Genomic DNA, 144179 nt, shown 5'->3' with positions numbered 1-144179 from the left:
GGTAACTCACTCTTCACTGACTAGGTAACACACTAGCTTACTGATTAGGTTACTGGGTAATTAGGTAACTCACTGACTAGGTAACTCAATAGTTCACTGACTCACTCACTAGTTAAATAATTAATTCACTAACTAGGTAACCCACTAGCTCACTGATTAGGTAAGTAGCTAACTCACTCACTAGGTAACTAATTCATTCACTGACTAGGTAACCCACTAGCTCACTGATTAGTTAAGTGGGCAACTAGCTCACTAACTAGGTAACTGACTAGGTAACCCACTAACTAGGTAACTTTACTGACTAAGTAATTAGGTAACTCACTAACCTGGTAACTAGTTAGCTCACTTACTATGTAACTAAGTAACTCATTAACTAAGTAACTCACTACGTCACTGACTAGGAAACTTGCTAACTCACTAACTCACTGACTAGGTATAAATTAGCTTACTGACTAGGTAACAGGGTAACTCATTAGCAGTGGAGCAGTGGACCTGAGTTCTCTGGAATAATAGATTTCTGTCTAATACTTTGAGGGATTGAGGTTGGGTGGTGATCATCTAACCTTAACACAAGAAGGATATTTTTATAATGCCATTGATTTTGAAAAACATAGTGAAGAGGCACATGCCCAATACTTTTGACTGTATAATGTACTGGTTATAGAGGCTTTTTAAGGCCTTTGTTGATAAGCTGCTTCCTGAGACCTCAAGTAAGAAAGCATGATTTGAATTCCGCCAGTAAGCTATGTAAAACTGTCGGTTGCATTCTAACGTCCAAAACTGCTTCCATGCAGTTAAGATCAGATAAATTTGATAGCAGCCAACCGAACACAGAGCATTTATAACAATACTCCAAAAAGTCCCAGTTTCTTCTCCTAGGTAAGGTCAGTGCTTCAGTTTAGCTAATGTAGCTAATGAGTATTTGAAAACATCTACAGCCAAATATTGTGCAGGTCCCCACTGTGCTACAAAACCAGCTCTTTGTGTATCAATAACAGTTAATCATTTGATCATAAAGATGTAGTTTTAATTTTAAATGTTTTTTTATGTTTCTGAATGTCTTTTCTTATTTAACATTTCTAAGTACATTACACAAAAAGTAAGATTTTTTATTGGCTTCTTGCTTAACTTATTTGCAAAATGGGCATTTCCCCTAACCCTGACTCACCATCAGTCTACAGTCCTTCTCACAAGGGTTACCTGCACTTGTGTAATTGGTTGCCTTTTAAATAATGGTAATAATTACAATTTTCTAAACTAAAAAGTGTGTCTTTATGTTACTCCTGTTCAGTTTTATTGAACATATATTTACCAACAACATGATGAAAGCTCTATTCCAGTAAAGTGTGTGTGCAAATGTTATCTCAAATTTAAGAAACAGATTCTACATATTTTAACAGTGTTATCCAGAAATGTAGCACCCAGTTATCCAGCCAAAATAGAAAACTATAATCATAGTATATTATACAGTAGATGAACATCAAAATAACAGTGCCAGTTACCTGCTGCCAGTCAATTACTGTAAATTTATCTAAACATTTTACAGATTTTTCTATGCATGCATTATTGTACTGTTTTTTTGTATAGGAATTAATACATAACAATGAAATTACATACAATGAACATATGCATACATAGGTGTGAAACTGTATATATGTGCTAAGTGTGAGAAAGTATTGGTGAGTAAATAAAAGTAAGTAGTGCAGGGAGAGTTTGTATAGGGTCTTGAGCAGGGTGCACCGTAACTTTTTAAAGCTGATGTTTGGAAGCAGTGGTTATAACATTAAATCAATGTTCTTTACCTTGCAGTGGTATTAGACACCACAGGACACATTTAGATGCCTTTTGGAGTCCATACCTTAATGAGTCAGTGCCTTCAACACATTTATTTTACATTACTCCCCCAAACTTAAATTATTTTTAGATGGATTTTAGTAGCAAGTAATGATGTTTTTCTACATTTTTACAAATAAAAAATAGTAAATTTGATGTTCATTTGTATTCAATCCTCCTAAATCTATACTTAGTAAAGCAACTTTTCATTGCTATTATTGGTTTAAATATTTTGTGGTTTATCTACCAGCTTTCACATCTAGAGACTGAAATTTTTAAATGTATTGTTTCATCAGTTTCATCCTGGCCCAGATGCAGCGTTTAAGGGGCACAAATCCTAATACTACCACCACCATGTTTCACAGATGGCATAAGTTTCTTATGCTGGAATGCAGTGTCCTCCTTTCTCTAAACCATCCTTACCATTGAATTATTTGGAAGCCAATAAATAAAAGAATAAAATCTTGTTGGACACTTTGAAAACTTGACTCTCTACGTTCATACGTTGAGACCTTTGCATATAATCTCATCCTAAGTTAACGTCTGCGTGACAGAACTTAGAGAGTGTTAGAAAGCTCTAACAAAGCCAGTAGATTTGCTCCACGCACACACACCTTTATGACTCGTCACTATTAGCGCTCTCTTATCAGCACCAGCACAGCCAGACAGCAGCACCACATCTCTCCAGCCCTCCTGAAGAACACCACTCTCAGCCATGAAGCTCCTGCACCTGCTGCTGTTCTCGCTCCTGCTGGGAGCTTTATACGCGAAGGCAGAAGAAGAGAAGACTGAGGAAGGATCTGAAGAGGAGAAAGAAGAGGAGGAAACTGAACCAGAGAAAAAAGAGAAGACAGAAGAGATAACTGAGGAGAAGGACGTCTTGGTTCTTCACAGTGTAAACTTCGACAGGGCCCTCAGCGAGAGCAAGTACCTGCTTGTGGAGTTCTGTAAGTACCTTAAGAACGGACTCGTATTTAATGAATTAAGTAATGAATGTGTAACAGGTGAGGGACAGGTGAGCTACAGGTGATGTTTCTAGATCTTTTGAATTGTTGAACAGTCAGTTTGATCTGGGATCATGATTACTGTAGGGAAATGCAGGTAGTGAAAATTCCAGGTAACTCTCCTTTTGAATAATAAAATCCACGAGGCATGAAGTAATTTAAAGAGCTTTAGTGAGGAATAGTTCACTGTAGAGAAACTTACAGTCACAACTCACAGAACACAGTCCACAGTAATGGTGAATGGAACCTTAATGGTAATGGGTGACACACTTGTGATTCTTGACAGTAATAAAATGGTTATGTAGATTTTGTAGACATGGTGACCAATGGTTTCTTTTATTGCCACTGTTAACAAAATCTGAGTATGCTGCTATGTTGTCTTCTGTGCGTAAAATTGTTATAAAAGAAATTTTGACAAACTGGTGGACTTCCCCTGTGAGACACACAACATATTTTATATTTATTTTAAGATGCAATTGATCCAAAATGTGTTAAGAAAGAGTTTAAAAGTATTTTCCTTTCTTTTGGTCAGAATAGACATGTTCATAGTTTGAACCTAGCAGATGTTATAACTAATTTCATTAAAGTGTTATTATTTGGCATACAAAATAAGTAAATACATTTAAAAGTCGACACAATATTTCATTCATCACAACACAACACCACAAAAAGGTGCTATTGCTTGATTATAAAAAAAATCAAATAGTGTTAAAATGAATCTAAAATAACCCAAACATCTTTGTCTTTGAGTCATTAGCCTACGTGTTATACATATAGTTCGTTTTCTGCAAAATCGCTGCATTTCCAAAATGGCAACATTACAGGAGAAGGAAGATGTCCTTCACTCACTGCAAACTTAATGCAAAGAGATTTAATTCCATACTATTTTGGAGCATTTTTATTTGTTCATTCATCTATACACAATGAAAAACATAAATCACGTTATGCCAAAAAGTGTAAAACTGCAACACTTGTAGATTTGTAATTGTATATTATAGTAGATAACAGTAGACTAAGTGTGTCAGCACATATTTCTCCTTTCCAGAGCCCAACCCCCACTAAAATAAGTTCAGGATATGTGTGCAACTCCTATCAACAGCAAACATATCTGCACAGATGCAAATTTTCCCATCCCTGACCAGAGAGTGTGCGAATTTGCCACGTGACCAAGATTAGTTAAGACACGTCTTTATTTGGAGCTGTGGTCTACAGCATTGCTCCTAAACGTCAAGGGGAAAAAGTAATTTTCATATCTTCTTTTAAACAAATAGTTTCTGACGTTTGAACACTAAAGTCTCAGTATACTGATCTGTCCAAAGTCGATACAGTTGTGGTTAAAAGTTCACATCAGTTCATTATGGGCATTAGCCTTCAATTAATTTCTTTAAAGTGTTCTTTGAACACACACAGACATACAAACACACACATATACATATATATTTGTATAAATAGTATTTCGCAAAAGTGAGTACACCCCTCACATTTTTTAAAATATTTTTTTATATTGTTTTGTAGGACAAGACTGAAGATATCACTTTTTTATTATTTTATTTCAAATTTTTCCCTATTTTCTCCCAATTTGGTTATCCAATTGTCCCACCGTTTTGTGCGTCCCCATCACCGATGGCACCCCTTTTTTCGAGCTGCCTCGTGCCACCTGGCGCCATCTTTAAGTGTGATGGGAAGAGAGCGCCATCTACCCACCTGGAGGGAGCAGGGCCAATTTTGCTTGCCTGCTTGCCTTCAGCAAACTATTTGCAGGCTTTCTTGTGTGTCAGTTTCTGAAGAGGCCTCCTTCTAAGACAGTGCCATGCAGACAGTGTTGATGCAGTATGTGGTATATGATCTGAACACATGGACTCAACTTCTTGGTTGGGCCCTGGGGAGGGATGTTCTGAGTGATATCGGTTCCTTGAAAATTGCTGTATGACCCTGGCCATTGTGCTGTATCTCAGTGTTAGGGGGTTGGCAATCTTCTTTTAGCCTTGGTCATCTTTGTGGACAGTAACAATTCATGTTTCTCACATCTTCTTGCCATGAAGTGCCATGTTGAATATCCAGTGGCCAGTGGCCTGCTACCAATGCTCACCTGGGCCTTGTAACAGTAATGAGTCACATGACAGCATGCATTTGAAAAATGGTTAATTGGGCACAATTTGAGACTTGCAGTGCATAAATATTAAAAAAACGTAAAAATCTATTTTTATTTTGTATAGTATTTCATTAATACATGTATTTGCTTCTCCTGGCCTCTTACATTAAACATTCTCTTCCTCCCTGTCTCCTGAAAGATGCCCCATGGTGTAGTCATTGTCGTATGCTGGAGCCAGTTTATTCCCAGGTTGCCAGGCAGCTAAAGAATGAGTCTTCTCCCATACGACTGGCCAAGGTTGACGCCACCGAGGAGAAGGAGCTAGCTGAGGAGTTTGGTATTGATGGCTTTCCAACACTTAAATTTTTTAAAGAGGGCAGAAGACAAAATGCCACTGACTTTACAGGTGACTTCACTTTCTCAAATACTAAAATGATCAATCCAGCTATTTTGATCTATTTAGCTATAGTTAATTCCTGTTCTGACTAATCTTCTTCATATGTTAAAGGAAAGCGGACTGAGAAGGGTATTAAACTGTGGTTGCAGCGACAAGTGGAGCCCCCAGCTACTGTCCTGAAGAATACCAAAGATGCTCAAGAACTTCTGGATGCACATGATGTGGTTGTGGTTGGATTTTTTGATGTAAGTATTTTTCATTTTTTCTGCTAATAATGTCCACTGTTATTTAAATCTAAATCTAATTGTAAAGTGAAGTAGATCTACTTTCCAAAAAAACATAAAAATAGTCTAGATGTTGCTGCACAGTACTGATTACTAATTAACCATATTACACAGAGTACACTAAATACACTAAACATTTTACATTATTTTAACTATTAAAACATTTAAATTAATCTGTCTTCTTTAACTTTATGATTTAAACATTTAGAAAATGTATTCATCTTCCATTCACCAAATTATTCACAATAACACTTTGGCTAGGGGTGCCCAAACTTTTGCGTGGCACTGAAACCTTTCATTCTCTCTCTCTCTCTCTCTCTCTCTCTCTCTCTCAGGACTTGAATGGGGAGGAGGCTAAAGTGTTTTACAGCGTTGCAGTGGACATGGTCAGCCTGAATTTTGGCATCACCAGCAGTCCAGAGCTCTTCAAGAAGTATAACGTGAACAAGGACTCAGTCGTGCTCTTCAAAAAGGTGATCTTGATTGTGGTCATGACATCATTTCAATTAAAGGATTACAGAAAAAAACTGTGCTCCAATTAGATTTCTAGTTGTGTTGTAGTCGCACTATTATCTCATATTGCATTACATAAATATCAAATGAATAGATTTTAGAATGACCAAACTGAGCTGAAAAATTAAGGAACAAACACAAAACTAGCAGCTGTGATAGTAAGTAGCAGGTAAAATAAGTAATAAAGATACATTTTAGACCCTAAGCAGACTATTTTCGATGAAAACCCGAGAAGACATGTTTGTATTGAGTTGACATGCAAAGATAATTGATTGATAATAGAATGACCATGGAGTGTCCTGTTGTTTGTGTGCATGTGTCTTGTAGTTCGATGACAAGCGGGCAGACATTTCCCTCCCTGAGGACGGCAAGCTGGACAAAGACAACCTGGTCACTTTTATCCAGAACAACAGTCTTGAGCTCATCATCACATTTAGTGAAGAGGTGACCGTCATATTCAGTTGTTTATAACCAGTCTCACTTTGCCCTTATTTATCCATCTTTTCTTTCTCCCTGTCTCCTCAGAATGCTGATAAGATCTTTTCCTCCAAAGTCCATAACCACATCCTTCTCTTCATAAACACAACCATCGAGTCCCACAATGCCCTGCTTGATGACTACAGAGCTGCTGCAGTCGAGTTTAAAGGGAAAGTGAGTTTTGAGCAAATAAGATAAACACAATCACCAAACAGATATATTTAATAAGCTTTATTTATTTATACTCCTATACTATCTGTAAAAAATTGATAAAAGAACTACTGGTGAGTTTCTGTGATTGTGAATTGTATGTAAGTAGTATGTGCACTGACTTCCAATAGGCATTAAGTTAAGGCCAGTTTGTGCTCAAAACAAAGCAGAGCATGGAATAAAAGTCAGATTTTTTTTTGAAAGGAACATGTAAAGAACCATAATGCATTCTGGAAAAAGGCATATGGACTGATAGGCCTCTATCTTGCACCCTGCACAAGGCTCGTAGTGATGCTAGTTGCTATCTTACACCCTACTAACAGTCTGTTTTCATGCTTTCCGTCTGTGAGTTTGGAATATGTGTATGCGTGATGGTCTGGAAGTGGGGTGTGTTCAGGTAAATTTCTGGTGTATTCCTATCTTGATGATGGAAAACACAGGTGTGCCACTGACTGATTTAAACCCTGACAACGCTGCTCAGTGTGTGGTTGATGACTCGCCTTACAGGTTGCTAAAATATATAATGTTAAAAATTAACTTAACTGCAAATAAACTGCACAATTTTGCGCATAACTCCTATCAAGCTTTGGGCTTGTGTTCCAGCCAGTGGCAGGGGAACATTTCAGTGGTAGCTGGAAAAATAAATGTATTTAAACACAAGTCAATTCTGAAAGAAACATCACTGTAAAAATCTAAAGACATCATTGGAAGTCTGTGGATAGACTTTAGAAGAGCAGTGCAGCAATTAATCTCACATAAAAATAAAAAAAAACTACAAACAGGAATTTAAAGACTCAGAGCTGCAAAAAAAACATTTATCAGCTGTGATACTTGTCAAAAGGGCTGTTACTTAGTAGTAGTAGTCATTTTGCTTGGGAATAACTTTGCTGTTATTCTGAAACTATAAAGCATGGAAATAAAAAGTCACTTTGTCTGAATGAATAAAGATATATTGATTTTAGTTGTATGCTATTTGGAAATTATGTAATATTTTGCTTTGACTGGGGTGCTCAAAATCATTCATGCCACTGTATACCCAGTATTAGTAATCAGTTGAAACCTGTACAAAATATTAAACTGGAGGTTTGCGTGAAGCAAAAAGTTACCCAACGAGGGATTAACAAATTTCAAATGTGGTATAGTGCCTCTGCTGGCTGGTTGCAGTATTATATGTGGCTCCATTCATCCCCGTAGGTTTCAGTGACCAAACATTTTTCATTTCCTTTTTCTCATATTTGTGTTTTTCTAATTTTTCAGTGTTTAATTGTCGCAATTTATAGCTTAGCACTTAATAATGTATAATGTATAACTTAAACACAAAAACACAATAGAGAATACATCATCATCAGCATCATCAACCATAGCTGTTAATTCTAATACACACATCTAAACAAGCTTTTTATGTGCTGTATCAGAAAAGCCAGATATTCAGGGTTCCAATATTAATATTAGTGCTGGCATTAGAAAAGAAGGGATGGTGTTTGGACATCCTGGTTAGATGAATGATGTTTCTGTTTTTCATATAGATTATTTGTGTTTGTGAACATAGGTTCTGTTCATTAAGATAGACGTCAACGAAGAGGTTTCCCATGTGATGAAGTATTTTGGTATTTCTGCGAGTGACACTCCTGTTCTCCGCTTCATCAACACTGACACGGTGAAGAAGTACGCCATGGAGGAAGAAACCATCAACAAGGACACACTGAAGACTTTCTGCCAGGGTGTGCTGGATGGTAAAATAAAGGTTAGCAAAAGGGCTGATCAATATATTGTATATTATTTTGATGTTGGCTTTTACCGTGCTGATATTGAAGAAGTCTGAGCATTCTAATAATTTACTTTTATTTTGTTTATTTCTTTACTTAGTTGAGTAGTTCTTGCTTCTTATAATCTGGATTCGAACATTACTCAAATATTCACTATTCACTGTATACCTGTAACTCTACCTCTTCACTACTTTACTTTAACTGATGCTCTCAAACACTTTATTAAGAGACAAGAAATTCAAGTAATTAACTCTTGATAAGAGGAGCTACTTTGAAGAATAAAACATATTCTGGTTTAACACTTCTTTGTTTATTAAATAATCCTAAATGTTTTTTCTTCATAGTTTGGATGATTTCAGTATTAATCTACAATACATTTTTTAAATAATGAAAAATCAATGAATTTAAAATGCATCCAAACTTTTGACTGGTACTTTATATAAAATATTTTAATGAAAATAAATGTTGTTGCACTGATGCAAAAAATGCAAAACATTTTTCAGAATTATTAATGTCAAAACTATAACCAAGAACATGCTAATCCAGACACACAAACATAAATATTTCAAACAGTTTCTTGAGTTGTTGTGGCCATATGTGACATCATTGCTTTAGTAAAGAACACTTATTTTAAATTGTAATTTACTCTAAGCTAATTTATTACTAAACTGATCCTCATCTGTCTTTTTACAGCCTCATCTGATGAGCCAAGAGATTCCAGAAGACTGGAATAAGAATCCTGTTAAAGTCCTGGTGGGGAAGAACTTCGAACACATTGCCTTTGATGAGAGCAAGAATGTCTTTGTGGAATTCTGTAAGCAGGATATATTCTGTCTCTTCATAACACAAGTAAAACTACACAGTCAGATCCGTGATATTTGCTATTATCTGTTATTTTGTTCAGATGCTCCGTGGTGTGGTCACTGTAAAGAACTTGCCCCGGTGTGGGAGAAGCTGGGAGAGAAGTATAAGGACCATGAGGATATCATCATTGCCAACATGGACTCCACAGCCAATGAGGTGGAGGGAGTAACAGTGCAGGGATTTCCCACCCTGAAATTCTTTCCAGCAGGGACTGAAAGAAAGGTCAGTCTTAATGCAATTTTATTATTATTTAATTAGATTTTTGAAATAAGTATCATTATTTTTTTATTTTTTACTCATTATAATAAAACCCATGTCATTTTGAGGAGAAAGTAAAGGGCCACATGTCTTATTTCTCATTAAAATCCATTTTCCAAAGATTTGATCATTTAAAGTAATTTAGTGTGAACCTAGCCTTAGTCTGTTCTACACAGTAGTGATTCTGGGTTTAGGTTAAGAGATTCTGTATCCTGCAAGAATTCTTGAAGCCCCAAACTCTAGATCCGCATATTTCAACTCCACTCCTGAAGTAGCCCTGCACTTCATAATGCTGTGCTGACTGTATCCTAAACAGGGCATTAAAAAATCCTAAATCCTAAATAAAAACGTGTGACAAAGCCAACTTTTTACAAAAATGACTAGGTAACACAATCTACTATATTTAGACTAAGAAGATTTACACCCCCCAAAAAATCCTCAAACAAAGAATCATTAGAAACATACTATAGGTGCACTTCTTTCTACTTTATTAAACATTTTATTCTTATGTCAAACATTTTAATAAATGTTACAAAACTACTCCCTCAAGGTTGGACAAGGTTATAATGCTTTATTATTTATTACAGTTTTGTTTGCTACTAAATCACTACAGTCTCTGCACCAAACACACTCTGGATATGATGAATAGAGTTTATTTTTTTTCAGAAAATAACAAATTATGTTTTTAACACTCTGATATCAGATTGTAGATTACAATGGAAAGAGAGATTTGGAAACATTCTCCAAATTTCTGGATAATGGTGGAGTGTTACCTGAAGGGGAGAGTGAGAAAGAGGATGATGATGATGAGGATGACGATGACGACGACGATGATGACGATGATGATGAAGAAGATGATAAGGACAAAGATGAAGAAAAGGACAAGGTCAAGAAAGACAGTGAAGAAGAAGAGGTCTGTAGAATATATATAGAATACACAATTCATACTTTCCTTACATGAAAACAACAATTTAAAAACAAATTAAGAATACTAAAAGATTTTTTTAAGCTAATGGCATCAGCAGCGTGTAATAACTCAAACTGTAAATGGTGTGGCTGTGTGTCATGCCAAGGGACTTCTTATGTACCACAGGCCTTTACAGTTTATCTTTAGTTATAAAAAAGTGTAAAAAGTGTAACACAAACCCCTGGAGCTGTTGGGGCCTGCAGATTTGGGTTGGTTTTAGAAGAAGTCCTGGAAGATTCTGGAGATCTTTGAAGAAAATCTTGGTTGGGTATTAAAAAGGTGATACTAGTTCACAAACCCACGAAATTTTGTGAACTGCCCTCATTAGAAGCTGATGTCAGGCTATGCATCATAACAACCAGTGGTCATTGAAGTGGGTTTTTGTACAAGATTTTTATTAAAACATTCCTTTAATTCATGTTCTTTCTATCATTTCTCTTCAGGACTCACGAGAGTCGGCAGAAGATTCAGAGAAACCCAGCAATGAATCCAGCAGCAAAGATGAGCTGTAAAAAAACAACTCAGGAATCAAGCAACTTGTATATCACCAGAGTTAAATTGCATAAAAGCGATACAACTGAAACTAAATAGACTATTGGATCACAGGTTCTTTTCAGGAAGAATCAGTTCCCTACACTGAACCATTTAAACGTCAGTCTATGCAACAATGCCGAATCACTGATCATAGTCATGGTTTAGGTGTATAAAATAAACATCTCTCTTGTTCTCTTACAGACCCCAGGTAATCTCAGATCACCAGACCTCAGGTCTAGTCAGAGCATTTCCCAGGTGTTTCTACAGACCTCGAGAAAGAAATGGGAAATGTTCTTTTTTTTAACAATCAGATTAATTCCAAATAAAAACCCTGAAAGATTTTGACAGATGTAAATGCACATATAAAACAGGAAACATCAGAAAGTATTATGGTATATCCATTCATTGGCTTTTGATTGTGTATTTAGTCACGTTTTTATAATGTGTTTAAAAAGTTAGATTTAAAGCATTTCTAAACCCTGTTGAAACTGTTTTAACTGAATAAACTCTACATAATAACTGCTGTTATGTTATGGCTTTTAACTTAGCATATACTTTTCTTAAAATAATCTTTTCTACTTTTTCCTCACAGAAATAAATAAGACGTAGTGAAAGACGCAGTAAAAAATATTTGGAGATGTTTGGCCCTTTTGCAATATGTATTTTATATACTACACATACTTGCAAACATGTGGCCAAAACCAAAGACCCAGTAACATCATAACAACCTACTAGGAAAAAAGTGCAACCACTGGGAATAACATACCAACTACATGGAAACACTTTAGCAACCAAATCCTGCACCAATTCTACAGAAACCACCTATCAGCATCCTGCCAACCATTTTGGGCATCATTATTATTCTCAAACTATAAATATTTTTGACTAACTATTTAAAGACATTTGCAACAGCTGTACAACCATTTGGGATAAGCATATCAATTGTCTGCAACCACACAGTAAACATGTAATATACCAAAGTAACTGCTCATCTCCAATATAGCTAGCAGCCACTATGAAGAGCACTGCTCAGCTCTATAGTCCGAGTCCAAATCAACTACTTTAACTGGGCAATTACACCAACATTAGAACCACCTGCCTAACACTATGTAAATTCTCTTGTACTGTTAAAAACTCTATAAGATCTGTGAGGCAGTCCTGTGGTATTTGGAACCAAAATGCCAGCAGCAGATCCTTTATGTTAAAAACTCAGGCTTCCGTGAATCAGTAAATATCCAGGTAGAGCTCTTACATGGTCAGTAAATAAATACATGATCTTTCCAATACAGTGAGTACTGAGTGTATGTTTGCTCTAAACAGTAAGCATGTCATGTGTTTAATTGTGTGTATAATATTTTTAAAAACTATGGAGGTATTCCTCACATGACTCTATTAAGGTGTTATGCTAAAATCCACTTTATTTTGTTCAGTGGCGGACCGTGCTTACTGGCCATGGGTCTTCACTAGACATAGCCAAATAAAAAAGTGATCGTAATATTAAAGACACCTCCATACCACTGTTGTCATAATCGCATGTAATATGTGCAAGGTATACTGCTTTATCATTATAACCACCGAATGCCACGTCAGTTAGAAGTCTAAACATCACAATTCGTTCACAAATATCAGCAAATAATTAAAAGTTAAACAATTATTCATTATAAACATACTATCAATTAAACAAGCACTCACCACAATGGATCACATGAATACAAAATCCATCTTCATTTCTTTCTGAACGAACTGCTTGATGACGCGATCATACAGCTGCTCCTTGCCTTTTATTTTCAAAACAAGCTCCTTTTCAATAGCAATTGAAGCCAGTGCAGATAGTCTGGACTGTCCTGATGTGTTTCTTGCGTAAGTCTTAATACGTTTCAGTGCAGAAAACTTTCTTTCCACAGAAGCAGTTGAACTATTTTAAGTTAAACTGGTCAGTAAATATAGCTGGTGCAAGTCCATTGCGTTGAAGGAAGATATGGTCAGTTTGAGATTTGTCTTGAAAATCGTTCAGGGAGTACATCACAGAGATAAGATCCAAAGCTATCTGTCAGGGAAAGCAGTCTTAAAGTAACTGTGGGTCCAGGATTGAAAGAAATGAAAGTTTTTCAAGATCTTTAAAACGGTCCTGCACTTGATTTAGAATACTATCTAAAATACGTCCATGCAGCGCCTTGTAGTGTGCACAAGCATCCATGTGGGTTCTCCGTCCAGTTGGCTCTTAAAATGTTTTTGTCACGTTTTCAAATTTGACGCATCTCTCATTAATTCCATTCTATGTGACGTAGCGCAGAACCAGGAATAACTGTGTTGTATTGCTGATATCAGCTGTTTCGTCCACCATTACAGCAGTAAACGCTGCGCTCTTTATTTAATCTTTAATGCTTTTTCCAATTATTTCAGCAACCGCATTAATCAAGTCATTCTGAATTGTACCTGAGGTGCCAGTAAACACCTTACATGTGGATACGTGATAATGTAAACCCTTGTCATATTCCGCCAAAAACAAAAGTAACTCCAAGAAGTTACCACGGTTTGCAGACTCTCTGCCTCTGACCTCTAAATGGCAGTTCTTGCTTCTCTAGGAAGATCAAGCAGTCGATTAGACACATTAAATTTTTGTGTCTCCAAACATTTTTGACAAAACTACTGCCTTTAGATGAGCTGCAGAGTTTTGATGTTTCTGTGCAGCTTTGGTTAAGCAGATTAAATAATCAAATCCTGTGTTACTCCATACACTGCTGTCACTGGTAGAAAAGAGAAAACAGCCCCAACAGTACAACTTTTTGCGTTGTACTGAACCAGTAAGCCACGGGTAGCGCTTCCAGTTGCTGGCCTCAAAATTACGAACGTACCCTTTCCTAGCTTGTGTTAGAATCTGAAGATGAGGTGTTGGTCATCCTTTTCTCACAATATCCACTTTTTCGTTAAATGTCCGTCTTAAATGTGAAAGCAAAGACTCTGCTGTATGATCACTTTGGAAATGAACATGTGATTGCATCTGCTTATTTGAACAAAGTTCACTCATGGCCAGCAATTAGAAGATGGAAAAGCATTCAGGCATATTGTTTGTTCTTACATGGGTGCTGCAATGTGATGGAAGAGGTCTCTCTGAATTAAATACGCCTGCCAATATGCTTGCTGTGATTAAACGGTTGCCATATAAATTGAAAGACAGATGGCGAACAGTAGCATGTAAAATCCAGAAGAAGCATCATCGCAGAGCTACATTCATTGATATTGTTTCTTTTCTTAAACGTCAAGTCAAAATTGCTACAGATCCTGTTTTTGGAAACCTATGTGACACCCTTCCAACACCTCTAACAGCCAAAAGCAGTTTTTCTCGTTCAAAGTCTAAAGTAAGTAGTTTTGGAACAACTGTCACTGCTGTTGAAAGAAAGAATCAAACTCAAGTTCAAGATTGTCACACTTTTGTAAAGTTTTGTCTTTTCTGCAAGGATGCCCATACCCTGGAGTCATGCTTTCTGCTTAAAAAAGAAACCTCATAATGAGAAGATTTTCTTTCTTAAAAAGAATGGTATCTGTTTTGGATGTTTGTGTACTGGGCTTATCAGTAAAGAATGTAGGAAACGCCTTTCATGCAAAATTTGTGGTTCCAGACATCCAAGTATGCTCCATATTCATTGCAAGGAGAATAATCCGGGTAAACCTGACACTGGAGCAGACAACACTCCTGTTACAGTCCAAGCTAGTGGTCTTACTGGGGCCAGTGAACTAGACTGCAAGCTTGCCATTGTACCTGTCAAAGTAAAATCAAAGAAAGGCCAAAAGACAGTGGAAACGTATGTCTTCCTGGACCAGGGGAGTTCAGCGTGCTTTTGTACAGTGGGTCTTCTGGACAAGCTAAATCTTGCTGGGAGGAAGACCAAGATTCTCTTGGATACCATGGGACAAGAGAAAGTTGTAGAGCAGGGGTCACTAATAGGCGGACCGCAGTCCAATGTGGACCCAAACTGATAAACTACAGAGAAGGATTTAATTCTGACAGTGTTCATTTAAAGCGGCGGAACTTTTCTTGGTTCACACTGCAGCGACGCGGCATCGCTCCCAATCGCTTTCCCCGCCTTTCTCTCGCCACTTTAGGGCGTGTCTCCTGAAAGAGCAGCAGTTTATCTGCCATCAGCAAAAATATGTAGAGTTGTAGTTCAGTGCTGTGCCAATCAGTTTTGTGCAGACCGCTGCCCCAGCTAGTGAATTGGGACGCAGCCGGGAAAATCTACCTTTATAAAGGGATAGGGAGCCCGAGAACTGGCGGAAAAACTAGAACAGGCGGAAACTTAAGACATGCTTAGCGCGAGAGAGAGACAGGGGAGGAATGTAAAAAAAAACTGTCCAGAGAGTCATTTTATTATTATATATTATATATACAACCTCACGGGTCAGATGTATAATATCATACATTTATATATATTTATATCATTTCCACTTCCTGCCGGCGGCGTGAGCAGTCGCACCGTCTACTCTGGAAGCAAAACACGGTGCTTTTGTTTGTTTTTTTTGTGTAAATAATCCAATCTGAACTTGCAATTTTGTGAATGCAAAATTTCGCTATGGGAAAAACTTACGACCGACAGACCCTACTAGACCTGCAAAATCAACAAAAAACTGAACTTACAGACGGTATACGAGCGGAGCTACGGGCGCTAGGCCTGCTAAGATCCGCGGTGCTTCCTGAGCCTGCTAGCTGGAAGAGAGCTCCCCGCAAGCGGTGCACGAGGAGCCGAAAGCGCGGTAAGAGAGCCGGAGTCCACGTTAAGCTAATGGCTAACTCCAGCCGGCCAGTGATTCCATCCCTCCTCCTTTCCAAGGTTTGCTCCCTGCCGAACAAGATCGACCACCTCCGGCTCCAGCGGACAACCCAGCGCGAGTTCAGAGACTGCTGTGTGTTCGTTTTCACAGAGACGTGGCTAACTGACTCTATCCCGGACTCCGCCATTGAGGTGAGCGGCATGCTATGCTTCCGCACGGACCGCGACGCCGGCCTCTCGGGCAAGGTTTGTGGAGGCGGGGTGTGTGTTCACATCAACACAGCATGGTGTAACAACACTGTGCTGATCTCCAGCTACTGCTCGCCACTGGTGGACTTTGCTGTAGTCAAAGCCAGGCCATTCTACCTGCCCAGAGAGCTTAGCAGCGTGTACATAATAGCAGTGTATGTAGCACCCAGTGCTAATGCTAACGGTGCTAATGCTCTGCAAGAACTGTACACTGTTATCTCCAAACTCCAGAACTCACACCCCGACGGACTGTTTATTGTTGCTGGTGATTTCAATCACAGTAATCTGAAGGCTCTGCTGCCCAGCTTTCACCAGCATGTGGATTTTCCAACGTGTGGAGCTAACCTGCTCGATTGTGTGTATACTAACCTTCCCGGTGCGTACAGAGCAGAGCATGCCCCCACTACGGCTACTCTGATCATATCTCTGTCATGCTCATCCCAGCATACAGACAGCTCATCAGACGTGCCAAATCAGAGAAGAAGCAAGTAACAACCTGGCCTCCAGGAGCCATCTCTGCTCTTCAGGACTGTTTTGAGCACACTGACTGGGACATGTTCAGAGAACCTGCTACTTCTGATGACTCCATCAACCTGGAGGAGTACACAGACTCAGTGACTGGCTACATCAGCAAGTGTATTGATGATGTTACTGTCTCCAAAACCATCACAACCCGCCCCAACCAGAAGCCGTGGATGACTGCAGAGGTGCGTGTGCTGCTGAGAACCCGAGACAAGGCCTTTAAGTCAGGAGACAAGGCTGGCCTCCGAACAGCTAGAGCCAAGCTCTCTTGGGGGATCAGAGAGGCAAAGCGCACCTACGCAAAGAAAATGCACGCCCACTTCCAGGACACTACTGACACTCGGTGCATGTGGCAGGGCATCCAGACCATCACCAACTACAAGTCACATCCACCTGCTTGTAACAGTGATGCCTCCCTTCCAGATGCACTGAACTCCTTCTACGCAAGGTTCGAAGCACAGAACTACATGACAGCAAGGAAGACCACACCTCCTCCAAATGACCAGGTACTTTGCCTGTCCTCAGCTGATGTGCGGAAAACTCTACTCAGAGTCAACCCACGGAAAGCCCCAGGACCAGACAGCATACCTGGCAGAGTGCTCAGAGGATGTGCAGAACAACTCACGGATGTTCTCACGGACATTTTCAACATCTCTCTGAGTACTGCAATCGTGCCGACGTGCTTCAAGACAACCACCATCGTCCCTGTGCCAAAGAAGTCTCAAGTGTCCTGCCTTAATGACTACCGTCCCATTGCACTTACTCCCATCATCATGAAGTGCTTTGAGAAGCTGGTCATGAGGCACATCAAAAACCAGCTCCCGTCCTCACTGGACCCTCTGCAGTTTGCATATCGTCCAAACAGATCAACAGACAATTCCATCTCTACTGCGCTCCACCTGGCTCTCACCCACCTGGACAACAAAGACTGCTATGTTCGAATGCTGTTCATCGACTTCAGTTCAGCATTCAACACCATCATCCCTCAGCATCTGATAGGAAAACTGAGCTTGCTCCTCCCTCTGTAACTGGGTTTTAGACTTCCTGACTGAGAGAACACAATCAGTCAGGATTGGAAACAACACCTCCAGCACCACCATACTGAGCACCGGCGCCCCCCAGGGCTGTGTGCTCAGCCCACTGCTGTTCACTCTGCTGACTCATGACTGTACTGCAAAGTACAGCTCAAACCACATCATCAAGTTCGCTGATGACACAACTGTAGTTGGCCTCATCAGCAAGAACGACGAGTCAGCATACAGAGAGGAGGTGCAGTGGCTGACGGACTGGTGCAGAACCAACAACCTATCTCTAAACGTAGATAAAACCAAGGAGATGGTTGTTGACTTCAGGAGAGCTCCAGGTGTCCACAACCCGCTGAACATGAACGGCTCTGCTGTGGAAATTGTGGAAAACAACAAGTTCCTGGGTGTTCACATTGCAGAGAACCTCACCTGGTTCCTCAACACCAGCTCCATAACCAAGAAAGCCCAGCAGCGCCTCTACTTCCTGCGGAGACTGAGGAAAGCACATCTCCAACCTCCCATCCTCACCATGTTCTACAGAGGGACTGTAGAAAGCATCCTGAGCACCTGCATTACCATCTGGTTTGGCAACTGCAACACCTCAGACCGCAAGACCCTACAGCGGATAATGCGGACAGCTGAGAAAATCATCGTCTCTCTTCCCTCCATCACCGAGATCTACACCACACGCTGCATTCGCAGCGCCACCAGCATTGTGAATGACCCCACCCATCCCTCACACAGACTCTTCGGTCTGATGCCGTCCGGCAGAAGATACAGGAGCATCCGAGCCTCCACTACTAGACTCTGCAACAGCTTCATCCACCAGACAGTCAGACTTCTCAACGCACAGAGACAGAACTGAACCCCACCCCACCCACCACTCACACAAAACTGAACTGTACACCCCCCCCATACACACACAAATACTGAACTTCACCCACACACACACACACTCAGCACACAGAGACTGACATATTCCTTTCAGCAATATCTGCTGCACTCTTAAAAACTATAAACTCTACCTCTGTAACTGCTGTGATTATATATGTTCTATATGTTACAGTATGTCACACATCTCTGCACCTTATCTTCACTAAACACTCTATTATACTGTATTGGTACTGCACTGTCCTGTCTTTAAATTGTCTCGTCTTTTGTATTTATTGTATTTATTGTTATTTAGTGTTATAATTTTATAATTTTATGTTGCACTGTCGTCACTCCTGCACTTTACACTCTAAGAAATATAAGTACAGATTTGTACTTAAAAGAGTACAAAGCTTGTCGCTGGGGCTGTACCTTATATTGAGGCACAAAAAAGTACCTTTCAGTGAAAGTCCTTTTTTGTACCCATGGTTTTTGTGGCAGTAAAGATTATAAAGATTATAAACATTATCATCAACTAAATATGGCTCAAAAACTTGATGATACAAAATTGTCTGGCTTTCAAATTAAAAAATGTGCAATTTAAATATATATAGTTTATTAGTACAGTGATGCAGAATACTCAATGTACCTTTTGGCTGCAGGTTAAATGGTACAAATTTGTACTTATTGCTGTTAGAAATGACTTTGTACTTCAGAGGGAACAAATCTGATCCTGTAAAGACCAGTATTGTACCTTTGAGGGTACAATTATAAAGAGTGTACCTTCGAGTACAAAAAAGTACTCATATCGTACCTCTGTTTTTTAGAGTGTATGTTGTCTATTGCTTGTTGTTCCATGTTGCACCATGGTTCTGGAGGAACGTAATTTCACTACACTGTGTACCTGTACTCAGATGTAATGACAATAAAAGCCTCTTGACCTTGACCTTGATATATATACCTAAAGCATGTTTATCTGCCAGAAATTGAGGCTCAAGTGGAACTTTTGATCGGCATGAACATGCCCAAAGCTCGGGAACCTGCAGGTTGTCCGAAGTGTAGGTGATGGGCCTTTTGCCATTAAGACTGTGCTTGGCTGGACAGTGAATGACCCACTTGGCAGAGAATGCTGTGGAAGATCGACAGTCATCATTAACAGAATCTCTGCTGTTAAACTTGATGAGTTATGGAAACATAACTGATGAGCAGCTGGGGCTATCAAGGGAAGATTCCAAGTTTCTGCTATCGGTTAGTGAGACTGTGACCCTGCGTCATGGGCATTATAGCATTGAGGTGAATCTGGGCTCTGCTGGTGGCAAACTCACAAGGCAGACAGTCCAATGGACACTGCACACTACTGGGTTCCAAACAATTACGCAGACCAAGGAGGATGCCACTTCTCCAGAAATGGCACACAAAAGCCCACTTGACAAAGAAGAAGACTTGTGGTCTTCTGTTTTATGGTCAGATTAAACAAAAATGTAATTGTTTGGCCACAATGATGTATCCTTTATTTAGCGAAAAAAAGGAAAAGCCTTTAAACCTACGAACATCATCCCCACTGTCAAACATGGTGGTGGGAACCTATTGTTTTACGGGTGTTTTTCAGCCAATAGACCAAGAAACTTGATCGCAGTAAATTGCACCGTAAAAAAAGAGCAATACATCAAGATTCTCAACAACAACATCAGGCAGTCTGCATAGAAACTTGGCCTTGGGAACCAGTGGACATTTTAGCATGACAATGACCCAAAACACACAGCAAAAGTGGTGAAGAAATGGTTAGCGGACAAAAACATTAACGTTTTGCAGTGGCCCAGCCAGAGTCCTGACTTGAATCCAATTGAGAATCTGTGTAGGGAGCTAAAGATTAGGGTGATGGCAAGAAGACCCTCCAACCTCAAAAAGTTGGAGCTCATCGCTAAAGATGAATGGGCAAAAATACCAGTGGAGACATGCAAAAAGCTGGTCAGCAATTACAGGAAGCGTTTGATTGCTGTAATAGGCTTTTCTATTAATTATTGAGAAGGGTATGAATAATTTTGGACATGCCACTTTTTGTTCAAATGTGAATAAATGCTCATAAATATTTTTTTCCACAAGGATGCCTCTTGTACTTCATCATATTATCTCCTGGGAGATGCCTGTGTTGTTTCCGGTCAAAAATAAAATTGCTGGTTGCCAGGGGTATGAATAATTTCGGGCTCCACTGTATATATCTTATTTCAATTATTTAAATTTGACCATTAGTGCCTAATTTGGTGTATTACAGATCACTTGTATCACTTTGCATCACTTATATCAAGCCCACCTTTTGAAATAAGCTAATGTAAATGTTATAAATCAAACCAATGACTGACCATAGACTAATCTAAAACTAGAAATTAACAGAGCCATATCTTACACTTACAACACAAATATTTGATCAGAACACATTTAATGACCAATTTATGCAGAAATCCAAGTATGTGAAAAAGGGTTCACATACTTTTTCTTGCAACTGTAAACACGTATAGGTAACAGAATTATGGGACTTTAGGAAGGAATTGAGAGATATGTAGGGGACTGGTAAATGGTGGGGATTTAAAACTGTGTTACAATCAGATTTGATGTAGCTGTGGTAACTCTTAATTGATTACTCCTTCTTGGGAGGTTATTTAAAAAAAGGAACATTATTGAGCTTGATAACATATAAAATAGAGGTTTCATTAAGAGTTCTTTCAATAAAATATATACGTATTGATTGCATTATGTAATTGTTGTAATGTTCCCCAAATTATATTTAAAATGTTATTATTGGCAGGATCATTTAATTTGTTTTAAGTACATGTAAATACATGTAAATGTGTTCTCGGTTTTTGTTTGCTGCATATCTGTAATGCTGTTGTGTTCTCAGTTCTTGTATACATTGTTTCTCTTGTGTATTTAATTTCCCTAATTTCCTTGTGTTCTCAGATTTCCTCAAGTACTTTCTTTCTCATTTGTTCCTGAATTTCTTTGGATATTGGATGATGATTCTTGATGCTGTCTGAAGGATCATAGATCATGGGAGTAGTTTTGATCTAACCCCTATTTCTTTATTCACTAAAATCCTTTCTGATTCCTTGAACATTTTTATATTATGGGCTGTAGATCGAAAAATCCCTCAAAATCTTTCTTTTTTTTTTACTTTATTGCCATTAACACACATTGACAGGCAATTAACATTGTGTAACAAAATCTCCTTGAGATCGGGCTTCACTTAACACATATTATATACAAATAGAATCAAAGAAATATATCCATCTTTACCTTCTCTTCATTCATATCTATGTATTGATACATGTTTACCTATACATACCTACAAAACATACATACATACCTGCATACATACATTCCTACATATCCACCTATATACCTACATACATTCCTTTAAGATACATATATAATTTTGATACAATCTAACTAAGGTACATAATAACAGGTGTCCACCTTCTTATAAAATGTGGTAGCTTTAGTTGTAGCTGTGCAGTCATGTGCTCCACCATATAAACATATTTGACTTTTTGTAACCATTGTCCAACAGTAGGGGGATCAGGTTTCATCCAATTAATCGTAATAGTTTTCCTCGCAATCATCAACAAAATATGCATTATATAACACTGATTAGGGGTAAGCATATATTCAGAAAACATTTCCAATAACAAAAAACGTGGGTCCAATGGAATATGAATGTTTAGGATTTTTTCTATTTCCATTCTAATATTTGTCCAGAATGACTGAACTTTTGGGCAGTCCCAGAAAATATGGGTATGGTCGCCGACCATACCACAGTTTCTCCAGCATTTTTTGGTACCATTATTTTGAAATTTACATGTTACTAACGGTGTTCTGAAATACCTTATTTTTACCTTTCAATCAAACTCTTTCCATAACTGGCTCTCTATTCCCTTGTGACATCCGAGACATATATTCTCCCAGACATAGTCATCCACTACTATATTCATTTCCAGCTCCCATTGTCCTTTTATATGTAGGGTGTTGTCTTGGAAATCAGTTGTTAGTTTTTTATAAATATTGAAAATGTGTTTTTTTATTGATGTAGGGTATTCAAACAGATTTATAAAATAGGCTTCTATATTAGTTGGTTCTCTTTTAATAATATTCCAATCTGTATTTTTTGTAAGATAGTGTCTAATTTGAAAATATCTAAATAAGTCACTTGAAGGTAGAGCGTATTTGTCTTGGAGCTGTGAAAAAGATTTCAATATATTTCCTTCGAACAGTTGGTTAACTGTTTTCAAACTATTTTCAGCCCATCTTTTGTACGCATTGTCCCACATGGAAGGAACAAATTCTGCGTTTCCTACAATAGGCATAGCCTGTGACAAAACTAAAGCTCCCTTTAACTGCTTTTGGACTGCAGCCCATACTTTCAGTGTGTTTTTGACCCAAACATTATTTATTTTTAATTTTGTTCTATATTGTTGACTATAGAATGGAAGGGTAGATAATGGTATTCCCGGTATAGAATTTTGTTCAATTGAGACCCATCTTATTTTAAGTCGAATTCTTGGTCTTCTGTTTTGTCAAATAAATTTTGATATCATTTTTTCCAATAGCCTAAATGTATTTTGTGATATTAAAATAGGTATGGACTGAAATAAAAAGAGTAATCTTGGCAGAATATTCATTTTCACTCACTCTACCCTGCCAAACAATGATAGAGGTAATGTATCCCACCTAGTTAGATCCTTTTTAATTTCCTGAATCAATTTGTCATAATTTGAGGATAATTGTGTTGTTTTAGGGGTTATAACAATGCCGAGATATCTAAATCTTTGTTTGGGTCTTCTAAAAGATACCAGATTATCTAATTGTGAGGGCCATTTTCCGTTTATCATCATGGCTTCAGATTTGTTTGTGTTAATCTTATATCCTGACACTCTAGCGTATTCGTTTAGGCTATATAGGAGGGCAGGTATAGAGGCAACGGGGTTTTCCAAGAATAGTAATATGTCGTCTGCAAAAAGTGCCAGTTCATGTTGGTCATTACCTTTATCATGTATTCCCTGTATGAGGGGATTACTTCTTATCAATTCAGCGAATGGTTCAATACTGAGAGCAAATAGAGAGGGTGACATTGTGTCCCCTTGAAGTGTACCACGTCCCAGAGGGAAGAAATCAGAGCAGTGTCCATTTACTCTTACTCTAGATCTAGGGTTTTTATAAAATATTTAAATCCATTTAACAAATGTATCATTAAAGTCCATATACTTAAGAGTCTCTTTTAAAAATGTCCAATCAACCCGGTCAAATGCTTTCTCAGCATCTAGGCTGAGGAACATTGCTGGGGTTTCTCTTTCAGCTGCTATTTTTTGTAAATTCAAGGCCCTTCTAACATTATCAACTCCCTGTCGGTTATTAATAAAACCAGTTTGATCAGGTTTTATAAGTTTATTGATAATGTTTTGTATCCTATTAGCTATAACAGATGTTAACATTTTAAGGTCTACACAGAGCAGACTAATTGGGCGGTAAGACTCGCACAAATTTGGGTCTTTGTTATCTTTTGGAATAACACTTATTAATGCATCTAACCATGACCCTGGTGGGTTTCCTTCTGAGAGGGTGTAATTATATACTCTACATAAAACTGGGGTTAGCTCATTTACTAAAAATTTATAGTATTCTCCAGGGAAGCCGTCTACCCCTGGGGACTTACTATTTTTAAGTCCAGCTATAGTTTCCTTAATTTCTTCCACTGTGATGGGTAGTGTCAGTGAATTGGCTTCATCTACTGTTAATTTAGCTAGATTGAGTGAGTTAAGGAAGGATTTAATTTTTTCTTTTTTTTGGGGGGCAAGTCTTCCTCCTTATACAACATTCTGTAATATGCAGCAAACTCTTCTGGTATGTCTTTCGGTTGATTCAATATCTGGCCCGTATCTAGACGTTTTACCTTGTGTACTACTCTATTGGATTGGGCTTTACGCAACTGAAAAGCCAAAAGGCGATTTGCTTTGTTACCCATTTCATAATACTTTCTTTTTATAATTCGCAGTGCTCCCTCTGTTTTATAGGTTAAAAAGTCAACCAATTTCTGTCTGGTTTCTTTTAAGAGATCTAGTACTTCATGATTTTGTAATTGTTGGTGTTCTGTTTCCAATTTCTTAATTTCCCTCTCCAATTCAATTTGTTGTGCTAGTCTCTGTTTTTTTAATCTTGAGGAGATGGCTATAATATTACCTCTCATCACAACTTTGGCTCCCTCCCAAAGAATAGAGAGGGTTACAGTGTCATTGTCATTAAAGATCAAGTACTCTGTTAAAGCTTGACGAATTTCTTGTCTTATTGCTTCATCATTTAATAATGAGACATTAAGTCTCCAGTATTTAAACTGCTTACTTGGTCCCACTTTTATCTTCAGGGTAAGCGGTGCATGATCCGATAAAGTAATAGGTTCTATGATGCATTCAGTAGCTCTATATACATCTGTTCTAGACATCAAAAACATGTCCAACCTTGAGTAACTACCATGTACCTGTGACATAAAGGTGAAGTCCTTTTCTTTAGGGTGTAAATAACGCCAACTATCCACCAAGCCCAGTTCATCTATCATTATTTGAAGTGTTATAGATTTTTTGGACAGAGGTCCTACTTCTTTTGGAAGCCTATCCATATTTTGTCTCAAGATACAATTGAAATCCCCCCTATTAGGATAATTCCCTCTGCCTCACTTGCCAGTAAGGCCGCTACATTCTTAAAAAAAATCTCTACAGTCTTCATTTGGTGCATATAAATTAAGCATTGTTATTTTAGTACCTCCAATAGTCCCTACTACCATCACGTACCTGCCCTCTTTGTCTCCAATTGTTTTATCATGATTAAAATAAACCGATTTATTTAACAGAATAGCAACTCCTCTTTTCCTGCCATTTTTGAACAAAGCACTGTACACTTGGTCCACCCATTCTCGTCTTAGCTTTAGATGTTCTCTTTCAGACAGGTGGGTCTCTTGAAGCATAGCTACTGAACATTGTAATGTTTTAAGTTGGCTAAATATTTTCTTTCTCTTGATTGGACTGCTTATCCCCTTTACATTGTAACTAATGCAGTTTAGATTTTCCATATATTAACGAATTGAATGTTTTCTGATACATAAAAAGTAAAGTAAAAATACAATATGGCAATTGCCCGTTAACAATCTCAAGGTAGAAACAGAACCTGAACACACAACATAAAAAAATAAAGTGCCAACCGGCTAAAGCAGACTTCCACATAGACAAGCTCCAAGCTTGTCTCAGGATCGCATCTTTAATTGAGTAGTCCACAAACTTGACTATCAAAGACCTCGGAGCAGCAGTGGGTTCCTTTGGTTTGGCAGTTAGAGCACGGTGAGCTCTCTCTATTTCTAGATTTACTGCAGGCATTGGCTGGAGGACTGACTGAATGAGTTCTTTCACAAACGTCTTCACGTCTTTACCTTCACTTCCTTCGGGCACTCGGTAGATCCTCAGGTTGTTTCGTCTTGACCTGTTTTGCAGGTCCTCACATCTAGCAGTCAGGTCAATCTCTCGGCGTAGCAGATATCGAATTGTGTTCTCATATCTCCAGCCATTAACTTCCACGGCACTAATACGACCCTCCGTCTCTGTGGTTCCTTTTTCTAATTTTGTCATTTCGTCTTTGAGCTCATTCATTGACAATTCTAGCTTTCTCAACGAGTGTCTGGTCTGTTCGTGACCCTCTCGGTTTTCAGTCTAGCTTGAGCCATAACTTCCCCCTTTTCAAATCAAATCAAATCAAATCAAATCAAATCAAATTTATTTGTATAGCGCTTTTTACAACAGGTGTTGGCACAAAGCAGCTTTACAGAAACATGATTACAGGACAAAGAATCAGGCAAAACATTACACATAGAAAATACAGAATACAGAACCCCCAGTGAGCGCGGAGGCAAGGAAAAACTCCCTCAGAGCTGCAGGAGGAGGAAGAAACCTTGGGAGGACCAAGACTCACATTAAAGGGGGGACCATCCTACCACTGGGGACCATCCTTTTCAGTAGCCTGTGTTTGTTCCTTTGAATTTTCGCTCTTCTCTTTCATTTTCTCCTGTTTATTGGAGCCCTTACCTCGGCCAGACGATGCCATTGTAAAATTATGCTGTTAATCCCAGTTTTTGCTCGTTTTGTTAGGAGTTTTTAGTTAAACGGATGGAGCTTAGTTTTAAGCTGTTGTCTCCAGCATGGCGTCACCGAAAGTCTCCAAAATCTTTCTTTGAGAAACTTCTTTTTTTTTTGCGTCACATTTGTGCCTGGAGATCCTCTGCATATCTTTGTCTTTCATGGTTACTGCTAACTAGCAATTTTCTAACTGCTTCTATTAACAGTTGTGGCTGTTCATCTGAATACATTAGAGCTTTGTGAATGTATAAGTAGTCTGACCAGATGAGGATGGTTCCTCTTTGGAACTTTGGAGCCCTGATTTCTTCCACAGTTTTTTCTTCCTCTAGCGCTGATAGACTGCTGGGGGTTCTGTTTTATGTTTTGTTTGATTATTTGTTCTGCTACTATATTTCTGTAAAGCTGCTTTGTGACATTAGCTATAAAAAGTGCTAATTAATTTGATTAGACTTATGTATCAGCAGTTCTCTTCTGGAGGCACAGTTTTGTAGGTAAATGCTAAGGGAGGTATGGGTTAGGGAATGAACTGGAGCCTTTGCTATCTGTAACCAGGTGTAGGTCTTCAGGTGGACTTGGATAGTAAATGTTTTTAATAAGTGCTCCTCTCGTGATCACCACTGTTTCACTGAATGACTACTGACCCATAAAATGTATCAACTCGTAGAGAAGTTTTACTGTTTTACACATTGTACAATGACAGTTAAGAGATCAGTGTCTTATTTAAAAAAAAACATTCTCAGCCCTGTGTTCTGCACACTTTTCTTAGTCTTGGTTTAGAGGATTTATAAGAAGCTGCCTTAAAATAAGACCACTGAGGACTCAAAATAAACATAAAACCCTGCATACAGGGGTTCATCAGTGAATGTGGTGTGGAATGTATGTAAGTGTGTGAGAGTGTGTGTATCAGAGGAGACACTGCAGAAGGACAGAGTGCCGGCCGGACAGTCCACATACACTCCTACTCTCTTACAGCTGGGGGGGGGGGGGGTGGGGTGGATGAGGAAGATCAGTTCTATTATTATTGTGACAAACAGAGTAACTGTCATCAGAGCAGCTCAAACACCAAGACTTTTCATTCCCCCCAAACCAACTGTCATTAGTGCCTCTTTTCCTGCTGATTGTTTTATATGTCAGAGCTACATCAGCTCCTCTCTTCCCGCTCCACTCAGCCTCCCAGTAACAGCGTCTGCTCACTTCCTCTCTACTCATCACCTGCTCCCAGTAATCAAACCTCTCGGGATGATCAGGATACGACTGCTGCTCTCCCCACACAGCCTTCCTGTTCCCCTCACTCAGAGAGAGAAGAGTGTGTGCTGTGTTTGGATCCAGGGTGAACTCACAGGCATCTGAACACAGAGGAGAGGTACATTACTAAAAGTGTGTGTGTGTGTGTGTGAGTGTGTGTGTGTGTGTGAGTGTTTGTGTGTGTGTGTGTGTGTGTGTGTGTGCGTGTGTGTGAGTGGTTGTGTGTGTGTGTGTGTGTGTGTGTGTGCGTGTGTGTGAGTGGTTGTGTGTGTGTGTGTGTGTGCGTAAGGGAGAGAGCACTTACATTTCTGTAGTCCTGGTGTTGTTCTGATCTTCCCTCCATGCTCCACTCTAAACGCACAAAAATTGTAATGAACTTGTTTCTTTTGCAAACAGGAAACCAACTTGTTACTTTTTCACAGTTTCTATTAATTGTTTTCGTTATCGCATTAACAAACTTTTGCATCTGTTTTTAACAGCATGCTGTGAGTAATATGTAATCTATATACAACATTCTGTATATCACAGGTACCTGGTAATTGCAAGTGATTTTGCTGACAGTAACAGTGATTTGAGTACAAAGCTGCATGGACATAGTAATTATACCTCTTTTAAACCAAGTGCAGCAATTTTACTTAAGTTGGTTGAAGTGTTGGTACTCATGATACACAGAATAAATAAAGATAAAAGAAAAATACATTTACAGTATTCAATTGTATGCCAAATTTTATTACACATAGAAAAACAATACATGTATGCATGTTTTTAGGTACAAATGTATTTTGTTCATTTAAAGTTCCTGTAAGGTTGGCTTATAATGTTACAGAAATAATGTTCCCAAAACATTTTGGAACAGATGAAAAATGCAGCCAGACTTCTACTCAGAATGTTAAAAGACTATCATTTAAATTGCATCAAAATAACCCTCAGATATTATTATAAAATTAAAAAAGGCTCTAGTCTGCCAGGCATACCACATTACATGATTATTACTGTCTTTCTCTCAAAAATACAGGGTACCAGTAGTTACATTTTAATTATCATATAATTGTTTTTGATTGGTATAATAATTAAATGATTTTTAAATGATTTACATAAATATAATTCCTTTTAACCAATATAATATTGATTGTTTTATTCACAGCTATTAAAAAACATAGTTTTAAGGAGAATGGAAAAGTGTGATTAATCATGATCAAGAATTCTGTTGTGATTTATCTATTTATTGACATTGATCGACTCACACTTCTCCCTAAAACTAAGTTTTTAATAGCTGTAAAGAGAATTATTTTTATGTCACTCATTTAAAAAATCATTTCATTATTATACCAATCAAAAAACTAGACAGACTGAACTAACTGTAATGTTAAACTTGTTAACTTCTAATAACCAAAAATGATTAGCAGAGATTCCTCTATATAGTTCCTCACACCTGAGTGTCTTCAAATTGCAGTGTGGATCCTCCAGTCTAGCAGAGAGAAGCTTTATTCTGGACTCCCCTGGGTTATTGTAGCTCAGATCCAGTTCTTTCAAGTGGGTGGGGTTTGATTTCAAAGCTGCAGCCAGAGAACAACAGCCTTTTTCAGTGACCATACAATAACATAATCTACAAAAAGAAAAAAGAAACGGGGTTTGAAAATTATAAACTTTGGCATCAAGAATCAGAATAGAAAGACTTTAGGCAAAAAAGGTACTGCTACAAACAAATTCACTACTATTTTAAAGTAAAATATATGGTCTACCCATTTATATTTTAAGCCAAATAAAGGGTCTGTCAGGTCAGCTGTTTAATATATATATATATATATATATATATATATATATATATATATATATATATATATATATATATTAAAACAGATTGAAAGACCCTGCAAATTATGTTATATAGGTATGTTTATATTTTGACTTTAAAACTGATAAACAATGATTCTTAAACAACACTTATGTTGACATTTTTAACATTGAACAGAAATAAACACAAACCTAAGAATCTGCAGTTTACAGTCTGAACTCTTCAGTCCAGCTGTAAGAAAATTCAATCCTGAATCCTGCAGGTCATTGTCAGTGAGGTCAAGCTCTTTCAGAGAGGAGTTTTCCAGTTTTAAAACTGATCCCAGGTTTTGACATGTCTTTGCACCAATATTACACCAAGCTAGTCTGCAAATGGAGAGTAAAGAGTATAGACTGTAAACAATGAAGACTTTTGAATGTTGTTTTGAAATATATCTTTATGTTTTCTTTTTTTCATAGTTTACAATTGTTAAAGTATGTTAAAACAACAGTCACAATAACCATTCTATTTAAGCAAATGGAATTTTTTTCAAATTTAGAGTACAATATAGAGAGATATAGAGTATAATATTATAAGATTTTCTCTACCATATGCTAGTCAATGTAGTACAGTATAATTTAAGACACAAAAAATTACACTTGTTCTTGTTCTGTAATATTTCCTTGGTGTGACTGATTTTGACCTGGTATCAAATACTGACCTGAGTATTTGTATCTTACAGTGTGAACTCTTCAGTCCAGCAGAGAGTTTCTCCCCTCCTAAATCCTGCAAGTCATTGTTACTATGGTCCAGCTCCTTCAAGGTGGAGGGTTCTGATTCTAAAACTGATTGCAGAGCATCACAAGACTGTGCAGTAAGTTTACACAAAGCAAGCCTGCAAAGTAATTAAGATATGAATATATAAAGAAATAGGTAAATATGATTGTCAAAAGGTAGCCTTTAAAATGTTTAAACATTTAAGCACAAAAATGACTTTATAATATTATGTAAAATCTTTATATATTGTGGCCGATAGCGAAGGGCCCAATCACCCATCACATCACCCCATCACCACATAAATATAAACAGTATACAGCATCCAACGAATGTGAGTACATCTCTCATAGAGTTACAAGGTCTCAAGTGTGAATAGGCAACAGGGCTGTTAAATTTGGAGTTTTGGAAACAATTCTCTCATATTGGCTACTAAATATTCAACATGGCACCTCATGGTAAAGAACATGTGAAAAATAGAATTGTCAAGCACGGTAAAAAGTTGTGTATTTTTGGAAATGGAAGTTGTTTGGATAAGGATGGTGAAAACAGTCATAGTGAATCTACAGATCAGCTCCAAACACCTACATCATCATCTTACTGCAGATGGAGTCACTGTGCATCGTTCAGCTATTCAGCACACTTTACACGAGGAGAGGCTGTATGGGAGAGTAATGCAGAAGAAGCCTTTTCTGAACCACAAACAGAGTCGCTTAAAGTATGCTAAAGTACAGGGACGTCCCCTGGCCTAAGCTTCCGGGCCTTCCCGAATAATTTTCCAGTAACCCTGAAGCTCAGCTGTATTATTAATGAGGAGACCGCTGTATGCATGGAAAATCACAGATCAAGTTTGAGGATAAAGTTCCGCCTTTCAGGAGAAACAGCCAATCAGCTTGCTAGTTTTGTGGTGCTGTGGACTGATGAAAATAAAATTTAGTTATTTGGAGGGAGGTTATTTATGCATGGTGGAAAAAGAACACAGCATTCCAACATAAACACTTTACTGCTCCCCACAGTAAAATCTGGCGGTAGTTCCATCATGCTGTGGGGCTGTGTGATCAGTGCAGTTACTGGGAATCTTGTTAAAGTTGAGGGTCTCATGGATTTCAGTCAATATCAGCAGATTCTTGAGAACAATGTTCAAGAATAAGTGACCAACTTGAAGTTGCACTGGGGCTGGATACTTCAGCAAGACAACGACCCTAAACACCCTAAACTCTGCTCAAAATCTACTAAAGCATCATGCAGAGGAACAAGTACAACGTTCTGGAATGATCATCTCAGATTATTTCAGTCCCCGGACCTGAATATTACTGAAAATCTGTGGTGTGATTTAAAGCAGGGTGTTCATGATCAGAAACAATCAAACCTGACTGAACTGGAGATGTTTTGTAAAGTACCTCCAAAATACCTTCAACAAGAAGCCAGACTCTCATTGGAAGCTAAATGAAGCATTTAGAGGCTGTTATTTCTGGAAAAGGAGGATCTACTAAATAATCTAAGATGGTGGCCCACACAGTTTTTTTACGGATTATTATGCAGCACTGCTATGTATTAGTGACTCATCAAAACATTCATTTACACAGTACTTTACTTTTTAAATACTGTCTGTGGAGACGTGTTAATGCAGTTTGGACAAGAGGGTAAGGTCAGAATGATGGGGCTTCATTATTCACTGTAGAGTGAGCAGATGCAATATAAAGTCCAAAACAGAGCTGAACAACCATAAACCTCTAATCTTAGAATGGCCCCTGTGTGGCCTGGTGAGAAGTACCAAGGCGACTGAAATTGGTGGAGTGTACTTATTTTTGTTGGATAACATGTGTGCATTTTCAATAAAAATGTATTTCTGACCTTAACTTCTCCAGTTTACATTGTGAACTCTTTAGTCCAGCAGAGAGCAGCTCCACTCCTGAATCTTGCAGGTCATTTTTACTAAGGTTCAGCTCTTTCAGAGAGGAATTTTCTGATTGTAAAACTGACTTCAGTATCTTGCAGGACTGTTCACTGAGTTTACACATATTCAGGCTGCAAAAGAGTAAACACAATATATATTACAGTATAATATAGAATGTTTTCAGAAATGAAAACACACAAAACCTTCTGACCTGAGAGTTTCCAGTTTACACTGTGATCTTTTCAGTCCAGCAGAGAGAATTTCCACTCCTGAATCCTGCAGGTCATTGTTACTGAGGTCCAACTCTTTCAGAGCAGAGGATTCTGACTGCAAAACTAAATGCAAATTCTCACAGGACTGTTTAGTGAGTTTACATGTAGCAAGGCTGTAAAAACAAAGAGATTTAACAATTTTAACATCAATGATGATTAAGACATGATTTAGATTAAATCAAAATATTGGCGTCTGCAGGAACTTTAGGTGGTTAAAGAAGGCACTGAAAACAGTTTGAGCTTCCAGAAAAGTAATCACATCATTAAAATGACCTGAGACTCTCCAGTACGCAGTGAGGGCTTTTCAGTCCAGCAGAGAGCAGCTCCACTCCTGAATCCTGCAGGTCATTATTACTAAGGTCCAGCTTTTTAAGGGATGAGTTCTTTTTTTGCAAGAGTGCCTGCAAAATTTTACAGGACTGTGCAGAAAGATTACAGCCACTTAATCTAAGAAGGTGCAGAAAATAAAGAGAGCACAACATTTAAAATGGTCAGATTCTGTAAATGTTTAGATAAAACTGAAGAATAACATTCTGTACTAAATTGCTAAGATTTTGTGACATATTACATCGGCCTTTATAAAACAAGATTTATTTGCTCTAATGGCCATGCACACATAATTCACAGTCATAAACTGTTGTACATTTTCATGAGGAAGTCATGAGGAAAGAATCTTACAAATCAAGAGACAGGCTTTGTACTCTTTTAGGAAAAACAGAACATTTCCTGGACATTGGCTAGACGTTCTATATCTGTTTCTCAGAAAAAATCATGCTGGAACTTGCATTCACCAACATGCTTAAAATTTAGACCAACAATACAGTTTGTAGCAACTTGCCTACAAAACTGTCCTCAACCAGGTTTCACAGAATGTATTGAACTGTTACATATTGGCTACACATGCTAAATTTTCTTCCATGGCTGTGACAATGTTTTTTTTTTTCACAAAAGTTGACAGCACAGTAGATTTACCATGAAATATAAATGATCCTGTCTTCAGCTGATAAACGGTTGTTGGATGAGTTTTAAAGTAACTTAATAATTTATTTACGACATGGCATTAATACCCTGTTGAGGCAACTTGCCCTTTGTCTTGTTTCTTATTATGTGGACATTTATTGATCTATTTATAGATTTATTTATTTTTGCTGTGGTCACAGCATATTTTATTAATATTTAATGTTCAGCACTTCTTGGTCATTCTTGTTTTTATTGAACAAATATATATATATATATATATATATATATATATATATATATATATATATATATATATTTTTTTTTTTTTTTTTTTTTTATCATTTAAAATATTAACCACAGTCTGTCAGAATGGACATCCACTCCCCCCACACACACATACACTCAGCACAGGATGTACACAAGGCTGCACCATCTTATTATCTCACATATGCTGTACACTCTGTACAGATATGACTGCACCACAAAACAGTTTCAACACAATCATCAAGTTTGGTGGTGACACACCTATATTTGGTGAAAATGATGAACAATGATGAGGATCTGAACAGGGAAGAAGTAAAGCTCTTTACAGAGTGGTGCACTTACAACCACCTCATCCGGCCACTCAACTCTCCAAACATAATCAGAAAGGGAAACAAACTTTCTATTTCCTCCAACAGTTGAATAGATTCAACCTGCCATAAAAGTGTTCTTTGCAATTTGTAAAGATCCACTGTGTAGAGCAGGGGTCACTAATAGGCGGACCCAAACGTTGTCCAATGCGGACCCAAACTGATAAACTTCAGAGAAGGATTTAATTCTGACAGTGTTCATTTAAAGCGGCGGAACTTTTCTTGTTCACGCTCCCAAGGAATGTACAAAAAATCTGTCCAGAGAGGCATTTTATTATTATTATATATTTTTTTCATCATAGTTCAAACAACCTCATGGGTCAAATTTCCTCTGTATACACTTCCAAATTTCCTATGTAATGTACCAAAAACACATGAGAATTTGTGAGTAATTTTAGAGAACTAGGTGAGGCTATTTTTACTCCAAGCATGCAACTGGGCAATACAGGATAATGTTATATGTGTTCATTCTTAAACTTGCTTCATCCTTAATTCACCAGCAGACATGTTTCCTTTGATTTTCTTTTACTTTTCACATCATGCACTGCCCACAAATCATATTAAAGTATTACTTTCACAATTATAATTCACTTACTTAGCCTTCCTACAGTTTGTGACAGCAGGAATGAGTCTCCTGTAACCGTCCTCTGATGTGTTGAATTCTTTCAGGTCAAACTCTTCCTGTGAAATCTCTGTTTGGAGACGCATGAAGGTTATGACTGAGCACTGTTTAAGAGAGAGCTCCTTTCTCGAATACTTATCTGGAATTAGACACAGACAGTGGAAGGCTTTTTTAGACACTGTTATTAATCAGTGGTTGTTTTTATTCATGAATATTTATTAACTACCCTTCAAGCAACTAAAAATCCATTATGAATGTCTTAAATATATTTTACTACAGCTTAAAAAATGCACCAACATACAGTCTGCATCTGTGAAATGACACCAAGTGATACAAGATCACTTAACAAGAGTCACAGTGTCCATTTTTTTTCTAAAATGATTTAAATACAAAATTACCTTTTAAAATGCAAGCCATAAAGGCAGTTAAAATGAATCCAAAAAAAGAAATGCAGATGATGACAATCTTCCAACCATGAAAACCTTTTCCTGAAATGCAAAACAGCAGGTCAACTACCAAAGAACAACATTATTTAATTGGTCATGTCTCAACAGACAAGAGGTGTGAATCACCATGAGTTTCGGAGGGCAGGAACAAGAACTAAGCTGATGTACAGCATAAATTAAAATAAAAAATCATTTAAGTGATCAGACCAGGGATAAACCACAGCCATACCAATGCTGTACAAGTGTATTACTGCTGGATAACAGGCCCTTATAGAGAAAACCATGATCCTGGTCCTGATTTGGCTTCAGCAGGTAAAGAAACACCAGGGGAAAGACCGGCTTCTTCAGTAATTTCCTTCTGTATGTTTACATATTTAAACCTAATTTTAACTATTATTATTCTTGTTATTTATTCTTTAAAATATAATGTTAAAGTATGTAATGTAAAGTAATATGTGGAAATGGGTTTTATAAACTATAAAAAAAGAACAATCAGCCTCTGCAAAAAATAATTTGCAAGTGAAACAAAAATTCTGAAATTGGGCAAACAAGTTCAATGCAAGACAATGTAGATGTAAACAATCCTAAAATGCCATCATCAGAACTACAGACTCTACTAAAGTACAGCTTCTATCAGAAAGAGACTGCACAACAGAGGCAGCTCTAGGATCAGAGTTTAACTCTATAATCCCAGCCACACCACTCTCCCTTTCTCTCTGTTTAATGATATACTTAGAATTTTACATAACTTTATGCTTTCACTTTTAGGGGTGCTGGGACTCGTTTTAGGAGTGCTTGAGGGGGCTATGCTCCTGCTGCACATATGGAGATATGTCAGGAGACACAATCCCTTGATCTAAAAAGACTTACTGACGTTTCCAGTCGCTTTAACTGTGTTATAATAGCCCTGAGAGTGGTCTGTGGAATATTTAGTAATGAGAAAATTTTATGACTAGACACGTAGCATTCCATGCTGAACTGAGCTGAAATGTTTGTAGAAGCAGTCTGCATGCAGCTTTGGCCATGGAAGTAATTGGAACCCGAGTTCAATGATTTACATGGGTAAGTGAATACTTATATAGACAATATAGGGTAACAAATATTTTCCAGACAATGGAATAATTGTTATGTCTCTTACCTTTAACCTCAACATAAACAATTATGTCATCTAGCCAGGACTCGCCATACTGAATTAAACACTTGTAAGCTCCCTCATCAGAAGTTTGGAGTGCAGACAGTTTCAGTGAGGCATTTCCTTTCCTCAATGCATCTTTAAACAGAGCTGTTCTCCCTCTGTAACACTCCATCTGATCAGCATTTCTGTCTTCATATTCTTTATACAGGTGAACTAATGTGTCTGTCTCATGGAGTCTGAACCACTCCACCATCATCTCCTCAGCACTGATTCTGGGCTGGAGAGAACAGGGCAGAACCAGATCTTCACCAGCTTCAGCAACAAGAGGAACAGCTGGACCCACTACTTTCAAACATACTGAAAAGATAAAGAAATGTAAAAAAAAAACACAAATAAATATTATGATTTAAAAATGAATCTATGCCACCGATTATGGATATGTTGTGGCACACTTACTGACACACACATTCTGAAGCATAGTTGCTACTTTTATTACATTTGTTATTCAATGCCATTATTATAATTTTCATTATTGTCATTATTAAATTTTTATTAGATTTAGATTTGCATAGAAATCCAAATGTGCTTATAGTAATTGTCCATGTTCTTGTGGACGCATTTCCCCTGGAATTAATAGCACTGAGTTTTGGGTGCATGAACAATCCACAATAAGAATTATTTTAGAATTATAATCAATTCTGCCTACTCTATAAGTTCTGGGGATAAAAAGTCTTAATTAATAAACATTTGTAAGCTTTAATTACATCACATTAAACAAAGCCTTTTGGAAATTAACTCCTAATTGCTTGTAAACACAAAAACAGTGTTTTGGGGAGACATTGTGTCATGTTCTTAAACACTCAAACACAGTTTGTTTAATTAGTTACATATTTTTATAACATTGCAAATAAGTACAAAATAAAATAGGAAAGTTATTGGTCTTTACTCTTCATGGAAGATAAACTTATTTTTTTTGTTCTTCTGTAATTATCTTATGCACATATTTAAACATCTTGGTTTGTTTTGCTTCCACTTAAAATAAAACAGTTACTGTACATAGAAAATGATAAAAGGTTTTATCTGTTATTTCAAAGATGCACATTCCATTTCCTTTTTCCTGTTTTATATATACAGAAATATTTGTGCACTGAATGCGTCACTGTAAACTACATACAACGAAATGTATACCAAAAAAATGTATTTACTAAAGTATTAAAACTGCTCTTACTGTTAACTTCAACATCAAGAATTGTGTCATCATGCCAGGATTCAGATTTAATAAAACACTTGTAGGATCCCCTGTCAGAAGGTTGGAGTGCTGAGAGTTTCAGTGAGGTGTTTCCTTTCTTCAGCTCTTCTCTAAACAGAGCTGTTCTTCCTCTGTATGATTTTATCTGCTTCTCATTTCTGTCTTCATGTCCTTCATACAAATGAACTAAGGTGTCAGTTTCAGTCCAATCTGTCCTAAACCACTCCACTGTCATATCCACAGCGCTGATGTTGGGTTCCAGAAAACAAGGCAGAACCACGTCTTCCCCAGCTTTAAAAACAATAGGCATAGCTGAACCTATTACTTTAAATTGCTCTGTAAAGTAAAGAAAACAAGAGGTAACATATGACGCCAAAATAGGGTCAAAACTTTTAAGAAACCAAAAGTATAATCTATAACCACAAAATTTGAATTTGAAACAAAAGGACTATTATTCATATCAATTTTTTTAAAAAATAATTTCTGTAAACAATATTTAATATTGATTGGAGGGTTTAATATTCTGTCTTGTGTTTTAGATTCATAAGAAATCTGCTGCACTTTAAGTATTTTTTTGCTCAGTTGCGCTTCTCTCAGCTGCACTTTTGAATTAGTTTTGACCCTCTTTTTACGGGTGGGTGGGGACTAGTCGGTTATTGGCTGCTGGAAATAAGCCCCTCCCACAAATGTTATTCCACTCGTTCACAGCAGCACAACCCACTATTTATGGTTTGTGGGAAATGGCGAATCGTCACAGTATGTAGGTTTGCGGACCGCAGATCAGAACTATAGCTTACAGGCGAGTTGCAGCCACCATGCTTCACAGTGTGAGTGATGAGCAGTGATACCTTTCCTCCCGATACTGTTTATTGCTTTGCATTTTGGCCAGACAAGTTCAATATTGGGTTTTAGAGTTTTGCACATCACACTTTTTTATTTAATAAAAATGTTGAAAACAATGTCTTCTTTTTCGTTCCACTGCACACTTATGCAATACTTTGTATTTGTGTTTCACTTAAAATCTCAATAAAATACATTTAAGTTTGTGATTGTAAGGTGACAAAATGCGAAAATGACTGAAGGTAAGGTGACAAAATGAAAAAAAAAACCCACTGTGTATATATATATATATATAGGTAACACTTTACTTGGATGGTCCATTTGACGGCCTCTTTGATGCTCAACTGAAATTCAACTAACATTCAACTACATGTCTATTAAATGCAAATGAACTAAAAGGTGAAAGTAAATGATTCTCTATTGATTATAACCCTACATTCAACTCTAACCCAAACACTTATCTTCATATTTAGTTTAGGTTAAGTTTAGGGTTAAGGTTAGGTGTAGGGTTAGATTTTATGGTTGATTAAGGGTTAAGGTTAGGGTTAGGTGTAGGGTTAGATTTTATGGTTGATTAAGGGTTAAGGTTAGGGTTGGGTGTAGGGTTAGATTTTAGGGTTGATTAAGGGTTAAGGTTAGGGTTAGGTGTAGGGTTCGATTTTATGGTTGATTAAGAGTTAAGGTTAGGGTTAGGTGTAGGGTTAGATTTTAGGGTTGATTAAGGGTTAAGGTTAGGGTTAGGTGTAGGGTTTGATTTTAGGGTTGATTAAGGGTTAAGGTTAGGGATAGGTTTACATTCTACATAGGGTTAAGTTACATTTAATGGACATTCAATTCAGTGGTAGTTGAATGTCAGTTGAGCATCAACAAGGCCATAAAATGGACCATCCAAGTAAAGTGTTACCTATATATATATATATATATATATATATATAGGGTACTAGGGATATTCCAAATATATTGTGTTGTCCTGTAATTCCCAGCCTGGTGGGGACTTTATATAAATTACAAAATGCAGGACTGGAAGATATTGCACTCATTGCATTGATTTATGCGTGGGTTTCATTGGTTAATTCAAAAGTGCCCATTTACACTACAAGCTACAGACCAAATCAACCACGGAAATGTTAATGATTATTGGTCAGGCGGTTTTCTCCCTCAGAATTGCCGGTTTTGGTGTTTAAGATGCAGAATTCCCTTTAAGAAGTATTTTTAGAAAGGTGACTGGGTCTAGTTTTAGTTTTAGTTATGTAGGGGAAACACTCTTTAATTAATGATCTAGTTAATGAAGTACTTAGCTTTACAAAGCTTTTGGGAAACCCACCCCAGATTTGATGCTTTAAAATGTAGCTGCCTGGTGGGTAGTGAAACAGCTGGTCCTCCTGAAGTAAACATGCTAACTGTAGGGATGGGCTTTAGGAAAAGGCACCACACCCATCATAAATGACCACAATGATTGTGGAGTCTTTCCAGAAACTACAATCATCCGGCCTTATTCATGTACATTAGTGTACATTATTTACATCAAATATGCAGCTCTGGAAAAAATGAAGAGCGCACTTCAGTTTCTGAATCAGTTTCTCTGGTTTTGCTATTTATAGGTTTATGTTTGAGTAAAATGAACATTGTTGTTTTATTCTATAAACTACAGACAACATTTCTCCCAAATTCCTAGTAAAAATATTGTCATTTAGAGCATTTATTTGCAGAAAATGAGAAATGGCTGAAATAACAAAAAGATGCAGAGCTTTTAGACCTCAAATAATGAAAAGAAAACAAGTTCATGTTATAAAGTTTTAAGAGTTCAGAAATCAATATTTGGTGGAATAACCCTGGTTTTAATCAGTTGTCATGCAGCTTGGCATCATGTTCTCCTCCAGCAGTCTTACACACTGCTTTTGGATAACTTTATGCTTCTTTACTCCTGGTGCAAAAATTCAAGCAGTTCAGTTTGGTTTGATTGTTTCCTCTTGATTATATATCAGAGGTTTTTAATTTGGTAAAATCAAAGAAACTCATCATTTTTAAGTGCTCTCCTATATTTTCCCAGAGCTGTATATCTTTTCATTTTATTAGAAAGTAAGTTTTTATGTCTCAGGCAGTGCCCTCTGCTCATAACCTCTGTATGTGCTGTGAGTGGTTGTAAATCTCTGTCTCTGTTAGCATGTGAGGGTGTAGACATGTACCTGGTGTGGACTCCATCATGGCGGAGAAAAACAATACCATCACCCAGAGAAACTTCATTTCTGAAAGACAAATTACACAGACATAGGCACATACATTGTCATATTGTATGTAGCACAAAGTTTGTAGTGAGAAGTTGGTTGAAAATGATTCAGAGAATTCGAAGAACCGGCTCTATGAAGTGAATGGCGGCAACTGACTCCTGATTGTGAGCTATTTTTTTTTTCTGTTTAAAATTTAGAAAGAATATACACAATCAGAGATAGGACATTTTTGTCTAATTAAGGTTAGTACTTGATTTTGTATTTTATAATTCATTTTTTGTCATGCATCCTGGACCAAATTTTTCTACTTACACTATAGACTGCATTACCCAAAATACCACTCCCTCTCACACCACAGTTACATGCTTCTCTTCAACCGGTTCCCACTCATCCTCACCTGAGTTCTAGTTCCCTGCACCTGTGACTCATTAGGGATTCCCTTCACCAGTGCCTGATTGCCTCTGTGTTTATTTGAGTCCTGTGTGTTTGCATTTGTCCTTTGCGAGGTATAGCTGAAACATTTGTGTGAACATAAGTGTTTATCTCCTTTTTTTTTTTTTTTTTTGACTTTTTGAATACCATGTCCCTATGTGTTTTAGTTTTTGACCTGGCCTGGCTTTTTGACTATTCTTTTGGTTTGCTCTTTCAACATTAAACCAATTTGCTGGTTTTACATCTGCAAGCATCTGGTTTGTCCAGGCACCATGACAGTTTTATCTTGAGTAAATATATATATATATTATATAAAGCTATCTAATAATAAACATTTGATTTCATGTAGGTTTTCATGTTAGTAACCCATTTTAGGCCACAAAAAATCTGAGGAGCCATTTGGGAGCTGAAAGAGCCAGCCCTTTTTTAATGAGCCAAGACAAAAAAAAAAAATCTAAAAAAGTCCTTGGTGCAGACTCAGGAATAGACTGTACAGTATAAAAATATCCTAAATCTGGTAGTGTTAAAGGTGTTGTGACTGAAGACAGCAAGTAGCTATAGCCAATATGTGAACAAGACACCATGTAAGGATAAAACAGAGGATGAAATCAAACATCAACAAGCCAGTGTATCTATTAGGGATGCTGCGGTTCTCTGTATTTTGTGGAACTATAAAAACTATAAAATTTTAAACTGAGATTTAAAAATATATACATGAATATATAAATACAAAAACTATACAACGTGTGTGTAACGCGAGACCAGACGGGAGGCGGACGTAAAAGCGGGTAAGACAGACTTTAATGAATAATAAGTAAATAAACAAACAAACAGGGGAATAACGAATAAATATAAATACATAAACAAACAGGGAAAACAAACAAAGAGCTAAACTAAACAGCTAAGTACAAAACAGGGCTAGGGGTATATATACAAAGGATAAATACGTAAATATGTACAAAACAAGGAATATAAACAAACAAGAGATATAAACAAATAATACAAACTAAACAAAGAACTAGAAACGTGGAGAAGAGCAAATAGGATACGAGACAACGTAGGAAGGTGCAAAGACCGACCGAAAACAAGGACTAAAGTGAGCTATAAATAGTAACATGAAACACAGAACACCTGGGGAAGGGGCGGAGCTACAAATTAGACACACGTGACTGAAAATTACAGGAGAAACACAGGGGAACAGAGCGAGACCGTGACAGTGTGAAAGTAATCAGTCGTAGAAACATTTTAAACAATTTGATTTGTTACTTTTAATAGTTCTAATAGTTTTGAATGTTTCATTATAGTTTAATTTAATTTTGTTTTTACCTTTTCTCGTCCAATTCAGTTTTAATTGGTTTTTAAAGTGAGTTTGCTAGGTTTTATTAGTTTTTACAATCAATCTGAGAAACACATAAACAAACTCAAAAACTCAATAAACTTTACAGGTTTCACTAATTTTCACCAAAATGATCAACTATGAGTGAATGCGGGAGAGAGAGAGAGAGAGAGAGAGAGAGATTTATCAGTTTATCCTCTGCGTGGGGTGTTCTGGTGTATGAGCTACTCACAACAGGTACTGTGTCTCCTGTTTCACTGCTTTTATCTCCCTCGTGCTCATATTCTAATCCCATTCTGCAGTTTTCTCAGGGTTTTCTGTTGTTATTTTGCGGCTAGCGCGAGCGTTATACATAAAAACTAACGTCACAGACCCGGGGCGACGTGCGCTGCGTGCAAAAAAGCGCATATAAATAAATTAACAAACACAAAAACGAAGGTTCCAGTTCCAGTTAGTTACCTTTTTACCGTTTTTATTAGTTTCAGTTAACAAAAATGTTTTTTTACTTTCATTTTTCGTTATTTAGTTCATTTTCGTTAACGATAATACTTGGTTACATGTTTATATGGTGATTATCACGGCAGAACTTTATATAAAATAAAAATAGCATTAAAAAAACAGATGCCTATTTCACTTTACTTGACTATTTTTCAGGTTCGGGCAGAGAATCTAAGCTCTAATACTGATATATCGAAACCTAACCGATACCATGACCTAAGAAACGGGATACGAACCGAACCGTGGCCACACTGTACCGTTGCATCCCTAGTATCTATCAATGTTTTGTCGATTTTCTCAATTGATTGTATGTGAAAGTTTATTTGAGAGAGAGAGACAAAGAGATGGTGAGTGTCTATTGAGATTTCTTCTATTTCCTTTTAGTTTGGCCTCTGGTTAAGACCTCTGACCTTCAGCACAAGAATGACATGTGGGCGGCTTCTTGATAAAAAAAAGTTTGAACACGTTTGATTTACATGGTCACACTTTTTTATCAAACTGTTCTTTATTAAACATTTTTTGTGTGCCAACAACTCCTTTTAGTAAAGGTTTGGTATAGGAAATCTTAAAAAAGTGCAAGCTCAATACCTCTTTGATTAAACTTATCAGTCAAACTCAAATTTAGATATAAAATGTTACAACCCCAGTCCCAAACATTTGGGAAACTGTTTAAAATGTAAATAACAAAAACAGAATGCAATTATTGATAGATTCATTTACAATGGAACATAAAAAACATCATTTGTTAAAGGTGAACAATTTATTGAAAAACATTAAATCTTTAAAACATTGTGGCAGCAATAGATTTTAAATAAGTTGGGACAGAGTCATGTGTACTATTGTGTAGTATACATGTAAACATTCTGTTGAGGTGACCAGTTGCTAGATTGTTGTCTTATTCTCATCTGATGTAAAATGTCTGCTACTCAACAGTCCTTGCTTTGCTTTGCCAGATTAGTTGTTTCATGCTGCGCCAAATGTTATATACTGATGAAAGGTCTAAACTGTAGACAGGCCAAATCCGAACCCAAGAAGACTCTTCTTCTGCAAAGCCATGCAGTTTATATTCAGTTTGAAAAAGTATTTGCCCCCTTAGAGATTTCTTTTGTTTTTGCATTTTTAAAATTTAATTCAAGACAATTGTATCAAATGTATGAGTATCAAATGTATGAGTGTCACGTAAAGGTGCAGGACGTGCAGCCGGACGTATTCGCAGGTAAGAAGGATTTTATTAGTAAAATAACAAATAAATAAAGAAACAAGCAAAAATCAAACGAGAGAAAAGGGGAACATAAACGGGTAATGTAAAAGGGAAAACTAAAAGGAACTAAAACTAGACAGAAAATTAACTAAACAGTACAAGGAAATAAACCAGGAAATAAACAAGGAGTATAACAAGGAGCAAAACTAGATGAAACAGGAAATGACAAAATGACAGGAGTCAGCAAAGACTGATAAACACAGACTGGAACAGTAAGGCTTAATATACACATGAAACACACACAAAACAATGAACACCTGGGGAAATAGGTAACGAGGGGGCAGAGCTACAAATTATAGACAAGGGTAAACATGAGTGAAAAACTAATGGGAACAGCACACTGGGAAACAGCGAAACACAGGGCAACAGGGTAAGGATGTGACAGAAGCCCAACCTAAACGAGCAGATAGACTTAGAGCTGCTGGAGCAGGCACGGAGACTAGAGCTGCTGGAGCAGGCAAGGAGACTAGAGCTGCTGTAGCAGGCACGGAGACTAGAGCTTGTGGAGCAGGCACGGAGACTAGAGCTGCTGGAGCAGGCACGGAGACTAGAGCTGCTGGAGCAGGCACGGAGACTAGAGCTGCTGGAGCAGGCACGGAGACTAGAGCTGCTGGAGCAGGCACGGAGACTAGAGCTGCTGGAGCAGGCACGGAGACTAGAGCTGCTGTAGCAGGCACGGAGACTACAGCTTATGGAGCAGTCACGGAGACTACAGCTTATGGAGCAGGCACGGAGACTAGAGCTTATGGAGCAGGCACAGAGACTAGAGCTGCTGGAGCAGGCACGGAGACTAGAGCTTGTGGAGCAGGCACGGAGACTACAGCTTGTGGAGCAGGCATGGAGACTAGAGCTGCTGGAGCAGGCACGGAGCTGCTGTAGCAGGCAAGGAGACTAGAGCTTATGGAGCAGGCACGGAGACTACAGCTTGTGGAGCAGGCACGGAGACTAGAGCTGCTGGAGCAGGCACGGAGCTGCTGTAGCAGGCAAGGAGACTACAGCTTATGGAGCAGGCACGGAGACTAGAGCTTGTGGAGCAGGCACGGAGACTAGAGCTGCTGGAGCAGGCACAGAGACTAGAGCTGCTGGAGCAGGCACAGAGACTAGGGGCCCTATTTTAACGATCTATAGCGCACTAGGTAATTGCGCTTTGCGCAGCTGGATTTAGGGGCGTGTCCTGTGTCTTTGCTATATTGTAAGGGCCGAAAAATACGCCTTGCAGCTCCAACGGCGCAAAGGGCGTGTTTGAATTCCCTTAATTATTCATGGGTGTGTTTTGGGCATAAAGTGAAATAAACCAATCAGTGCTTCTGTATCCTTCCCTTTAAGAGGCAGCTGCGCTCTGTCTTCTGTTCATTCCTATTTTAAGAGTGCATAAACTGACTGTCAGTCAGGCTGTTCAAATAAGGGAAGCAGCTGAAATAAGGGAAGTGTAATGTTATTTTATTCTTTATTCTGGTTATTATTTATATTTAAAAAAAAATAGAAATAAAAACTGACATTTACTATAAACAATTAAAATATATACGTAAAAAAGAAAAAATAGGACATTTTTAAAATATCACAAAAATTGTTACATAAAAAATAAAGGATGTATATCTTATAAAGAAAAAAATAATAGTAGTGAATATAAAGTAAAATGATAAGAATGATAAAAAATTATAAAATGTATATGAGTAAACGAAGAACATGGAAATCATGGGAAAAATATATAAATGTTTAATTTTTTTTTATATAATTTGATCAATAAAAAAAATAAAATAATTAAAATGAATTAAAAAATAAATAATATAAAAGTATTAAAAAATTCAGTTAGTTTGAGTTTCAAATCATTGAAACAGCTCATCAAAACCTCAACCTCTTTATAACCTCTTTATATTTGACAATATTTGATTAACTTTACAGGTCCTTAATTTCTTTAACTAATCTGAGTTTTGCAGCCTCGCGCTGAATTCAGCTCCGTGCTGCCAAAGAGAGCGAGAGAGAGAGAGAGAGAGAGAGAGAGGCCCAGCGTATTTTGCTTGATTTCTTTTGATTAATAATCTTTAAATATAGTGAGTTTATACCATGAATTTCACTACACTTGATACGACCTTATTTATTAAAATACTTTTTTAAGAAAACAGAGGTAATCCCGCACTGCGCGAGCTGCCAAATCCGCTTCGCGCGCCTGCAGTCTTTTTTGAGCGCTGAACCAGATTTTCGTTAATGAATTAATATATTTAATATTTGCATAAATTTGCCCTGGTGATTAGAAACGAACACTAACATATAGCTTTATATTTCTATGTATTTTAAAAGTTTTAAGTTTTATATAATTGACGGACAGCCCCAGAAGCCAGGGTGACAATGTGCTTTATTTTTCATATATATAAAAAATTATAATAATAAAAGTGAATTTTTAGTTAAATAATAGCGAAGTGAAAAAAAAATGTTTAGTCGATTTGTCCATTATGTTTATGTTTTATTTCTAAAACTCCAGAATTTAAGCTCCAAGCCTATTTTGACCAATTTCCACCTGAAATTACATACTCACATTTGAAGGCTTATCACTCTAATATTAAATAATTCAGAGTCAATTCTATGAATTAATATCACTTAGAAGCCTTTACACAATTCATTTAAGACACTTTAATTATTTAATTGAACATGTAAAGGCCAGAATATGGGTAAAACCAGGACATTTTTTAGGCGCTTTTCAGATTTTCTATTTTATTTTTTTATTTTCAGACATATAAAATGAACTATTTATATGGATGAAGGGTTTTGGCAGCTCTACATTTTGCTATAGAGTGTTTACAATCATCATATAAAATTATAAACTGCTGCCATTAACCGATTAGATAATATTGTGATTTGAAGCAGTAATGGTATTTTCTTTCTCCAAAGAACTGGAAACTTTATAATAATAAAAACTACCACTTTAATAACTCATTTTGCAGTAATAAGGCTGTTTTTGTGTGGTCTAGTCCTATACAAACAGAAAACCGCAGTGTCTCTTTAACAGAGCGCTTCCTGCAGAGTGAGCAGTCTCTGAGATACAGTCTCTCTGCCCAAGCAGCCCCCGCCCCTCCTTCTAGCTGGCCGCACTCGACCCCTGATTGGCTGACAGACCTCATTTGCACACAGTCACGTGCAGTAGAGTCTGTTGTGTAAGTAGACACCGCACACGTGCTTGTGCGTCGAATGAAACGGTTTTAATAAGCAGTTAAAGTTTCTATAATTTTTTTTCTGCCTGAAGTTATTTCAAGCTCTGAGTGGATATAAATGGGGATTATAGGAGACTGCATTGGCGGATTCTCTTACGTGTGGACTCGTTTTGAAGGTAAGAGCGTGGGGGATGCGCTGGTGGGGGTTGGGGGGGGGGGGGGGGGTGCGGTGTGTCCTGAGGTAACCCCAGGACGAAACCCGAGCAGATTTTAACTGTAAACACGCGCTCCGACGCGCTCTTTCAGCTCTAATTCAAAAATCGTACATCCTACAGTAAAACGGAGCACAGTTCCGGAATCCGGAGAGACAGACGGTTCGAATGGTGTATAACGCATCCGACCAAATATGGACGTACGAAAAACGGAAATATGAAAGATATGAATCATAACTTTATGAAACTAGGCATATTTCGCCATAAATGTTTATTTTCTGAAAGGAGATACTGCTAAATAGGCTAGATAACTGACAAGCAGAGATTCTAAGCTTTAAAATGGTATATTGGGTGTCTATATTGAGCCTATAATTGTTCATAACTATTCATAAACACAGCCAGATATGATTTTTCATAAATTTCTGGCCCGCCGTGTTAAGAGGTTAAGTGAGAATAAGCATCTGTTAAAATTCTTAAACAGCAGAATGGCTGTGTCTGCTGAAATTAAATTACAGTTATTAAGTCTGTGTACTAAACATAAATATAAGTCCTTATAACTGTCATGCAGATTTTTAAGTATATTTTTACTGCTGGAGCAGGCACAGAGACTAGAGCTGCTGAAGCAGGCACAGAGACTAGAGCTTATGGAGCAGGCACAAAGACTAGGTAGGGCTGCTGGAGCAGGCACAGAGACTAGGGCTGCTGGAGCAGGCACAGAGACTAGAGCTTATGGAGCAGGCACAAAGACTAGGTAGGGCTGCTGGAGCAGGCACAGAGACTAGGGCTGCTGGAGCAGGCTCGGAGACTAGAGCTTATGGAGCAGGCACGGAGACTAGAGCTGCTGGAGCAGGCACGGAGACTAGAGCTTATGGAGCAGGCACGGAGACTAGGGCTGCTGGAGCAGGCACGGAGACTAGGGCTGCTGGAGCAGGCACGGAGACTAGAGCTTATGGAGCAGGCACGGAGACTAGAGCTGCTGGAGCAGGCACGGAGACTAGAGCTGCTGGAGCAGGCACGGAGACTAGAGCTGCTGGAGCAGGCACGGAGACTAGAGCTGCTGAAGCAGGCACGGAGACTAGAGCTGCTGGAGCAGGCACAGAGACTAGAGCTGCTGGAGCAGGCACGGAGACTAGAGCTGCTGGAGCAGGCACGGAGACTAGGGCTGCTGGAGCAGGCACGGACACTAGAGCTGCTGGAGCAGGCATGGAGACTAGAGCTTATGGAGCAGGCACAGAGGCTAGAGCTGCTGGAGCAGGCACAGAGACTAGAGCTGCTGCAGCAGGCACAGAGACTAGAGCTTATGGAACAGGCACGGAGACTAGAGCTGCTGTAGCAGGCACGGAGACTAGAGCTTGTGGAGCAGGCACGGAGACTAGAGCTTATGGAGCAGGCACGAAGACTAGAGCTGCTGGAGCAGGCACAGAGACTAGAGCTTATGGAGCAGGCACGGAGACTAGAGCTTATGAAGCAGGCACGGAGACTACAGCTCATGGAGCAGGCACGGAGACTAGAGCTGCTGGAGCAGGCATGGAGACTAGAGCTTATGGAGCAGGCACAGAGACTATGGCTGCTGGAGCAGGCACGGAGACTATGGCTGCTGGAGCAGGCACGGAGACTAGAGCTGCTGGAGCAGGCACGGAGACTAGAGCTGCTGGAGCAGGCACGGAGACTAGGGCTGCTGGAGCAGGCACGGACACTAGAGCTGCTGGAGCAGGCATGGAGACTAGAGCTTATGGAGCAGGCACGGAGACTAGGGCTGCTGGAGCAGGCACGGAGACTAGGGCTGCTGGAGCAGGCACGGAGACTAGAGCTGCTGGAGCAGGCACGGAGACTAGAGCTTATGGAGCAGGCACGGAGACTAGAGCTGCTGGAGCAGGCACGGAGACTAGAGCTGCTGGAGCAGGCACGGAGACTAGAGCTGCTGGAGCAGGCACGGAGACTAGAGCTGCTGGAGCAGGCACGGACACTAGAGCTGCTGGAGCAGGCACAGAGACTAGAGCTTATGGAGCAGGCACGGAGACTAGAGCTGCTGGAGCAGGCACGAAGACTAGAGCTGCTGGAGCAGGCACAGAGACTAGAGCTTATGGAGCAGGCACGGAGACTAGAGCTGCTGTAGCAGGCACGGAGACTAGAGCTTGTGGAGCAGGCACGGAGACTAGAGCTTATGGAGCAGGCACGGAGACTAGAGGTGCTGGAGCAGGCACGGAGACTAGAGCTGCTGGAGCCGGCACAGAGACTAGAGCTGCTGGAGCAGGCACGGAGACTAGAGCTGCTGGAGCAGGCACGGAGACTAGAGCTGCTGGAGCAGGCATGGACACTAGAGCTGCTGGAGCAAGCACGGAGACTAGAGCTTGTGGAGCAGGCACGGAGACTAGAGCTTATGGAGCAGGCACGGAGACTAGAGCTGCTGGAGCAGGCACAGAGACTAGAGCTTATGGAGCAGGCACGGAGACTAGAGCTTATGGAGCAGGCATGGAGACTAGAGCTGCTGGAGCAGGCACAGAGACTAGAGCTGCTGTAGCAGGCACGGAGACTAGAGCTTGTGGAGCAGACACGGAGACTACAGCTTATGGAGCAGGCACGGAGACTACAGCTTATGGAGCAGGCACGGCGACTACAGCTTGTGGAGCAGGCACGGAGACTACAGCTTATGGAGCAGGCACGGAGACTAGAGCTGCTGGAGCAGGCACAGAGACTAGGGGCCCTATTTTAACGATCTATAGCGCACTAGGTAATTGCGCTTTGCGCAGCTGGATTTAGGGGCGTGTCCTGTGTCTTTGCTATTGTAAGGGACGAAAAATACGCCTTGCAGCTCCAACGGCGCAAAGGGCGTGTTTGAATTCCCTTAATTATTCATGGGTGTGTTTTGGGCATAAAGTGAAATAAACCAATCAGTGCTTCTGTATCCTTCCCTTTAAGAGGCAGCTGCGCTCTGTCTTCTGTTCATTCCTATTTTAAGAGTGCATAAACTGCTGGAGCAGGCACGGAGACTAGAGCTGCTGGAGCAGGCACGGAGACTAGAGCTTGTGGAGCAGGCACGGAGACTAGAGCTGCTGGAGCAGGCACAGAGACTAGAGCTTATGGAGCAGGCACGGAGACTAGAGCTGCTGGAGCAGGCACGGAGACTAGAGCTTGTGGAGCAGGCACGGAGACTAGAGCTGCTGGAGCAGGCACGGAGACTAGAGCTTATGGAGCAGGCACGGAGACTAGAGCTGCTGGAGCAGGCACAGAGACTAGAGCTGCTGGAGCAGGCACGGAGACTAGAGCTGCTGTAGCAGGCACAGAGACTAGAGCTTGTGGAGCAGGCACGGAGACTACAGCTTATGGAGCAGGCACGGAGACTACAGCTTGTGGAGCAGGCACGGAGACTAGAGCTGCTAGAGCAGGCACAGAGACTAGAGCTTGTGGAGCAGGCACGGAGACTAGAGCTTATGGAGCAGGCACGGAGACTAGAGCTTATGGAGCAGGCACGGAGACTAGAGCTGCTGCAGCAGGCACAGAGACTAGAGCTTATGGAGCAGGCACGGAGACTAGAGCTGCTGTAGCAGGCACGGAGACTAGAGCTTGTGGAGCAGGCACGGAGACTAGAGCTGCTGGAGCAGGCACAGAGACTAGAGCTGCTGGAGCAGGCACGGAGACTAGAGCTGCTGTAGCAGGCACAGAGACTAGAGCTTGTGGAGCAGGCACGGACACTAGAGCTTATGGAGCAGGCACGGAGACTAGAGCTGCTGGAGCAGGCACGGAGACTAGAGCTGCTGGAGCAGGCACGGAGACTAGAGCTGCTGGAGCAGGCACGGAGACTAGAGCTTATGGAGCAGGCACGGAGACTAGAGCTGCTGGAGCAGGCACAGAGACTAGAGCTTATGGAGCAGGCACGGAGACTAGAGCTGCTGGAGCAGGCACAGAGACTAGAGCTGCTGTAGCAGGCACGGAGACTAGAGCTTGTGGAGCAGGCACGGAGACTACAGCTTATGGAGCAGGCACGGAGACTACAGCTTATGGAGCAGGCACGGCGACTACAGCTTGTGGAGCAGGCACGGAGATTACAGCTTATGGAGCAGGCACGGAGACTAGAGCTGCTGGAGCAGACTAGGGGCCCTATTTTAACGATCTATAGCGCACTAGGTAATTGCGCTTTGCGCAGCTGGATTTAGGGGCGTGTCCTGTGTCTTTGCTATTGTAAGGGCCGAAAAATACGCCTTGCAGCTCCAACGGCGCAAAGGGCGTGTTTGAATTCCCTTAATTATTCATGGGTGTGTTTTGGGCATAAAGTGAAATAAACCAATCAGTGCTTCTGTATCCTTCCCTTTAAGAGGCAGCTGCGCTCTGTCTTCTGTTCATTCCTATTTTAAGAGTGCATAAACTGCTGTAGCAGGCACGGAGACTAGAGCTTGTGGAGCAGGCACGGAGACTAGAGCTGCTGGAGCAGGCACGGAGACTAGAGCTTATGGAGCAGGCACGGAGACTAGAGCTTATGGAGCAGGCACGGAGACTAGAGCTTATGGAGCAGGCACGGAGACTAGAGCTTATGGAGCAGGCACGGAGACTAGAGCTGCTGGAGCAGGCACGGAGACTAGAGCTTGTGGAGCAGGCACGGAGACTAGAGCTACTGGAGCAGGCACGGAGACTAGAGCTTATGGAGCAGGCACAGAGACTAGAGCTGCTGGAGCAGGCACAGAGACTAGAGCTTATGGAGCAGGCACGGGGACTAGAGCTGCTGGAGCAGGCACGGGGACTAGAGCTGCTGGAGCAGGCACGGAGACTAGAGCTTATGGAGCAGGCACAGAGACTAGAGCTGCTGGAGCAGGCACAGAGACTAGAGCTTATGGAGCAGGCACGGAGACTAGAGCTGCTGCAGCAGGCACAGAGACTAGAGCTGCTGTAGCAGGCACGGAGACTAGAGCTTGTGGAGCAGGCACGGAGACTAGAGCTGCTGGAGCAGGCACGGAGACTACAGCTTATGGAGCAGGCACAGAGACTAGGGGCCCTATTTTAACGATCTATAGCACTAGGTAATTGCGCTTTGCGCAGCTGGATTTAGGGGCGTGTCCTGTGTCTTTGCTATTGTAAGGGCCGAAAAATACGCCTTGCAGCTCCAACGGCGCAAAGGGCGTGTTTGAATTCCCTTAATTATTCATGGGTGTGTTTTGGGCATAAAGTGAAATAAACCAATCAGTGCTTCTGTATCCTTCCCTTTAAGAGGCAGCTGCGCTCTGTCTTCTGTTCATTCCTATTTTAAGAGTGCATAAACTGACTGTCAGTCAGGCTGTTCAAATAAGGGAAGCAGCTGAAATAAGGGAAGTGTAATGTTATTTTATTCTTTATTCTGGTTATTATTTATATAAAAAAAAAATAGAAATAAAAACTGACATTTACTATAAACAATTAAAATATATACGCAAAAAAGAAAAAATAGGACATTTTAAAAATATCATAAAAATTGTTACATAAAAAAATAAAGAATGTATATCTTATAAAGAAAAAAATAATAGTAGTGAATATAAAGTAAAATGATAAGAATGATAAAAAATTATAAAATTTATATGAGTAAACGAAGAACATGGAAATCATGGGAAAAATATATAAATGTTTAACGTTTTGTTTTAATATAATTTGATCAAAAAAAATAAATAAAATTAAAATTAATTTAAAAATAAATAATATAAAATATAAAAGTATTAAAAAAATTATTTAAAACAATCACAGGCTTTCTGATAGTGTGCAGAATAATAAAAGTTTCAGTTTCAGTTAGTTTCAGTTTCAAATCATTGAAACAGCTCATTAAAACCTCAACCTCTTTATAACCTCTTTATATTTGACAATATTTGATTAACTTTACAGGTCCTTAATTTCTTTAACTAATCTGAGTTTTGCAGCCTTGCGCTGAATTCAGCTCCGTGCTGCCAAAGAGAGCGAGAGAGAGAGAGAGAGAGAGAGAGGCCCAGCGTATTTTGCTTGATTTCTTTTGATTAATAATCTTTAAATATAGTGAGTTTATACCATGAATTTCACTACACTTGATACGACCTTTGTAATTGCCATCGAAGTAAATAAATAACAGATTAATAAATATTAGGTTAAAAATATAGAGTTCATAAATATATACATTTATAGTCACAATAGTTTAATAGTAAAGCATAATTTCATATATTTCATGTATATTGTTTGTTTTGAAGTCTTCATTAAGGGAGGAACCAAAGTTTGCTGCTGCAGGTTGCTGGGGTGTTACTTTTGAGAGTTGCTACGTGACACTCAGGACCAAGCTAGCAGGCAGACACCTCGCTGAATTCTCTGTCTGAGATCAGCAATGATAAAAGGAGTCTGGATAAAGTGCATAGTGCATTGAAGGACTGAAGATTTCTAATTTTCTCTCAAGGGAAAGCGGCCAATGAGGTACATCTGTGTTCTTGTTACTGTTATGTTTGTAAGACTGTAAAGATGTAATGTGACAAATTCTGCTGAGTCATGTAAAAGTATGGTCGCGTTGTTCCTTTGATGTCTTTACGTGGAAATAATTTGCATTTATTTCTTTCTTTTTTTTGTCTGTATGTCAACAGTTCTCACGGCATGTTATCATGCTCTTTGTGTGATTAAAGCCCGTGACGTAAAGAACCATTTGATTCGTGATTTCGACTTGAGAGGAAGTTACAACCTTATTTATTAAAAGACTTTTTTAAGAAAACAGAGGTAATCCCGCACTGCGCGAGCTGCCAAATCCGCTTCGCGCGCCTGCAGTCTTGCTGAACCAGATTTTCGTTAATTAATTAATATATTTAATATTTGTATAAATTTGCCCTGGTGATAAGAAACGAACACTAACATATAGCTTTATATTTCTATGTATTTTAAAAGTTTTAAGTTTTATATAATTGATGGACAGCTTTATTTTTCATATATATATAAAAATTATAATAATAAAAGTGAATTTTTAGTTAAATAATAGCGAAGTGAAAAAAAAAATGTTTAGTCGATGTGTCCATTATGTTTATGTTTTATTTCTAAAACTCCAGCATTTAAGTGAGAATAAGCATCTGTTAAAATTCTTAAACAGCAGAATGGCTGTGTCTGCTGAAATTAAATTACAGTTATTAAGTCTGTGTACGGAACATAAATATAAGTCCTTATAGCTGTCATGCAGATTTTTAAGTATATTTTATTTTTAGACTTAATTGCTAAAGGCTCTGGGTAAGTGTTTTTTTTACTGTGGTAAAGTGAAGAGTAAAGAAGTGATGGTATGTTTTTTTTGGAGCGCAGGGTGATCATGATTCAGTTTTGGGTGCGCCACTGACCATTGAATTTCGACGTCCTTTCACCGGATCAATCGCGCAACGCGTTTTTCCGCCGCCAAGATAGAAACACGCCAGACATTTACCTGAACACACGTCATGTCCAGACCACCACGCCCCTCAGCCTTAATATATTCCAGAAGTTCATTGCTATTTTAAGGACTCGTGCACAAGGCGTAAAAATAGACTGTTGACCGGGTGTGAGATGGCAACGCGCCACGCTACAAGCTACACGCCTTACGATAGGGCCCTAGGGCTGCTGGAGCAGGCACGGAGACTAGAGTTGCTGGAGCAGGCATGGAGACTAGAGCTGCTGGAGCAGGCACGGAGACTAGAGCTGCTGGAGCAGGCATGGAGACTAGGGCTGCTGGAGCAGGCACGGAGACTAGAGTTGCTGGAGCAGGCATGGAGACTAGAGCTGCTGGAGCAGGCACGGAGACTAGAGCTGCTGGAGCAGGCATGGAGACTAGGGCTGCTGGAGCAGGCACGGAGACTAGGGCTGCTGGAGCAGGCACGGAGACTAGGGCTGCTGGAGCAGGCACGGAGACTAGAGCTGCTGGAGCAGGCACGGAGACTAGAGCTGCTGGAGCAGGCACGGAGACTAGAGCTTATGGAGCAGGCACGGAGACTATGGCTGCTGGAGCAGGCACAGAGACTAGAGCTGCTGGAGCAGGCACAGAGACTAGAGCTTATGGAGCAGGCACGGAGACTAGAGCTTATGGAGCAGGCACGGAGACTATGGCTGCTGGAGCAGGCACAGAGACTAGAGCTGCTGGAGCAGGCACAGAGACTAGAGCTTATGGAGCAGGCACGGAGACTAGAGCTGCTGGAGCAGGCACGGAGACTAGGGCTGCTGGAGCAGGCACGGAGACTAGAGCTTTTGGAGCAGGCACGGAGACTATGGCTGCTGGAGCAGGCACAGAGACTAGAGCTGCTGGAGCAGGCACAGAGACTAGAGCTTATGGAGCAGGCACGGAGACTAGAGCTGCTGGAGCAGGCACGGAGACTAGGGCTGCTGGAGCAGGCACGGAGACTAGAGCTTTTGGAGCAGGTACAGAGACTAGAGCTTTTGGAGCAGGCACGGAGACTAGAGCTAATGGAGCAGGCACGGAGACTAGAGCTGTTGGAGCAGGCACGGAGACTAGAGCTGTTGGAGCAGGCACAGAGACTAGAGCTTTTGGAGCAGGCACGGAGACTAGAGCTGCTGCAGCAGGCACGGAGACTAGAGCTGCTGGAGCAGGCACGGAGACTAGGGCTGTGTTTTCACATTCCAACTAATTTCAATGTGTGCAGCACAATAGCGATTGAGTTGTTCCTTCTTCCTCCTTACTTCTTTCTTCATAAAACTACTAATCACAGAATACTACTGATAGAACTGATGACTACATAGCACTGAAAATCCAGCTACTAACCATACAATTGAACTACTGACTTCAAAGCCCTGCTAACCAAATGAAAATACAAAATCAGAATGAAAAGCAGAAGATTTATTTTTGGCAAGAAGATGAGCAAGCGAAAAAGAATGTGGACATTCTACTGCCAACAGTGTGTCCTCAGCTACTCTATGTGTGGAATCTAGTCTTTAAAAAAAAACTCTAGGCAAGATAAAGATCAGAACATGCATCAAAAATGTCTCTGGGGAAAAAACAGAAAATTTCCCTCTATTCTTTACTTAAAACAACAGTTTTCTGGCATAGTTATGATTGGTGTCTTCAGTCGCTTTTAGTCAAAGTTTAATCAACTGGCTGGCTCACCCACTTGCAAAAAATATCTAAAAATTTAAATCACAAAAAATTTAGTCTCCCCTGTCAAACCTTATCTTGGGGGGTCTTTTGCTGTCCATTATGAAATTTAGCTTTCTAAAACTGAAATTATGAACCTATACACAATAATTGGTTAAAAAATGCCAAAGAATGTTTTTTATTTTTACCAATATTACAGACATATTTACATATGGTATCCTCTGCTTAGAGACATACTGGTTAACATTTTACCTCTGTGAATGAAAAAATGTAACAGAAGAGGCAAAAACAAGAGAAAATGCCTTATATACAGCACATAAGGATAATGTTTAATGTGTAATGTGCAATAAATGCCCTTACATATATAGTTGTCCTTCCAATAAAAAAGCGTGCGTTATTAATACCTTGGGCGTTTCCTTTGTTAGGGTGAATGGAAAGAAAATGTTTCTAGGACATTTAACCAGTGTACCAGTGTTTAACTAGCGTTAGACTAACTCTGAGTATTAAAGTCCAATCAGCGCTGAGTTGCATTCCGTACAGTTTTAAATCTTTTTTTGCCAGCCCAAATTGCTCTCAGAGACTACTATAATAATCAATCTGAAAAGCAATCTAAATTGGTTCTGGGAGGGCTTGCCCTTACATGCTTGCGTCTCACAAAACCTCAGCCGATTTTCTGCTAGCAGAACGCAAAATGTTTATAACATTATTATGTCACACTGTTCCACACCAAAGCAGACCATTAGGATCTTCTCGTAATAATAATGAGACTGCTGCTGTCAGATGTGTCTGGGCTGTCTTACATTCCTGCCCTGATTTTACAACTTAGCATTGCACTGCATTAGCATCATGCTAACAGCTACCAGCCTGATCCCACATCTTTACTTCAGCATAAACGCACTGGTTGCCAGCCTACTGCAGCTAATCAGTCAACCTTAATTTACGAACGGTCCTGCTACGGTACATTAATTCTGTACCAGGTTCTGCTGAGGTACAAGCTTCAGGGGGATTTTTCTGAGTTTGGCACTTTTGAACATCATCATAACCACTCTACAATGGCTGAAGGTGGAAGATGTTTCCTTAAAAATACAATGGATCAGGAATGTCTGAATGCACTGGGCATGTTTTTCATGAAGAGGGAGCCAGTCAGGACCATGCCTGATTTCTATCAGAGGTTATTTGGTCACGTTTCTGCTTTGAAAGGCAGACAATAAATATTTAAATTTTAAATTGCACTTAACTGTATCCCCCTTAACTGTGCAATTGTACATTTTTTGTTTCCCGCACATCAGCCTCAATACCAATCTTTATTTTGGCTTTGATGCAGACTGAATTAAATATAAGTGTAAGGGCTTTACTTTAATTGTGAGATTAATGATAAAGTTTGTCTCTACCTCAGTTATTTGTGAGTATCAACTGTGATTGTTCAGTCATTATAGAACCAAAATCATTTCATTCAAGAAGGCATTTACAATACATTTTTATTTATACTGCCATGTTGTAGTTTCTGGTGATAATGCTACATTAGGTGAACAGAAACTGTGTGATTCAATGAGTTTCTAGTTAGAAAGCTGTTAATATACCCATCAAACATCACCTTGGCCACCATTGCAACAAAAGAAGATGAGAAGTGAATGAGGAAGTAAAATACAGAGGGCAGAGGGGGTGGACATGGTGTTGTCTGCAGTGCACTGACCACATTCTTAGGATCCAGTTCAGGATTTAAGCAAAAGAAACCAGTTTAACTCTTGTGCGGGTAGAAATGAATAGTTAGTGTTTGACATACATAGTATATCCTATACTATGTATAACTTTCATTACATTTAAACATCTATTTACATTGTAGATTCTCACTGAAGGCATCAAAACTATGAATGAACATGTGGAGTTTTATGTACTTAACAAAAAATGGCCAAGTAACTAATTTAAAAATAAAAAAATAAAAAATGTATTGTAGTTCCTTCAAAATAGCCACCCTTTGCTCTGATTACTGTTTTGCACACTCTTGGCATCATTCTCTCAATGAGCTTCAAGAAGTGGTCACCTGAAATGAAAAGTTTTCCAACAGTCTTGAAGGAAGGAGTTCCCAGAGGTGTTTATTAGCACTTGTTTCCCCTTTGCCTTCTTCACTCTGTGCTCCAGCTCACCCCAAACCGTCTGGATTGGGTTCAGGTCCGGTGACTGTGGAGGTTCAGCTCATTTTTATTAACTACATAAAACTCCACATGTGTTTATTCATAGTTTTGATGCTTCAGTGAGAATCTACAAAGTAAACTGTAAAATGTTACCACACGCTGTTAATTTGGAAACAGTAAAGCGTTGCTATTTTTTTACGCAAGTTAATTAAGGCATCAAGTTTGACTCCTACTTCCGCTAATATATTATAAATATATTTTTTGTATCCAGATTACTTTACACTGTTATATAAATTACTTTACTATCCAACCCTGCCCCGATAACCAATACACCAGATTACAAAGCACATAGCTTTGACAGCTTGTGGTACAGCTATTGCTGTGCAATTAGATTTAAAAAGTGTCCACTTTTTAAATACAATTGAAAATGTAATTGCAAATAAATATGAAAGTGGCAAGTCTTATGTTTACCGTACAAAGACAACATGCTAAAAATATTAAGTTGAAAACTTTCAAATTAATGCCAGCAACAAGTTTTAAAAAGTTGGGATGTGGGAAACTAATTACGTTAACAGACAATAGGTCAATAGCATTACTGGGTAAAACATTGCATCTCAGAGAGACTTTATCACTTTGCACTTTTACTAGAGTTCATAATATTTAGAATAATATCTTAATATGTTTGATTATGGACAAGTTCATAATCTAAAATTAATATAATATAGTGAAATCTCTGAACTGGGTGTTGGATGACTTTTGTCATCTGGAACCTGCAAAAATTCTGAAGGCACAGTTAATGCTGAATTATATACATGTTTTGTCATCCAGACAACTATGTAGCTTTTATTGATATTCAGTCTGTGCACAAATATACAGTAGAGTGTAATAATTTACGGTGCAACAGGGAATAAAATAATACAAAACCGACTAAAACAAAGTGCTAACACAGAACCATATAACAAGAACAATATTAGAAGTAAGAATAGAATGCAGATTAAACTCAGTAGACAAAAAGGAATGTTCAGCACCAGCACAGCACTCTCTGTTCTAGATGTGAGGTGGTGGAGAATGGTGCAGGAAAATGTAACTACTGTACATAAGCAATGATATGATGTAGCTATACACAGTCTGCCTACATTAGCTCAGCTCCTTTTTCAATCCAAACCAACAGGTTTATTCATAACCAGTGGAAATTAAGTTATTTTTATCTGAAAAAAATAAAGTGCAATAAATGTTAGATACAGCATGCATTTAAAACCTAAAAGCACCTAATGTCCTACCTTTATCTTTGATGAAACTGTGTTGGAAGAGTAAGAAATTCCATTTCCCATTGCTGTCACTGTCTATTCAGCTTTTTAGAGCGTCACGAAGTGTCTGATCAAATGACAGTGGGTGTGTTTTACTGCACATCATCATTAAAAAAGGTTTGATAAGACAAGGGCACACTAGCAGGGCTAGCAGGAACTTCAAGCTACACCAGACTGCTCTTTTACTTTTTTACTTTACTTTCACTTCAGATACGCTGTAGCAGCAACAGCAAACGCGCTTTTCAGCGCGCTTTTTCGGACAAGGTTGGGCGATTCTCACTTGAGCGGGGCGTGGCAAACCCCCTCTTTCACACTTTCTCTGTTTGCAGACCTCGGGGGCGTTACTCACGGCTTTAAAAGACAGTCTGGTGGCGCTGATTTCCTATATCGCCCGCAGCTGTGCGCAATCTAGAGTCCTATTACATCACTCACACTCGCCGAGGCGTCAGCTGAAGGCGTCAGCTGTTGTGTGAAGACCACCGCGGGTAAAGACCACCGCGGGTAAAGACCTGCGAGTCTACCTGCGCGAGTCCACCGAGCAAGGACACTGACAAGGCAGCCCGTCCTACTGCCTCACAAAATGTGCTCCCATCACATCTCAGTTATTTCCGGCAGGCACAGAAGGCGTAAAAACACAAACAGGCGCCAGGATCATACTAACCTGCGTCCACTAAAACAAACCACGCCCACTACTACCTCATTCTCTGTTGGGCCATGGAACTGCCAGTCGGCTGTTAATAAAGCAGACTTTATCGCCTCTTATGCGAATCATCAGTCATTACAACTGCTGGCACTGACTGAAACTTGGATCAAACCTGAAAATACTGCTACTCCGGCGGCTCTTTCCAATTATTATTCCTTCTCCCACACTTCTCGTCTCTCTGGACGAGGAGGTGGAACGGGCCTATTAATCGCTAATGGCTTAAAACATACTCCACTATTACCGGCAAACACATTCAATACATTTGAGTATTATGCCACACTGGTTAATACTCCAGCAAAACTTGCCATTATTGTTCTCTACCGTCCTCCTGGACAAATGGGCGAATTCACGCATGAACTTGACATGCTACTGTCTTCTATCCCTGAGCAAGATTGTCCCATGCTCATTCTAGGGGATATGAACATCCACCATGACAGTACCAGCTTCACAGACTTCCTATCCCTCATGCAGTCTTTCGAACTGGAGCAGGTCCCCAGCCCTCCAACACATAAAGCTGGCACATCTAGACCTGATCTTCACTCGTAACTGTGACACCGACTCTCTAACTGTCACTCCTTTGCACGTCTCAGATCACTACTTTATGAAACTCAATGTTCATATTTCAAATAAACCCACAGCTACTCCTACGATGGTCTCGTTCCGCCGAAATCTTCGAGATCTCTCAGCAGACCAGTACTCCTCGCTGGTGACTGACAATATGCCTCCACCAGGCTAATTTTCATCACTCAATGTAAATGATGCCACTGACACTCTCTGCTCCACACTAAGCTCCTGTTTGGACGACCTCTGTCCTCTTACATCTTGAGCCATTAGCTCAAACAAACCGCAGCCATGGCTTAAAAATGACACACTCAGGGAACTACGCTCCAAACTCCGAGCTGCCGAAAGAAAATGGCAAAAAAACAAAAAACAAGCAGACCTAAAAAATTACCAACTGCTCCTGGCTTCTTTTTCAGCCAACCTCACTACTGCTAAAGCTGAATTTTATCACAATAAATTCTGCTCTCTCACAGACTCCCGGAAACTATTTGCTACATTTAAATCACTACTCAACCCTCCGCCTCCTCCTCCGGCTACATGCCTTACGGCTGAAACACTTGCCTCATTCTTTACTGGCAAAGTGGCGGCCATCAGCAACCAGTTTACTGATGCACAATGTAGCAGTCCTACTACATCCTCTACTGCCCGGTGTCCCTCCACCGAAGGCGTTGCTTTCTCCTCGTTCACTCCTCTCACTGAGAACGAGACACTGGCTCTCCTAACACGTAGCCGTCCTACTACGTGTCCGCTTGACCCAATTCCTTCAAACTTACTGCAAACTATCGCACCTGCAATCATTCCGGCTATCACTCACACGATCAATGCCTCTTTAACTTCTGGTGTATTCCCGACTGCTTTCAAACAAGCACATGTGACACCGCTGCTTAAAAAGCCTTCTCTCAACCCCGCCCAGGTTGACTACTACAGACCGGTCTCACTGCTACCCTTTCTCTCTAAAACACTAGAAAGAGCAGTTCTAAATCAGGTCTCTGGCTTCCTCTCCCAGAATGACCTTCTGGACCAGAACCAATCTGGGTTCAAAAAAGGACACTCTACCGAGACGGCTCTGTTGTCTGTGACTGAAGCGTTGAAAACTGCCAGAGCTGCAGGTCAGTCCTCAGTGCTCATTCTGCTGGACCTCTCGGCCGCATTTGACACAGTCAACCATGACTTCCTCCTAACTATACTCTCGAACATGGGGATCGCAGACAATGTGCTGTCATGGTTCAGATCGTACCTCACTGGGCGCTCGTTCAAGGTGTCGTGGCAAGGACAGCTGTCCTCAGCCCGCTCCTTATCCACTGGGGTTCCCCAAGGTTCGGTACTGGGACCCCTTCTCTTCTCCATATACACCACCTCTCTTGGTCAGGTTGTCCGCTCACACAGATTTTCCTACCATTGCTTTGCTGATGACACCCAGCTATACCTGTCGTTCTCACCTGAAGATCACTCAATCTCTGCACGGATATCTCAGTGTCTCTCTGACATATCCTCATGGATGAAGGAGCATCACCTTCAATTAAATCTCTCAAAGACTGAACTTCTGGTTATACCAGCAAAACCATCTTTTCAACACAACTTCTCTATAAGCATCGACTCTCTCTCTCTCTCACCGACAAAGGTTGCTAGGAACCTGGGTGTTCTGGTTGATGACCAACTCTCCTTCACGCACCATGTGGCCTCAGTTGCTCGGTCCTGCCGCTTTGCGCTCTGTAACATCCGAAAAATTAGACCGTTCTTGACGCAACAGGCCACCCAACTCCTGGTGCAAGCGGTAGTCATCTCACGCCTCGACTACTGCAATGCCCTGCTAACTGGCCTCCTGGCCTGTGTAGTAAAACCACTCCAGATGATCCAGAACGCAGCAGCACGTCTGGTCTTCAACCAGCCAAAACGGGCACATGTCACCCCGCTGCTCATTGAGCTCCATTGGCTACCAGTTGATGCTCGCATCAAATTCAAAGCTCTTACAATCGCCTACAAGGTGATGACAGAACAGGCTCCTTCCTACCTGCACTCACTCCTGAAGGCTTACGCTACCTCCCGGCCGCTGCGCTCCTCCAATGAACGTCGCCTCGCTTTGCCAAACATTCACACAAAGCAATCCAGACTGTTCTCATACAGAGTTCCCCAATGGTGGAACAAACTACCTTCCACTACCAGATCAGGAGAATCTCTCACTATCTTTAAGAAACTCCTGAAGACAGAGCTCTTCAAAGAGCACTTACTCTCCTAACACCTCTAACACACTAACTACTTCTAACCTCATTTCCTTCTTCCCCTCCTTCACTCCTCTATCCTATTATTCCCCTTTGACCTCCTTTTATCCTATCCAAAGATGTTTTACCTTTAAACTTATTTTACATTATACTTGACTATTGTAAGTCGCTTTGGACAAAAGCGTCTGCCAAATGTAATGTAATGTAATGTAATGTAATATAAACTTCAAGAATGCAGAAGATAAGCCCCAAATCCATCTTATTTACAGGGGTCACACTTCACATTAAGAGTTCAGCAGCTAACATGAAGAAAATTAATGTAATGCTTGATGTAAAGTTATAATAAATAATAACTTTTTGGTTAGGTCCATAGTAATGGAAGTATACCTGTTACAAAAAAGGTAGTTTATGTGAGCATACGTGAAACGTGACGTGAAGTCAAATGACTAATGTTTTTTATCAGAGGCAAGAGGTGAAAGGATTAGCCTAGTCAGTCTCCATATTAAACCCTATAGAGCATGCATTTGTTTTGTTAGGCTGGAATGGTAGGGAGAAGGAATAGGGCTTGTTAGCCCTTCATACAAAGATGTTTCAGATGCACACTTCAAACAAAGGGTATTGAGAATTGAAATCACTGGCAAGATGGTGGAACAAACAACCAAAGAAACCCACAAATATAAGTATTTTCCTTGTTAAAAGTGACGATTAGCACTATATTACCATAGTTTATTGTGTAGTTTCAATGTTTTATGGTCAAATTCTTCATAACAAGCATAAAAAAGATTGCTAGTAGTAGCTAGCTAGCTAACCTTCCCAATCCTCCTTAAATGGTGCAACAGACAGCATGGGCTGCAGCATTTAAGCTGGAACGAAAAAATTAAATAAAAGCTAATCAAAGCTTACTTTAGCTCCTAAAGTCTGTCTGTCCTTTAAAGGAAGTGACTCCTGGTTGGACGGAGCGACAATGGAGACAAGAGCACGGTGTATGTGAAGAGACGCAGCTTGCTGAGGTGTCCAGTGCGAGGGTTTCCCAACTGAGCCGGGTCAGTCTATCCCTGGTTAAACTCTATATAGAGATCACTTCTGTGATTAACTGAGTACATTACTTTTTCCCTTTTTAGTCTTACTAAGTAATTATTTAAAGTGTGTTTTTCTATATCATATGAATGCTTATCTTCTTAATCTGTTCCCTTTTCTTAAAATATCTGGTAAAATGTCTGGTAGAATATAATTTCTTAGTTTATTCATCTCTAAAGTTTCTTGACACTATATAGGCTGAGTGTATTGTTCTCCAAAGTCTTTTAACACTATATAGGCTCAGTTATTCATCTCTAAAGTCTCCTAAAACTACCTATAGGGGCTGAAATAGAGCTAGGAATATATTTGTGTGAATACTTTATTTGTGCGAATACTTTACTTTAATAAATGGTGTGCTCTATCTAACATTATTGTAGTGCTGTATAAGGGGTTGTTTAATATTGAGTGGGGGCCACTTTTCAGTGTTTTTTAAGAGCGTGTAGTGTGTATTTTACATATAATAAATTCTGTGTGTGAGAGATTAGATTCCTAGCTTTTCAATGGTGTTTTGTGTACATGGTCTGCCTTGGGTAGTTTGAGTTAGCTTCTAAATTAGATGGTTGGGATGATAATTTAAGGGCAAAGTTTATGACATTAGTACTGAGAGGAAAGGCTCGTGAAGTTTTTTCTGGATTTACCAGCTGAGGACAGGACTGATTATAGACAGCTGAAGACACACTTAGAGAAGTATTTAACTCTACCTGCTAATGAAGAAGTTGAGCAGCTTAATTTTCAAAGCTGTAGACACGAGGGTCAGGAGTCAGCTTGTGAGCTTGGGAGTGAAGTAAGGAGGTTGGCCCAGAGAGCTTATCCTGGAGTGGAAGGTAAGGTTCTAGAAATGTTAGCGAAGGACCATTCCATCAGTCAGGTGGGAAGGGGTGACAAAGGTGCAGCTGAGGGCGGCCAAACTAAAGAGGCTGGAAGAAGCCATTACTTTAGCTACAGAGCTTGAGGTGTTGTGTGATTTGGAGAGGGAAGATTGTGGGGTGTTTAGGCAGTTTGTGCCATTAGCTATTTGACTCAGGAGGTTCAGAAATTAAAGGACAAAAAGGCCCATTCAAAATATTAATATGCACGAAGTAGGGGATCTAGAACTAGGAATGATTTGGACCCATCTAGTCAGCAATTTTGGCGCTGTGGTTCCCTTGGTCACCATAGAAACTGTACGTAGAAAGTAGAAAAAGTCAAGGACGTTGGAAACTAGAACAGGTGGGTGTTTGGGTACTTGGAAAGGTCTGTGTTTTTTTTTAATAAGTTACGAGTAGAGCATGGGTTTTTAGTTTGCAGAACCATTAATCAGCCAGTTTTGTGGGGTACCGATTCCCTGTCTAAGTTTGGGGCTGTTATACATTTAAAGGCAAACACCTTGAATCACCTTTAGTTGTGGTTAAGGAAAGTGTAGTAGTAGTTTGAGGAACACCTCAGTCGTTCGCAGGCCATGCTGGGGGGGCTAAGTCAAGCCAACCTCAGGGTTAAGCCCAGTAAGTGCCAGTTATTTGCAAGGCATGTGAAGTACCTGGGACATCTGATCTCTAAAGATTGTGTCCAGACAGATCCAGAGAAGGTGGTGGCAGTTCAACAATGGGCAGTTCCAAAGAGTCAAACAGAGGTTAGGAGTTTTCTGGGGTTGGCCTCCTATTACAAACTATTTGTTAAGGACTTTGCTAAAATAGCTAGGCTGTTGCACCGACTTGCAGTGTGGACAAGAGAGTGTCAGGAGGCTTTTGACGAGTTCAAAGACGGCTCACAATGTCACCTGTCTTGGCTTTTCCAGACCCAGAAGCAGTTTTTCTGTAGGATATTGATGCAAGCGTTACAGGCATCGGAGGAGTCTTATCGCAGAAGGTTGATGATGAAGATTGTGTCATTGCATATGCAAGTCGCTTCATAAGTCGGACAAAGAGGAACTATGCTACAACAAAGAAGGAACTGCTTGCTTTTGTGACTTTAATGATACAGTACAGAAATTACTTGATGGGGAAGAAGTTTACTCCATGAACAGATCATAATTTCTTACGGTGGTTCCATAGTTTTGACTGCCCTTAGGGTCAAATTGTGAGGTGGTTGGAACAGCTGGCATCTTTTGATTACGGGAGAATTGGTACAGATTGGTGATTGCTGATTATTTTAGCAAATGTATGTGAAGCGTTTGCTTTAAAAAAATCAAGAAGCTGATACTGTGGCTAGTGTTGAATAGTTTATTCTTAGATGGGGCACACCGAAGGGCATTCATACTGATCAAGGTAAGAATTTTGAGTCCGCTTAGTTTAAAAAATGTGTGATCTCTTAGAGATCCAGAAAACTAAGACTACTCCATCTCACCCCCAATCAGATGGTTTGGTAGAACGATTAAATTGCACTGTTACAACAATGCTCTTGATGTTTGTACAAAGGATGCAAATTAAGTGGGAAGAACTCCTTCCATATGTAATGATGGCTTATCGTAGTAGCACGCAAGCTAGTACAAAGTTTTCCCCCTACCATCAAGTCAAGTAGTTTTATTGTCAATACTGCATATGTACAGGACATACAGAGAATTGAAATTACATTACTCTCCTTCCCAATTTTACAGCAAGTACAGATAATAGATATAATAAAGGAGAATGGGAGACACTATGTGTACAATACAGCAGGGACACAATAGACATACATGAGACAAAAACAAGGTGCAGTAGTGTGGGGAGAAATAGATATATAAATATAAGTAAAAAAAGAAATAGATATATAATATAAAAGAGTGGCAGACACTATATGTACAATACAACAAGACACAATAAACATACGTAAGACAATAGTGCAATATTGATGGTGATTGAGATGGAATGACAGTATAAATAGTATATAACAGTAGTGCAAATACGGTATATGGACTTTTTGGTAGAGAAATAGTTATGCCCTCAGATTTACAGTTGAGGTGAACACACCTTATGTTTCAGTAGGAGGCTATATTAAAGAGTTAGAGGGTAGGCTACAGTCAGTTCACGAGGTAATTTGTAGACATCAACAAGAAGCCTCATGGGGACAAAAGCAGTTTTATGATTTACGGGTAAATGGGCCAAGGTATGAGGTGGAGGATAAAGTGTAGCTTTGGGATAAGGCAAGGAAAAGGGGAAGATGTCAGAAGTTTCAGAAACATTATACAGGGCCATACACAGTTAAAGAAAATTTGTCTGAGGAGCTCTTTAAATGGTCTTTCCAGTGTAGACCTGCATTTGTTGCTCATTACAATCTCCTTAAGCTCTGTACGGTTCCTTCTCTTCCAGGGGGACAGAGGAACAGCCCCTGAGAACAGCCTGGAAGAGTTCCTGGGAAGAGACTGGATTCCTGTCGAAGAACTGAAGATGTGGAAGGTAATTCTATCGCTCCTGCGTGGGGAATCTGGTACAGAGCCCAAGGAAATGCTGGCCTTTCCAAGACTGCTGGGGAAGATGGTGCAAGTTCCTCTGCTGTAGCCTACCCTCTAACTCTTTAATATAGCCTCCTACTGAAACATAAGGTGTGTTCACCTCAACTGTAAATCTGAGGGCATAACTATTTCTCTACCAAAAAGTCCATATACCGTATTTGCACTACTGTTATATACTATTTATACTGTCATTCCATCTCAATCACCATCAATATTGCACTATTGTCTTACGTATGTTTATTGTGTCTTGTTGTATTGTACATATAGTGTCTGCCACTCTTTTATATTATATATCTATTTCTTTTTTTACTTATATTTATATATCTATTTCTCCCCACACTACTGCACCTTGTTTTTGTCTCATGTAGCAGTAGCAGGGCAACAGCTGTCAACAGGAGTTTCAGACTCAGATGGACTCCTGGCAAGCATGGAGGGGTCAAGTGGGAATTGCGATGGACCTTGAGGACCAAGCACCTAAGAAGCATCTTGCAGGCAACAGGATCGAATGCTCCTCAGCCACCCCATCTAGACGGCCTTGAGTTCTAAAGACTCCAGCGTGGCAAAAGGACTATGTGGTCGATCAACTGAGCGAGTCAGTCTTTCACTGGTCACACTCTTTATAGAGATCACTCCTGTGATGAACTGAGTACATTACTTTTGTGAGTGAGGGTCACTTTGCAGTGTTTTTTAGGAGCATGTACTGTGTATTTTGCATATAATGAATTGTGTGTGACAGATTCTCAGCTCTGATAAATCTTTTTAGCCATTTGTTGTAAATGTGTAGCATAATAGTGGGATATGTGATGATTTTTTTTTTAATCAAATAAAATTTTATATTTTTATAGAATTTTTCTGGTCCTTCTTGATTTCGAATTTGTAAATAAATTCTACTAGCAAGACCTTCCTGGCTTATCAAAGGTGATGGCAGCGGTTAAAATAATTCAATAAAATAATAAAAGTTTAGAGTAAACAGAGCAGGCTACAATACGGTGTCCTAAATTTAACTAGTTAAACAGCAGCTCCACTGCTATCACATCAGCCCGGCAGGGCAACCTATGCACCGCTGCTAGTAGCTTGGTAATAAAGCAGTGTTAATTTATTCACTTATTGTTATATATTTATTGTTCATTGACAAACATCATTGTGATATACCAGTGATTCCCAACTCTTGAACATTTTGATGGATTCTTGTCACAAATTACCTGCTTCAGGACCAGTGTTGGGAAGCAGTGTGATAAACTATTTTTGGTATATTATGGAGGCTACCTGTCTTGCCCAAAAAATTTAGCTTATGTGTTACTTTGATTATTCAGTTTGCCACCCTAGCTGTAAGAGATTGGCTTATTTCAGATCAGAATAATTTAAGTCACATGTTATGTCATTCCAGGGACTCCACAAGAAATTAGACACCTCATCAAGTTCCAAGCTGATAATGTCTGTTTATTTGAAGACCTAAAATTTGATTTAATAAAATATTTATTTATTTTATAAAATATTTTTTCCTCTTTCAGAAAATTGTGGAGCCGCAAGTGCAAACGACACAAAGTACACCCATTGCATCTCCCACTGCCCAAAGCTCCCCAACCCTTTCACCCAAAAAGAAGAAAAGGAAGAGCAAGGAGGAGAGCATGAGGAGAGGCAAAATCAGAGCAGTTCTTGAGTCTATGTGAGAGACTTGTTGTAAAAATTTTATCTTGTGTTGGTTTGATGATTATGTGCAGTACTTTTACAGTTAAATCACACAGGTTTCTGTTTGTGTGATGTTAGACTGTACTATTCAGTCATTCACATTGTAACATGCAGTATTTTTCTTTTTGAATCACACAGGCTCCTCTAGTGAAATTGTTAATTTGTTTACATTGTAATTGCACAGTTCAGATTCAGTTACCTCTTGTTGAATAATAATAATAATAATAATAATAATAATAATAATAATAATAATAATAATAATAATAATAATAATAATACGCTTGTTGGATAATAATAATACCAACTGAAAGGCTGACTGTTTGTTTTGTTAAGCAAAAGTGGGCCAATATAAATGCATTTGCATTTGATGGCAGTGGCTTAGTAAAGTGCAACATTGTTCATAACAATGATACCGAACATTACTAGCCTAGCATTTAGTAATCCTGAAACAGATGTTAATATAAAATTATTTGTTAGAAAAAAATACCATACACAAGCTAAAAGCAGATTGTGTATTTATATAAAAAATTAAACATTCCAAATAACCATAAACCATCAACATGAATAACGTAAAAAAGGTATATATCAGTATATATCACTGGCGGATGCTGGTCTTTCAAGGAGGGGAAGCTCAATTTCGGCCTACATCTTAACATATGTAGTTTAATTTATACGTAAATTCCTGAGATTTTTTTTGTAAACAAAAGGCATTATTTTCAAGTTTTCACTACACAACAAAAAGGTACCCATTCTTTACATTGAACAATTACATAAAAAAGACGCTATGACATGAATAAACATAAAATAATCAGTAAAAAAAAAAAATAACATTATGCAAAATCTTTAAAGTTGGTAAAGGACAAAATGCAGGTACATTTATTTCCTTTTTGGACAGTTTTAATTTCCTTAAATAATCCCTTTATTAATTTAAATTATTTTATTTATTTTTAATGATAACACAATACTTAATACTTGCCCCTGTTCATTTATGTCCTGAGATAGTTTCATCAAGAGGAATGGCCATCAATATATTTTATTTATTACAGCACTTCCAGTCAGCCAGCTCACTTTATCAAACCAGAACAGCTGAAAAGACCTGTTACTTTTCCCACCTTTTACACCAAATTAATCTGAGCAGTTGATCTGTCCTGCTGTTTAACTCTTAAGTTTTTCTTTGTAAGGAAGACTATCAAATGGCTTCTCCAAAATCCGTCCACAACATTAAAACTGTCTGATATTATGTTCAGCTTGCACTGGCACGAGGCTAGTGTGAAGAGTGTCCGTCTGTGAGTGCTTTGTGACGGTGGAGGGGCTCAGCAGCACCCGCTGGACAGAAACTGCGATAGAAAAGAGTGATAGAAGTCAGAAAGAGTAACAGAAGTCAGCCTCCAAACACAAGCAGCTACAGAAAAGCACCAGAAATATTAGCTGGATTTGTCGCTAGTCGTTTTTAATAAAGAAAATGCCGCTATAAGGATTAGGAAAGTCTTCGGTTCAACTCAGAACAGAATGAAAATGCTCCCATCATGTATTTTTACACTAAAAGATCGCTGATTCTCTCATTTCGCTGTCAATCAAAAAGGGACACCGCCTCACACAGATCATCCAATCATCATGCAGAAGCTGAGCGTCCGGGCCGGCCGAGGCCAGCCCACTGCCCCATAGACCCCCAGAGACCCTGAGCGTCCAAAGGGCGGGATAAAGCCCAGCATTTATCCAATGACTCGTCTGGTTTGGCCGCGCGCTTTGCTCCGCTATTGAAGTCTGTGCACTGTGTAAAGCAGCGCTGTGAAGCTGCGGGAATGAGTGAGAGGAAAGCCGCAGCGTTACCAGTGATAAGAAGCTGATTCTGAACTAAGTTCAGCGCGTTGTAGCGCATATTTAATAAGTGACATGTACACACAATAGTATATATTTAATCACTTATTTTTTTACATTCTAGGGGAAGCTGAGCTTCCAGTCTGTCCCTTGTAGCAATCCCAGAACTCTCGTTATATGCTAGGGGCTGTCATTGAGGTTGAGGGTGAAGGGTGTCCTGTGCATCTTCATCTGGCTCAACCATGTTACCATGATCCAAACATACATTGTGTAAAAAAGAGCTGGATGCAATAACCAGAGGTGCAAATAGACCTCCATCTAATCTTTATAATTCCAAAAGCTGCGTCCGATTATGCTGCGCCCCCTGGAATGGTAATGATTAAAGCGTCTTTGTATTGGTCCATTAACTGGCTACTTGTGAGGTGTTATTAGGCAGACTGGTTTGTCCAAACAGGGATAGCCATCGTCACCCAAAAGCAGGGGTCTCAAGGTGCCGACGCAGTTATATACAGCCCCTCACAGGTTAACAAAATAAGCATAAATCTGGCCCGCAATTCAGTTAATCCTTTATGCTTTATATGTTATTTTTTATATTTTATTTTAACTTGTTGTATTTGTGGGTGTGTTTTTTTTTTTGCTTACGCAGCGTTACGTGGTGCTAGTAAAAAAAGCCCAATCCACTCGTAGGCTGTTTGTCTCTACGCATGTGCTTACCATTCCCAGCAAAAACATTCTGTTAGTCTCTCTTGACTCTCAAAAAAAATTTTTAAAGTTGATCTGGAGCACAGACAGTTTCAAGATAGGTGGATGATCGATTATTTATTTGTGGAGTTCAACGCAACCGCCACTTGTCTGATATGCAAGGAGAAAGTTGCCGTGCTTAAAGAGTACAATCTTAGGTGTCATTATACAACCAAATATGCAGAGCAGTATGCCAGGTATGAAGGACAGAAGAGGGAGAGTCGCTCAGCTTTGCAAAGATCTTTCCCTGCAGCAGAACTATTTCCAGTGAGCAAAAAAGACAAAGTGATGCTGCAGTTGTGGTGAGTGAGCTCTGAAGGACTTGTTTTGTTTAGCAAAAGTGGGCCAGTATAAATGCATCTGCATTTATTGATATTGATCTGGATAGCCCTGGGATAAACTGGTGGGAATAACGAGGGACGGAGAAAAAATGGTCTTGTGGCACTGATTCAGAGAAAACTGGAGGAAGAGCATGTAGTAGATCATGTGATTGCATTACATTCTATTATTTATCAGCAGGCACGCTGCAGTAAGTGCTTAAAATTTGACAGTGTTATGTCAGTTGTGGTGAAATACATAAAATTCACCAGATCAAAAGGATTACAGCACCGACAGTTTAGTGCTTTTTTGGAGAATATTGATGCAACATAAGGTGATTTCTTGTAATTAACAGAAGTGCACTGGCTAAGCAGAGAAAGTTTATTTGAGCTGAGAGAGGAAATCAAGGTATTTTTGAAAGAAGGCAGGATATAATGGGTGATGGATCTTATCTTCTCATTAACATCACCCAAGAACTGAATTCACTCAAAAGCTGCAGGGAGCAAACCAGCTGGTTACAGTGGCTTATGACAGTAAAGCTAAGACTGTGGATTGCACAGATTGCTGAGAAAAAACTCACTCATTTCCTAACATGCAAGTCCATGCAGGGTTCCAAATTCAGTACTGATGAATATGTTGCTGCTCCTGAGAACCTACAGCAGGAGTTCAACAGCGATTTGCTGTTTTCAAGACTTACAGTGATATTTTTCTGATATTTGCAGTCCCCTTTACCTATGATGTGCACAGTGCCCCAGTAATGCTTTAGATGCAGCATACAGATTTCAAAACAACATTTAGGGAAGCACAAGGAAGACAGGATATTGTTGGACAGTTTCTAAGAGAGCTACCCCCATCTTTTCCAAAGCTGTTGAGGTTGTTCACTCGAGTCTTGTGTCTCATTGGGAGTGCATATGTATGTGAAAAGCTCTTCTCAACTGTGAAATTTAATAAATCCAAGCACAGATCCAGACTGACAGATGCCCATCTCTAATTAATCATGTGTCCACTGCAAACTCACTTAAAGCAAATGTGGCTCCTGGGTTACCTCAGCTTCTATATTAAACCACAAAAGCAGGATGGACATTTTGTGATTCAGTTTGCAGTATGACATAGGATGACCGTTCTGGATAAGGTAAAAAGCTCATCAGTTAATCAGTTAATTTGAACAGATTTTTTTATTGGAGCAAAGTTAACATCTTCTCATCATCCCAAACAAAACATATATAGCATATAGAGTCCGAGGTGGTCAACCAACATAAATGAACAAACCCGTGCTAGCTAGCGTTAGCATATGTTACTAGGCTAAGTATACTATATACTCTTGTTTTTTGTCTATCCTACATACCTCAGAATGATCCACCAGCACCTTTAGGAGTATTCGTTTTCGTAAATGTCCCTGATTGGCTGTAGTCAAATCCAAAAAAAAAGCAAGACCAAACAAGAGAAATCACCACAGCTGAAGACAGCATAATGAAGATCCCAGCAAAACTTGTCGCTTTTGTTTACAAAGAAAACTGTTGACGACTCCTGTTGAAGTACTGGGTGCTTGCAATGTGTTTTGCAGGACAATAACACAAAAGGTTTTACTACAAAAGGTATGGTGTTTAACAAATGTGTAAATATGATTAATACAAACATACAAGCTAAATGGCTAGGATTATTAACCCCTAATGTTTTCATGTGATTTTCATAATGATTTGTTTTTTTTTTTCAAACAAACTATTAAAACTGTCAACTTTCAGTTTGACCTAAACATTAAAAGGCACTAACCAAGTGTAATCAATCAGCCTGATTATTGCCAGCATGCTCTTATAGATGATGCCTGTTGTTATGTCTAGTATATATTTTTTAGACATATATACTAATATATACAAACGTAGACTGTGTAATATTTAACAGTATATAAAAAAACTGTTCCAAAAATTTCAACTTTACAGGAGAAGGAAAACATATTTTAAAGTTAGTCAATGTAAAAATATTTTCTTACATATTACAATCAACAAAATATTTTCGTACACATACACAGATGCAGTTACACACACAGGTTTAATCTAGCTCACACAGTCTCACTGAGGAGCCAATATAATTCATCCTAAACCCTGCATACAGGGGTTCATCAGTGAATGTGGTGTGGAATGTGTGTAAGTGTGTGAGAGTGTGTGTATCAGAGGAGACACTGTAGAAGGACAAAGTGCCGGCCGGACAGTCCACATACACTCCTACCCTCCTACAGCCGGGGGGCGGGGGGGGAACAGCAGTGTAGTTCTTGTTGTGATGAACAGAGTAACTGTTCTCAGAACAGTTCAGACTCCAGGACTTTTCATTCCGTCCAAACCAACAGTCTTTACCGTACCCTTTTCTTTTGACTGATTTATACGTCAAAGCTATTACAGCTTCCTCTCCGCTCCACTCAGCCTCCCAGAAACAGCGTCCCGTCAGACACTCTGTACTCATCACCTGCAGGTACACATCAAACCTCTCTGGGTGAAAGCGATTGGACTGCTCCTCCACACACTCCACTTTTCTGTTCCCCTCACTCAGAGAGAGGCGAGTGTGTGCTGTGTTTGGGTCCAGGGTGAACTCACAGGCGTCTGAACACAGAGGAGAAACACATTACTGACAGGTTACAAATTAAATGCAGCAACAAACTGTGTAGGGCCCATGAGCATGAGACTGTTACTAGAATCCCCCTCAAGGGGGCCCTCCCACCAGTTGCTGACAGCCAGCCAGTTTTGAGATTCCCGCAAATATAAAAATCAGCATCATTAAGCTAATTTGTCAATCAGGAAGGGGAAGAGAAAGAAAGAGAAACCACTTGAAAAAACAAGACAGTAGTAAGTGATAGTTTACACTGGATTAATTAGGCCTACATGTTCAAATGCTGTAATTTAGCTGCAGGTTGGCTAGCAACATAATATTTGGATAATGCTTGCTAGTTACATGCATGTCAGTCAACGCTAGTAATTAATTACAGCAGTTAGTGCAGCTTGTTTCGACCAGGCTGATAATTTGGCCTCACTCTCTAATATGTTATATTAACAGGAAAACGCAAGCCTGTACCAGATTCACTGCTTATTGTATTTAATCGCATTGTTTAATGTTCTTAACATTAGTTGTGAGAAGGTGGCATGATAATATAGCTGCTGTACCATATGGGGGGGTGTAGTAGTATCCATGCACACGTCTTTAAAGCATCAGGTGCATGGTCTAATTCTTAGACAACACAATACTTAAATTTTCTGTGTTAAGTAGTAAGTCTGTGTACATTTTTACTAATGTTTAGCATTGGTAGTTGTGGAAATGCAGCTTGGTTCTTTCTAAATATCAATGTTCAAATGACTATGCACTCTTCTGACTTTTGTTAATAAATTAAGGAAGCAATATTTGTACTTTGATATTAAGAAACTTATATTAATACAAGTGTGTGTGTACAGCTCTGGAAAAAAATGAAGAGAACACTTCAGTTTCTGAGTCAGTGAGTCAACGGCAGGTAGTGAGGAGTGACGTGAGCCGAGTTAAAAGTACAAACAGGTTTATTAGCAGGAAGACTAACAGATACTGTTAACAGAATAGCCAGGCAAACAGCGATCTCACCGATAACAGAAGATGTAGTCAAAAATCCAGTCCGAGTTCGTAACTGAGAAACAGTCCAACTACACATCAAATCCAGAAAGGGCAAAACAAAAGACATAAACCGATAATCCGAAAACAGGGTCGTAACGAGAAGGCAAAAACAGAGCACAGGAAAATAACGCTTAGTATGCAACATGAGTCGACAATACCTCGCAGTGTTTGTTTACAAACGGCCGCCTTAAATACAGGAAGCTAGAGGGCAATGAACCGGAACTAACACAGAAGACAGGCGAGTCAGAGCGTCAGAGCGTAACGTGATTGGGTGAAGGTGAGCGGGTGTTGTTGACGTCATTGTTCATGGGATTTTGGGAAATGGAGTCCGGTAGTGTGGAAGGAGAACACGGCGGCGTGACTATATATTATATATATATTGCTATTTATAATTAAATGTTTGAATAAAATTATCATCAATGATTTATTCTCTAAATTATGGACAAAATTTCTCCCAAATACCAAACAAAAATATTGTCATTTAGAGCATTTATTTGCAAAAATGAGAAATGGTTAAAATCCACCAGTCTTACACACTGCTTTTGGATAACTTTATGCCACCCCTGGTGCAGTTCAGCTTGCTTTGATGGTTTGTGATCATCCATCTTCCTCTTGATTATATTCCAGAGGTTTTTTAATTTGGTAAAATCAAAGAAACTTGTCATTTTAAAGTTTCTTATTTTTTTCAGAGCTGTATTTTTACTATGCAATTTGCACTTTATTTTTATGATTGTTGTTATGGGATAGTAGTGTTTTTTGGCAATGTTTAAGTGCAAATCAGGTCAGAACAGCACCGGCGTGCCGCACAAAATATGGATAAAAGGGTGGTAAGCACAACCCGCACAGCGAAGAAACGACAGCTTAACAAAGACTGGAAAAATATCACCAACTGGGTAAAACCAGTGCAAAGCAAGTCAGGGAAAGGTTTGTGTGAAGTTTGCTTGAGTGATCTTTCTGTTTTACACGGAGGTGAATACAAGCTGAAACGACGAAGACAGTGCGAGACTCACAAAAGACATGTTGCTTAAAAGGAGGTTTCCCAGTCTATGCGTACGTTTCTGCTAAAACCCAAACAAGATTTAAATGTAGATAAAGTAACTGCAGCTGATCTAACTACAGTTTTCCACACTGTGAAACACTTCCTATCAAACAGACCAAGTTAAGTTGTTGATCTCTGTTGTTAGAGGAAAAACAGGAAAGCCATACCAACCAAGTTTATATATATAAAACTTTCTGTTCATAACAGTCTGTTATGTGCTAAAGGGGCAGAATAGAAATGTTTAATTGTTTAATTAACCAACACAAACATAGTCTTTGTCCAACATTTGGTGAATTGGAATCTGGTCACCCTAGATATTACTTCTTAAATTCCTATCCCTAACATTAAACGCATTCTACACATTTTTTAAGTACTTTGTGGTCTGTCTCTCTGGGGTCTTAATTACTGGCTGTAACATCTATATATATTTTTTTTAACGCGGATGACCTGCGTAGTCACTAGAACTGGAACTGAGTAGCTCTCATTAGTTTCCATGTTCCAGCTGGATTGTTTTTCAGTCCATCAATCCAATCACTTGTTTGTTGTCTCATTTGATGTTTTGCTGTGTTGTATTTGAGGTCTTTCTGAGAGGAGATTTAATTCTCTATTTAAAATTACAGTTTAGATATGGACCTGTGAGTTTGCCCTGGCTGCACCTTGCACTGTTCATTTTAGTGTTTCACCAGCTAAAACACCCACTGCAACTTTGTAAGGACTTGTAATTTAACTGATTAGTTTAATCAGGTGTTTGAAGAAGAGAAAGTAGTCAATGTGAAGAGCTGGGATCCTCCAGGACCAGGATTTAGAAACATTGACTTATGCACATGTGTCAAACTGCAGCATGCACGGGCAGTGTGTTTTTTGTTAGAGACAGGATCAGGAGGAAACAGAGGTTTTGATTGTAAAATGCATTTGCAGAAGCAGTTGTCTTGCTAATGTGTTAGCATTACTTGGGATAGGATTAACTAGTGATTAAAGTGTACTGGAAGCACACACAGTGTGTGTTTGGGTTGGGATAGAGAGTTAGTTTAGTGTGTGCGAGCTTACACTTTTTTAGTCCTGGTTTGATTCTGATCATTCCTCCATACTCCACTCTAAACACACACACACACACACAAACACACACACAAACAGAAACATTATTTAATATTATTCTCAAACATTAGTTGTCTAGTGAGGTTACCTACCAGTATTATTTGCTATTGTGTTCATTTGTAGTGGTAGAAGATTCTACTTCTTTTAATCCTGGCAGTAGCTTATTCCACATGTTTGCTTGTAGAAATGTTTACATTGTTTTACTCCAGTAGTTTCCACAACCTCAAATCATAGGTTGTAGGATGATAGAAAATGCAAATGAACAAAATGCAGCATTACTTATAAATATTTTAATTGTATAAACCCAAGATTTATATTCATGTTTTGTCTGGTCAACTTAATTTTGTCATGCACACGGTATTTAAACAGCTTCAGTAATCGAGCCCTGAAAAGACGAAAAAATGTTGAAAAAAGAGGTGAAGAAACGCGCTGCTTTTTTTCTCTCCTGCTGAACGTCTATTTGATGAATATAAAGACATAATTACAAGAAAAGTGAACACTTCTTGTATTAATAAACACAGAGAAGCTGCCTGGCAGAAAAATGAAGGCCAATTAAATGTGTAATATTATTTAATCCATTCATTGGCATTCCAAAATCTACTCATCTACTGGATTGTCTTCAAATGGGCACCATTGTCAATCACTGTCCTGAATGTTGGCTGCTCCTTTTTATAGCCTACATTTTTTGCTAATTTATATCACTTATATCACTCATATGCAAATATTATAATATATAAGGTAGCTGTCTATGTCCATTAAATTTTTGATCAAGTTAATCGAACATTTATTTTATTTATATTGAGCAAATATGATTACATATGTGAATTGATATAATTTGTATAAACACTTGAATAAATCTGAACAAGAATTATGGGATTACAAATATAATAAAAGTAACTTCATCTAAAGTACCTGGGCATCATTAATACTAATAAATGTGTTTTTGTGATATACAGTTTATGCAAATATATATTTATGGTGTAGTAACCACAGATACAATTGCATAAATTGTCCAGTAAGTGATGCTAGAGTGTTCTTAGCTTAATTGCACTCTGAGTTAGAATAGAGAGAGCAGTGACTCAGTACAGAAATGGAAACCTGTTTGTCTAGAAGTGTCTAGGAGAAGTTCCACACAAATAAAGAAAAATAAACATAGATAACCTCTCTCTGCCTCATCTACAGGGCCATCTCAAAAAATTAGAATATCTTTGAAAAGTTGCTTTTTTCAGTGATTCAGTTCAAAATGTGAAACTCTATATTATATAGATGTATTAAACACAGAGTGATCTATTTAAGTGTTTATTTCTTTTATTGTTGATGGTTATGTCTTACAGCCAGTGAAAATGCAAAAATCAGTGTCTCAGAAAATTTTAATATTATATAAGACCAATGTTTTTTTTGGCAGTGTTTGCTAAGTCCTGCTGGAAAATGAAATCCGCATCTCCATAAAAGTTGTTTTCAGCAGATGGAAGCTGTAAGATATGAAGTGCTGTAAGATTTTGTGGGAAAACAAAACTGCACTGACTTTAGACTTGATAATAAAACACAGTGGATCAACACCAGCAGATGACAGACATGTCTCTCCAATCCATCACTGATTGGTGGAAACTTCACACTAGACCTCGAGCAGTTTGGACTGTGTGTCTCTCCACTCTTCCTCCAGACTCTGCTCCCTTGATTTACAAATGAAATGTAAAATGTACTGATGATCAGTGATGGTTTGGAGAGACATGTCATCTGCTGGTGTTGATCCACTGTGTTTTATTATCAAGTCTAAAGTCAGTGCAGTTTTGTTTTCCCACAAAATCTTACAGCACTTCATGCTTCCCTCTGCTACTGACAACTTTTATAGAGATGTGGATTTCATTTTCCAGCAGGACTTGGCACCCTGCCCACACTGACAAAAGTACCAATTGGTCTTATATAATATTCAAATTTTCTGAAACACTAAGTTTTGAGTTTTCATTGGCTGTAAGCCATAATCATCAATAATAAAATAAATAAAGGCTTAAGATAGATCACTCTGTGTTTAATACATCTATATAATATATGAGTTTCACATTTAGAACTGAATCACTGAAATAAAGTAACTTTTCAAAGATATTCAAATTTTACGGTTGCCAACTTTTTGAAAGTGGAATATGGTACGTGGGGGGGGGGGGGGGGGGGGGATGCAAATAAAATGTATCTCAGCAATATAAGTGTTTTTACCAGGAAAAAAAGCACCAGATATGATTTGAACAGATGCAAATAAGCATAAAAACAGTAAAACATAACAAAGATTTTTTTTATATTTTACTATAAGTATGTTTTATCCCGTGAGCCTAAAGCTAAAGAACAAAGTGTAGAGATTCCAGATTTCTCCTGGATGCTCCTCAGCCAGCATGTGTATATTATGTTCAGTTCCGTCAGCATCTCACCTGATTTACCACATTTACCAATTTACCAAACCAGGTGTTAATTAATTTGATGAGAACTAGAAATAACTCTATTAAGATTTTTAAGAAAAACAGGGCTGAAAAAGCTCTACTTTTTTATAAAAATGCTGTTTGTATTTATTGTAATGCTGTAATGTGTTTTACTGAGCTTGTAAACACTTACTGCACAGATAAGAAGCTTTTTCTTTAATGAAATTCCCACATGAGCCTAAAACTTTTGCACAATACTGTGTGTTTCATTCAGAAATATGATGTTCATAACAGAAATATTTTTAATGTAAGAAATTACATTCGACACTGCTCCCTCTCTCTGTATCCTCCTCTCCCTTTATCCTCCTCTCCCTGTATCCTCCTCTCCCTGAATCCTCATCTCTCTGTATCTTCCTCTCCCTGTATTCTCCTCTCCCTGTATTCTCCTCTCCCTTTATCCTCCTCTCCCTTTATCCTCCTCTCCCTTTATCCTCCTCTCCCTGTATTCTCCTCTCCCTGTATTCTCCTCTCCCTTTATCCTCCTCTCCCTTTATCCTCCTCTCCCTTTATCCTCCTCTCCCTGTATTCTCCTCTCCCTTTATCCTCCTCTCCCTGTATTCTCCTCTCCCTGTATTCTCCTCTCCCTTTATCCTCCTCTCCCTGTATTCTCCTCTCCCTGTATTCTCCTCTCCCTTTATCCTCCTCTCCCTTTATCCTCCTCTCCCTGTATTCTCCTCTCCCTTTATCCTCCTCTCCCTTTATCCTCCTCTCCCTGTATTCTCCTCTCCCTGTATCCTCCTCTCCCTGTATTCTCCTCTCCCTTTATCCTCCTCTCCCTTTATCCTCCTCTCCCTGTATTCTCCTCTCCCTTTATCCTCCTCTCCCTGTATTCTCCTCTCTCTGTATCCTCCTCTCCCTGTATTCTCCTCTCCCTTTATCCTCCTCTCCCTTTATCCTCCTCTCCCTGTATTCTCCTCTCTCTTTATCCTCCTCTCCCTGTATTCTCCTCTCTCTGTATCCTCCTCTCCCTGTATTCTCCTCTCCCTGTATTCTCCTCTCCCTGTATTCTCCTCTCCCTTTATCCTCCTCTCCCTGTATCCTCCTCTCCCTGTATTCTCCTCTCCCTTTATCCTCCTCTCCCTGTATTCTCCTCTCCCTGTATTCTCCTCTTCCTGTATCCTCCTCTCTCTGTATCCTCCTCTCTCTTTATCCTCCTCTCCCTGTATTCTCCTCTCCCTTTATCCTCCTCTCCCTGTATTCTCCTCTTCCTGTATCCTCCTCTCTCTGTATCCTCCTCTCTCTTTATCCTCCTCTCCCTGTATTCTCCTCTCCATTTATCCTCCTCTCTCTGTATCCTCCTCTCCCTGTATTCTCCTCTCCCTTTATCCTCCTCTCCCTGTATCCTCCTCTCCCTTTATCCTCCTCTCCATATATCCTCCTCTCCCTGTATCCTCCTCTCCCTTTATCCTCCTCTCCCTTTATCCTCCTCTCCCTGTATCCTGCTCTCCCTGTATTCTCCTCTCCCTTTATCCTCCTCTCCCTTTATCCTCCTCTCCCTGTATCCTCCTCTCCCTTTATCCTCCTCTCCCTGTATCCTGCTCTCCCTGTATCCTCCTCTCCCTTTATCCTCCTCTCCCTTTATCCTCCTCTCCCTTTATCCTGCTCTCCCTGTATTCTCCTCTCCCTTTATCCTCCTCTCCCTTTATCCTCCTCTCCCTGTATTCTCCTCTCCCTGTATCCTCCTCTCCCTGTATTCTCCTCTCCCTTTATCCTCCTCTCCCTTTATCCTCCTCTCCCTGTATTCTCCTCTCCCTTTATCCTCCTCTCCCTGTATTCTCCTCTCTCTGTATCCTCCTCTCCCTGTATTCTCCTCTCCCTGTATTCTCCTCTCCCTGTATTCTCCTCTCCCTTTATCCTCCTCTCCCTGTATCCTCCTCTCCCTGTATTCTCCTCTCCCTTTATCCTCCTCTCCCTGTATTCTCCTCTCCCTGTATTCTCCTCTTCCTGTATCCTCCTCTCTCTGTATCCTCCTCTCTCTTTATCCTCCTCTCCCTGTATTCTCCTCTCCATTTATCCTCCTCTCTCTGTATCCTCCTCTCCCTGTATTCTCCTCTCCCTTTATCCTCCTCTCCCTGTATCCTCCTCTCCCTTTATCCTCCTCTCCATATATCCTCCTCTCCCTGTATCCTCCTCTCCCTGTATCCTGCTCTCCCTTATTCTCCTCTCCCTTTATCCTCCTCTCCCTTTATCCTCCTCTCCCTGTATCCTCCTCTCCCTTTATCCTCCTCTCCCTTTATCCTCCTCTCCCTGTATCCTGCTCTCCCTTTATCCTCCTCTCCCTGTATCCTCCTCTCCCTTTATCCTCCTCTCCCTTTATCCTCCTCTCTCTGTATCCTCCTCTCCCTTTATCCTCCTCTCCATATATCCTCCTCTCCCTGTATCCTCCTCTCCCTGTATCCTGCTCTCCCTTATTCTCCTCTCCCTTTATCCTCCTCTCCCTTTATCCTCCTCTCCCTGTATTCTCCTCTCCCTTTATCCTCCTCTCCCTTTATCCTCCTCTCCCTGTATCCTCCTCTCCCTTTATCCTCCTCTCCCTGTATCCTCCTCTCCCTTTATCCTCCTCTCCCTGTATCCTGCTCTCCCTGTATCCTCCTCTCCCTTTATCCTCCTCTCCCTTTATCCTCCTCTCCCTTTATCCTCCTCTCCCTGTATCCTGCTCTCCCTGTATTCTCCTCTCCCTTTATCCTCCTCTCCCTTTATCCTCCTCTCCCTGTATCCTCCTCTCCCTTTATCCTCCTCTCCCTGTATCCTGCTCTCCCTGTATCCTCCTCTCCCTTTATCCTCCTCTCCCTGTATCCTGCTCTCCCTGAATCCTCCTCTCCCAGAATCCTCCTCTCCCTTTATCCTCCTCTCCCTGTATCCTCCTCTCCCTTTATCCTCCTCTCCCTTTATCCTCCTCTCCCTTTATCCTCCTCTCCCTTTATCCTCCTCTCCCTGTATCCTGCTCTCCCTGTATCCTCCTCTCCCTGAATCCTCCTCTCCCAGAATCCTCCTCTCTCTGTATTCTCCTCTCTCTGTATCCTCCTCTCCCTGTATTCTCCTCTCTCTGTATCCTCCTCTCCCTTTATCCTCCTCTTCTTGTATCCTCCTCTCCCTGTATTCTCCTCTCCCTGTGTTCTCCTCCTCAGTCTCTCGTTTCTCTTCCGCTTTGTGCTGTTAAACGCTGTACGTGAGCACTGGTCTGCGTTCTAAATCACTCCCTATCACAGAACCAGTGGTAAATAGTGCACTAGTTCTGTGATAGGGAGTGATTTAGAACGCAGTTACAGCCACCGCGCTGCCCCCCCCCCTCCGCTCAGAGAACAGCCACGCCTGAACAGAGGCTATGCTTCTGATTGGCTGTGAGTCTCCGTGTCAGGACCAATGAGAGTTGCAGACTCTGTTTAGAAGGAGTGGCTGTTCTCCAGCAGAGGGGGGCAGTGCCGCAGCGTTGTCTCTGTCTGAAACAAATCACCCGCCTTAATGACTAACCTCATAAATACGGGACAAAGCGTATCCCGAATCAATTCAATACGGAACGCGTTTTTTTCTGACCAAATACGGGACAATTCCCTATTTCACGGGACAATTGGCAACCCTACCCTTTATAACCTCCCCTCAAGTCACAATGGAAAAAATAACTGTATACAGTATAAATACTGTATTTCATTTTACACTGGCCTGAATTTGTTAATATTGAACCAATTAATTGCACTGTGCAGACCCATTTCCAATACTCAATTACCCACAACACACGTCTCATCCAATAGAAGCGTTGCAGCTAAGCTAAGCCTGGCTTACTGAGCTAGCTCGCTTTGTGGAACAGCCCTTATGTCTGCGAACAGAACAAGGAATAAACTAGAACAAAAAACAAAGAAGGAGCAACCATAACAGACACAAGAACGCACACCGGAACAGGAAAACACTGGTGCTTTAAATACACAAAGGAACAGGAAATACCTGGGGCATGTAAAGAGGGGGTATGGTTACAAGGACACAGGTGTTAACACTGATTACTGGAGTGTTGATACAGGAGGACACAGAGCCATGTGCTAGAGAACACATGGTTAGGAAAACATAAGGAGCCGGGATAAAACACAGAGATAGAACAGGAAGGACAAGGAACAGTACGAAAACAAAATTTATTCTAGTAGCATTCTAGTGTTTAAACAAAAGCACACCACCCAGTTGTCCATACCTGGGTGTGCAGCGTGGATATTCCTGTCTAGCATTGAGCAACTTTACTCCTGACTCTTCTAGGTGGTTGTAGGTCAGATCCAGTTCTTTAAGGTTGGAAGAGTTTAACCTCAGAGCTGAATACAGGGAAGCACACCCTGTATTTGTAATCATGCAACCAGATAACCTGCAGAGATAGAGAACATTTTGGATGGCTTGTTTGTCAAAATAAGTTTATGCAAACTATATAATAATATGATTGGTTACCTAATGCCGTTCTTAATCCAAAATAAAGCTGTAACTTTTCAGAAGTAATAGTTTATCATGAACACATCTACATTTTAGTTCAGTGAAATACACAGCAAATTTTGTGTGTATTTCAGTGATATGTCTAAACAATAAGTCTGTAACTGTTTAGATTTGCTGCATAATGAATATCAGATTCATCAGGTATAGAAAAAACGGACAGAAACCCTGACCTGAGTATCTGTACTTTACAGTGTGAACTCTTCAGTCCAGCAGTGAGTTTCTCCACTCCAGAATCAGTCAGGTCATTGTTACTGAGGTCCAGTTCTATTAGGGTGTTTCCCAGATTTAAAATGGATCCCAGATGTTCACAAAACCTTTCTCCAATATTACACAATGCTAATCTGCATAAGAGAAAACACAACAAATACTCAACATATATAATGAGAAAGAAACATATTTTATATAAAATATTTATATAGACAATAGTATAAACTACCTTGTTTGTAAAAAGGTTTAGCTTCACAGGAAGTCTTTTATTTAAGTTCTGAGCTCGTTGGTAGTATTACCATATTTTTCAGACGATAAAGTGTACCAGATTAAAAGGCGCACTATCAATGAACACCTTTTTTTCTGGTCTATTTTCATACACCGGATTATAAGATTTGCATTGAACGACACTAGTAAAGATGCATACATCGAAGAATTGTACCATTGTAAGTTGGTACCATCTTATTCTTTCCGATGGTCAAATGTTTTTTAAACTACTGAACAGGCAGAAAGTATCATTTTGGACTACAACCTTTTTAAAAGAAAAATAACTCACTTTACTGTTTAAAAATGGGGTTATTGTATTATTACACTCTAATGGCAACATCTCATGAAGTATTTCCCCCACTGCCCTCTTGTATCATTTATAAATCTTGCAGAATAAAAGCACATAAATCTGACCTGAGTGTCTCCAGTTTACATTGTGAATCATGTAGTCCTGTAAAAAGTTCCTCTACTCCTGAGTTCTGCAGATCATTTCTACTGAGATCCAGCTCTTTCAGGGTTGAGATTTTAGATTTTAGAGCTGATTTGAGAAATATGCATGATTTCCCAGTAAAATTACAGCTGGCTAATCTGTAAAAATATAGTAAATAAAGCAGATAACAGTTAAACCAAAAGATGTGGAAGTACACAGAACTCTTTGTAAAGACATCATTCAAATATAATCTGTTCATTATTTGACCAAAATAAATACATGGATTGTTCCACTATGTCACACCTGGTACCAAAGGCGATTCTATTTCTCCTGCACTTGTGAGATCTCCCTGCTTCAGAATTCCTTGCCCAGCATGCACCACATGCTGACATCACTTATTCATTGTCTTACATGACATGTCTGTCCTTTCCTTATTTTGACCTTGACTGTCTCACTCCCCTTGGTATGTACACTAGCTCAGGTTTTTGTCTGTTAGTATTGACCCTGCCTATTGTTGACTATAATATTGAATTGTCCATTTTTAATAAAGTCTCTTTGACTATTTTGTGCTTGTCTAAATCCTTTCTGGACCTGACATATTAAGTTATCTGTATCATTCAATTTTGTTTTATTTCACTTTTTTTATTCAGCTATTATATAGAGAAAAAGCATAGAATAAAAACACAGACTTTCAGAGCTGCACAAGTTGCTACTGGAAACTTTTCCTACTCCTCCATGATGACATCACAGAGGTGGTGAACAGCACCTTCCACTTGAATATGCTCCACATGTACTTAATCTGGTCTGGATATATAGTTGGTCAGTACATCAACTATACCTTCAGATTCCTCAGCAAGGCTGTCATCTTGGAGGTGTATTTGTGGTTGTTATTTAGCTCAGTTTCTGAAGGTAGGGGGTCATGTTCTGCTTCAGAATGTCACATGTTGTAATTCAGCTCCCCACTGCCAGCAGAACTAAGGCAGCCCCAGAACATAATGCTACCACCACAATGCTTGATTGTAGCCAAGAAACAGTAATGTTGGTATTCCTTACCATGGAATGCCACACATGATAGACACCATCTGAGCCAAACATGTTTTTGTCTCCTCAGAACACAGAACATTCAGTAATGCAAAAGCCATGCAGACTGTGTTGTGCAGCATATACCTCAGCAGCAATGCAAGCCAACCTCTTGATATGATGCTGAACATGTGGAATTCTTTGGTTGACCCTGTCTGAGTTGTCTAAGTTGGCCACCATGCTCTAGCTATGGTTTTAGCAATCTTATAACCTAGGTCAACATTATACTGATATACAGACTGTACAAAGACTGCTGACTGGTTTCATCTGAGTTTAACTTCTACAGTGCTGTCTCATAAAAAGATATAACATTTTTTCCGAAATAATATTTACTTTTGTTGGGTATCGTATATATATCTGGTACCTTTCTGTTAAAGATAGAAAAGAAAAAGAAAACACCACAGCAGTCACTGAAACTTAAAACTTAATTAAAACTAAAAATTATTAATAAATAAAACTTATTAAAATAAACTAGTGAAATTTAGACGTGGCGTTTAAATTCTGGTTTAACAGAATCTTTAAAAAATGGCCTGATGGTACCCCTAGAAAAAAACATGTCAAACTAAGGTGGGTCCTGTAATTAGCAAGAGACTTGAAACTTGTAAACAGTAAATCTACCTATTTAAAAAGTGAAAAGTAATTGATGTGCTGTTTGATATGGTGTGTACCCAGTGATGGGAATAACGTTGTTGAAATAAATGGTATTACTAATGCCATTACTTCTTTTAGTAACGAGTAATCTAACTAATTACTTTGACTGTCACTATAACACAGAGCTTTTCACTGCAACAAAACTGCCAAAAGTCTTCAGCCAATCAAACGTGGCAACAGGATTTATCCAATTAAATTCCTAATGCCGCTTGCTCTGCATTTTCTCATTGGTTGAAAAAAACCCTGTAACTTCTCCAAGATGGATGGTTCGGGTCACAAGTAAAGTGATTTATTACTGATATATGTATTTATATTAGTTTATTTAATGTTCTGTGGAATAATATTTTGGTTCCCAAATTCATTCCAGCTCTACTGAGACTGGCCATCTAGCTCTGAGCTGATAATGTAAAGTAAAAACAATACATAAAACATTTTTTATCTAATTTGGAGTTTACTAAGTAAAAAAAAAAATTTTTATAATTTTAAGCAAGGATATTATATTTGATTATTTCGTAGCAACATATTTTGGCTATTAATGTAAAAATGTCTTGTAGGTAATATTTAAGTTTCATCACGTTTTTTTTTTTCAACCAAAAATTGATACTGGGATTAGACAAAATGCTTTTTTTTTTTTTTTTTCAGTATTTTCACAGACAAAAATGAAACATACAAAGAAAAGAATATTGTAGCTACTATGAAACATAGAGGAGGCTCAGTTATGCTTTTAGGCTGCTTTGCTGAAACTGGAACAGGGTATCTTAAATCTGTGCAGAGCAGTATGGCATCTTAAATTTAGCAAGGCATTCTGGAGCAAAATGTGCTGCCCAGTGTCAGAAAACCTGATCTCAGTCAAAGGTCACTGGTCCTCCAACGGGATAATAACCCAAATGAAACGTCTCAAACATTCAGGAATTGCTAAGATTAAAGCAGTGGAGACCTTATCTAAATCCTATCGAACATCTATGGAATTATCTTTATTTTTTAAAATGACTTTGATTGTTGCACAACAGCAATGTCTAATTATTAATGGCATTAGAATAATATTAGAATAAAGTTACAGTAAAAATATACAGTAGCTATTAAAATCATGTCATGATATGTCTAGATAAAAACACAAAATATATCTTCATGAAGTATTAAAATGAACCTCAGTGTCTTCAGTTCACAGTTTAAACTCTTCAAGCCAGCAGAAAGCTTTTCCATTCCAGAGTCCTGCAGATTATTCTTACTGAGATCCAGCTCCTTCAGGGGCCAGGACTCTGATAGTAAAGCTGTTCCCAGATAATCACATGTCTTTTTCCCAAGATTACACAAAGCAAGTCTGTGAAGAGAGAGCAGACACAGCAAATAAAACACAAAATTACAAAAAAAAAAATGTACTCCACATGTGGCATTAGGCTCTTCACACTTATTATTCCAAATTTGACCTATTTCCAATACTACCTATTCTACCTATTTATTAAGCTACTTTTAGTCTACATAGGTTTGCTGGATTGGCTGTTTGGTCTATTTTGATTTCTAAATGCAACTAAAACAAGGTGAGAGTTTTTTTTCTGTCATGGCTACTGCTGGGTTTTTTACTAGGTCTGAGTGTGGCATGTTTAGTTTAGACCCCTTTTCCAACAATATATAAGGTTGTTTATTGGAAGCCAGAGCACCAGACATTAATGGCAACCTTAGGCTTCAAGGGTAGACATTCATGTAGGGGCCAATTATATTTGTCTGTGGCAGTCTGAAGTACAAAAGCTATTAATAATGAGGTGATCAAACAAGCCCAGATACTGTACAAAGAGGTAATCTACTCTGGCCTCATCGCAATGAGATGGCTATGTCCAAGTGGTGTGCGAAAAAATAAATGTGGCTTTATGGACCACTGATTAACGTTTGAAGGCATGCCTGGTCTTGCCTAGGGATGGTGTCAGCCTCATGCAGCAGGGCATTGCCTTACTTTTTATGTAGCATAACACATAGGGCCCTATCTTTCACTCTGCACAAGTTAAGTTACAATACTCATTACTATCTTATACCCCACGAACAAGCCTCTATTTTCAAGCCTTGAGTCTACGCTGTAAAAATAGCTAAAGAGCTTACGAATATATCTTCTCCAATGCAAGTGGTGGTCTGGAAGTGAGGTGTGTTCAAGTACATTTTTGGCAATGAAAAACACAGGTAACCACTGACAGATTTAAACCCTGACACCAATTAATCGTCAGGCGTCTATTTCTATTTTGGCGATGCAGGTGCGCCACACAGATTGGGGTGGCAATGTGTTATTGTTATTCTTTTGTTTAAAACCTTGGAATTAGTCGTGTGCAGTGATGGGATTAAAGGCGTTAAAATAAACGCTGTTACTAACGCTGTTACTTTTTTCAGTAGCAAGTAATCTAACTAATTACTGTGACTGTAACTATAACACCGTTACCATTTCCCCATTACACCCTGTTACTGCACATTACATTAGACGCTCAATTAACTTTTTTTTTTTTTTACTTTGTGCAAACAGGCAAAAGCGCAAAAGCCTTTTCCAGATGGAAATACCCACACTATTTCACACTCACTGAGGTCAAAGGTAAAAATGTGCACGTCGAGTTCACAATATGTCCCTGAACGAAACATTTGTCATGGACAAACCTCTATACAGGTACTTGTCTTTGCTGTCATGCACTCTATCTGGCTTATGAGAAGGTGGGGGCTCTGAGAAGGTGGGGGCCAGGGGGTGGGGGGATGGGGGTTACGGGGCGAGTAACACAAAAGTAATGCAATAGTTACTTTTACTGGTAACTAGTTACTTTTATAGTGGAGTAACTCGTAACCAGTGTTGGGCACGTTACTTTGAAAAAGTAATTAGTTATAGTTACTAGTTACTTCTCCAAAAAAGTAACTGAGTTACTAACGGAGTTACTCCACTATAAAAGTAACTAGTTACTAGTAAAAGTAACTATTGCGTTACTTCGCCCTGTAAAAATAAATAAATAAAGAATAAATAAAGAAAATAAATGATGTAATTACTATTATTATTAGAAAAATAACAAACAAAAATAAACCCAAAATGTTGACAAAAATATAGTCTAACGAATAAAAAAAAATAAGAAATGAAAAACTCCACAGGACCAAAGAAAATTACTAAGACATGTAATACTGAAAAAAAAAAAACGGAAAAAACAAATACACGTCTGGGGATAAAAATTAAACAAACCAAACCACACTCAAAGAAATAAATGTATATATAAACAAAACAAAAGAATGGACAAAAACAACAATCCGTTAAAAAAACTCATTTAAATCCATTAAAAAACTCATTTAAAACAATCACAGGCTTTTTGCGCAGAATAATAAAAGTTTCGGTTAGTTTCAGTTTCAAATCATGAAAACAGCTCACCAAAACCTCAACCTATCCTTTATATTTGACAATATTTGATTAACTTACAGGTCCTTACTTATTTTTATTTAACTGAACTGAGTTGTAAATTATTTATAGCCTCGCGCTGAATTCAGCTCCGCGCTGCGAGAGAGAGAGAGAGAGAGAGAGAGAGAGAGAGAGAGAGAGAGAGGCGCAGCGCATTTTGCCTGATTTCTCTTTATTAATTAACAGTACATTTGTTGGCTTTAGTAAGTTTAATAACATTAATTTTAGTATACTTGTCAGATCTTATTTATAAAAACTTTTTTTAGAAGACAGAGGTTATTCTGCGCGCAATGCCGCGCCGCTGCGCCAAGCACCACTTTGCGTGCCTGGCATTTCAGAGCGCTGGACGAGATTTTAATTCATGAATTAATATATTTAATATTTTAATAAATTTGCCCTGGTGATAAGAAACGAATGCTAACATATAGCGTTATATTTCTGTGTATTTCAAATGTTTTAAGTTTTATATAATTGACGGGCAGCACCACGCGCCAGATTGACAATGTGCTTTGTTTTTCAGATATAAAAGTGAAATTCAGTTAAATAATAGCAAAGTTAACTAAAATAAATTTATGTTCAGTCAAAGTTATTTTCTCTTTTAATTTTCCATTTCAAAACTCCAGCATTTGAGTGAGAATAAGCATCTGTTGAAATTTTTAAACAGCAGAATGCCTAGTTACAGTTATTTAGTCTGTGTACTAAACATAAATATAAATCCTTATAACTGACAGAAATAAATATAACTAATAATAATTTATAGTTACAGTGCAGATTTTTAAGTATATATATTTTTTCATAGTTGATTGCTGAAGGCTCTGGGTGTGGTTTATTTTTATGTGGTAAAGATGTGATGGTATGGAGTATTTTGGAGCGCAGGGTGAGCAATCGCGCTAAGCTTTTTTCCGCCGCCAAGATAAAAACACGCCAGAAATTTACCTCAACACACATCATTTCCAGACCACCACGCCCATCGGTGTTAATATATTCCAAAGTCCAACGCTATTTTAAGGAAGCGTGCAAGGCCTAAAAATAGACTGTTGACGGGTGGCAAAGCGCCACGCTACACGCCTTGTGCGGGGTGTATGATAGGGCTCTTTGTCTGTATGCGCAAAGTTAAAAAAAGTTCATTCAGCTGCTAAAGTAACGTGCAGTAAGTGTCGAAAATGGTAACGGCGTTATAGTTACAGTCAGAGTAATTAGTTAGATTACTCGTTACTGAAAAAAGTAACGGCGTTAGTAACGCCGTTTATTTTAACGCCGTTACTCCCAACACTGCTCGTAACTATAACTATAACTATAACGTGCCCAACACTGGTCGTGTGGCTGCATTATTTTATTTGGGAATTGCTAGCTCCCTCTCAGTAGCAACATTTTATGTTAACTGACGCTAACCAACTGTTTCCATTGCGGGTAAGACTATTTCCCTAAATATTTTAGACCCATGTGAATGTATAATGACTTTTAAACATTTATTTATACGTTGTCTGACCAGAGGAGGATGGTTCCCCCTTATATTGGCCCTAATAGTACATTTGATATTACATGGTACATGTGAGACTTGGTTCCTCCCAAGGTTTCTTCCTCCTCCAGCTCAGAGGCAGTTTTTCTTGGGTTCTATGTTCTATGTTCAATGTTTTGGCTGCTTCTCTGTTATCCTTCTACCACATTTCTGTAAAGCTACATTGTGACAACATCAGTTGTAAAAAGTGCTAAATAAATACATTTAATTTGATATAACCAGACATTATTGCATAAAATTTAAAGCTAATTCAAACATTGCTGGAACTGGGCTTTTTAGGGACGAGACACAGTAATTCTATTTGTGCATGTGAAAAGGTGAACTATTCCGTGTAAATGTACTCCTGATAACACAGTAGCACAATCTCCACATAAGACAACAATAAATGTTATGTATATGTATTGTTAATAATAATGCAGGTAGTATGATGCCATCTCTGATGGAACTTTGAAGTATATTGCATAAACAGTAGTGTAGAATTGGATGATTTCAGAAAATTGTAATTCTGACCTCAGTATATTTAATTGTGAACTCTTCAGTACATCAGAGAGCAGCTCCACTCCTGAGTCCTTCAGGTCATTGTTGCTGAGGTCCAACTCTTTAAGGGAGGAGTTCATTTTTAGAGCTGCACCCAATGTTTCAATAGACTGTATAGTGAGATTACAGCCCACAAATCTACGGAAAAAGTAGTTAGACATAATGAATTAGAATTAACTTATTAATTAGAATAAACTACAAATATTGCATTTGGAATAAAATCCATGTAATTCTGGACATTTATTTTTAGTGCACTGACAGTGTTCATTCAGGATATTTAGTTTACTCTATGCATGTGCCCAAAATTCACATTTGAAAGTTTCCTAATATGTAGTACTAATGTCCTCTATACAATTACAGCCTATTTTTGGCTTAATAGCCTTCAATATGATTTTCACAGAACATAAATATCCTACACATTAAAACTGCATAAATACATTTGATTTGATATAGATCTAAATTAATTTGATATATAAGGTGGTACGAATAATAATTACTTAGATAAATGTGTTGATTAATGTATTGAACAAATAAATCAATATTAAGTAACCTGTATTTTTTGTCACTGAACAGCTTATTAATCTCCTCTGCCCCAGCTTCAGCATCAGATCCAGCAGTGCCCACTGCCCCAGCTTCAACGTCAGATCCAGCAGTACCCACTGCCCCAGCTTCAACGTCAGATCCAGCAGTGCCCACTGCCCCAGCTTCAGCGTCAGATCCAACAGTGCCCACTGCCCCAGCTTCAACGTCAGATCCAGCAGTACCCACTGCCCCAGCTTCAACGTCAGATCCAGCAGTGCCCACTGCCCCAGCTTCAACGTCAGATCCAGCAGTACCCACTGCCCCAGCTTCAACGTCAGATCCAGCAGTACCCACTGCCCCAGCTTCAACTTCAGATCCAGCAGTGCCCACTGCCCCAGCTTCAACGTCAGATCCAGCAGTGCCCACTGCCCCAGCTTCAGCGTCAGATCCAGCAGTGCCCACTGCCCCAGCTTCAGCGTCAGATCCAGCAGTGCCCACTGCCCCAGCTTCAACGTCAGATCCAGCAGTGCCCACTGCCCCAGCTTCAACTTCAGATCCAGCAGTGCCCACTGCCCCAGCTTCAACGTCAGATCCAGCAGTGCCCACTGCCCCAGCTTCAACTTCAGATCCAGCAGTACCCACTGCCCCAGCTTCAGCGTCAGATCCAGCAGTGCCCACTGCCCCAGCTTCAACGTCAGATCCAGCAGTGCCCACTGCCCCAGCTTCAACTTCAGATCCAGCAGTGCCCACTGCCCCAGCTTCAACGTCAGATCCAGCAGTGCCCACTGCCCCAGCTTCAGCGTCAGATCCAGCAGTGCCCACTGCCCCAGCTTCAGCGTCAGATCCAGCAGTACCCACTGCCCCAGCTTCAGCGTCAGATCCAGCAGTACCCACTGCCCCAGCTTCAGCGTCAGATTCAGTAGTGCCCACTGCCCCAGCTTCAGCGTCAGATCCAGCAGTGCCCACTGCCCCAGCTTCAACGTCAGATTCAGCATTACCCACTGCCCCAGCTTCAGCGTCAGATCCAGCAGTACCCACTACCCCAGCTTCAGCGTCAGATCCAGCAGTACCCACTGCCCCAGCTTCAGCGTCAGATCCAGTACCCACTGCCCCAGCTTCAACGTCACATCCAGCAGTACCCACTGCCCCAGCTTCAACGTCAGATCCAGCAGTGACCACTGCCCCAGCTTCAGCGTCAGATCCAGCAGCACCCGCTGCCTCAGCTCTACAGCCAGCTCCGGTTGTGCCCACCACTACTGCTCCAGTACCAGTGTTACCCGCCGTTTCTGCTCCTGCAGTGCCTGCCGCCCATGTGGTACCCACTGCTCCAGCTCCAGTGTCAGCGGTATCCGCCGCCTCTACTCCAGCGCTGCCCTCGGCAGTCGGCCAGTCCTGGGTCTCAACCTATGTTTGTGTCTGTGTCTGTATCTGTCCCAGTTTTAGTTCCTTTCTCAGTCTATTTCCCTGTACCTGTTTTTGTCCCTGTCACTGTGTTCATGTGTGTCCGTCCCAGTCAAGGTTTTCATTTCCGTTCCCCTGTCCAGTCTTGTCCAGTCTCCGTCCTTGTCCAGTGTTCAACCCCATGTCCAGTTTCAGTCTAAGCCCCATGTCCGGTCTTTGTTTTCATCCCCTGTCCTGTCTACTGTCCAGGCCCCAGTCCAGTCTGGTCACATGTCTTGTCCTGTCTTTTGTTTTCCCTATCTCTGCACCTCTGGTGGTGGCACCGTTCAGGAGGGTTATGTCACACCTTAGCCCATGTCTGTCTTGTGTTTTTTCCTCTTTTGGTCCCATGTGCTCCTGCCCTCTGTTTTCCTGTTATGTGCTCCTGTTGTGTTTTTGTCCTGTCTCCGCCCTAGCCCCACTGTGTCATAAGTTATTTGTAACCCCGCACCCTCGTTACAGATCCTCAGGTGATTTCAGTTTCCTGTTCCCTCCTTATATATATATATATATATATATATATATATATATATATATATATATATATATATATATATATATTTATGTATATATCTTTGTTTCAAGTCTTCCTTGGCTAGTCTTTGTTTGCTGTCTGGTGTCAGGTTTGTTACATGTTTTCTTCTTTTCTAGTTAAGTCTTGTTTTCCTTGTCTAGTTTTCATAGTTTAGTTATCCTAGTATTGTTTATTCTTGTTTTGCATTTCCCTACCCGTGTTTGTTTTCTGTTTGTTTTTTTAGCTTAGCTTTTGTTTATCATGTTTGTTTGTTAGTTTATTAGATTGTTTATTTAATAAATACATCGGAGCTTGTGCAAGAGGTGTCAGGTGGGGGTGGGGGTATTCAACCTTCTTGGAGTCCCTAGATGGAGTTCTACATGAAGCTCCAGGAGGGAAACCCGTAGTTCTACTGGGGGATTTCAATGCACACTTTGGCAATGATAGAGATACCTGGAGTGGTGTGATTGGGAGAAACAGCCTCCCTGATATGAACCCGAGTGGTGTTCTGTTGTTGGACTTCTGTGCTAGTCGTGGTTTGTCCCTAATGAACACAATGTTCGAACATAAGGAGGCTCATAAGTGTACATGGTACCAGAGCAGCCTAGGTCGAAGGTCAATGATCGTGGTAGGGGAAACCCATGGAAAGACCTGGCAAGCCCAAACGAGTAGTGCTGGTAAACTGGGAATGTCTGGAGGAGACCTCTGCCCAAGAGACCTTTAACTCCCACCTCCAAAGGAGCTTCTCAAACATCTCTATGGAGTTGCAGCTGTGAGCTGTGGTCTTAGGGTCTTGGGTGCCTCAAGGGGCGGTAACCCTCGAACATCGTGGTGGACACCGGTGGTCAGGGAAGCTGTCTGGCTGAAGAAGGAGGCCTTTTGGGACATCCCGTTGTCCCAGGTGACTCCGGAGGCAGTTGTGGGGTACGAAGGGCGGCATCTACAGTGGTGGCAGAGGCAAAACAGCGGGTGTGGGAGGAGTTTGGCAAGGCTATGGAGGAGGACTTTCAGACGGTACCAAGGTGCTTCTGGAAAACTATTCGGCACCTCAGAAGGGGGAGATGGGGAACCATCCATGCAGTATGTAGCAAGGGTGGGACACTGCTGACCTTAACTGAGGATGTAATCAGACATTGGAAGGAGCACTTTGAGGAACTCCTGAACCTCACTAACCCAACCTCTGTGATGGAGACAGGGCCAGACGATAATGGAGAATCTTTTTTAATTTCTCTGGGCGAGGTCACCAAGGTAGTCAAACTTCATGGTGGCAAAGCCCCGGGGATCGATGAGATACCTCCAGAAATGCTGAAGGCTCTGGGTGTTGAGGGGCTGTCGTGGTTGACAAGCCTCTTTAACATTGTGTGGAGGTCAGGGACAGTGCCAAATGAGGGGCAGACTGGGGTGGTGGTCCCTCTCTTTAAGAAAGGGGACTAGAGGGCGTGTGCCAATTACAGGGGCATCACGCTGCTCAGCCTCCCCAGAAGTCTACTCCAAGTTGCTGGAAAGGAGGGTTCGGACGATTGTCAAACCTCTGATTGAAGAGGAACAATGCAGATTCCATCCTGGTTGTAGAACAACAGACCAGCTCTTTACTCTGGCAGAGATCCTGTAGGGGGCCTGGGAGTACAACTATCCTGTCCATCTGTGTTTTGTGGACTTGGAGAAGGTGTATGACCAGGTTCCCAGGGATGTTCGGTGGGACCTGTTTCTGGTGGATGTAGACCTCTGCCAAGGCTGTGCTTTGTCCCCAATCCTGTTTGTGATTTTCATGGACAGGATATCAAGGCGTAGTTGGGGGAGAGAGGGTCTGCAGTTTGGTGGCCAAAGGATTGCATTGCTACTTTTAATATGGCCCTGAAGTGGCAGGGAAGAGAATAAGCATCTCTAAATCAGAGGCCATGGTGCTCAGTAGGAAACCGATGGACTGTCTACTCCAGGTGGGGGGTGAGTGCTTGCCCCAAGTGAAGGAGTTTAAGTATCTTGGGGACTTGTTAACGAGTGAGGGAAGGATGGAGCGCGAGATTGACTGAAGAATCGTCTCAACAGGGGCAGTATTGCGTTCGCTTTACCGAACTGTGATGAAAAGGGAGCTAAGCAAAAAAGCAAAGCTCTCAATCTACCGATCTATCTTCGTTCCTACTCTCAATGGTCATGAGCAATGGGTCATGACCGAAAGAACGAGGTCGCGAAAACAAGCGGCCGAAATGAGTTTCAAAAAGGTGGCTGGGGTTTCCCTTAGAGAAAAAGGGTGAGAAGTTATCTGCGAGGGACTCTGAGTAGAACCTCTGCTTCTTTACATTGAAAGGAACCAGTTGAGGTGGTTCGGGCATCTGATGAGGATGCCATCAGGGCGCCTCCCTAAGGAGGTGTTCCTTACATGTCCAGCTGTGCGGAGACCACCGGGCAGACGTAGGACCAGTTGGGGAGATTATATCTCCACTATGGCATGGAAACGCCTGGGGTTCCCCCTGTTCAGAGTTGGAAGATGCTGCCCAGGATGGGGAAGTTGCTAGAACTGCTACCCCCGCGACCCAACTTCAGATAAGCGATGGACGAGGGATAGATGGATGGATCTGCGTTTACGTCTTCCTCCTCGTCCGTTACACTATTGACCTTACATTCCCTTTTCTTTTCTAATACAAATAATGCAGGATGTTACAAATTACCCAAAAACCACAGGTTAAACTAGACACTCTGATCATGAATAGGATCCATGATAAAACAACACAGTAAAAACTAACTAAGAAATGTAAATACTCATCTCACCAATCAACACTTAGATTACAAAGATAAATTTAAAGTAAAGCTTTTGTCTGACATGGACCCTGTTATGTCTGTCAGAAATCTAACAATGCTTTTTTTACCAGCTGAGAAGAACTGTGCTTGAAGTGTGATAGTTTGTGGATGCTTTGCTTCATCAGTCTCTGTCTGTTGTAGAGGGAAACTAATGAAAATATCTGGATTTTCACCTCAGTGTTTCCACTTTGCAGTGAGGACTCTTCAGTCCATCAGAGAGCAGCTCCAGTCCTGAATCTTTGAGGTTGCTATTACTGAGGTCCAGCTCCTTCAAGGAAGAGTTTTCTGTTTTAAGAACTGTGCCTAAAATTTTGATAGACTGTACAGTAAGATTACAGCCAGCAAACCTACAGACAAGGAAGAAAGGAGTCACACATTAAGTGCATTTGAAATGGTCAAAATAATTTAATTTCAAAGTAAGATGTTTTATACTGAAAATGATGAATGTAACACATGGTGCACGTATTGGCTGTTTTAATTTATCATGGATTTTATTCTTATGTACATATATCATTTACAATGAATTAAAATCAATATTTATATGTTTAATATTTCAGTGTTAAACTACAACATAGTTGTACATATATGTACTGGTGTATTTTACATAGTACCTCCAACTCCAACAACTGATAACACTTTAGGTCACATTGGAGGGTTTTAAGCAGGCCTGTTTAGGATCATGCCACATCATCTAAATTTGACTTTTACTAGGCCACTCCAAAACCTTAATTTAGTTTTTTTTTTTTAAGCCATTCTGAGGTAGACTTGCTGGTGTACATGTACAGGGGCGTAGCACCAAATTCTGGGCCCTGTACACTCTCAATGTCAGTGGGCCCCTATCCATGCCAGTACACGAGGAATGTGAGCAAAAAAAGAAAAAAGAGGTATTTATTTAAAATAAAATATATACAACCGGATCAGATTATATTGATGAGTGGTTCTATCATTCACCACCTGTATTGATGCATTTGGCCAACTTGTGCTCAAATACCTAAAACATTAGGCTACATCTGGTTTGTAAACGTTTTAATACATGACACTCGAGCAGTTTTAGTTTAAAAACATTTATTCTTGAACATCATTTTGTAATGAGAGGGTACAGTAGAAATGAACAGAAAAATACTGTTTCAATGTGAAAAAAAGAGACTGGTTTCTGCTTTTTACATCAAAGGTCTATCAATAGAGCCAGCGATAATACAAAATGTCATCAGTCAAAAATATTTACACGAGATGAAAATATATGTAAATTACATCCCAGTAAATGCCCACTGACGGGTCTTTTTGTTTGCAAAGTCACTAATAAGATCAGTAAAGTCCAATTGTTTGGCTAATTGGCTTTCAATCGACAGAATGGCTAGGCTGTTCAGTCTATCCTGGCCCATTGTTGATCTCAGGTAGTTCTTAACCAACTTCAGCTTGCTGAAAGCCCGTTCACCCCCTACAACTGTGATAGGAAGTGTGCAGAAAATTCTCGAAGCAATACAAATTTCTCCAAAAATGCTCTGTAGCTGCATCTCCCAGATGGCATTAAGGAGCTCAAGAGAGGACAGATTTTTCGGAAATGTAGCATCATATATGGTGCAGAAATGTAGCACTTCATTTTCAAATTCTTGTGAGAGATCCATGTGATATATTTTTGCCAGTGCCCGGCATGTTGTTTTTATCTGTGCTTCAGTCATATCAGAGAGCTTCAGAATAGGTGCAAATGTTTCACATATGTTTGCTGTGGTCTGGAACCTTGCACTCAAGGCACTGATGATGCTATCCATTGCAACAAAAAATATGTTGTTCCTGAATGCATTTTTGACACTGTCTTCAGTAGTTGCATCTTCTTGTCTCATCTCATCAGGCATGCATTTCCTTTTCCGCTTTCGTCTCTCTTCACTCCGAAAATGATCAGGGACATCCATTGCATGTGCTACTAAGGTGGCCTCTGCAAGCAGCGAGTCCCATCTATTACGAAGAGCCTGCATTTCCTCCTGTAGTGCCTTTATGTTTGCAGCCTCAACATCCAGAAAATATCTCCCGCCTGAAGAATCACATTTCGGTTGTCAATACACTGCAAAATCTTTACCCACACAGTAAGAAGGACGATGGCATCAAAGGTCTTGAAATAATTGATCAAACCATTTGCCTCGAACTTGGCTTCACTTGTTAGACTGCAGGTGGCTAAGACACATTCTAGTGCCTCAAGGATGGAGGGCAAGTGAGCTGCCACAACTCGTACTGCAGCAATGCAGGCACTCCATCGAGTGTCAGAGAGACGATGAAGAGAGCATCCCGTCTTTTCTTTCAAGATTGCCCATCGCTCTGGGCTAGCACTGAAGAGATTATAAAGACGGTTTACAGAGCCAAAAAATATTGCAACCTCTGGACATGACTCAGCCGCATGGACACCAACCAGATTGAGGGTGTGGGTAGCACAGGGGGAGAATGTAGCAAGTGGATTGGCTTTTAAAATCTGAGCTTGTACTCCTTTCACCTTCCCAGACATGTTGGCTCCATTATCATATCCTTGTCCTCTACATTCTTGTAAAGGTATGCCATTGGACTGCAACGCTTCTATAATCATTTCGGAAATTTCCTGGCCTGTCTTTTTGTGAAAATCTTTAAATTCGATAAACCTTTCAACTATCTTCCAAACACCACTGTCTTCTTTGTCTTGATGTACATATCTTACCAATATCACATTCTGCTCTGTATGAGATATGTCTGGTGTTGAGTCACATATGACAGAGTAATATATTGCATCTTCTCTTTCTTTCAGGATAGTGCTGAGCACTCTTTTGCCACAGAGCTCAATGAACTCATTCTGCGTGTCTGGACTTAGGTAGTGGGTTAAACGTGACCCTTTCTTCTTTTGCTTCACTTTTTCTAAGTGCTCGTGTATAAAGGGATCATAATGGGCCAACAATTCAAGGGTTCCAAGAAAATTGCCATTATGGACATCATCCAAATTTGAGGTTTTGCCTCTGAATGCAAGATTTCTCTAAGCCAAATGAAGAGTTACATCCAAAAGCCTCTCTAAGATCTTTGTATGTTTCTCTGCTTCTGTCTGCAACTGTTTTTGAAGGTGCCCATCAACTCCTGTGGCTACTAATAATGAGTGCTGAAGGCTTTCCCATTTTACATAGCACTGCTTATGGGGAGTGTGTTTCTCATGTTCTGGGAACTTTCTATACATTTTTTGCCACTTAATGTCTGATAACTTAAGTCCATCCTTTCTGTTCAGTGCACTTTTTGATGGCCTTGTCTGCTCATGTGAGAACAGAAGGCATGGGATGCAGAACAGAGCCTTTGCACTGTCACTGTGGATCAACCAGTCCCTCATAATCTTCTCACGCATATTGGCTGACTTTACATATTGAAGATAGTCAGGGAATGCTTTGCCTTCCTTGTCTTTGGGTGCCACTTTGGTCAGGTCTACTCTTTCACTAGCCAGTCTGCAAACTAGAGTCTCTCTCTGTTGAGCAGTTAGCTTGTCTGGTCACAGTCCTGGATCCTCTGACAACAACTGCTCTGTATTTCCCTCACCTGGCCTTTCCTTTTCTCTCTCCCCAGCCTCCTCACTACTCTCAAACACATCTACAAGCATAGGAGAGGAATGGATAATTGTTTTTTGTTCTCACCACCTACATCTCTGTCTTTCTTTTATTCTCTCTGGCAAAAATGCATGGCAAAAATCATAATCACAATTATTTTTGATTAATATTGAGATCACAGTTATTTAACATGATTATCCATTGGCTTTGGAAACATCATGAATTTATTGAGCATTGACAACAGCTTTTAAGCACAGCACTGCACTGCAATGCTAAGGCTTTTTACCTGACAAAAATAATCAATTGCTTTATTGCTTAATATATTACTGGTGTGCACTTGAGCCTACAGTGATATTCGTAGGTTATTTACATGTTGATATATGCAGCAGAAATATTGCTAGGCGGATCATTTATTAAGTCTCAGCACAGGGTTTCACTCTCAGTTTTGCTGTGTTATTAGACAATAGGCTATAGCACACGCACTGAACCAACATAATAACTTACTTAAGCTTAACCCTCCTGTTATGTTCATTTGTCAGGAGCAGAAATGGTGTTCTCTGATCAGTTTAATCGGTGCATGTTTAAATGTGCAAAATATGTGTAAAAAAAATAAATAATAAAAAGCAGTGTAAATATATCATCACTACTTCCATTACTGATTATTTTATCAATATTTAGTGCAATGGTGTTCCTTACTTCTAACAGGTAACGCTTCAATTAGGATAATGCACTCATTTTTTATAAAAAGTTTCAATACATTATATCTTTTAAAAGACCAACATATAAAACATAATAGTTTTACATAACATTAAAACATAACACTGCAATTTTGTTTTAGTTTTAGTTTTTGCAGGGGGTGATTATAAAGATGTGAGATCAACTATTTTCATATTATATGTCGATTAGAATAATTAAAAGGCAAGCAGAAGTTTCATACTGAAAAAAACGACTTTTAACTATTTTCCTAGATCTTCAAACTTTAAAACGGGTCAATTTGACACAGAACATAACAGGAGGGTTAACAACTCGCATATAGGCAGCGGCTCTCTCTCTCTCTCTCTCTCTCTCTCAAACCAACATACCTAAGGGGGGGTCGGAGCTCTGAACAACTATCTCACCTTGTCTTTGCTCATCTATAACCTCAGTCTCATCTTCAGAAGAGCCGGCAGGACTGGCCACTGCTGCTCCAGCTGCTTCTGCTGCTGCTGCTGCTCCAGCGCCACTGTTTGTTTCTGAAACTGGTTAACGTCAATAAATAACGTTAGCTGGCTTATAATTGTCTTCATTCTTACAGCCGCGAGCAGCCTGTTTGGCAGCTAGCTAAGCTAACGACTTCACGTGAGCATAAAAACATTAGCAGCAGCTTAACTTTAACTGAACTTTGCATAACAAGTAAACTCGGTTCACCTTTGTGAAAGAAAGCTGTCAAAAGCTGCCTCCCCTCATCCTGCCTTTTCTCCTTTTCCTTTCTTTCTTTCCTCTTTTGATTGCCAGATTTCTGCTTTTTGGGCAGCATGATGTCTCATCCCCTGGTCTTTCAACCTGTGTTCACTGACCGTACACTTTCAGCCGGTCGCTGTGTAACGCTCCAGCCCGGATAGGGAGCTTTTGGGCGGGTGAAACACGAAGCACTCTGGATCAGATGAAAGACCCTGACTCACTCTGGCGGTACTCCACTCTTTATTAGTTCATACATGAACTAAGTAGACACCAAAAGCACTTATTAGGCGTTACTACAAAAATAAAATAAACAAAATAAAGGAGCTTAGGTCCAGTGGGTCTAGTGGTACAGCACAACAACTCTCTGCCTCTCACATTATTAGCGTAGCTACCCATGTGCCCGCGCGCCTGGCGCGAGGGTCTCTTAAAGGGACAGTGTACACTTAACTAAAATACTGGCCGTTACATATTTCCCCCGGCCCTTTTAAAGGCTGTCCCCAGCCGCAACAAAAGGAACATAACTGGTACAACCATAACTTTACATAGCAATAGTACACAGAGACAATAAAATAAAATGCAAATACTTGGCATACATGACAGTACAGCATATAGCTGAATGAAACAAAAAACGCCCATTTAGTGCAAAATCACAATAAAAGAATACCTTTTTTTTATATATATAAGGTCCTAACAGCACCTAAACAAACCAACATCACTGCCTGTATGGAATAATCCTTGGAAACAGAACTGAGTGTACCAATTGTACTAACTGTACTAACTACACCATGAGTACCTTATTCAAAGCCTAGCCTCTGTGTGTGATAGGGATTGGTCCACTTTCTCTGAGACCACCCTGAAGTGATTCTGGGTATACGTCTCTGTCTCAGTGTGTAGCGTGTGTCTGCATGTTCAAAGTTGTGATCAGTGTTAGTCAGAGAGAGGTCTTGGACACAGCTGCCATCATCAGAAGTACATTCCTGTGGGTCCAACTCAACCGACATGTCAAGTGGGTGACAGTCCATCTCAGTCAAGGAACTGCCTGTGGGATTGTCTACTTCTCCGTATTCCTCTCCAGCTCTTTGTGAATACTGACTGTTCTTGGATGGGATGCTTGATTCCCATGTGTGGAATGGCTGAATGTTGACAACATGAAAAACACCTGCGTCATCGCCAGTGTCTACGCTTGTCAGTCTGTAATTTACATCTGAAAGCTTTTGTGAGATACGGAATGGGCCAGTAAACACAGGGGCTAATTTAGCAGTAAAATTAGCAAGTGCATCAGATCTGGGGTGTGTCTTTACTTTTACTAGATCATCCACCTGATAGGACACATCACGACGCCTCTGATCATAATAATGCTTTCGCCGCGCATGACTGGCTTCCAGAGCTGCTTGGGCATGGTCGTGCGCCTCTCTGATTGAGGCCCTTAAGTTCTCTGGGTATGGGATGTCAGGCTCGTCTACCCCAACAGGTGAAGGTTGGGTGATTAGGTCCAGTGGGGTGTCAAGCTCACGACCATACAACATCATTGATGGACTGTGCCCTGTGCTTTCATGGGGAGCTGTGCGTAGCACGAAGCAGATTTGAGGGATGTATCTGTCCCAAGATGTGTGCTTGTCACCCACATAAGAACGAATAGCAGTCTTTAGTGTCCGGTTGACACGCTCTGTGGCATTTGTTTGTGGGTGGTATGCTGTGGTCAGCCTGTGCTCGGTCCCTAGACTAGACACCACGTGTTCAAAGAAGTCGCTAATGAATGGAGATCCTCTGTCAGATATCAGGTAGGTCGGGGCGCCATGACGCGCAAACACCTCGCTCATGAACTTGTTGGCTGCCGTCCGAGCAGTGGCTTCCTTAACAGCTGACACTTCCACCCATTTAGAGAAATAATCAACGAAAACAAGAATGTATGCATTTCCGCAGGGAGTGCGGGGCAGCGGACCTACAAAGTCTACTCCTGTGTACTCCCATGGCTTACAGGGACGTATAGGAATCATAAAGCCAGCGGGTTTCCTCTGACTGGGTTTTGAGAGCTGACAGACCGTGCAAGAGGCGACGTATCTTTTGACATCCCCAGACATTTTGGGCCAGAAAAACCTAAGACAAAGCCGAGCCAAAGTCTTTGTAGCTCCTAAGTGTCCAGCTGTCTGGTGATCATGGTAGTACTTCAACAAAGCAGGTCTAAGTGACAAAGGAGCAAAGAACTTGAGCTGTTTCATTGGGTGCAGCACACATGAGGCTTTTGGGTCACTGTAGTAAAGCAGTCCATCCTGAATAGTGTACTTGTGTGTCTCATTCCTCTCACATTCATCACTGGTCCCATTCTGAAGGTCTCGCAGCAACTTGCCAGTTACAGGGTCGTCCAACTGCAGCTGTCGCAGGTGTTCCTTGTCAGTGGGCAAGACAGGTGGCAGGGCACGGAGATCCAGGCTGCCAATTATTGCAAAGTCGGGCAGTACATCCAGAATGGCACCCTCCCCGGGCTGTGGGTTACGAGACAGAGCATCAGGCACTTTGTTCTTGGCTCCGGGCTTGTGGACCACACTAAAGTCAAAGTCTTGAAGCCGCAATGACCACCTAGCGAGTCTTCCAGAAGGGTTGGGCCGAGACATCAGCCACCTTAGGCTGCTGTGGTCAGTAAAGATAGTCACATGAAGACCCTCCACATACGGCCTGAAGTATTCCAGAGCCCAAATGACAGCTAGACATTCTTTTTCAGGAGTGGAGTACGGTTTTTCCGCTTTATGGAGGGTACGGCTCGCATAGGCGACTGCCACATCACGGCCTTTGTCATCTTCCTGCATCAGAGCTGCACCGAGGCCTGCATCGGACGCATCAGTGTGGATAGAGAAAGGCCTGCCAAAGTCAGGGAACCTCAAGATGGGTGCTGAGGTCAGACAGCCTTTTAGAAAGTCCATAGCAGATTCACATTTTTCGTCCCAGACAAATGTAGAATCATGTTTTGTGAGTGCGAATAAAGGCTCCGCTTGACGGGCATAGTTTTGAATGAATCGTCGATAGTAACTTGTGAGCCCTAGAAACTGTCTGACCTGCTTCACTGTGCTTGGAGTTTTAAAGCTGGTCACAGCCTCCACTTTATCTAGGTCTGGCAGAATACCTGAAGGGGTGACCCGGTACCCAAGGAAGGTAAACTCCTTCAAGCAGAACTGGCATTTTTTCAGTTTCAGGGAGAGACCAGCGGAGTCAAGTCTCGAAAGGACTTCTCTTAAGTCAGCCAGATGTTGTTCGAATGTCGGCGAGGCTATGACTATGTCATCCAAGTAAACTGCACAACATTTATAAATGAGCCCGGACAGAACATTATTCATGAGCCTTTGAAACGTCGCAGGCGCGTTCGAAAGGCCAAACGGAAGAACCCGGAACTGGAATAGGCCACAATGAGAAATAAAAGCTGTTTTAGATCTTGACTGTTCTGCCACAGAAACTTGCCAGTAGCCACGAGCTAGGTCTAGTGTAGTGAGAAACTTGCCTCTTGCAAGGAAATCCAGAGATTCATCGACTCTAGGAAGAGGATATGAATCTTTGACTGTTAGCTGGTTCAGGCCACGGTAGTCCACACAAAATCTGGGCTCAGAGCCTGGACGATTTACTATAACTACAGGTGATGCCCAAGGGTGCTTACAGGATGCTGGCTCAATGATCCCATCCTGTAACATTTTTTGGATTTGTTCCTCAATTACTTTCTTTTTAGCAGGAGAGGAACGATATGGGGGCAGATTGACTGGCTTTGCTTCCGCTGTGTCAATAGCATGCTCTGTAAGTGAGGTGTGGCCTAGATGTCCATCAAACAAATGCTTAAAGTCCTGCAAAAGACTCAGTAGCTGGACTTTATTCTCTGCATCCAAGCAAGCACTATCCACCTTGTCACTGAGCGTTAGCGGCAAAGCTTCAAGGCTCATCAAACTCTCCCCTTCAAAGTCACTCACTGTGTAATCATCAAGTTCAGTGTCATCAATTTCAGGAGGCCCCTCAGCAAAGACAACAGTTCGGGAAGGGACATGTATGCTAACTGAGGCTCGTAACATGAAATCCATCCCTAATATTAAGGGTGCGGAGAGGGTGGGCAGTATAACAAAACGGTGATAAAAACGCTTGCCCATAAAGCCTACTGTCAGCCACACAATGCCAACAGGACTACATGAAGCGCCATCTGCAAGTTGAATGGGTGGGGCTACCCAAGCCTGAGTCTTTTCTTTAGCTTGTTGTGCCAGGTCTGCTCTTACAGCTGAAAGTGAAGCGCCAGTGTCAAGTGTAGCATCTAGTGCTTGAGAATTTAGGTTGACTTTCACTCTAAAAGGTGTGTTCCAGAAAGCGGTAGAATGATTGTCTTCCACATGCCCAAGAACAGGAGGGTCATGTGTCAGATCAGCACTTAAGAGAGGCGAATTTACTCTCTGGAGGGAGGGTTGCCTCGGGGAAATGTCCTCCCTCCCCTGAAGTTTTCCGAACGTTTGCCAGCCTGTCTTCTTCCCTTCTCTTCAACACCATAATCAAGAAAGTGAGACTCGTCTTCCATTAGCTTTTGAGCATCACCTGTTGCTAAATCAGTGTCAGTGCGCTTTGATGTGCTTGGAACCGCCCTGCAATTTGGGCAGGCGCGGGATGTAAAACCAGGCAATGAGCAGTTAAAGCAGAACTTCTCACTCCCAGATTTACCTTTTTTCTGCTCAGAGGGCTGCTCTGGATAGCATGGGCCGAGCACAGAGTGTAGTTCATGGGCACGCATTAGAAGATCCACCACAGAAGAAATGGTTGTGCCGTACAGTGCAACTCTGTACTTTTCAAGAGCTCGTCTGCAAATGATTGTGATTTGTTCTCGCTCTGGTGGTGGGCACCTAAGCTTATTGAATTCACTGAGCATATGAGCTACAAAGGTTGGAAGAGGCTCATTGGGTGATTGAAAACGATCCAGTATACCCCGTAGGATGCGTTCTTGAATGTCGGCAGGAAGGAAAACTTTCTTGAATAAGTCACAGAACTGATCCCAGGACACTACGTGATTTTTCAGTACATTGAACCATTTTCTGGGTTCTTTAGCAAGAAATCTTGGGAGTTCAAGCAGTAGCTGATCATCACTCAGATCAAGAGATGTCTTGTATATACTTAACAACTGTAGCCATTCTTCAGGCTGAACATCACCTTCACCAGTGAATACAGGTGGTTCAAGTTTTGTTTGGTGAAGCACTGTTGTGAGGGCCTTGGCAGTGTGATTTAACTCCACTGAATACTGGGGAGAAAGGAAGCTTGAGTTATGGCGCAGCTTATCTTTGGGTGCCATTACTTGTTGTGGGGTAAGCCTGGCACAGTGTGGGGTGGAAGTGGCAACTGGAGGCTTGTAGGCTGGAGAAGTAGCATAAGGGACATCTACTGGGCTAACTGTCTGTTGCCAGTGACTGAAGAGAGTGTTTTGAATGTGCAGAGATTCCTCTAGACAGTCTTGTAACACAGAAATTTCAGCTTGCAACTGCTTTACTTGTGATTTAAGTTCTAACCTAGACTGCTTTGGTATCTTATGCTTATTTTCAGTATCAAAGTGCACAAACAAACCAGCTGAGCTACAATGAGGTTCTGTGTAAGTTGTCATTTTGTGTGAAAAATATGGATTCACAAATTAGCATTCAGTTCAGTATATAAAAAAATGAATTATCATGTACTGTTACTAAAACAATGCTCAAAAAACAAATGGCAAAAATAACAGTTACTAAACCAGCAATGATATCAAGTTACTGTTATAAAAGTACTGTCTTATCAGAGCAATTGTGTGTAGTTCAAGTTCAATGTACCCCAACCTTCTGCACCAAGATGAGTGTACTGCTGGCTGCTGCTCAGTTCACCTTACTGTCCTCTCTCTCGCTCTCTGTTTTGTGTGTGTGTGTGTGTTAAGAGTTCAGTCCACGTGCAGGGATGAAAACAGAAGAACCGCGCTGCAAAAAGTTCATCAGACTCCCAACGCAAGGTCTCCTAGGCAACAGTACATGTGCTGTAGAAAAGTTCACGAAACAGTTCAGTTGTGAGCGTGCCCGCGCTGCAGAAAAGTTCACTAGATAGTTCAGTTGTGCGCGCGGCAGGGAAGCAGTCCGAAAGAGCACGGCAGTAAAAAAAATCCACAAAAAAAAATGAGCTCGACTAACCGTCCAGTGGCTTCAGAGAACAGACACAGAGTGAAGGAGAGAAAAAAAAAAGGGGGAAAGTCCCTCCGCCATTTCACTCTGCGCCGCGTGGAGTAAATACAGTTCAGCTCCTGCTCAGCGCGGCATGTAAGCTTGACTTTAGTTCCAAAAAGCAACACAAACAGTTCGTACTGACCAGCGAGACCCGGTTCACGGTGATAAAACAATGTTCGGGCGCCAGTTGTAACGCTCCAGCCCGGATAGGGAGCTTTTGGGCGGGTGAAACACGAAGCACTCTGGATCAGATGAAAGACCCTGACTCACTCTGGCGGTACTCCACTCTTTATTAGTTCATACATGAACTAAGTAGACACCAAAAGCACTTATTAGGCGTTACTACAAAAATAAAATAAACAAAATAAAGGAGCTTAGGTCCAGTGGGTCTAGTGGTACAGCACAACAACTCTCTGCCTCTCACATTATTAGCGTAGCTACCCATGTGCCCGCGCGCCTGGCGCGAGGGTCTCTTAAAGGGACAGTGTACACTTAACTAAAATACTGGCCGTTACAGCTGCCAGGCGGACTAAACCATTTTGCGATTCCAGGAGGGGGGCCCCAGAATGTTCAATATGTTAAGAGGACTGTGACTAAAGTTAATTCCCAGTTTCAGTTGATGTTATCAATATTTGAAATATAAATCAACTAATAATTAATTGGAGGGCCCAATTCATTTGAAATAAAAACATCACAAAAAAAAAAAAAAATTAAGATTTTCATGGGCCCCTCTACCTGCTCGGGCCCTGGGTAGTCAGGTCCACTTTTCCCCCCACTACCACGCCCATGTACATGTACATGTTGCAGAACCCAAGTACACTTAAGATTAAGGTCACAAACTGATGGCCAGACATTCAGGATCAGAATTAATGGTTCCATCAATTACAAAAAGAAGGCCCTTGTGTTCTTTATGTTTAGCAGTGGTTTTCACCTTGTAACTCCATTGCTCACTTATCACTGACCTTAACTGAGGCAGGTGTGGCCTGCAGTTCTGTAGATGTTGTTCTGGGTTCTCTTGGGACCTCCTGTCTGTCCCTTTTGGAATAATTTTGGTCAGCTTGTTACTCCTGGAAAGGTTCACCAGTGCTGACAGTTCTTTTAAGAAATGTCAGCATTAGGTTGGCAAAATTAAATCATATGTATATCAGTGGTGTTAATCACTTAAAAATTCTGTGTTGTTTTGAGGGGACAGTAGTAATAGAGTAGTGTGGTTTAGGTCAGGAAGACCTAGAAACTTTTTACTGTATTCTAATATCTCACAGTGGATTAAGCAGGGACAGAGTGAGTAAGAGAGAGAGAGAGACAATACGAGCAAGCGAGAGACAGACAGCACAAATGTTAGAAAGAGAGAGTGTCAAAGTCTTACAAGTGAATTTGTAACCTTTCCAGACTCACAGATGTCAATGATTTTGTTTCTTTTCTTATTTTTTTCAGACAAGTTTGATTTTAGAAATTTCTTGATTCTAGAGGTCTGGCAGTAAGCAGGCCTGGTTGTGGCTAGTGAAATTGAACACAGGAGGGTAGTTTTTTCATAGGATAAATTAAGTTATATTTAAAAACAGCTTTTTACATTTGCTTTGGTTATCTTTGTTTGATATTAAAGTTTGTTTAATAATATGAAAAAAGTAAGTATGAAACAAAAGCAAAAAAAGGGTGACAAACACTTTTTTACAGCACTGTCTAATATACATGCTGCGAAACATGCCATGGTCTCATTTATGTTTGGCATTTATATCGAAATAATATGATATCCTGCTGAAATATCAATTCACAAATGGATACTGCTGTAATGTAGAAACATTATTATTGTCAGAGATATTCACAGGTGCGTCTACTTTATACTCAGAACAGAACTGTTTTTATATTCTTCAATCTTCCACTGTCCTGTCTGCTATCAATAGAAATGGAATTGAGGAATGTACTTATTCATTATGTCTGAAAATGAGTTTTGGAAAGAATCTGCATATAACATTTAAATCTTCACTACTATTGCATTTTCAGTCCACTAGCAGATTGCAGAAACTCCAAATAAAAGAAAAAAAAATGATTATTTGAATTTCCTTTTCTGGTTAACGTGTGTGACATGTTGCTTCTAGGCTATCTAATCTTAGTATACTATCTAATATTTTTTTATAATGTGATGAATTAATCACATTCATCATTAAAGTATTTTAAACTGTATCATTCAAAAACATTTTATAAAATAAAAATAAAAAGCCTCCACCTAAAAGCTCCCTGAAATTAACATAAATCATAAGCAGATGCTGTGAATACACTATATCCTATGCAACCTGTTTTATGGAAGCACCTTTATCCGCCACACCCAGGCCTGATTACTGCCAAACCTGTAAAATCAAAGAATCACTTAAATAAAACATGAAGCAGGATAAAGGATCTCAAAAAGCAATACATAATGCTGCAATCTGAAGAAATGCAAAAACAGATGAGAAATCAAAGTCATTGACATAAACCCATTTGGAAAAGTTATTTCTAAAGCTTTTTGACTCAGTGGACATAATTGCTTCCCTTTTTCCAGCTGCACAACGTATGACACTGGACCGGACTGATACTGAATGGTCCCACAGAGCCAAGGCGTCCCAGCGGCAAAGTTCTTGATGAACACCTTGTCTCCCTACTTGAAGACTCTCTCTTCAAAGTGCCCTTTTGCCTTTCTTGCTGTTTCTTCTGACTAACTCTTACACCTACATCAGGTTGGAGCAGATTCAACTGAGACTTAGGCCTTCTGCTCATTAACAGTTTTGTTGGGGAAACATCTGCCGTGGTGTGCGGAGTGATCCTATACTGGAACAGGAAACGTGAAGCTTGATTGAAATGGAGGAACCTGACATCTTCTTCAGTCCGTTTTTCAAAGTAGCTACTGCTCGCTCTACAAGGCTATTAGATGCAGAATAATATGATGCCACTCTGATATGATGGATCCCGTTTTTCTGCATGAATTCCAGAAACACTTCACTGGTAAATGTAGGCCCATTGTCCGTGACTACCACATCTGGCAGACCGTGCGTGGGTGCAGTGATGTTTGGCATAATGTGCACCTCTAACTACAAACTGAGGGCATCTAACAGCACTAGGAAAGTGTGTCCCATGAGCGGGCCAGCAAAATCTAGGTAAAAATCTGCAACCTTGACCAAGGGTGACCTGGAATCTCCCAATGATGGAGCGGCGCCACCCCAGGAATCTTCTGGTTACTCTGGCATTGCCCACATGCCTTTATCTTCGCCTCTATGGCTTTGTCCATTCCAGGCCACCACAAAAATCATCTAGCCACGTTTTTTTATGTGTGATGCACCTGGGTGAGCTTCATGTAACTCCTCCATTAATAGAGAGGTGGAATCACAACCAAAGGATACAGCCATCCTGTACGCTCAATTCCAGCTGATGTTTTGCGAAAGGCTTTAGTTCCTCTTGTTCAACTGTCGCAGGCCAGCCTTGGAGAATCCAGCTTTTCACTTGTGACATCATCGAATCACTCTCTGTCCAGGCTTTAATGTGCCTTGCTGTCACTGGAGACTCTGACAGCTTGTTCAACGCAAACACTGTCCCACATATGATGTACTGGGCATGTCTGGGAGAGGGAGGCAGCTAAACGCATCTGCGTTGGCATTCTGCCCTATATACAATGCGGTACTGATATGCCAGTCAGTGCCCATCGCTGAATTATAGCTGAGGCTATCAGAGGTATGCATTTGACTTCACTGAACAGACTCCTTAGAGGTTTGTGGTCTGTGAACAAAATGTGAAAGCTGAGAATAGCCCTTGTGCAAGACAAGTATCCAATTGGCTTTTCCAAGCCGTCCTCCATACAGTGGGAAAGAATGCCCCCTACCCCATAAGGGGACGCATCACAGGAGGGTAAATGTCTTTGCTTGGATCAAAGTGCACAAGAAGTTTAGAGGAGAACAAATGCTGAAATGCTTTTTCTTCTGCAGCCTGCCACTTCTAGGAGCTTTCTTTGTGCAGCAACTGATACAGGGGTGCCAAGACAGTAGACAAATCCGGTAAAAACTTCCCATAATACTTCATTAACCTGAGCTTAGCAACATTCTTGGGGCTGGGGGCCTCTTTAATCGCCTGAACTTTGTCGTCCACTGGAGAAAACCCTCAGCTGAGACACAGTGACCTAAGTATGTCACACTTGGTGTTGGAAAATGTTCTTTAGATGTAGCCCCACCTCCACCATCCTCTGCATTGCTCTGTATTCTTGAGATGTTCCTTTTCTGTTCTCCCTGTAGTCAAAATGTTGTCCAGGAAGACTGCAACTCCAGGAATCTTCTGAAGAAGATTCTCCATAGTGCGCTTGAAAATTGCTGGAATGGAAGCAACTCCGAACACCAACTGGTTGTATTTAAACAAGCCTCTGTGGGTGTAAGTGGTCACATACTGTTTAGACTCCTCCTCAAGCAGCAACTGCTGATAAGCATGACTCCAGTTCATGTCCAGTTCATGTCCATGACTCCATGTCCAGTTTTGTGAACGGTTTTCCTCCAGGCAGCATAGCAAATATGTCGTCTGCTCGTGGCAGCGGGTATGTGTCGGTCTTTGAGGCCTGGTTTATTGTCAACTTGTAGTCCCTGCATATCCATATTGACCCATCCAGTTTTAAAACTGGCACTATGGGGGCTACCCTGTCTGAAAACACCACTGGCTGAATTATGCCCAATGACTGGAGCCTTTCCAGCTCTACGTAGTTGGGCTTGGGGATCTACACACAGCCTCACTGTAGTACCTTGCAGTGTGCCCAGCTCCTCCTTAAAAACTGAAACGGAGGCTCCTGTGTCCACTTCCATATTTAACTCCTTCCCCTCCACCTTAAGCAATGCACAGATGGGTTTCGCTTGGGGCTGTCGAATGTGGAACATATTAAGGAACATTTTTCCCCATGGTCTTCTTGCAAGTGGTGTGTGTTTAGTTTAGGCTTTGACTTGCCTTGGTCTGGTTTAGAACGGCTTCTTGGGTCTTTGGCTCTGCACTTTTTAGCTATGTGTCCCTTTTTCTGACACTTTGACAAATTGCGTCTTTAAACAAATGCACAGCTGCTGAGGGTGGCACGCCCCCACACATGCGAATATAGCTGTAGATTCAATGGCTTGCGCAATCTCAAACGCTTTTCTGAACTGCTGGTGCATGCTGTCATCATTTATGCCACAGACTAACCTGTCACATAGCATATTCTCCAAAACTGCCCCGAATTCAGGGTGCCCTGAAAGCTGCCGTAGCTCTGCTACGAACGCAGTCACTGGAACTCCCGGCTTGCGAATGTGACTGTGGAACTTGAGGTCTAGGTTAAGGATTGTGATGATCTTGGTCTAATTTCACTAAGTCCTTAAAAGCGAGTTCACCAGGTTTCTGTGGAGTCGCCAAGTTCCGAATCAACTTGTAGGTTTTAGCACCACAAACACTTATTAAGATATTAAGAGAACTCTCAGTCATGCACAAACACACTGCAGCCACACAGCAGCAACTGAGCACAAATTGGGCCAGGCCCGACCTGTTGCTGCTCCCCGCATGGTCCTAAAGCCCGTTAGGTGCTTTCTGAAAACATATACTAAACTTAACTTCACAACAGTTTCCATGGGAGAGTTCCAAGGAAAAAAAACTGCTGACCAAAAAGAACATTTCACAATTACCAACACATCATTTTTGAAAAGTACATCATACTAAAAGTGGTGGTAGTGTGATGGTCTGGGGGCTGCTTTAAGGCTTCAGGTCCTGCACAACTTGCTGTAATTAATGAAACCATGAATTCTGCTCTCTACCAGAAAATCCTGTGGAAGAATGAGCAGCAATCAGTTCGTGACCTTAAGCTCAGGGGTACTTGGGTTCTGCTGCAGGACAATAATCCAGCTTAATCAGCAGGTAGTAAAAAGTCTGCTTAAGACACTGTGGCATGACCTTAAACAGGTGGTTCATGTTGTAAACCCTCCAATGTGTCTGAATTAAAACATTTCTGTAAAGAAGAGTTTGTCAAAATTCCTCCACAGATTTGTGAAAGACTTATTGCCAGTTTTCACTTGATTGCACTTGATTGCAATTGTTGGCAAAATTAAGTTAAGGTTTAACGGGCAAATACTTTTTCCACATAGAGCCAGACTGATTACCAGCAATATTATAATTTAAAAACTGCTTTTTATATTTACTTATGTTAAATTTGTCTGATATTAAAATACTAAAAATAGCCTGGATGCTATGCTTTTCCGGCATGAATTAATCATTGATTTTTTGATACAGTAATGATGGTGTTCTGACCAAGCATTGGCCCTCCACTCAAGTAGAGCTGTTCTGTTCACCCCAGTAATAATCAGCATAAATTTTTATGCATAATTTCTACTGTAATTAACTAATCATAATAAATGTGTTAATGTGACAGCACTAATTATTTTATTATGTTGTTATTTTAACTACTTACTCAGCCTTCCTGCAGTTTGTGATAGATGGAATGAGTCTCCTGTATCCCTCCTCTGATGTTTTGAAATTTTTCAGGACAAACTCTTTCCGTGGATTCTCTGTCTGAAGACGCATGTAGCTTATTGCTGAACATTGTTTTGGAGAAAGATCTTTGTCCGAGTATTTATCTGGAAATAAAGAGATGGAAGAGAATGGAAAAGCTTCCAGAGACCACCATCAACTAGTGGCTGAAACTGTCATGTCATGAAACACATGCTAAACAGCAGAAAAACACTACTACTATAATTTTTTTATTCGTATATAGAGGCTGCATTCATTATTTCTGATGCCCTGTTACAATCTGATATACAAATAAAACTAAAGTGTAGACAGAACTGCAGAACCGGATTCTCTCTCAGGGGGTCAACATGGGAGAGACGTCCTCCAAAACTACAATCTAGTGCCAGCCTGTACCTGTAAGACTGCTCTTCTACGTTTTATGGTTGAGGGCTGAATCAAAGTTACAAACTTGATTACTGTTTAACTCCTCTGGTACTGCAGAAGCACTTCTCTAATTTCTTTCAACTTCATAAGTCACGTAGGTCAGGCACTGGCGGTATACAGCATGAAAGAAGCACTATACATGTAGGGGTGGACAGCCCCTAACACTACCACCACAGCAAAAAGTTCTCAACTTGTTACACAGTAGTTTCATTTAGGTTTACTCACTTATAGCTGCTGGCTGAAGAACATCAACAACCTGACTCTATTCAGCGATCAGCTTCTCCAGACTATTGAGAGCTGACTCCTCCAGCACACACATACACACTTTTCTGCAATCTACTTATCAACCACCCTTTACCAGGACTCTCATTCATGAGATATTGCCACTCTCTGTGACTTTATTAAGCTGTATATCTTGTGTTTTGGTATTTTCTGTTTTTTAACATTTGCCTCTCCTGACTCATGGTCATTAACGATTCTCTGAATTTGCATTATACTAAGTTGTCCGAGTACACTCACCAGTCCCACAGATTGAGTAAACACATTAACACAATACTGCATATATACTCTGGTATTGAGTTCTAGTTATATGAATAGAATACCTCTCAAGATGTAAGCTGCTAGGCCAGTTAAAATAACACCAAACACTGAAATACAGATAATGGAAATCTTCCAAGCATGAAAACCTTTTCCTGAAAAAAAAAACAAACAAACAAAAAATAACAAGTAAAATATACAGCAGGTCAAACATCAACTGAATATCTATTTTTAAGTAATATATTCAAAATATTAGGAGTAATTCCATATTTAAATGCACAACAATTTATTTTCAAAAGTTTAGATTGATTAGTTTAAGATCAGATGACACTTATTTTTGTTATGAAGGTCTTATTGTTGCATTTTTTATACAGTGTTAGATCTACATCCAAATAAATCTAAAATCCTTCAGACACCAGACATACATATACACTATACATAGCCAGATTCACAAAAACATAAAAACATATATAAAACATGTATAACATATATATTTACCTTGTCATGTTGTCAGTGTACATATCCTTGATACAATTTAAGAAAGTATGTCAAATAATAAGACATTTTCTAGTAGACCCTATTATTATGTATTAAGATAGATTAATTGCCCCCCCCCCGCCCTGAATTACTGATTACATTGGAATTTACACAAACTCCAACAAGTTACCTTCTAGTTTTACTATTATTCTGACCATTGCCATAAACCATTATCATAACTTTATTTCTTTCCATCATTACTATGATTTAATCAGTACATCTGAGAATAATAACAGATTTATTAAGTGTTACAGTGACTTTTTATCAAATCTACACTGTAAACCCATACGTTGTTTGAACTCAAACAATTTAAGTCTGTTTTACATAAAATTGGATATTTCTAAACAATACTCAACTATTTTGAGTTAGTTGAACATTAGTGGAAACATATGCATTCAAACTGAGATCTTTGAGTTGAACCAATTTAATAACTTAATAATCAACTAATAATTGAGTTTAGATTGTTGCCATTAACAGCTTCTTTTCCATTGGCTTCTGTCACAATCTATTTGCATACTGGGTGTGTCCAACAGTTTTTGACAGACACTCACCATCAGTGTGTAGTGATTCCCCCTGGGCTACCTAAGAAATAAATCAACTTCCCCTTTAGTCGTAAAAACTTGATGTTTTAATTTATGCTAACTCAAACGGGCTGCCTTAAAAAAATTAAGTAAACACTTACAGTATAACAAAAACAAGTTAAATCAACTTCCCCTTTAGTTGTAAAAACTTGATGTTCTAAGTTCTAAGTTTTTATTACCCACTACTCTTTTTAAGGCAACTGGTTTCCTCATTTTGTTAAGTAAATTCAACTTATCTGGGCCTACAGTGTATGAGTAGTTTATATTTCCTTGCCACTGTCACTTCTGGTGGGTAACTGTTTTTTTTGTTTGTTTTTTTTTTTTACAATTTGTGTGTCATTTAATCCATTGTCCTACTACCAAATTTCTGCAAAGCTGAAGCAGTTGCAGCCACAACAGTTGTAAATATCTCTATAAAATTTGTTGGTTGAATATCAACCTCTGATTGTGATAGGTCTCTAAGAAAGATGGATCAGATTTATGCTATAAATATGCTATAAGAGGTTGTTACTATTATGGTGTGAATGGCGCATGGTGATCATGTTGGTTCTTACCTTTAACTTTAACGTGAATATTCACATTATCACTCCAGGGCATAGACTCAACATAACATTGATAATCTCCTTCATCGGAAGGTTTGAGTGATGAAAGTTTCAGTGAGGTGTTTCCTTTCTTTAGGTCTTCTCTAAACAGAGCTGTTCTTCCTCTGTACGACTCAATCTGCTCAGTATTTCTGTCTTCATAACCTTCATAGCGATGTACTAGTTGGTCTTTCAGATGCAGTCTGATCCACTCCACTGTCATCTCTTCAGCACTGATTTTGGGCTGGAGAGAACAGGGCAGAACCAGATCTTCACCAGCTTCAGCAACAAGAGCAACAACAGCTGGACCCACTACTTTCAGTTTTACTGGAGAGAAACAAAATCAAAATATAAATTATTTGCCCAGTTTTCCTATTTTTCTCATTGTAGTTATAAACTGTTTTTAGTGCTGCACCTATTCTTTTATACATTCTTTTTCACTGCATCTTTATATAATATAAGTCTAATATAAGTGGTTCATGCCACCATAAATGTTACACAGTTATGTCTTCATAACTAACGTTGCTTTTACTTATCAAACTTTAAAAACTACAATAAGTTCTCTTTCTAGACACTATATATTTTTCTACATTAATAATTAGAAGTATGTATTTCTATAAAGTATAAATGTACCAAACTTTCTCTCTGTTCCGTAATATATTACTTTATAAAATAAAATTAGTTTTTTTATGCTAAAAATCCTTATATATAGTAAGATAGCAAATCACAAATATCCACAATATACTCTAATGTGGCAATGACTATGAGTTTAAATAAATTAAAAAATAAATAAGTAGAAGAAAAAAGGAGACGAAAAATAATCCTTATACCTATAACAACTCACCTTTAACTTCAACATACATAGTTACATCATCATACATTTGCCCATACTCAATGTAGCATTGGTAAGATCCCTCATCAGAAGGTTGGAGTGCTGAGAGTTTTAGTGAGGCATTTCCATTTTTCAAATCTTCTTTAAACAGAGATGTTCTCCCTCTGTACGATTTTATCTGCTTTTCATTTCTCTCTTCATAACCTTCATACAAATGAACTAATTTATCAGAGCGATCAGGTCTAATCCACTTCACCGTCATATCTACAGCACTGATGCTGGATTGAGGAGAACAGGGCAGAACCAACTCTTCTCCAGTTTCAGCAACAAGAGGAGAATTTGGACCAACTACTTTAAATGGTTCTGAAACAAAAACAGATATGATGCAAGACAAATTTTTTTTTAAAAATGTATATTCTTATTCATAATTCACCATCACTCTTTTCTATGCGTGCCCCATCTTTTGACACAGACCTGAGGTAGAAGATCTCTGTATGGTCTCTAGATTGCATTTCTAGCTTCTGAGGAATTAAATTGTGGATTGGACTCTCCGTTTTTTTAATGTTTTTTGCATTTTCTATTACTACCTGGCCCTTGATGTGTGTGAGCTGAAAAAATACTTGCACCCATGACCTTCAAAAGCGCATGTACAACTACAATTTACATTAGTCCATTTATTCTGCAATTTGAGCACGATATAAAGGCAACATCCTGTGCTCGGAGGCAATCTGTGTAAGCAGTTGAGAAAGCAGTCCCTGATCTTTTTTGAGAATAAAGCTTAACTTTAGTAAACAGTGACAATCCCTAAGCTTCTACCTCAAAATTTTGCTTGGATGTTTTTTTAGTGTGTGTGCGTGCATGCGTGTGTGTGTTGCTAAATCCACAAATAACTAAGCTGTGTGTACTGCTGATAATCAGCTCATAAATAGCCACAGTAACATAGCTGTTACTTTACAATAGCTGTTACTTTTTTCTCTTACTAACATCTTATTACAAAAAAGTAGACATATACCTGATGTGGTTTCCAAAAGACTAGAGAAAATCAGTAGAATCATCCAGAGAATCTTCATTCTGAAATACAAGTTTAAATGTTTTATGTTTATATTGTTTGTTTTTTGTCTGTCTCTTCTGAGAAACTGATCAGTTTTACTTTACATTAAGAGGTATCTAATATGAATTTATTAGTTTCTCTTTGTTTCCTGCCTTATCGTTTATTTGACCCATTTCTGTATTTGCAGTTTACTGTCTTTTGCCTTGCCCAGATTATTGTTTGTCCCATTCCTGACCCAACAATTCCACTTCCTTATCCTGACCCAACTATTCCTCTCCCTTATCCTGACCCAACAATTCCACTTCCTTATCCTGACCCAACTATTCCTCTCCCTTATCCTGACCCAACTATTCCTCTCCCTTATCCTGACCCAACTATTCCACTTCCTTATCCTGACCCAACTATTCCTCTCCCTTATCCCGACCCAACTATTCCTCTCCCTTATCCCGACCCAACTATTCCTCTTCCTTATCCTCCCCCAACTATTCCTCTCCTTTATCCTCCCCCAACTATTCCTCTCCTTTATCCTGACATAACTATTCCTCTCCCTTATCCTGACCCAACTATTCCTCTCCCTTATCCCGACCCAACTATTCCTCTCCTTTATCCTGACACAACTATTCCTCTCCCTTATCCCGACCCAACTATTCCTCTTCCTTATCCTCCCCCAACTATTCCTCTCCTTTATCCTGATGCAACTATTCCTCTTCCTTATCCTCCCCCAACTATTCCTCTTCTTTATCCTCCCCCAACTATTCCTCTTCTTTATCCTCCCCCAACTATTCCTCTTCCTTATCCTCCCCCAACTATTCCTCTTCTTTATCCTCCCCAACTATTCCTCTCCTTTATCCTCCCCCAACTATTCCTCTTCTTTATCCTCCCCAACTATTCCTCTCCTTTATCCTCCCCAACTATTCCTCTCCTTTATCCTCCCCCAACTATTCATCTCTTTTATCCTGACGCAACTATTCCTCTTCCTTATCCTCCCCCAACTATTCCTCTTCTTTATCCTCCCCAACTATTCCTCTCCTTTATCCTCCCCCAACTATTCATCTCTTTTATCCTGACGCAACTATTCCTCTTCTTTATCCTCCCCCAACTATTCCTCTTCTTTATCCTCCCCCAACTATTCCTCTTCTTTATCCTCCCCAACTATTCCTCTTCCTTATCCTCCCCCAACTATTCATCTCTTTTATCCTGACGCAACTATTCCTCTTCCTTATCCTCCCCCAACTATTCATCTCTTTTATCCTGACGCAACTATTCCTCTTCCTTATCCTCCCCCAACTATTCCTCTTCTTTATCCTCCCCAACTATTCCTCTCCTTTATCCTGACCCAACTATTCCTCTCCCTTATCCTGACCCAACTATTCCTCTCCTTTATCCTGACACAACTATTCCTCTCCCTTATCCTGACCCAACTATTCCTCTCCCTTATCCCGACCCAACTATTCCTCTTCTTTATCCTCCCCCAACTATTCCTCTTCTTTATCCTCCCCCAACTATTCCTCTTCTTTATCCTCCCCAACTATTCCTCTTCCTTATCCTCCCCCAACTATTCCTCTCCTTTATCCTGATGCAACTATTCCTCTTCCTTATCCTCCCCCAACTATTCCTCTTCTTTATCCTCCCCCAACTATTCCTCTTCTTTATCCTCCCCCAACTATTCCTCTTCTTTATCCTCCCCAACTATTCCTCTCCTTTATCCTCCCCCAACTATTCATCTCTTTTATCCTGACGCAACTATTCCTCTTCCTTATCCTCCCCCAACTATTCCTCTTCTTTATCCTCCCCAACTATTCCTCTCCTTTATCCTCCCCCAACTATTCATCTCTTTTATCCTGACGCAACTATTCCTCTTCTTTATCCTCCCCCAACTATTCCTCTTCTTTATCCTCCCCCAACTATTCCTCTTCTTTATCCTCCCCAACTATTCCTCTTCCTTATCCTCCCCCAACTATTCATCTCTTTTATCCTGACGCAACTATTCCTCTTCCTTATCCTCCCCCAACTATTCATCTCTTTTATCCTGACGCAACTATTCCTCTTCCTTATCCTCCCCCAACTATTCCTCTTCTTTATCCTCCCCAACTATTCCTCTCCTTTATCCTGACCCAACTATTCCTCTCCCTTATCCTGACCCAACTATTCCTCTCCTTTATCCTGACATAACTATTCCTCTCCCTTATCCTGACCCAACTATTCCTCTCCCTTATCCCGACCCAACTATTCCTCTCCTTTATCCTGACACAACTATTCCTCTCCCTTATCCCGACCCAACTATTCCTCTCCTTTATCCTGACCCAACTATTCCTCTCCTTTATCCTGACCCAACTATTCCTCTCCCTTATCCTGACCCAACTATTCCTCTCCCCTATCCTGACCCAACTATTCCTCTCCCTTATCCCGACCCAACTATTCCTCTCCCTTATCCCGACCCAACTATTCCTCTCCCTTATCCCGACCCAACTATTCCTCTTCCTTATCCTCCCCCAACTATTCCTCTCCTTTATCCTGACCTAACTATTCCTCTCCTTTATCCTGACCCAACTATTCCTCTCCTTTATCCTGACCTAACTATTCCTCTCCTTTATCCTGACCTAACTATTCCTCTCCTTTATCCTCCCCCAACTATTCCTCTCCTTTATTCTGACCCAACTATTCCTCTCCTTTATCCTGACCCAACTATTCCTCTCCTTTATCCTGACCTAACTATTCCTCTCCTTTATCCTGACCCAACTATTCCTCTCCCTTATCCCAACCCAACTATTCCTCTCCCTTATCCTGACCCAACTATTCCTCTCCCCTATCCTGACCCAACTATTCCTCTCCTTTATCCTGACACAACTATTCCTCTCCCTTATCCCGACCCAACTATTCCTCTTCTTTATCCTCCCCAACTATTCCTCTTCCTTATCCTCCCCCAACTATTCCTCTTCTTTATCCTCCCCAACTATTCCTCTCCTTTATCCTGACCCAACTATTCCTCTCCTTTATCCTGACCCAACTATTCCTCTTCCTTATCCTCCCCCAACTATTCCTCTTCTTTATCCTCCCCAACTATTCCTCTTCCTTACCCTACCCCAACTATTCCTCTCCTTTATCCTGCCCCAACTATTCCTCTTCTTTATCCTCCCCAACTATTCCTCTTCCTTATCCTCCCCCAACTATTCCTCTCCTTTATCCTGATGCAACTATTCCTCTTCCTTATATTCCCCCAACTATTTCTCGCCCTTATCGTGACCCAACTATTCCTTATTTGTTAATAAAATGTAAGCATGTCACAACATGTTAAGTGAATGATGGCAACATGAATTGTATCACTTGTATAGTTCACAATAAACAGATGTGGTGTTAAGTCTATTTAGAGTTTTAAAATTGTGAACACAGATTAGACAAAAGGATTTTAGCGATTGTAAAAACTGTATAAGACCCAGTTATTTCATAGTTCATTTATTCTCTTATAATACAACATTTGTGTTCTTATGTATAATATGCAAGACATGTCATAATTCATAATTCAACATATTACACCGTATCAGGTTAACCTACACTTTATTAAATGTCATCATAACTTAATTAAACTATATGAAAACTAAACAGGCCTAATACTGTATGTATATCATGCATTGTGAAATATGAATTGTAATTATAATGTCATATAAATGTATTCAAAGCTTTATGAAAACATACTTCATCATATAACATGTAATGAAATTCACACTAAATGTATCAAAATGAACAGTGTGTTTGTGTGTGTATGAGAGAGAGAGGTTATGTGTGTATTTCAGAGACATAAAGTAATAATAGAGTAATGTTGTAGGTCCACATTCTTTGGCATTGGTTCAGTTTCTGTTTAGACGTTTGGTTTAGTTGCATCTATTTCCCCCAGAACCAGTTTAACCTGTTTAAAGTTACCAAAACAAAATGCATACCAGAACATAGTCTAGTATCAATTCAGTTTTGTTTTTTTAATACATCAGTGCTTTAGCTTAACATACTAAAATGACGTGCATATCACACTTATTTTAACTGACACCTCTTCTCAAGTCTTCAAAGGTCTAAACACAGTTTCTGCTTTACACAGATTTTACAATTTAACACAGCCCTTTTTTAAATGCATTAACCTCTGTCTGCATAACACACAACAATCTGACATAAAGTCACATGTTCCATATCAAAACACTGCCATATAAAATTATTAAACATCATTTTCAACAATTTGAACTATTTTAGTATTATGGTAAAGATTACTAAAGAAGAAAGTGCCTTTCACTATGTGCGTAGTTGGTTAGATAGAATCTGGTAATATGAATGAAGTGTGTTATTTGGTGTTTATGTTTTATTTTGATAGTGCTATATGTAGTTTTAGTTTCAGTGCTTCATTTCCAGGATATGTGGAGGTCTTTTGTTATTTGGTGTGTGATTTTGTAAATTATGTAGTTTGTAAATTGAAGTATTTTGATAAAACCAGCCTTGTTTACAAAATTGTGTTTTAGCAATCGGTAAAAACAAATAAATAATGGCAAAAACAGGATTGGCAAGTTTTTTGAGACTTAAAGTCCATTTCCAGTTAATGAGCAGGTGTTTAAACAAGTATAATGACCAAATATAAGAGTATTGGAGGTATGCAAAAAGTGAGCATAATGATAGATTCCGGTTATCAGGAGATAACATATATGAAAGGAATCAGCTGTCACATTTCCCCAGTTATTGCTCCTACTCTCCATTCCTCCCACTCCCTTTGTGTCCCTGATGTCTCTGTGTCTCTATGATTTTTTTGGCTATAAGCTTGTTCTATTTCCAATAAAGAAAATGTTTTCCTATTATCTTCATCCATATAATAATTTTGTCAAATGTTACACTTTTTAAAACAAGAACCACAGAGATTCTTCTCTTACATTGCAGTACTCTACAGGTTGGCCAGGCAAACCTTAAACATCCTCTAATAAAAGTATATGACTAAAAATACGTACAGTACAGTTATAAAAGTTATAACATACATTTGTAAAAAGTGCATAGTTATTTCTTACCTTTGTATTTCAGGACACTGTCTATGACATAAAGAAACAATCTTTTCTTCGCGAGTATATCAGTGTTTATCTGTAAGAGCATTACTGGCTGTGTGTCAAATTTCTTTGAGTGTTCATCATTGAACAGCGTCACTAAAACCGGTTTGATCTAAATGTCAGTAACACAGTTGGAAATTGGCGTGTGTGTTCAGTAGTTAGTGATGTCTAGTCTGATAAATACTGTGCTCAATAATACCAGCAGTGCTGCTGTGAAGTCAGAATCGTATAGCTGCAGCCCTGTGTAGTCAGAGGATACACTACTGAGGGAAGCATCTGTGTGTAAAGTACATTTCATAAAAAATAATAGAAAGGCCAGAGGGTTAATTAATTCCTCTTTAATAAAAAAGGTCACATGACAGCATCTTTAAATATTTTAAATATGTTAAAATGTTAAAATAACCAAATGTAAAATCATTTTTTCTAAAATCTGTTTACAACTTATATGTATATTTTATTAAAGCATTTGAATTGGTAAATGTGTTGAAAGAGACCTTTAAATACACTTAGGATAAATGAGCTGGTTTTGTCTCAAGCATTAACCAAGCACACGTAAATATCGTAAATAAATTCACATGATCCAACATCACGTTAAAAACTGTCCTGTTGTGTATGTGCAGTATATGAACTTTCCAAATCTTTTCAAAACTCTGTGAAGTGATGAAGATACTATTCTATGAAAATACTTCAATGAGTGAGACAGCTCTGAAGAACCAATCAGCCACAATGAACACAAAGTTCATATTTTAAACAAAATTAAATACACCTACATACAATTAAACTCTTTGCATTTAAACATGATATAGATAAATGAACAGTGGTTTATACACCAGTACAGCTGCTTTAGCTCCAGTACACACTACAGAACAGTGGATTATACACCAGTACAGCTGCTTTAGTTCCAGTACACACTACAGAACAGTGGATTATACACCAGTACAGCTGCTTTAGCTCCAGTACACACTACAGAACAGTGGATTATACACCAGTACAGCTGCTTTAGTTCCAGTAAACACTACAGAACAGTGGATTATACACCAGTACAGCTGCTTTAGTTCCAGTACACACTACAGAACAGTGGATTATACACCAGTACAGCTGCTTTAGTTCCAGTACACACTACAGAACAGTGGTTTATACACCAGTACAGCTGCTTTAGTTCCAGTACACACTATAGAACAGTGGTTTATACACCAGTACAGCTGCTTTAGTTCCAGTACACACTACAGAACAGTGGTTTATACACCAGTACAGCTGCTTTAATTCCAGTACACACTACAGAACAGTGGATTATACAACAGTACAGCTGCTTTAATTCCAGTACACACTACAGAACAGTGGATTATACACCAGTACAGCTGCTTTAATTCCAGTACACACTACAGAACAGTGGTTTATACACCAGTACAGCTGCTTTAATTCCAGTACACACTACAGAACAGTGGATTATACACCAGTACAGCTGCTTTAATTCCAGTACACACTACAGAACAGTGGATTATACACCAGTACAGCTGCTTTAGTTCCAGTACACACTACAGAACAGTGGTTTATACACCAGTACAGCTGCTTTACTTCCAGTACACAGTACAGAAAAGTGGATTAAACACCAGTACAGCTGCTTTAGTTCCAGTACACACTACAGAACAGTGGTTTATACACCAGTACAGCTGCTTTAATTCCAGTACACACTACAGAACAGTGGTTTATAAACCAGTACAGCTGCTTTAATTCCAGTACACACTACAGAACAGTGGTTTATACACCAGTACAGCTGCTTTAGCTCCAGTACACACTACAGAACAGTGGTTTATACACCAGTACAGCTGCTTTAATTCCAGTACACACTACAGAACAGTGGTTTATACACCAGTACAGCTGCTTTAATTCCAGTAAACACTACAGAACAGTGGTTTATACACCAGTACAGCTACTTTAGTTCCAGTACACACTAAAGAATAGTCGTTTATACACCAGTACAGCTACATTTTATTTCCAGTACACACTACAGAACAGTGGTTTATACACCAGTACAGCTGCTTTAGTTCCAGTACACACTACAGAACAGTGGTTTATACACCAGTACAGCTGCTTTAATTCCAGTACACACTACAGAACAGTGGTTTATACACCAGTACAGCTACTTTAGTTCCAGTACACACTAAAGAATAGTCGTTTATACACCAGTACAGCTACATTTTATTTCCAGTACACACTACAGAACAGTGGTTTATACACCAGTACAGCTGCTTTAGTTCCAGTACACACTACAGAACAGTGGTTTATACACCAGTACAGCTGCTTTAATTCCAGTACACACTACAGAACAGTGGATTATACACCAGTACAGCTGCTTTAGTTCCAGTACACACTACAGAACAGTGGTTTATAGACCAGTACAGCTGCTTTAATTCCAGTACACACTATAGAACAGTGGATTATACACCAGTACAGCTGTTTTAGTTCCAGTACACACTACAGAACAGTGGATTATACACCAGTACAGCTGATTTAGTTCCAGTACACACTACAGAACAGTGGATTATACACCAGTACAGCTGCTTTAGCTCCAGTACACACTACAGAACAGTGGATTATACACCAGTACAGCTGCTTTAGTTCCAGTACACACTACAGAACAGTGGTTTATACACCAGTACAGCTGCTTTAGTTCCAGTACACACTACAGAACAGTGGATTATACACCAATACAGCTGCTTTAGTTCCAGTACACACTACAGAACAGTGGATTATACACCAGTACAGCTGCTTTACTTCCAGTACACACTACAGAACAGTGGATTATACACCAGTACAGCTGCTTTAGCTCCAGTACACACTACAGAACAGTGGATTATACACCAGTACAGCTGATTTAGTTCCAGTACACACTACAGAACAGTGGATTATACACCAGTACAGCTGCTTTAGTTCCAGTACACACTACAGAACAGTGGTTTATACACCAGTACAGCTGCTTTAATTCCAGTACACACTACGGAACAGTGGATTATACACCAGTACAGCTGCTTTAGTTCCAGTACACACTACAGAACAGTGGATTATACACCAGTACAGCTGCTTTAGTTCCAGTACACACTACAGAACAGTGGATTATACACCAGTACAGCTGCTTTAGTTCCAGTACACACTACAGAACAGTGGATTATACACCAGTGCAGCTGCTTTAATTCCAGTACACACTACAGAACAGTGGTTTATACACCAGTACAGCTACTTTAGTTCCAGTACACACTAAAGAATAGTCGTTTATACACCAGTACAGCTACATTTTATTTCCAGTACACACTACAGAACAGTGGTTTATACACCAGTACAGCTGCTTTAGTTCCAGTACACACTACAGAACAGTGGATTATACACCAGTACAGCTGCTTTACGTCCAGTACACACTACAGAACAGTGGATTATACACCAGTAAAGCTGCTTTAGTTCCAGTACACACTACAGAACAGTGGATTATACACCAGTACAGCTGCTTTAGCTCCAGTACACACTACAGAACAGTGGATTATACACCAGTACAGCTGATTTAGTTCCAGTACACACTACAGAACAGTGGATTATACACCAGTACAGCTGATTTAGTTCCAGTACACACTACAGAACAGTGGTTTATACACCAGTACAGCTGATTTAGTGGTAACGCTTTCTTTTACAGTACCCTAAGTTCTAGGTATTAACCAGGTAATAGTGAGGTACAAACTCGGAAGTACTAAGTAATTATTTTTGGGTAACGAGATGGTAAGTACCAGGAAAGTCTTGCCTAATTACACTGAAATGTCTAGGTATTAACCAGGTAATAGTGAGGTACAAACTCGGAAGTACTAAGTAATTATTTTGGGTAACAAGATGGTAAGCACCAGGACAGTCTTGCCTAATTACACTGAAATGGAACTAGGTAATAAACAGGTACATGGGTGGTACAAACTCTAAAGTACTAGGTAATTATGTTGGTTAACAAGATGGTAAGAACAAGGACAGTTCAATTTAATTACACTGAAATGTCTCACAGGTTCTAGGTAATAACCAGGTAAGTGTGAGGTACTAACCCCAGTAACATGATGATAAGTACCAATACAGCTTCCTTACACTGAAATATCTCGCAGGTTCTAGGTAATAACCAGGTAAGTGTGAGGTACTAACGCCAGTAACATGATGATAAGTACCAATACTGTTCATTTTAATCAGTCTCTATTTATTTGATTTAAAAATAAAAGGTCAATACCTGATAACAGAGAAGAAATAGCTTATTTCTCTTTACTGAGTTCTTACCATTTAGTTCAACAAATAACCCTCTGTAGAACATCCTTCTGTAAGTACCATATAAAACACTGTGTAACTAACAGAACTTTCTGCTTAATAAAGGAGTAAATGGACTGTAAAAGAAAGCAGAGCTTATTTTTCTGGTTTTACTCAGTTCTTACCATGTAGTTCAACAAATAACCCTCTGTAGAACATCCTTCTGTAAGTACCATATAAAACACTGTGTAACTAACAGAACTTTCTGCTTAATAAATGAGTAAAAGGACTGTAAAAGAAAGCAGAGCTTATTTCTCTGGTTTTACTCAGTTCTTACCGTGTAGTTCAACAAATAACCCTCTGTAGAACATCCTACTGTAAGTACCATATAAAACACTGTGTAACTAACAGAACTTTCTGCTTAATAAAGGAGTAAAAGGACTGTAAAAGAAAGCAGAGCTTATTTCTCTGGTTTTACTCAGTTCTTACCGTGTAGTTCAACAAATAACCCTCTGTAGAACATCCTACTGTAAGTACCATGTAAAAACACTAACTGTTACACTCCCCAGGCGTGGGTTAGGCTATAACAGTTTGCGACCCCGGGTGAGCAGGGCCTAGATCAGCTGAATACAGGATACAGAGAAGACACAGTGAGACGGTGTTTCCAGTGAGTTCTCAGCTTAATCTCTTTATTTAACAACATACACAAACTAAACCACTTTTACTTTGGTCTCTTTTCTCTTTCTTTTGCAGTTTCACATACACATTGCATCTCATCTGCATTTTACATACATTCACAGAGAATCCTTTTTTTTTACTTTTTTTCAGTTAACAAAACTCTGTATACCACAGTACATATTACCTTTACTTTTTAATCAGCAAACCCTCTTAATACTGTTTCTACACACACAAAAAAAAATATATATATATATGAATATAAAAATACTACTCTATATTAATACATTTACATATGCATACATATACCAATACTCAAACTTCTTTCATATTAACACACTACATTACCAAAAACACCTTTAACTTTTACTGAGCACACTAACTACATCTTAGTGCTTTTAAATCTCATTTTAAGCAGAGTTTCTAATATTTGTATCTGCATAGAGTGTATAGAATTGACCAAAGTATAAAACTTGAACAAAGTGTATAAAAACATGATTACTTAGAGAAACCTTAAACTGTAGCTTATCTAGCTGTAATAACTCATTATTGTGGTTGGCAGAGGCTCTATATTTACTTTAACAAGGCCAAACTGGCTCTTAAAAAGAGAATAAAATTGACTTGACTTTTAATAAACATGTATTTAACTAACAGCGACTGCTAATGCTAGCGTAAATGTATAGAGAAACAATAGGAATGAAGGCGCGAAATTAGCCCGAGCTACTTTGAGAAACAGCGACACACGGGCACAATTACCGAGCGAAAATAGCTAAAACTAGAGCGCGAACACACGAGAGATAATTACAGGCTTAAACACGGTTATAGAGCGAAGTTAGCGACCGAAAGAGCGAGAGGAATAACAGCGGGGAGCCGGTAAGGCGCGCGGTTAGCGGGGGCAGTGGCTAATGCTAGTGGCAGAGGCAAGAGCGCCGGCCAGGCGCGCGGCTAGCGGGCCGCGGGAGTGAATGCTCCCCGATGCTGAGCGTCCACCAACACACAAGACCATAGCGGCTCATATTACACAGCAAAACCTTTTAACGAACATATACACTCAAATATCCCTCTTATAGTGCTTTGGAAACATTTATATGCACAGTTCCACATATTTCCCCACCTGGATACAGAGAAGACACGGTGTTCCCAGTTCTCAGCTGAATCTGAGACCCATCTCCTGTTGCTCACCTAAGCCACAGCCTAGCGCCCGCCCCCTGGCACTGCTCCCCCTACAGGACTGGATGTTTCACGTTTCACATACAAAAACCCATTCAGAAACCCAAAAGAATATATATTACATGGTACTTACAGAAAGTTGTGTCACATTTAAGTAGTTATTATATATATATATATATATATATATATATATATATATATATATATATATATATATAATAAAAAAAACACTGTGTAACTAACTTTCTGTTCAACAAATAAGCACTTCAAAAAGAACAACATACAACTTCAAAACAAAACAGAACTGTTTACTGTTTATTATTTATCTCTTTTTTGACACAACCAAGCATGCATTACTGAACTTATATACAATGAAAGCTGAGGACAGCTTTTATTGGGGTAAGCAGCTTGCGGGCAGGAGCTTGCCTTCGCCCCCTTGACCCTTCCAAGCCACTTCAAATTTTCTATTTCTCTGATCTTGCTATGTATAGGTACATGTTTGAGTAAAATGAACACTGTTATTTTATTCTATAAACTACTGACAACATTTCTCCCAAATACTAAATAAAAATATTGTAATTTAGAGCAGAAAAGGAGAAATGGTCAAAATAATGAAAAAGATGCTTTAGTGCTTTCAGATCTCAAATAATGCAAACAAAAGCAGTTAATATTAATTTAGAAACAACTATAATAATGTTTTAAGATTTCAGAAATCAATATTTGGTAGTTTTAATAACCCTGATTTTTAAGCAGTTTTAATTTATATATATAAGTTAAATATATATATATATATTTAACATGTAAGACCTTATTCTACAAATTATGTTTAAAAAGGGGGTAAATACACATATTCAACACTTTATTCTTATGGTATACTTTTTCACCCTTAAACCTTGTAACATGCTCTAATGTCTTTAAACATATGGCCAAGTATTCCATTCCTGTGCTGTCTTCCTAGTGAAGAATTCCACTCTATAAACCTTAAATTCATTTTTAGGGATTTCTCAGTCATATAAATAGAGACTGATTAAAATGAACAGTATTGGTACTTATCATCATGTTACTGGGGTTAGTACCTCACACTTACCTAGTTATTACCTAGAACCTGCGAGATATTTCAGGGTAAGGAGACTGTATTGGTACTTATCATCATGTTACTGGGGTTAGTACCTCACACTTACCTGGTTATTAGCTAGAACCTGTGAGGTATATCAGGGTAAGGAGACTATATTGGTACTTATCATCATGTTACTGGGGTTAGTACCTCACACTTACCTGGTTATTACCTAGAACCTGTGAGATATTTCAGTGTAATTAAATTGAACTGTCTGGTTCTTACCATCTTGTTAACCAACATAATTACCTAGTACTTTGGACTTTGTACCACCCATGTACCTGTTTATTACCTAGTTCCATTTCAGTGTAATTAGGCAAGACTTTTCTGGTACTTACCATCTTGTTACCCAAAATAATTACTTAGTACTTCCGAGTTTGTACCTCACTATTACCTGGTTAATACCTAGACATTTCAGTGTAATTAGGCAAGACTTTCCTGGTACTTACCATCTCGTTACCCAAAATAATTACTTAGTACTTCAGAGTTTGTACCTCACTATTACCTGGTTAATACCTAGAACTTAGGGTACTGTAAAAGAAAGCGTTACCGATTTAGTTCCAGTACACACTACAGAACAGTGGTTTATACACCAGTACAGCTGCTTTAATTCCAGTACACACTACAGAACAGTGGATTATACACCAGTACAGCTGCTTTAGTTCCAGTACACACTACAGAACAGTGGTTTATAGACCAGTACAGCTGCTTTAATTCCAGTACACACTACAGAACAGTGGATTATACACCAGTACAGCTGATTTAGTTCCAGTACACACTACAGAACAGTGGTTTATAGACCAGTACAGCTGCTTTAGTTCCAGTACACACTACAGAACAGTGGTTTATACACCAGTACAGCTGCTTTAGTTCCAGTACACACTACAGAACAGTGGTTTATAAACCAGTACAGCTGATTTATTTCCAGTACACACTACAGAACAGTGGATTATACACCAGTACAGCTGCTTTACTTCCAGTACACACTACAGAACAGTGGTTTATACACCAGTACAGCTGATTTAGTTCCAGTACACACTACAGAACAGTGGATTATACACCAGTACAGCTGCTTTACTTCCAGTACACACTACAGAACAGTGGTTTATACACCAGTACAGCTACTTTAGTTCCAGTACACACTACAGAACAGTGGTTTATACACCAGTACAGCTGCTTTAGCTCCAGTACACACTACAGAACAGTGGTTTATACACCAGTACAGCTGCTTTACTTCCAGTACACAATACAGCACAGTGGTTTATAAACCAGTACAGCTGCTTTAATTCCAGTACACACTACAGAACAGTGGTTTATACACCAGTACAGCTGCTTTACTTCCAGTACACACTACAGAACAGTGGATTATACACCAGTACAGCTGATTTAGTTCCAGTACACACTACAGAACAGTGGTTTATACACCAGTACAGCTGATTTAGTTCCAGTACACACTACAGAACAGTGGATTATACACCAGTACAGCTGATTTAGTTCCAGTACACACTACAGAACAGTGGTTTATACACCAGTACAGCTGCTTTACTTCCAGTACACACTACAGAACAGTGGATTAAACACCAGTACAGCTGCTTTAGTTCCAGTACACACTACAGAACAGTGGTTTATAAACCAGTACAGCTGCTTTAATTCCAGTACACACTACAGAACAGTGGATTATACACCAGTAAAGCTGCTTTAGCTCCAGTACACACTACAGAACAGTGGACTATACACCAGTACAGCTGCTTTACTTCCAGTACACACTACAGAACAGTGGATTAAACACCAGTACAGCTGCTTTAATTCCAGTACACACTACAGAACAGTGGATTAAACACCAGTACAGCTGCTTTAATTCCAGTACACACTACAGAACAGTGGATTAAACACCAGTACAGCTGCTTTAATTCCAGTACACAATACAGAACAGTGGATTATACACCAGTACAGCTGCTTTAATTCCAGTACACAATACAGAACAGTGGTTTATACACCAGTACAGGTGTTTTAGTTCCAGTACACACTACAGAACAGTGGATTATACACCAGTACAGCTGCTTTAGTTCCAGTACACACTACAGAACAGTGGTTTATAAACCAGTACAACTGCTTTAATTCCAGTACACACTACAGAACAGTGGATTATACACCAGTACAGCTGCTTTAGTTCCAGTACACACTACAGAACAGTGGTTTATAAACCAGTACAACTGCTTTAATTCCAGTACACACTACAGAACAGTGGATTATACACCAGTACAGCTGCTTTAGTTCCAGTACACACTACAGAACAGTGGATTATACACCAGTACAGCTGCTTTAGTTCCAGTACACACTACAGAACAGTGGTTTATACACCAGTACAGCTGCTTTAGCTCCAGTACACACTACAGAACAGTGGTTTATACACCAGTACAGCTGCTTTAGTTCCAGTACACACTACAGAACAGTGGATTATACACCAGTACAGCTGCTTTAGTTCCAGTACACACTACAGAACAGTGGATTATACACCAGTACAGCTGCTTTAATTCCAGTACACACTACAGAACAGTGGATTATACACCAGTACAGCTGCTTTAGTTCCAGTACACACTACAGAACAGTGGATTAAACACCAGTACAGCTGCTTTAGTTCCAGTACACACTACAGAACAGTGGTTTATAAACCAGTACAGCTGCTTTAGTTCCAGTACACACTACAGAACAGTGGATTATACACCAGTACAACTGCTTTAATTCCAGTACACACTACAGAACAGTGGATTATACACCAGTACAGCTGCTTTAGTTCCAGTACACACTACAGAACAGTGGATTATACACCAGTACAGCTGCTTTAGTTCCAGTACACACTACAGAACAGTGGATTATACACCAGTACAGCTGCTTTAATTCCAGTACACACTACAGAACAGTGGATTATACACCAGTACAGCTGCTTTAGTTCCAGTACACACTACAGAACAGTGGATTATACACCAGTACAGCTGCTTTACTTCCAGTACACACTACAGAACAGTGGATTATACACCAGTACAGCTGCTTTAGTTCCAGTACACACTACAGAACAGTGGATTAAACACCAGTACAGCTGCTTTAGTTCCAGTACACACTACAGAACAGTGGTTTATAAACCAGTACAGCTGCTTTATTTCCAGTACACACTACAGAACAGTGGATTAAACACCAGTACAGCTGCTTTAGTTCCAGTACACACTACAGAACAGTGGTTTATACACCAGTACAGCTACTTTAGTTCCAGTACACACTACAGAACAGTGGTTTATAAGCCAGTACAGCTGCTTTAATTCCAGTACACACTACAGAACAGTGGTTTATACACCAGTACAGCTGCTTTATTTCCAGTACACACTACAGAACAGTGGATTAAACACCAGTACAGCTGCTTTAGTTCCAGTACACACTACAGAACAGTGGTTTATACACCAGTACAGCTGCTTTAGCTCCAGTACACACTACAGAACAGTGGATTATACACCAGTAAAGCTGCTTTAGCTCCAGTACACACTACAGAACAGTGGATTATACACCAGTACAGCTGTTTTAGTTCCAGTACACACTACAGAACAGTGGATTATACACCAGTACAGCTGTTTTAGTTCCAGTACACACTACAGAACAGTGGTTTATACACCAGTACAGCTGCTTTAGTTCCAGTACACACTACAGAACAGTGGATTATACACCAGTACAGCTGCTTTAATTCCAGTACACACTACAGAACAGTGGTTTATACACCAGTACAGCTGCTTTAGTTCCAGTACACACTACAGAACAGTGGATTATACACCAGTACAGCTACTTTAGCTCCAGTACACACTACAGAACAGTGGTTTATACACCAGTACAGCTGCTTTAGTTTCAGTACACACTACAGAACAGTGGATTATACACCAGTACAGCTGCTTTAATTCCAGTACACACTACAGAACAGTGGTTTATACACCAGTACAGCTGCTTTAGTTCCAGTACACACTACAGAACAGTGGATTATACACCAAGACAGCTGATTTAGTTCCAGTACACAATACAGAACAGTGGTTTATACACCAGTACAGCTGCTTTAGTTCCAGTACACACTACAGAACAGTGGTTTATAAACCAGTACAGCTGCTTTACTTCCAGTACACACTACAGAACAGTGGATTAAACACCAGTACAGCTGCTTTAGTTCCAGTACACACTACAGAACAGTGGTTTATAAACCAGTACAGCTGCTTAAATTCCAGTACACACTACAGAACAGTGGTTTATACACCAGTACAGCTGCTTTAATTCCAGTACACACTACAGAACAGTGGTTTATACACCAGTACAGCTGCTTTAATTCCAGTACACACTACAGAACAGTGGTTTATACACCAGTACAGCTGCTTTAATTCCAGTACACACTACAGAACAGTGGTTTATACACCAGTACAGCTGATTTAGTTCCAGTACACACCACAGAACAGTGGTTTATACACCAGTACAGCTGCTTTAATTCCAGTACACACTACAGAACAGTGGTTTATACATCAGTACAGCTGCTTTAATTCCAGTACACACTACAGAACAGTGGTTTATTTACCAGTACAGCTGCTTTAGTTCCAGTACACACTACAGAACAGTGGTTTATACACCAGTACAGCTGCTTTAATTCCAGTACACACTACAGAACAGTGGTTTATACACCAGTACAGCTGCTTTAATTCCAGTACACACTACAGAACAGTGGTTTATACATCAGTACAGCTGCTTTAATTCCAGTACACACTACAGAACAGTGGATTATACACCAGTACAGCTGCTTTACTTCCAGTACACACTACAGAACAGTGAATTAAACACCAGTACAGCTGCTTTAGTTCCAGTACACACTACAGAACAGTGAATTAAACACCAGTACAGCTGCTTTAGTTCCAGTACACACTACAGAACAGTGGATTATACACCAGTACAGCTGCTTTACTTCCAGTACACACTACAGAACAGTGAATTAAACACCAGTACAGCTGCTTTAGTTCCAGTACACACTACAGAACAGTGGTTTATACACCAGTACAGCTGCTTTAATTCCAGTACACACTACAGAACAGTGGATTATACACCAGTACAGCTGCTTTACTTCCAGTACACACTACAGAACAGTGAATTAAACACCAGTACAGCTGCTTTATTTCCAGTACACACTACAGAACAGTGGATTAAACACCAGTACAGCTGCTTTAGTTCCAGTACACACTACAGAACAGTGGTTTATAAACCAGTACAGCTGCTTTAATTCCAGTACACACTACAGAACAGTGGTTTATACACCAGTACAGCTGCTTTAAATCCAGTACACACTACAGAACAGTGGTTTATACACCAGTACAGCTGCTTTAATTCCAGTACACACTACATAACAGTGGTTTATACACCAGTACAGCTGCTTTAAATCCAGTACACACTACAGAACAGTGGTTTATACACCAGTACAGCTGCTTTAGCTCCAGTACACACTACAGAACAGTGGATTATACACCAGTAAAGCTGCTTTAGCTCCAGTACACACTACAGAACAGTGGTTTATAAACCAGTACAGCTGCTTTAATTCCAGTACACACTACAGAACAGTGGTTTATACACCAGTACAGCTGCTTTAGCTCCAGTACACACTACAGAACAGTGGATTATACACCAGTAAAGCTGCTTTAGCTCCAGTACACACTACAGAACAGTGGACTATACACCAGTACAGCTGTTTTAGTTCCAGTACACACTACAGAACAGTGGTTTATACACCAGTACAGCTACTTTACTTCCAGTACACACTACAGAACAGTGGTTTATACACCAGTACAGCTGCTTTAGTTCCAGTACACACTACAGAACAGTGGTTTATACACCAGTACAGCTACTTTAGTTCCAGTACACACTACAGAACAGTGGATTATACACCAAGACAGCTGATTTAGTTCCAGTACACACTACAGAACAGTGGTTTATACACCAGTACATCTACTTTAGTTCCAGTACACACTACAGAACAGTGGATTATACACCAGTACAGCTGCTTTAGTTCCAGTACACACTACAGAACAGTGGATTAAACACCAGTACAGCTGCTTTAGTTCCAGTACACACTACAGAACAGTGGTTTATAAACCAGTACAGCTGCTTTAATTCCAGTACACACTACAGAACAGTGGTTTATACACCAGTACAGCTGCTTTAATTCCAGTACACACTACAGAACAGTGGTTTATACACCAGTACAGCTGATTTACTTCCAGTACACACTACAGAACAGTGGTTTATACACCAGTACAGCTGCTTTAATTCCAGTACACACTACAGAACAGTGGTTTATACACCAGTACAGCTGCTTTAATTCCAGTACACACTACAGAACAGTGGTTTATACACCAGTACAGCTGATTTACTTCCAGTACACACTACAGAACAGTGGATTATACACCAGTACAGCTACTTTAGTTTCAGTACACACTACAGAACAGTGGTTTATACACCAGTACAGCTGCTTTAGTTTCAGTACACACTACAGAACAGTGGATTATACACCAGTACAGCTACTTTAGTTCCAGTACACACTACAGAACAGTGGATTATACACCAAGACAGCTGATTTAGTTCCAGTACACACTACAGAACAGTGGATTATACACCAGTACAGCTGCTTTACTTCCAGTACACACTACAGAACAGTGGTTTATACACCAGTACAGCTGATTTAGTTCCAGTACACACTACAGAACAGTGGTTTATACACCAGTACAGCTGATTTAGTTCCAGTACACACTACAGAACAGTGGTTTATACACCAGTACAGCTGATTTACTTCCAGTACACACTACAGAACAGTGGTTTATACACCAGTACAGCTGCTTTAATTCCAGTACACACTACAGAACAGTGGTTTATACACCAGTACAGCTGCTTTAATTCCAGTACACACTACAGAACAGTGGTTTATACACCAGTACAGCTGCTTTAGCTCCAGTACACACTACAGAACAGTGGTTTATACACCAGTACAGCTACTTTATTTCCAGTACACACTACAGAACAGTGGTTTATACACCAGTACAGCTGATTTAGTTCCAGTACACACTACAGAACAGTGGTTTATACACCAGTAAAGTTGCTTTAGCTCCAGTACACACTACAGAACAGTGGATTAAACACCAGTACAGCTGCTTTAGTTCCAGTACACACTACAGAACAGTGGTTTATACACCAGTACAGCTGATTTAGTTCCAGTACACACTACAGAACAGTGGTTTATACACCAGTACAGCTGCTTTATTTCCAGTACACACTACAGAACAGTGGTTTATACACCAGTACAGCTGATTTAGTTCCAGTACACACTACAGAACAGTGGTTTATACACCAGTACAGCTGCTTTAGCTCCAGTACACACTACAGAACAGTGGATTATACACCAAGACAGCTGCTTTAATTCCAGTACACACTACAGAACAGTGGTTTATACACCAGTACAGCTGCTTTAGTTCCAGTACACACTACAGAACAGTGGATTATACACCAGTACAGCTGATTTAGTTCCAGTACACACTACAGAACAGTGGATTATACACCAGTACAGCTGATTTAGTTCCAGTACACACTACAGAACAGTGGATTATACACCAGTTAAGCTGCTTTAGCTCCAGTACACACTACAGAACAGTGGATTATACACCAGTACAGCTGTTTTAGTTCCAGTACACACTACAGAACAGTGGTTTATACACCAGTACAGCTGCTTTACTTCCAGTACACACTACAGAACAGTGGATTATACACCAGTACAGCTGATTTAGTTCCAGTACACACCACAGAACAGTGGATTATACACCAGTTAAGCTGCTTTAGCTCCAGTACACACTACAGAACAGTGGATTATACACCAGTACAGCTGTTTTAGTTCCAGTACACACTACAGAACAGTGGATTATACACCAGTACAGCTGATTTAGTTCCAGTACACACCACAGAACAGTGGATTATACACCAGTACAGCTGCTTTAGTTCCAGTACACACTACAGAACAGTGGTTTATACACCAGTACAGCTGATTTAGTTCCAGTACACACTACAGAACAGTGGTTTATACACCAGTACAGCTACTTTACTTCCAGTACACACTACAGAACAGTGGATTATACACCAGTACAGCTGATTTAGTTCCAGTACACACTACAGAACAGTGGATTATACACCAGTACAGCTACTTTAGTTCCAGTACACACTACAGAACAGTGGTTTATACACCAGTTAAGCTGCTTTAGCTCCAGTACACACTACAGAACAGTGGATTATACACCAGTACAGCTGTTTTAGTTCCAGTACACACTACAGAACAGTGGTTTATACACCAGTACAGCTGATTTAGTTCCAGTACACACTACAGAACAGTGGTTTATACACCAGTACAGCTGCTTTAGTTCCAGTACACACTACAGAACAGTGGATTATACACCAGTACAGCTGATTTAGTTCCAGTACACACTACAGAACAGTGGTTTATACACCAGTACAGCTGATTTAGTTCCAGTACACACTACAGAACAGTGGTTTATACACCAGTACAGCTGCTTTAGTTCCAGTACACACTACAGAACAGTGGATTATACACCAGTACAGCTGATTTAGTTCCAGTACACACTACAGAACAGTGGTTTATACACCAGTACAGCTGATTTAGTTCCAGTACACACTACAGAACAGTGGTTTATACACCAGTACAGCTGCTTTAGTTCCAGTACACACTACAGAACAGTGGATTATACACCAGTACAGCTGATTTAGTTCCAGTACACACTACAGAACAGTGGATTATACACCAGTACAGCTGATTTAGTTCCAGTACACACTACAGAACAGTGGTTTATACACCAGTACAGCTACTTTAGTTCCAGTACACACTACAGAACAGTGGATTATACACCAAGACAGCTGATTTAGTTCCAGTACACACTACAGAACAGTGGTTTATACACCAGTACAGCTGCTTTAGTTTCAGTACACACTACAGAACAGTGGATTATACACCAGTACAGCTGCTTTAATTCCAGTACACACTACAGAACAGTGGTTTATACACCAGTACAGCTACTTTACTTCCAGTACACACTACAGAACAGTGGTTTATACACCAGTACAGCTACTTTAGTTCCAGTACACACTACAGAACAGTGGATTATACACCAAGACAGCTGATTTAGTTCCAGTACACACTACAGAACAGTGGTTTATACACCAGTACAGCTGCTTTACTTCCAGTACACACTACAGAACAGTGGTTTATAAACCAGTACAGCTGCTTTAATTCCAGTACACACTACAGAACAGTGGTTTATACACCAGTACAGCTGCTTTAATTCCAGTACACACTACAGAACAGTGGATTATACACCAGTACAGCTACTTTAATTCCAGTACACACTACAGAACAGTGGTTTATACACCAGTACAGCTGCTTTAATTCCAGTACACACTACAGAACAGTGGTTTATACACCAGTACAGCTGATTTAGTTCCAGTACACACTACAGAACAGTGGTTTATACACCAGTACAGCTGATTTACTTCCAGTACACACTACAGAACAGTGGTTTATACACCAGTACAGCTGCTTTAATTCCAGTACACACTACAGAACAGTGGTTTATACACCAGTACAGCTGCTTTAATTCCAGTACACACTACAGAACAGTGGTTTATACACCAGTACAGCTGCTTTAATTCCAGTACACACTACAGAACAGTGGTTTATACACCAGTACAGCTGATTTAGTTCCAGTACACACTACAGAACAGTGGTTTATACACCAGTACAGCTGCTTTAATTCCAGTACACACTACAGAACAGTGGTTTATACACCAGTACAGCTGCTTTGATTCCAGTACACACTACAGAACAGTGGTTTATACACCAGTACAGCTGCTTTAGCTCCAGTACACACTACAGAACAGTGGTTTATACACCAGTACAGCTACTTTATTTCCAGTACACACTACAGAGCAGTGGTTTATACACCAGTACAGCTACTTTAGTACCAGTACACACTACAGAACAGTGGTTTATACACCAGTACAGCTACTTTATTTCCAGTACACACTACAGAACAGTGGTTTATACACCAGTACAGCTACTTTAGTTCCAGTACACACTACAGAACAGTGGATTATACACCAAGACAGCTGATTTAGTTCCAGTACACACTACAGAACAGTGGTTTATACACCAAGACAGCTGCTTTAATTCCAGTACACACTACAGAACAGTGGTTTATACACCAGTACAGCTGATTTAGTTCCAGTACACACTAAAGAACAGTGGTTTATACACCAGTACAGCTACTTTAGTTCCAGTAAACACTACAGAACAGTGGATTATACACCAGTACAGCTGATTTAGTTCCAGTACACACCACAGAACAGTGGATTATACACCAGTTAAGCTGCTTTACTTCCAGTACACACTACAGAACAGTGGATTATACACCAGTACAGCTGATTTAGTTCCAGTACACACCACAGAACAGTGGATTATACACCAGTTAAGCTGCTTTAGCTCCAGTACACACTACAGAACAGTGGATTATACACCAGTACAGCTGTTTTAGTTCCAGTACACACTACAGAACAGTGGTTTATACACCAGTACAGCTGCTTTACTTCCAGTACACACTACAGAACAGTGGATTATACACCAGTACAGCTGATTTAGTTCCAGTACACACCACAGAACAGTGGATTATACACCAGTTAAGCTGCTTTAGCTCCAGTACACACTACAGAACAGTGGTTTATACACCAGTACAGCTGATTTAGTTCCAGTACACACTACAGAACAG

General features: G+C 39.9%; 2 protein-coding genes, 1 long non-coding RNA gene and 1 pseudogene across 3 annotated transcripts; 2 read left to right on the top strand and 2 right to left on the bottom strand.

The window, feature by feature from the left end:
- Positions 1 to 2451: 2451 nt before the first annotated feature.
- Positions 2452 to 11718, top strand: pdia2 (protein disulfide isomerase family A, member 2). The gene is made up of 11 exons (XM_007240945.4): positions 2452 to 2780; positions 5129 to 5335; positions 5438 to 5571; positions 5946 to 6083; positions 6451 to 6567; positions 6649 to 6774; positions 8360 to 8554; positions 9270 to 9390; positions 9481 to 9662; positions 10402 to 10611; positions 11109 to 11718. The coding sequence occupies exons 1-11, from the start codon at positions 2549 to 2551 to the stop codon at positions 11175 to 11177; spliced, it is 1731 nt and encodes a 576-aa protein (XP_007241007.3). The 5' UTR covers positions 2452 to 2548; the 3' UTR covers positions 11178 to 11718.
- A 14705-nt stretch (positions 11719 to 26423) lies between these two features.
- Positions 26424 to 40889, bottom strand: LOC125785727 (NACHT, LRR and PYD domains-containing protein 3-like; annotated as a pseudogene).
- A 13051-nt stretch (positions 40890 to 53940) lies between these two features.
- Positions 53941 to 68442, top strand: LOC125785729 (uncharacterized). Its single transcript, XR_007428063.1, has 3 exons — positions 53941 to 54151; positions 64644 to 64751; positions 68049 to 68442. It is a non-coding gene; the product is annotated as an uncharacterized LOC125785729 (long non-coding RNA).
- A 5471-nt stretch (positions 68443 to 73913) lies between these two features.
- LOC103032331 (uncharacterized) lies at positions 73914 to 126143 on the bottom strand. Its single transcript, XM_015603909.3, has 14 exons — positions 126045 to 126143; positions 120973 to 121031; positions 119973 to 120323; positions 119102 to 119455; positions 117495 to 117584; positions 116411 to 116576; positions 98990 to 99163; positions 93518 to 93682; positions 89230 to 89403; positions 86336 to 86509; positions 85618 to 85788; positions 85161 to 85325; positions 78468 to 78514; positions 73914 to 75348 (listed from the first exon to the last, which is right to left on the bottom strand). The coding sequence occupies exons 2-14, from the start codon at positions 121028 to 121030 to the stop codon at positions 74804 to 74806; spliced, it is 2634 nt and encodes an 877-aa protein (XP_015459395.3). The 5' UTR covers position 121031; positions 126045 to 126143; the 3' UTR covers positions 73914 to 74803.
- Positions 126144 to 144179: the final 18036 nt, after the last annotated feature.

This window comes from Astyanax mexicanus, chromosome 21, assembly GCF_023375975.1.
Source record: "Astyanax mexicanus isolate ESR-SI-001 chromosome 21, AstMex3_surface, whole genome shotgun sequence".
Classification (NCBI taxonomy): domain Eukaryota; kingdom Metazoa; phylum Chordata; class Actinopteri; order Characiformes; family Acestrorhamphidae; genus Astyanax; species Astyanax mexicanus.
Note: the sequence above shows the minus strand (reverse complement) of the source record. Positions and strands in the feature narration are given on the sequence as shown.

Bases quoted from the DNA above. Each gene is read 5' to 3' on its own strand.
- pdia2 (XM_007240945.4), top strand. From the start codon at position 2,549: ATGAAGCTCCTGCACCTGCTGCTGTTCTCGCTCCTGCTGGGAGCTTTA. The intron at 6,775-8,359 runs GTGAGTTTTGAG...TTGTGAACATAG, and splicing joins CAGTCGAGTTTAAAGGGAAA to GTTCTGTTCATTAAGATAGA. The intron at 10,612-11,108 runs GTCTGTAGAATA...ATTTCTCTTCAG, and splicing joins AAGACAGTGAAGAAGAAGAG to GACTCACGAGAGTCGGCAGA.
- LOC103032331 (XM_015603909.3), bottom strand. From the start codon at position 121,030: ATGAAGATTCTCTGGATGATTCTACTGATTTTCTCTAGTCTTTTGGAA. The intron at 86,510-89,229 runs GTTCATTTTAAT...ATATTTTTACAG, and splicing joins TGTGAACTGAAGACACTGAG to ATTAGCCAGCTGTAATTTTA. The intron at 85,326-85,617 runs GTCAGGGTTTCT...CTATCTCTGCAG, and splicing joins TGTAAAGTACAGATACTCAG to GTTATCTGGTTGCATGATTA.